The 126,277-nt window shown below is 46.8% G+C and overlaps 2 protein-coding genes across 5 annotated transcripts; both read left to right on the top strand.

Moving 5' to 3' along the window:
• Positions 1 to 41,538: 41,538 nt before the first annotated feature.
• On the top strand, positions 41,539 to 47,866 carry trappc5 (trafficking protein particle complex subunit 5). Of its 2 annotated transcripts, none has more exons than XM_078531165.1 (2): positions 41,539 to 41,777; positions 44,646 to 47,866. In XM_078531165.1, exon 2 carries the CDS (start codon positions 44,653 to 44,655, stop codon positions 45,217 to 45,219), a length of 567 nt encoding a protein of 188 aa, XP_078387291.1. In that variant the 5' UTR covers positions 41,539 to 41,777; positions 44,646 to 44,652; the 3' UTR covers positions 45,220 to 47,866. The 2 variants fall into 2 exon arrangements, with proteins under 2 accessions (XP_078387291.1, XP_078387290.1); XM_078531164.1 differs by lacking the exon at positions 41,539 to 41,777 and adding an exon at positions 43,442 to 43,465.
• Positions 47,867 to 58,981: 11,115 nt separating this feature from the next.
• mcoln1a (mucolipin TRP cation channel 1a) lies at positions 58,982 to 110,205 on the top strand. Of its 3 annotated transcripts, XM_078531146.1 has the most exons (14): positions 58,982 to 59,102; positions 68,697 to 68,917; positions 76,649 to 76,816; positions 81,471 to 81,627; positions 84,762 to 84,843; positions 88,496 to 88,592; positions 90,243 to 90,342; positions 92,943 to 93,052; positions 94,519 to 94,668; positions 97,502 to 97,603; positions 99,982 to 100,104; positions 101,093 to 101,299; positions 103,752 to 103,882; positions 107,300 to 110,205. In XM_078531146.1, the coding sequence occupies exons 1-14, from the start codon at positions 59,078 to 59,080 to the stop codon at positions 107,334 to 107,336; spliced, it is 1,710 nt and encodes a 569-aa protein (XP_078387272.1). In that variant the 5' UTR covers positions 58,982 to 59,077; the 3' UTR covers positions 107,337 to 110,205. The 3 variants fall into 3 exon arrangements, with proteins under 3 accessions (XP_078387272.1, XP_078387273.1, XP_078387274.1); XM_078531147.1 differs by lacking the exon at positions 68,697 to 68,917 and having other exon boundaries at positions 58,983 to 59,102; XM_078531148.1 differs by lacking the exons at positions 58,982 to 59,102; positions 68,697 to 68,917 and adding an exon at positions 76,399 to 76,530.
• The last annotated feature ends 16,072 nt before the right edge of the window (positions 110,206 to 126,277 follow it).

Here is a 126,277-nt window from a genome sequence, read left to right as displayed (position 1 = left end):
CTCAAGTTCTGTACTACGAAATGACTACTTCCCTCCTCCTTTAAGATGCTCCTTAAAATCTACCTCCATCTAAGCTAAGCTTTTGACCACCTGTCCCAATATAGGAACAGACAATACATAATATAAACATAATATCTCCCTATGTAGCTCAATGTCAATGTTTGTTTGATAATGCTGCAGTGAAGTTCCTTGGAACATTTTGCTACATTAAAAGGTGCTACATAAATGCAAGTTGTTGTTGTTGTGTGTGACTCCGTATCACGATGGGTATATGGTTGCCAACCCTCCAGGAATGCCCTGGAGTCTCTCGGAATTAAACGATTAATCTCCTGGACAACAGGGCAGAAAAATCGTAGGCGGGGCAGGGGGGGTTGGAAGTTTAAATTTTTTAAAAAGTGTTTATTATTGCTTTTTTGACCCCTCCCATTAATTTGTCACAAAATGTCGGAGGCGGAAAGGAAGGTTGTTGAAAGTGGGCAGTGACTGGAGGAGGGAGTTCGTGGGAGGGGAGCATTGAAGGGGAATTTAAGATTTCCTCCTCCCCCTTCACTTGTCCTTGGGTCTTTAAATCCGGTTTTCCCGCCTCTCCCGGGAGATTTTGTCCCCTCGTTATGGATGGAACGTCTTAATGGGGAGATGGCTGCGCTGTCGTATTGTTAGTAATCCCGACGCCCACCCTAATGATCTGGGAGTGAGGGTTCAAATCCCACCACAGCAGCAGTAGATCTTTTTAAAAATCTGGAATATAAAGCTAGTCTCAGTCACGGTGACCATGAAACTATCATCGATTGTCGTAAAAATACCATCTGGTTCGCTAATGTCCCTTAGGGAAGGAAATGTGCTGTGTTTCCTTGGTTCTGGTCATTATGTGACTCCAGTCACCACAGGCTGATTGGATTGCTCTACATAGAGCTGGCATGAACTTGATGGGCCAAATGGCCTCCTTCTGTGCTTTAATGACTCCGACATAACCCAATGTGGTTGACTCTTAGCTGCCTGCAGGAGTGCCCTAGCACCTTCTCAAAGATAGCTCAGAATGGACAATAAATCAGCAACACCCACATCCTGAAAAATGATCTGGGGGTTTTTTTTAAAAAACTGTATCCAGTCAGTGTGCGTTTCTTCAGAAATATTTTTGACAGGAAGAGAGAGAGAGAGAGAGAGAGAGGCGGGGGGGGGGGCGGGGGGGGGGGTGCGCGGAAGGCAGTGCTGAACAGACATAAGGTTTCCTGGCAATTTACTATTTACAGAAATGCTGCATGAAGCCACACTGAGCTGGCAGAGTCACAGGGCGTGAGCAACAAGGAAATGTCTATTAACCCATCACATGCACTCTGATATTTGCATATCTGGGGCCATGATCATCTCCACTGTCCCAAACTGGTATCCTTCTGTATCCTGTTAAGTCAGGAATTTGGCTGCCTTCTTTGCAATAGTGCACTCCGATACCAAATTCAGCTCGTCCGATATTGAAGCACCATATCAATGCAAGTCTTTCTTCCTCGATATTCCCTCACATGGTTTCTCCCCTTGTCAACAAGCAGCTGTTAGCTCTACTCTTGGAGTAAGGATTCACACACAGCTCGGCCCTGCCCCACTCCCCCTCCCCCTCCCCCTCCCCCCCCTCTCCCTGTCTACCACACACCCCTCCCCCACACCTCCCTAAGAGGTCCTCCAGCTCCTCACCCAGGTGCCCTCCCTTCATAGTTCAACAGTATGAGGTTACTCGGCAGGGGAGGCACCGCAGGCTGGACCATTCCTGCCTCCAGCCAAGGTCCCCACTTACATGGGGCAGCTCCAAAGAATCACAAACTCGGAGAGGTGGGGGCATCGGGAAGAAGAAATGTGGGGAGAGGCCAAGGGAAGGAGGAAAAGGGGGGGAGGGGAGGGGCAGGGAAGGAGAACTTAGGACCTTCTGACACAGAGGCGAGAGTAATGCCGACAGACCAAGACTGAGATATAACGGAGAGACGAGCTGCCCATGAACTGAATTCCGTTCTCCATTTCGCCAGCGGACGATCGTGGCAGGGCCCTGAGGTGTCAACGTTCAAGGGACGGTGATGGCGCCCCGGCAGCCCTCACGCTTTCAGCCTCACGTGTAAAGCTCACCGCCACCCAGGAAAGGAGATTTCTTACCGTTCACCATCCTCGCCACGGTGGCGGCCGTCTCCAGGATGGAGTTGTTGGGATTCAGCGAGGGGTAGCGGCCAATGATGAGTTGCAGAGCCATCAGCATGGTGGCCAGCCTCTCCTGTACCAGCTCCTGATCAGCAGGGACATCGGCTGAAAGAGAAAGTCATGCACCTTGATCACTGTGGGCAGGGGTCGGGGGGGGGAAATGGTGCAGCGGGAGGGGAGCGATGCAGTGGGAGAGGGGTAAAACAGTGCTGGGAGGGAAAATGGTGCAGTGGGAGGGAGGAAACAGTACAGTGGGGCGGGTGGGGGGGCACCTCAGCTGAGTGGGCACCACATACGCAGCGCAGTAAAACCAGATCCAATCCAATTCAACGGCACAGGCCGAGGTTCCTCCTGATGTGATTAGTCTGGGTTCCTGTTTTGAGGGTGGGAGTGGCTGGTTGGAGAAGGGCTATCTTCCCACTTGCTCACCCCCAAATCCCACCCCCTTTAAAAAAGGGGTTCAGTGGTCAAAATTCCCTACCCACTGTGGTAATGAGCCAGAGTAGGGGAACCTCGATTCCATTCCCCAATCAAAGCAGTTGGTCACAGCCCAGGCACCTCCCGGAGACCCGACCTCCCGGAGACCCGACCTCCCGGAGACCCGACCTCCCGGAGACCCGACCTCCCGGAGACCCGACCTCCCGGAGACCCGACCTCCCGGAGACCCGACCTCCCGGAGACCCGACCTCCCGGAGACCCGACCTCCCGGAGAGTAAGATGCCAGGACAGGCTGGTGCTCGGGTGTGAAGTGCCCCTGAGTCGAACAGACTCTCAGGTGGAGAATGAGCGCTTGGCTGAGGTAACAAAAGCGTGAGCTGGACCCGCGCTCCTGGAAGACTTTGGGAAGGCAGGAGAGGAAATCCAGCCAGAGATGATTCCAGGGGCCTGAGAACTTTGTTAAAAATTCTTTCATGGGATCAGTTCTTGACCACCCCAAATTTCCCTTGAACTGAGTGGCATTGCTGTGGGTCTGGAGTCACATGTAGGCCAGACCGGGTAAGGATGGCAGATTTCCTTTTAGTTTTACCACAAATCCATGATCGTTGTCATGGTCGCCATTACTGACAGTAACTTTATATTCCAGATTTATGAATTGAACTTAAACTCCGCCAGCTGCTATGGTGGGATTTGAACCCATGCCCCCAAAGCCTGTGGGTTACTAGTCCAGTGACATTACCACTACACCCGACGTGGCAATGTATTTATTCAGGGTAACAAGGAGAATGTAAACAATATGACAGCTGGAGATTTTCAGGCTCCCATTTCCTCCTCCAGTTCTCGACCCCACTGGGCGGTTCTGGGAACAGAGCAGTTCAGGCCTCAGCCAGGCCCCACACTGTCCTACTCTGGTACAGAGACTAAATATTACGAGGAGGCCCCAGAGCAGCTTCACTTTTCAATCACATCTCCCTGCAGTAACAGAGCAGTAAAGGGGCAGCACAACTGGAGCAGGGGGCAAAGTAGACCTGCTCAGCGTAGCGTCTCTTCAGTGCGGCTTCACTCAGATATCGCCCGTTTCCCAGCTGCTGCATGATGGCCACAGTGGGGCAATAAAACAATTTGCATTCATGTAGCGCCTTTAACACAGTATAACATCCCAAGGCACATCAAGAGCGTTCTCAGGTAACAAACCACATAAGCATGCCTTAGGACAGGTGACCAAAAGCTTGGTCCGAAAGGTAGGTTTTAAGAAGCGTCTTAAAGAAAGAGAGCGTGCGGAGAGGTCTAAGGAGCGTTTAGGGCCCTGGCAGCTCAAGGCAAGGCCGCCAACGGTACAGCGATAGTAGTTGGGGAATGCTAAAGGGGTCAGTGCTGGAGGAACACATAGATCTCAGAGGGCTGTGTGGCTCAAGGAGGTGACAGACATGGAGGGGGGGATAGGGCCTATGGAGGGATGTGAACACAAGGTAGAGAATTTTACAACCGAGGTGCTGCTTAAGCGAGTTCAGCAGGCACAGGGGGTGATCGGTGAATGGGACTTGGTGCGAGTTAGAATACCAGCAGCAATATTTTCGATGAGCTGAAGCTTGTGGAGTTTGGAATATGGAAAGTGGCCAGGAGAACACTGGAATAGTCGCGTCGGGGTGTAAAAAAAAAGGCGGAAAAATAAATAAGAGTCAATCCTGTCACTTGTCTGCATTCTGGCCTTAATCTGTGTTTATAGAACATTCACAGGTGTACAGTTAATGTGAAAGGCCATTGATATGTGAGACATGGTTGAGGGAGAGGCAGGATTGGCAGCTCAACATTCTGGGACATAGAATCTTCGGGCAAGACAGGGGATGGGGTAAAAGAGGAGGAGGCATTGCATTATTAGTTAAGGATTCAGTTACTGCAGTAAGGAGAGATGATATCTTAGAGGGGGTGTCAAATGAAGCTTTGTGGGTAGAGCTTAGGAATAAAAAAGGGGCAGCCACATTGTTAGGTGTTTATTATAGACCCCCAGATAGTCAGCGGGAAATTGAGGAGCAAATATGTGCAGAATTTGCGGAGGTGTGTAAAACAATAACAATAGGGTAATTATATTAGGTGATTTCAACTTTCCCAACATTAATTGAGATAGACATAGTGTTAAGGGCTTCGATGGAGTGGATTTCTTGAAATGTGTACAGGAGAACTTTTTAGGTCAATATGTAGAGGGTCCAACAAAGGACGGTGCATTGCTGGACCTAATTCTGGGGAATGAAGCTGGACAGGTGGCTGAGGTGGTGGTGGTGGGCGAGCATTTTAGTGATAGTGACCACAACATGGTACAGTTTAAGTTTGTTATGGACAAAGAAATCGACAAGTTGCAAAAAAATGTTTTGGGTTGGGGGAGAGTGGATTTTAGTAAAATAAGGCAGGATCTGGCCAAGGTAGACTGGAAACAGTTACTTGTGGGGAAATCTACAGAGGAACAGTGGGCGGTGTTCAAAAAGGAAATGGGGAGGGTACCAGCTCAACATGTTCCCTCTATGGTGATAGGAAGGAGTAACAAGCCCAGAGAACCATGGATGACCAGAGATATTCAGGATACGATGAGAAGGAAAAGAGAGGCTTTTAGCAGGTACAAGGGAAGCAAATCAGCGGAGGCATTAGTGGAGTACAGACAGTGCAGGGTGGAGCTTAAGAAAACAATTAGAAGAGCAAAGAGGGGAAATGAGAGGGCTCTGGCTGGTAAAATTACGGAAAATCCCAAGATATTCTATAAGTATATCAATGGGAAGAGGATAAGCAGGGAAAGAGTAGGGCCCATAATGGACCAGGGGGTGCAATCTATGGGTGGAGCCAGAGGACATTAGTAGAGTGTTGAACTTCACATCTGTCTTCATCCAAGAGAATGAGGATGAAGGTATGGAACTCGGGGAGAGAAACTGTGAGGTTCTTGAGCAAACTGATATAGGGAGTGACAAGGTATTGAGGGTGTTGGCAGGCTTAAAAGTAGACAAATCTCCAGGTCCGGATGATTTGTGTCCCAGACTGCTGAGGGAGGCAAGGGAGGAGATCACAGGAGCTCTGACCCAAATTTTTAATTCCTCTCTGGCCACGGGGGAGGTGCCAGAGGACTGGAGAACAGCTAATGTGGTTCCGCTATTTAAGAAGGGTTGTAGAGATAAGCCAGAGAACTACAGACCAGTGAGTCTCACGTCAGTGGTAGGGAAACTATTGGAGAAAATTCTGAAGGAGAGTATCTATCTCCACTTGGAGGGGCAAGGTTTGATCAGGGATAGTCAGCATGGCTTTGTCGAGGGAGGTCATGCCTAACAAATTTGATTGAATTTTTTGAGGAGGTGACCAGGTGTGTAGATGAGGGTAGTGCAGTTGATGTAGTTTATATGGATTTCAGCAAAGCCTTTGACAAGGTCCCAGATGGGAGACTTATAAAGCAGGCAAATGCACATGGGATACAGGGTAATTTGATAAGGGGGATTCAAAATAGGCTTAGTTGCAGGAGACAGAGGGTGATGACAGAAGGATGCTTTAGTGACTGGAAGCCAGTGTCCAGTGGCGTACCACAGGGATCTGTGCTGGGTCCTCTATTATTCGTCATTTATATAAACGACATAGATGACTATGTGGGGGGTAGGATTAGTAAGTTATAAAAACAAAAAACAAAAAAACTGCGGATGCTGGAAATCCAAAACAAAAACAGAAACAGAAATACCTGGAAAAACTCAGCAGGTCTGGCAGCATCAGCGGAGAAGAGTACAGTTGACGTTTCGAGTCCTCATGACCCTTCAACAGAACAGATTAGTAAGTTTGCGGAAGACACAAAGATTGGCCGGATGGTTAACAGTGAGGTTGAGTGTCTTGAACTACAGGAAGATATAGACGGGATGGTCAAATGGGCAGATAAGTGGTAGATGGAATTTAACCCTGAAAAGTGTGAGGTGATACACTTTGGAAGGAGTAATTTGACAAGGAAGTATTCAATGAACGGCATGGCACTAGGAAGTTCTGAGGAATAAAGGGACCTTGGTGTGTGTGTCCATAGATCTCTGAAGGCGGAGGGGCATGTTAGTGGGGTGGTGAAAAAGGCATATGGGACACTTGCCTTTATCAATCGAGGCATAGATTACAAAAGTAGGGAAGTCATGTTGGAGTTGTATAGAACCTTAGTGAGGCCACAGCTGGAGTACTGTGTGCAGTTCTGGTCACCACATTATAGGAAGGATGTGATTGCACTGGAGGGGTGCAGAGGAGATTCACCAGGATGTTGCCTGAGATCAAACATTTAAGTTATGAAGAGAGGTTGGGTAGACTTGGGTTGTTTTCGTTAGAGCAGAGAAGACCGAGGGGTGACCTGATCGAGGTGTACAAGATTATGAGGGGCATGGACAGGGTGGATAGGGAGCAGCTGTTCCCCTTAGTTGAAGGGTCAGTCACAAGGGGACATAAGCTCAAGATGAGGAGCAGGAGGTTTAGGGGGGATGTGAGGGAAAACTTTTTTACCCAGAGGGTGGTGACGGTCTGGAATGCACTGCCTGGGAGGGTGGTGGAGGCGGGTTGCCTCACATCCTTTAAAAAGTACCTGGATGAGCATTTGGCACATCATAACATTCAAGGCTATGGGCCAAGTGCTGGTAAATGGGATTAGGTAGGTAGGTCAGGTGTTTCTCACATGTCAGTGCAGACTCGATGAGCCGAAGGATCTCTTCTGCACTGTGAGATTCTGTGATATACCAATTTCTGGTTCATTTAAGTGAAAAGAAGCACTATTTGTGAGATCAACCGTTCAATGTTAATTTAGGCTGACTAAAGCCTATCAAAGAATTTCAAGACATTTGGTTGTGATATGATAGTTCAAAAATTATTCTAACCAGGAAATTTCAGTTCCATTTTACATTCCATGGCACAAAGAGTAGTGGTGGGATTGGGTCTGTCACTGTATAACACTGGGGTATGGCACTGGTGGGATTGGGTCTGTCACTGTATAACACTGGGGTATGGCACTGGTGGGATTGGGTCTGTCACTGTATAACACTGGGGTACGGCACTGGTGAGGTCAGGACTGTCAATGTATAACACCGGGGTACAGTACTGGTGATGTCAGGACTCTCACTGTATAACACTGGGAAACTGTACTGGTAGGTATAGGTCTGTCACTGTATAACACTGGGTACAGTACTGGTGGGTACAGGTCTTCCACTGTTTAACACTGGGGTACAGTACTGGTGGGTACAGGTCTTCCACTGTTTAACACTGGGGTACAGTGCTGGTGGGTATGGGTCAGTCATTGTGTAATGCTAGGATACAGTAATGGAGGATACAGGTCAGTCACTGTATAACACTGGGGTTCAGTACTGGTGGGGTCAGGTCTGTCACTGTATAACACTGGGGTACAGTACTGGTGGGGTCAGGTCTGTCAATGTATAACACTGGGGCACAGTACTGGTGGGGACAGGTCTGTCACTGTATAACACTGGGGTACAGTACTGGTGGGGATAGGTCTGTCACTGTATAACACTGGGGCACAGTACTGGTGGGGTCAGGTCTGTCAGTGTATAACACTGGGGTACAGTACTGGTGGGGATAGGTCTGTCACTGTATAACACTGGGGTACAGTACTGGTGGGGTCAGGTCTGTCAATGTATAACACTGGGGCACAGTACTGGTGGGGACTGGTCTGTCAGTGTATAACACTGGGGTACAGTACTGGTGGGGATAGGTCTGTCACTGTATAACACTGGGGTACAGTACTGGTGGGGTCAGGTCTGTCACTGTATAACACTGGGGTACAGTACTGGTGGGGACAGGTCTGTCACTGTATAACACTGGGGTACAGTACTGGTGGGGACAGGTCTGTCAGTGTATAACACTGGGGTACAGTACTGGTGGGGATAGGTCTGTCACTGTATAACACTGGGGTACAGTACTGGTGGGGACAGGTCTGTCACTGTATAACACTGGGGCACAGTACTGGAGGATACAGGTCTGTCACTGTATAACACTGGGGTACAGTACTGGTGGGGACAGGTCTGTCACTGTATAACACTGGGGTACAGTACTGGTGGGTACAAGTCTGCCACTGTATAACACTGGGGCACAGTACTGGTGGGGTCAGGTCTGTCAGTGTATAACACTGGGGCACAGTACTGGTGGGGACGGGTCTGTCACTGTATAACACTGGGGTACAGTACTGGTGGGGTCAGGTCTGTCACTGTATAACACTGGGGCACAGTACTGGTGGGGTCAGGTCTGTCACTGTATAACACTAGGTACAGTACTGGTGGGGTCAGGTCTGTCACTGTATAACACTGGGGTACAGTACTGGTGGGGTCAGGTCTGTCACTGTATAACACTAGGTACAGTACTGGTGGGGTCAGGTCTGTCACTGTATAACACTGGGATACAGTACTGGTGGGGTCAGGTCTGTCACTGTATAACACTGGGGTACAGTACTGGTGGGGTCAGGTCTGTCACTGTATAATACTAGGTACAGTACTGGTGGGGTCAGGTCTGTCACTGTATAACACTGGGTACAGTACTGGTGGGGTCAGGTCTGTCACTGTATAACACTAGGTACAGTACTGGTGGGGTCAGGTCTGTCACTGTATAACACTGGGGTACAGTACTGGTGGGGTCAGGTCTGTCACTGTATAACACTGGGGCACAGTACTGGTGGGGTCAGGTCTGTCACTGTATAACACTGGGGCACAGTACTGGTGGGGTCAGGTCTGTCACTGTATAACACTAGGTACAGTACTGGTGGGGTCAGGTCTGTCACTGTATAACACTGGGGCACAGTACTGGTGGGGACAGGTCTGTCACTGTATAACACTGGGTACAGTACTGGTGGGGTCAGGTCTGTCAATGTATAACACTGGGGTTCAGTGCTGCTGGAGTCAGGTCTGTCACTGTATAACACTGGGGTACAGTACTGGTGGGGACAGGTCTGTCAATGTATAACACTGGGGCACAGTACTGGTGGGGTCAGGTCTGTCACTGTATAACACTGGGGCACAGTACTGGTGGGGACAGGTCTGTCACTGTATAACACTGGGTACAGTACTGGTGGGGTCAGGTCTGTAAATGTATAACACTGGGGTTCAGTGCTGCTGGAGTCAGGTCTGTCACTGTATAACACTGGGGTACAGTACTGGTGGGGACAGGTCTGTCAATGTATAACACTGGGGTACAGTACTGGTGGGGACAGGTCTGTCACTGTATAACACTGGGGTACAGTACTGGAGGATACAGGTCAGTCACTGTATAACACTGGGGTTCAGTGCTGCTGGAGTCAGGTCTGTCACTGTATAACACTGGGGTACAGTACTGGTGGGGACAGGTCTGTCACTGTATAACACTGGGGTACAGTACTAGTGGGGACAGGTCTGTCACTGTATAAAACTGGGGTATTGGTGGGTACAAGTCCGCCACTGTATAACACTGGGTACAGTACTGGTGGGTACAGGTTTGTCAATACATAACACTGGGGTACAGTACTGGTGGGTAATGGTCTGTCACTGTATAACACAGGTGTTCAGTACTGATGGATATGGGTCAGTCACAGTGTAATGCTGGGGTACAGAACTGATGGATACAGGTCAGTCACTGTATAACACTGGGGCACAGTACTGGTAGGGACAGGTCTGTTACTGTATAACACTGGGGTACAGTACTGGTGGGGTCAGGTCTGTCACTGTATAACACTGGGGTACAGTACTGGTGGGGTCAGGTCTGTCACTGTATAACACTGGGGTACAGTACTGGTGAGGTCAGGTCTGTCAGTGTATAACACTGGGGCACAGTACTGGTGGGGTCAGGTCTGTCAGTGTATAACACTGGGGCACAGTACTGGTGGGGACGGGTCTGTCACTGTATAACACTGGGGTACAGTACTGGTGGGGTCAGGTCTGTCACTGTATAACACTGGGGTACAGTACTGGTGGGGTCAGGTCTGTCACTGTATAACACTAGGTACAGTACTGGTGGGGTCAGGTCTGTCACTGTATAACACTGGGGTACAGTACTGGTGGGGTCAGGTCTGTCACTGTATAACACTGGGGTACAGTACTGGTGGGGTCAGGTCTGTCACTGTATAACACTGGGGTACAGTACTGGTGGGGTCAGGTCTGTCACTGTATAACACTAGGTACAGTACTGGTGGGGTCAGGTCTGTCACTGTATAACACTGGGTACAGTACTGGTGGGGTCAGGTCTGTCACTGTATAACACTGGGTACAGTACTGGTGGGGTCAGGTCTGTCAGTGTATAACACTGGGGCACAGTACTGGTGGGGTCAGGTCTGTCAATGTATAACACTGGGGCACAGTACTGGTGGGGTCAGGTCTGTCACTGTATAACACTGGGGTACAGTACTGGTGGGGACAGGTCTGTCAGTGTATAACACTGGGGCACAGTACTGGTGGGGTCAGGTCTGTCACTGTATAACACTGGGGCACAGTACTGGTGGGGTCAGGTCTGTCACTGTATAACACTGGGGCACAGTACTGGTGGGGTCAGGTCTGTCACTGTATAACACTGGGGTACAGTACTGGTGGGGTCAGGTCTGTCAATGTATAACACTGGGGCACAGTACTGGTGGGGTCAGGTCTGTCAATGTATAACACTAGGTACAGTACTGGTGGGGTCAGGTCTGTCACTGTATAACACTGGGGCACAGTACTGCTGGAGTCAGGTCTGTCACTGTATAACACTGGGGTACAGTACTGGTGGGGACAGGTCTGTCACTGTATAACACTGGGGTACAGTACTGGAGGATACAGGTCAGTCACTGTATAACACTGGGGTTCAGTACTAGTGGGGACAGGTCTGTCACTGTATAAAACTGGGGTATTGGTGGGTACAAGTCTGCCACTGTATAACACTGGGTACAGTACTGGTGGGTACAGGTTTGTCAATACATAACACTGGGGTACAGTACTGGTGGGTAATGGTCTGTCACTGTATAACACAGGTGTTCAGTACTGATGGATATGGGTCAGTCACAGTGTAATGCTGGGGTACAGAACTGATGGATACAGGTCAGTCACTGTATAACACTGGGGCACAGTACTGGTAGGGACAGGTCTGTTACTGTATAACACTGGGGTACAGTACTGGTGAGGTCAGGTCTGTCAGTGTATAACACTGGGGCACAGTACTGGTGGGGTCAGGTCTGTCAGTGTATAACACTGGGGTACAGTACTGGTGGGGACGGGTCTGTCTCTGTATAACACTGGGGCACAGTACTGGTAGGGACAGGTCTGTTACTGTATAACACTGGGGTACAGTACTGGTGGGGTCAGGTCTGTCACTGTATAACACTGGGGTACAGTACTGGTAGGGACAGGTCTGTTACTGTATAACACTGGGGTACAGTACTGGTGGGGTCAGGTCTGTCAGTGTATAACACTGGGGCACAGTACTGGTGGGGTCAGGTCTGTCAGTGTATAACACTGGGGCACAGTACTGGTGGGGTCAGGTCTGTCACTGTATAACACTGGGGTACAGTACTGGTGGGGTCAGGTCTGTCACTGTATAACACTAGGTACAGTACTGGTGGGGTCAGGTCTGTCACTGTATAACACTGGGGTACAGTACTGGTGGGGTCAGGTCTGTCAATGTATAACACTGGGGCACAGTACTGGTGGGGACAGGTCTGTCACTGTATAACACTGGGGCACAGTACTGGTGGGGTCAGGTCTGTCACTGTATAACACTGGGGTACAGTACTGGTGGGGTCAGGTCTGTCAATGTATAACACTGGGTACAGTACTGGTGGGGTCAGGTCTGTCACTGTATAACACTGGGGTACAGTACTGGTGGGGTCAGGTCTGTCAATGTATAACACTGGGTACAGTACTGGTGGGGTCAGGTCTGTCAGTGTATAACACTGGGGCACAGTACTGGTGGGGTCAGGTCTGTCACTGTATAACACTGGGGCACAGTACTGGTGGGGTCAGGTCTGTCACTGTATAACACTGGGGCACAGTACTGGTGGGGTCAGGTCTGTCACTGTATAACACTAGGTACAGTACTGGTGGGGTCAGGTCTGTCAATGTATAACACTGGGGCACAGTACTGGTGGGGTCAGGTCTGTCAATGTATAACACTAGGTACAGTACTGGTGGGGTCAGGTCTGTCACTGTATAACACTGGGTACAGTACTGGTGGGGACAGGTCTGTCACTGTATAACACTGGGGTACAGTACTGGTGGGGTCAGGTCTGTCACTGTATAATACTAGGTACAGTACTGGTGGGGTCAGGTCTGTCACTGTAAAACACTGGGGCACAGTACTGGTGGGGTCAGGTCTGTCAATGTATAACACTGGGGAACAGTACTGGTGGGGTCAGGTCTGTCACTGTATAACACTGGGGTACAGTACTGGTGGGGTCAGGTCTGTCACTGTATAGCACTGGGGTACAGTGCTAGTGGGTACAAGTCTGTCAATATATAAGACTGGGGTACAGTACTGGTGGATACAGGTCTTCCACTGTATAACACTGGGGTATAGTACTGGTGGATATAGGTCAGTCACTGTATAACACTTGGGTTCATAACTGGTGGGGTCAGGTCTGTCACTGTATAAAGCTCGGGTACAGTACTGGTGGGTAATGGTCTGTCACTGTATAACACAGGTGTTCAGTACTGGTGGATATGGGTCAGTCACAGTGTAATGCTGGGGTACAGAACTGGTGGGTACAAGTCTATCACTGTATAACACTGGGGCACAGTGCAGGTGGATGCATGCCTGCTATTGTATGACACTGGGATACAGTACTGGTGGGTACAGGTCAGTTATTTTATAATGCTGGGGTACAGTACTAGTGGCTATAGTTCTGTTACTGTATAACACTGGGGTACAGTACTGGTGGGGTCAGGCCAGTCACTGTATAAAACTAGGGTACAGTACTGGTGGGTAGAGGTGTGTCACTGCATAACACTGGGGTACAGTACTGGTGGGGTCAGGCCAGTCACTGTATAAAACTAGGGTACAGTACTGGTGGGTAGAGGTGTGTCACTGCATAACACTGGGGTACAGTACTGGTGGGGACAGGTCTGTCAATATTTAAGACTGGTGTACAGTACTGTGGGTAAAGGTCTGTCACAGAATCACAGTGCAGAAGAGGCCCTTCAGCCCATTGAGTCTGCACTGACACGTGAGAAACATCTGACCTACCTACGTAATCCCATTTACCAGCACATGGCCCATAGCCTTGAATGTTATGACATGCCAAGTACTCATCCAGGCACTTTTTAAGAGGATGTGAGGCAACCCGCCTCCACCACTGTCAATGTATAACACTGGGGTACATTACTGGTGGACACTCCTCAGTCACTGTGTAACACTGAGGTACATTACTGGGGGATACAGGTCAGTTATTGTATAACACTGGCGTACTGGTGGGTACAAGTCTGTCACTGTATAACACTGGGGTATAGTACTGGTGGATATCGGTCAGTCACTGTGTGATGCTGGGGTGCAGTACTGGTGGGGTCAGGCCAGTCACTGTAATACACTGGGGCACAGTACTGGTAGGTCTACGTCCGTCAATGTATAACACTGGGGTACAGTGCTGGTGGGGTCAGGTCTGTCACTGTATAACACTGGGGTATAGGACTGGTGGATATAGATCTGTCAATGTATAACGCTGGGTACAGTGCTGGTGGGTCAAGGTCTGTCAGTGTATAACACTGGGGTACAGTACTGGTGAGTATAGGTCTGTCACTGTGTAATGCTAGGGTACAGTAATGGTGGGGACAGGTCTGTCACTGTATAACACAGGGGTACGGTACTGGTGGGGTCAGGTCTGTCACTATATAACACTGGGTACAGTACTGGGTCAAGGTCTATCAATGTATAACACTGGGTACAGTGCTGGTGGGTACAGGTCTGTCAATATTTAAGACTGGGGTACAGTACTGGTGGGTAAAGGTCTGTCACAGAATCACAGGAGCACAGAATCACACTGTGCAGAAGAGGCCCTTCGGCCCATTGAGTCTGCACTGACACGTGAGAAACACCTGACCTACCTACCTAATCCCATTTACCAGCACTTGGCCCATAGCCTTGAATGTTATGACGTGCCAAGTGCTCATCCAGGTACTTTTTAAGAGGATGTGAGGCAACCCGCCTCCACCACTGTCAATGTATAACACTGGGGCACAGTACTGGTAGGTATAGTTCTGTCAGAGTGTAACTGTGGGATACAAGTCAGTCACTGTATAAAACTTGTAAACAGTATTTGTAGGTACAGGTCTGTCACTGTATCACACTGGGGTACAGTTCTAGTGGGTATGGGTCAGTCACTGTATATGGCTGGGGTAAAATACTGCTGGGAATTGGTCAGTCACTGTATAACACTGGGGTACTGTACTGGTGTGTAAGGGTCCATCACTTTATAGCCGTGGGATAGAGTACTGATAGGTATAGTTCTGTTAGATCTTAATTGTGAGATGCAAGTCAGTCACTGTATAACTCCTGTAAACAGTACTTGTAGGTACAGGTCCATCACTGTACCACACTGGGGTACAATACTGGGGACACAGGTCTGTTACTGTATAACACTGGGGTACAGTACTGAGGAAACAGGTCTGTTACTGTATAACACTGGGGTACAGTACTGAGGAAACAGGTCTGTTACTGTATAACACTGTGGTACAGTACTGGTGGGGTCAGGTGTGTCAATGTATAACACTGGCGTACAGTACTGGTGGGTATGGGTCAGTCACTATATAACACTGGGGTATAGCACTGCCACTGTCAAACTCTGGGGTACAGTACTGGCAGGGACAGGTCTGTCACTGTATAACACTGGCATACAGTACTGGCAGGGACAGGTCTGTCACTGTATAACACTGGCGTACAGTACTGGCAGGGACAGGTCTGTCAATGTATAACACTGGCGTACAGTACTGGTGGGGTCAGGTCTGTCAATGTATAACACTGGGGTACAGTACTGGTGGGTACGGGTCAGTCACTGTATAACACTGGGGTACAGTACTGGTGGGGTCAGGTCTGTCAATGTATAACACTGGGGTACAGTACTGGTGGGGATAGGTCAGTCACTGTATAACACTGGGGTACAGTACTGGTGGGGTCAGGTCTGTCAATGTATAACACTGGGGTACAGTACTGGTGGGGTCAGGTCTGTCAATGTATAACACTGGGGTACAGTACTGGTGGGGACAGGTCAGTCACTGTATAACACTGGGGTACAGTACTGGTGGGGACAGGTCAGTCACTGTATAACACTGGGGTGCAGTACTGGTGGGGTCAGATCAGTCACTGTATAACACTGGGGTACAGTACTGCTGGGTACGGGTCAGTCACTGTATAACACTGGGGTACAGTACTGGTGGAGTCAGGTCTGTCAATGTATAACACTGGGGTACAGTACTGGTGGGGTCAGGTCTGTCAATGTATAACACTGGGGTACAGTACTGGTGGGGTCAGGTCAGTCACTGTATAACACTGGGGTACAGTACTGGTGGGTACGGGTCTGCCACTGTATAACACTGGGGTACAGTACTGGTGGGGTCAGGTCTGTCAATGTATAACACTGGGGTACAGTACTGGTGGGGTCAGGTCAGTCACTGAAAAAAACACTGGGGTACAGTACTGGTGGGGTCAGGTCAGTCACTGTATAACACTGGGGTACAGTAGTGGTGGGGTCAGGTCAGTCACTGTATAACACTGGGGTACAGTACTGGTGGGGTCAGGTCAGTCACTGTATAACACAGGGGTACAGTACTGGTGGGGTCAGGTCAGTCACTGTATAACACTGGGGTACAGTACTGGTGGGTACGGGTCAGTCACTGTATAACACTGGGGTACAGTACTGGTGGGGTCAGGTCTGTCAATGTATAACACTGGGGTACAGTACTGGTGGGGTCAGGTCAGTCACTGAAAAAAACACTGGGGTACAGTACTGGTGGGGTCAGGTCAGTCACTGTATAACACTGGGGTACAGTAGTGGTGGGGTCAGGTCAGTCACTGTATAACACTGGGGTACAGTACTGGTGGGGTCAGGTCAGTCACTGTATAACACAGGGGTACAGTACTGGTGGGGTCAGGTCAGTCACTGTATAACACTGGGGAACAGTACTGGTGGGGTCAGGTCAGTCACTGTATAACACTGGGTACAGTACTGGTGGGGTCAGGTCTGTCAATGTATAACACTGGGGTACAGTACTGGTGGGGACAGGTCAGTCACTGTATAACACTGGGTACAGTACTGGTGGGGTCAGGTCTGTCAATGTATAACACTGGGGTACAGTACTGGTGGGGTCAGGTCAGTCACTGTATAACACTGGGGTACAGTACTGGTGGGGTCAGGTCTGTCAATGTATAACACTGGGGTACAGTACTGGTGGGGTCAGGTCAGTCACTGTATAACACTGGGGTACAGTACTGGTGGGGTCAGGTCAGTCACTGTATAACACTGGGGTACAGTAGTGGTGGGGTCAGGTCAGTCACTGTATAACACTGGGGTACAGTACTGGTGGGGTCAGGTCTGTCAATGTATAACACTGGGGTACAGTACTGGTGGGGTCAGGTCAGTCACTGTATAACACTGGGGTACAGTATTGGTGGGGTCAGGTCAGTCACTGTATAACACTGGGGTACAGTACTGGTGGGGTCAGGTCTGTCACTGTATAACACTGGGGTACAGTACTGGTGGGTACGGGTCTGTCACTGTATAACACTGGGGTACAGTACTGGTGGGGATAGGTCAGTCACTGTATAACACTGGGGTACTGTACTGGTGGGGATAAGTCAGTCACTGTATAACACTGGGGTACAGTACTGGTGAGGTCAGGTCAGTCACTGTATAACACTGGGGCACAGTACTGGTGGGGTCAGGTCAGTCACTGTATAACACTGAGTACAGTACTGGTGGGGTCAGGTCTGTCAATGTATAACACTGGGGTACAGTACTGGTGGGGACAGGTCAGTCACTGTATAACACTGGGTACAGTACTGGTGGGGTCGGTCTGTCAATGTATAACACTGGGGTACAGTACTGGTGGGGACGGGTCTGTCTCTGTATAACACTGGGGCACAGTACTGGTAGGGACAGGTCTGTTACTGTATAACACTGGGGTACAGTACTGGTGGGGTCAGGTCTGTCACTGTATAACACTGGGGTACAGTACTGGTAGGGACAGGTCTGTTACTGTATAACACTGGGGTACAGTACTGGTGGGGTCAGGTCTGTCAGTGTATAACACTGGGGCACAGTACTGGTGGGGTCAGGTCTGTCAGTGTATAACACTGGGGCACAGTACTGGTGGGGTCAGGTCTGTCACTGTATAACACTGGGGTACAGTACTGGTGGGGTCAGGTCTGTCACTGTATAACACTAGGTACAGTACTGGTGGGGTCAGGTCTGTCACTGTATAACACTGGGGTACAGTACTGGTGGGGTCAGGTCTGTCAATGTATAACACTGGGGCACAGTACTGGTGGGGACAGGTCTGTCAGTGTATAACACTGGGGCACAGTACTGGTGGGGTCAGGTCTGTCACTGTATAACACTGGGGCACAGTACTGGTGGGGTCAGGTCTGTCACTGTATAACACTGGGGCACAGTACTGGTGGGGTCAGGTCTGTCACTGTATAACACTAGGTACAGTACTGGTGGGGTCAGGTCTGTCAATGTATAACACTGGGGCACAGTACTGGTGGGGTCAGGTCTGTCAATGTATAACACTAGGTACAGTACTGGTGGGGTCAGGTCTGTCACTGTATAACACTGGGTACAGTACTGGTGGGGACAGGTCTGTCACTGTATAACACTGGGGTACAGTACTGGTGGGGTCAGGTCTGTCACTGTATAATACTAGGTACAGTACTGGTGGGGTCAGGTCTGTCACTGTATAACACTGGGGCACAGTACTGGTGGGGTCAGGTCTGTCAATGTATAACACTGGGGAACAGTACTGGTGGGGTCAGGTCTGTCACTGTATAACACTGGGGTACAGTACTGGTGGGGTCAGGTCTGTCACTGTATAGCACTGGGGTACAGTGCTAGTGGGTACAAGTCTGTCAATATATAAGACTGGGGTACAGTACTGGTGGATACAGGTCTTCCACTGTATAACACTGGGGTATAGTACTGGTGGATATAGGTCAGTCACTGTATAACACTTGGGTTCATAACTGGTGGGGTCAGGTCTGTCACTGTATAAAGCTCGGGTACAGTACTGGTGGGTAATGGTCTGTCACTGTATAACACAGGTGTTCAGTACTGGTGGATATGGGTCAGTCACAGTGTAATGCTGGGGTACAGAACTGGTGGGTACAAGTCTATCACTGTATAACACTGGGGCACAGTGCAGGTGGATGCATGCCTGCTATTGTATGACACTGGGATACAGTACTGGTGGGTACAGGTCAGTTATTTTATAATGCTGGGGTACAGTACTAGTGGCTATAGTTCTGTTACTGTATAACACTGGGGTACAGTACTGGTGGGGTCAGGCCAGTCACTGTATAAAACTAGGGTACAGTACTGGTGGGTAGAGGTGTGTCACTGCATAACACTGGGGTACAGTACTGGTGGGGTCAGGCCAGTCACTGTATAAAACTAGGGTACAGTACTGGTGGGTAGAGGTGTGTCACTGCATAACACTGGGGTACAGTACTGGTGGGGACAGGTCTGTCAATATTTAAGACTGGTGTACAGTACTGTGGGTAAAGGTCTGTCACAGAATCACAGTGCAGAAGAGGCCCTTCAGCCCATTGAGTCTGCACTGACACGTGAGAAACATCTGACCTACCTACGTAATCCCATTTACCAGCACATGGCCCATAGCCTTGAATGTTATGACATGCCAAGTACTCATCCAGGCACTTTTTAAGAGGATGTGAGGCAACCCGCCTCCACCACTGTCAATGTATAACACTGGGGTACATTACTGGTGGACACTCCTCAGTCACTGTGTAACACTGAGGTACATTACTGGGGGATACAGGTCAGTTATTGTATAACACTGGCGTACTGGTGGGTACAAGTCTGTCACTGTATAACACTGGGGTATAGTACTGGTGGATATCGGTCAGTCACTGTGTGATGCTGGGGTGCAGTACTGGTGGGGTCAGGCCAGTCACTGTAATACACTGGGGCACAGTACTGGTAGGTCTACGTCCGTCAATGTATAACACTGGGGTACAGTGCTGGTGGGGTCAGGTCTGTCACTGTATAACACTGGGGTATAGGACTGGTGGATATAGATCTGTCAATGTATAACGCTGGGTACAGTGCTGGTGGGTCAAGGTCTGTCAGTGTATAACACTGGGGTACAGTACTGGTGAGTATAGGTCTGTCACTGTGTAATGCTAGGGTACAGTAATGGTGGGGACAGGTCTGTCACTGTATAACACAGGGGTACGGTACTGGTGGGGTCAGGTCTGTCACTATATAACACTGGGTACAGTACTGGGTCAAGGTCTATCAATGTATAACACTGGGTACAGTGCTGGTGGGTACAGGTCTGTCAATATTTAAGACTGGGGTACAGTACTGGTGGGTAAAGGTCTGTCACAGAATCACAGGAGCACAGAATCACACTGTGCAGAAGAGGCCCTTCGGCCCATTGAGTCTGCACTGACACGTGAGAAACACCTGACCTACCTACCTAATCCCATTTACCAGCACTTGGCCCATAGCCTTGAATGTTATGACGTGCCAAGTGCTCATCCAGGTACTTTTTAAGAGGATGTGAGGCAACCCGCCTCCACCACTGTCAATGTATAACACTGGGGCACAGTACTGGTAGGTATAGTTCTGTCAGAGTGTAACTGTGGGATACAAGTCAGTCACTGTATAAAACTTGTAAACAGTATTTGTAGGTACAGGTCTGTCACTGTATCACACTGGGGTACAGTTCTAGTGGGTATGGGTCAGTCACTGTATATGGCTGGGGTAAAATACTGCTGGGAATTGGTCAGTCACTGTATAACACTGGGGTACTGTACTGGTGTGTAAGGGTCCATCACTTTATAGCCGTGGGATAGAGTACTGATAGGTATAGTTCTGTTAGATCTTAATTGTGAGATGCAAGTCAGTCACTGTATAACTCCTGTAAACAGTACTTGTAGGTACAGGTCCATCACTGTACCACACTGGGGTACAATACTGGGGACACAGGTCTGTTACTGTATAACACTGGGGTACAGTACTGAGGAAACAGGTCTGTTACTGTATAACACTGGGGTACAGTACTGAGGAAACAGGTCTGTTACTGTATAACACTGTGGTACAGTACTGGTGGGGTCAGGTGTGTCAATGTATAACACTGGCGTACAGTACTGGTGGGTATGGGTCAGTCACTATATAACACTGGGGTATAGCACTGCCACTGTCAAACTCTGGGGTACAGTACTGGCAGGGACAGGTCTGTCACTGTATAACACTGGCATACAGTACTGGCAGGGACAGGTCTGTCACTGTATAACACTGGCGTACAGTACTGGCAGGGACAGGTCTGTCAATGTATAACACTGGCGTACAGTACTGGTGGGGTCAGGTCTGTCAATGTATAACACTGGGGTACAGTACTGGTGGGTACGGGTCAGTCACTGTATAACACTGGGGTACAGTACTGGTGGGGTCAGGTCTGTCAATGTATAACACTGGGGTACAGTACTGGTGGGGATAGGTCAGTCACTGTATAACACTGGGGTACAGTACTGGTGGGGTCAGGTCTGTCAATGTATAACACTGGGGTACAGTACTGGTGGGGTCAGGTCTGTCAATGTATAACACTGGGGTACAGTACTGGTGGGGACAGGTCAGTCACTGTATAACACTGGGGTACAGTACTGGTGGGGACAGGTCAGTCACTGTATAACACTGGGGTGCAGTACTGGTGGGGTCAGATCAGTCACTGTATAACACTGGGGTACAGTACTGCTGGGTACGGGTCAGTCACTGTATAACACTGGGGTACAGTACTGGTGGAGTCAGGTCTGTCAATGTATAACACTGGGGTACAGTACTGGTGGGGTCAGGTCTGTCAATGTATAACACTGGGGTACAGTACTGGTGGGGTCAGGTCAGTCACTGTATAACACTGGGGTACAGTACTGGTGGGTACGGGTCTGCCACTGTATAACACTGGGGTACAGTACTGGTGGGTACGGGTCAGTCACTGTATAACACTGGGGTACAGTACTGGTGGGGTCAGGTCTGTCAATGTATAACACTGGGGTACAGTACTGGTGGGGTCAGGTCAGTCACTGAAAAAAACACTGGGGTACAGTACTGGTGGGGTCAGGTCAGTCACTGTATAACACTGGGGTACAGTAGTGGTGGGGTCAGGTCAGTCACTGTATAACACTGGGGTACAGTACTGGTGGGGTCAGGTCAGTCACTGTATAACACAGGGGTACAGTACTGGTGGGGTCAGGTCAGTCACTGTATAACACTGGGGAACAGTACTGGTGGGGTCAGGTCAGTCACTGTATAACACTGGGTACAGTACTGGTGGGGTCAGGTCTGTCAATGTATAACACTGGGGTACAGTACTGGTGGGGACAGGTCAGTCACTGTATAACACTGGGTACAGTACTGGTGGGGTCAGGTCTGTCAATGTATAACACTGGGGTACAGTACTGGTGGGGTCAGGTCAGTCACTGTATAACACTGGGGTACAGTACTGGTGGGGTCAGGTCTGTCAATGTATAACACTGGGGTACAGTACTGGTGGGGTCAGGTCAGTCACTGTATAACACTGGGGTACAGTACTGGTGGGGTCAGGTCAGTCACTGTATAACACTGGGGTACAGTAGTGGTGGGGTCAGGTCAGTCACTGTATAACACTGGGGTACAGTACTGGTGGGGTCAGGTCTGTCAATGTATAACACTGGGGTACAGTACTGGTGGGGTCAGGTCAGTCACTGTATAACACTGGGGTACAGTATTGGTGGGGTCAGGTCAGTCACTGTATAACACTGGGGTACAGTACTGGTGGGGTCAGGTCTGTCACTGTATAACACTGGGGTACAGTACTGGTGGGTACGGGTCTGTCACTGTATAACACTGGGGTACAGTACTGGTGGGGATAGGTCAGTCACTGTATAACACTGGGGTACTGTACTGGTGGGGATAAGTCAGTCACTGTATAACACTGGGGTACAGTACTGGTGAGGTCAGGTCAGTCACTGTATAACACTGGGGCACAGTACTGGTGGGGTCAGGTCAGTCACTGTATAACACTGAGTACAGTACTGGTGGGGTCAGGTCTGTCAATGTATAACACTGGGGTACAGTACTGGTGGGGACAGGTCAGTCACTGTATAACACTGGGTACAGTACTGGTGGGGTCGGTCTGTCAATGTATAACACTGGGGTACAGTACTGGTGGGGTCAGGTCAGTCACTGTATAACACTGGGGTACAGTACTGGTGGGGACAGGTCAGTCACTGTATAACACTGGGGAACAGTACTGGTGGGGTCAGGTCTGTCACTGTATAACACTGGGGTACAGTACTGGTGGGGTCAGGTCTGTCACTGTATAACACTGGGGTACAGTACTGGTGGGTACGGGTCTGTCACTGTATAACACTGGGGTACAGTACTGGTGGGTACGGGTCTGTCACTGTATAACACTGGGGTACAGTACTGGTGGGTACGGGTCTGTCACTGTATAACACTGGGGTACAGTACTGGTGGGTACGGGTCTGTCACTGTATAACACTGGGGTACAGTACTGGTGGGGACAGGTCAGTCACTGTATAACACTGGGGTACAGTACTGGTGAGGTCAGGTCAGTCACTGTATAACACTGGGGAACAGTACTGGTGGGGTCAGGTCAGTCACTGTATAACACTGAGTACAGTACTGGTGGGGTCAGGTCTGTCAATGTATAACACTGGGGTACAGTACTGGTGGGGACAGGTCAGTCACTGTATAACACTGGGTACAGTACTGGTGGGGTCGGTCTGTCAATGTATAACACTGGGGTACAGTACTGGTGGGGTCAGGTCAGTCACTGTATAACACTGGGGTACAGTACTGGTGGGGTCAGGTCAGTCACTGTATAACACTGGGGTACAGTACTGGTGGGGACAGGTCAGTCACTGTATAACACTGGGGAACAGTACTGGTGGGGTCAGGTCTGTCACTGTATAACACTGGGGTACAGTACTGGTGGGGTCAGGTCTGTCACTGTATAACACTGGGGTACAGTACTGGTGGGTACGAGTCTGTCACTGTATAACACTGGGGTACAGTACTGGTGGGTACGGGTCTGTCACTGTATAACACTGGGGTACAGTACTGGTGGGTACGGGTCTGTCACTGTATAACACTGGGGTACAGTACTGCTGGGGACGGGTCTGTCACTGTATAACACTGGGGTACAGTACTGGTGGGGACGGGTCTGTCACTGTATAACACTGGGGTACAGTACTGGTGGGGTCAGGTCTGCTACTGTATAACACTGGGGTACAGTACTGGTGGGGACGGGTCTGTCACTGTATAACACTGGGGTACAGTACTGGTGGGGACGGGTCTGTCACTGTATAACACTGGGGTACAGTACTGGTGGGGTCAGGTCTGCCACTGTATAACACTGGGGTACAGTACTGGTGGGGACGGGTCTGTCACTGTATAACACTGGGGAACAGTACTGGTGGGGTCAGGTCTGCCACTGTATAACACTGGGGTACAGTACTGGTGGGGACGGGTCTGTCACTGTATAACACTGGGGTACAGTACTGGTGGTGACGGGTCTGTCACTGTATAACACTGGGGTACAGTACTGGTGGGGTCAGGTCTGCCACTGTATAACACTGGGGTACAGTACTGGTGGGGACGGGTCTGTCACTGTATAACACTGGGGTACAGTACTGGTGGGGTCAGGTCTGTCACTGTATAACACTGGGGTACAGTACTGGTGGGGTCAGGTCTGCCACTGTATAACACTGGGGTACAGTACTGGTGGGGACGGGTCTGTCACTGTATAACACTGGGGAACAGTACTGGTGGGGTCAGGTCTGCCACTGTATAACACTGGGGTACAGTACTGGTGGGGACGGGTCTGTCACTGTATAACACTGGGGTACAGTACTGGTGGTGACGGGTCTGTCACTGTATAACACTGGGGTACAGTACTGGTGGGGTCAGGTCTGCCACTGTATAACACTGGGGTACAGTACTGGTGGGGACGGGTCTGTCACTGTATAACACTGGGGTACAGTACTGGTGGGGTCAGGTCTGTCACTGTATAACACTGGGGTACAGTACTGGTGGGGATAGGTCTGTCTCTGTATAACACTGGGGTACAGTACTGGTAGGGACAGGTCTGTCTCTGTATAACACTGGGGTACAGTACTGGTGGGGACAGGTCTGTCACTGTATAACACTGGGGTACAGTACTGGTGGGGTCAGGCCTGCCACTGTATAACACTGGGATACAATTTGATCACAAATAATCATTAATACTCCATGTCACAACCTAGATTTGGAAGAATAGAATCAATCACTGATCTGCCGGATGTTCTTCACAGTTGTTGTGTACACGAGAGAAAAGTTAACCTTCAATGAAACCGGCTGCAGTAAAGCTGATTGCTAGCTCGCGTTTAAATCTCCAGCACCTACCCGCCATGTGCAGGGCATCCTTAAACTGGCCTAGAGTATCCGCAAAGTCTCTGACCAGCTCTGTCAGCTGCCAGGTGCCTGGCCCAGGGGACTGGCCGCAATGTCCCCAAGTCCCCGGGTTGCCCTGGTCCGTTTTCACCAAAAGCCCATCCATGGCTCTCCACCCCTGCAGTCCTGGAGAGGGAGAGAGCGAGGGTCACATCAGCAGTTGTTGGAGGTGTGGCAAATGCAGGATCCAGGAGAGGCCGGTAATTTTTTATTTTTATTTTCTGTTTTGGATTTCCAGCATCCGCAGTGGGGTTTTGTTTTTTTTGTTGCTTTTTATCCCAGGAGATCGAGTGCCTCAGTCCCGGGAGCCCTTGATCCACAACTCCCGACCCATTGAGAAGCCCCTCAGAACCAAAGTCATGAGCAAGTCCCACCGCTTTCACCTGCGAATCCTTCACCTGTTGCTCCTTCAAGTCGGGGACGAGGTGGGGGTGGGGTGGGGTAGGGTTGAAAAAAAATCAGCTTCAGACTCTCAACAAGAACTCACTTTAAAATAAAGCCTTGATTTCTATGTTCAAAATTCAGGGAGTGTTGAAGCCCCCAAGTCCATGCAAAACACCTCCCAAAACTTTTCTAGACGTTGTCACTCTTTGTTACCCCACCCCCCCCCCACCCCCAATCCTTTCTTCGACTGAAGAGCAGTCGCCAACTTGCGAGAGAAGTTTTTCTTTAAAAAAAAAGTTTTTCATTCACCTGGAACACTTTGCCAAAGTTTGGATTCTGCACCTTCTCAAGGCTCTGATTTTAATGCAGGGCTCTCTCTCTCTCTCTCTTTCTCTTTCTTTTTCCCTCTCTGCTGAATTCCTCTGGAGTCTGAATCACCGGGAACTACTCTGGGACCAGGTGAGCAGCAGCATTCCCCACACACCTGAGATTGCAGCAATCCCACACACTCTGCAGCAATCTCACGCCCCTCGCCTTTAAGGGAAGGTTTAAAGGGAAAAGCGCGCTCCCTCCTCTCTGGCACATTTGAGTCGACGCAAAAGTGCTTCTGGTGGCACGGCTGCCCTCTGCTGCCCGGCTGCAGCATCATCCGGCCGTATCCCTCATTAAAGGGCCACTCCTCAGCTTTTATTGGGCAAAGACCCCTGTACTTTCATGTTCCTGTATTAAAGGGGTCTTGCAATTCTGCAATTGGGGGGGAGGGGGGTTCAGCACCACTGGGCTCGTGAGAAAGAAAATTTTGCATTTATATAGCGCTTTTCACGGCCACTTGGACGCGTCCAAGCACTTTACAGCCAATGAAGTACTTTTTGGAAGTGTGGTCACTGTTGTAATGTGGGAAAGGTAGTAGCTAATTTGCACACAGCAAACTCCCACAAACAGCAATGTGATAATGAGCAGATAATCTTTTTGTGATGTTGATTAAGGGATAAATATTGGCCAGGGCACTTGGGGATAACCCCCCCCTGCTCCTCTCCGAAATAGTGCCATGGGATCTTTTACATTCATCCGAGCAGGTAGATGGGACCTCAACATCTCACCTGAAAGTCGGCACCACTGGCAGTGCAGCAGTCCCTCAGTACTGCGCTGGAGTGTCAGCCTTGATTATTGTGCTCAAACCCTGGAGTGGGGACTTGAACGCGGAATCTTGTGATTCACAATGCCTTTCGACTTGTGAGACGATGGTTTGCACCATGATGGTCATCTCTGTGTTGAGCATCACCTGGTGAGGCTCAGGAGCCCCCAGCCTGGTGTGGCTGTCTGTGCCGCGTGCGCGGCAGAGGAAGACAGCGGGGCCGTGAAGGTGCACGGTTCTCCGGCCTCCGTTTTCCCTGGGGCCCTCTTCTCGGCCAGCTGAGCTTTCCCTTTCTGCTCAGCTCTTCCAATGCCCCTCCAAACAGTCAGCCTCCAGAGGTCACGACCGTCAGCGACTGTCGCCCAGTTGTCAGTGTCAGCGTTCGCTATCTTCCTATCTCGCTTGCAAGTGTCCTTGTTGTGAAGGTATGGACCCCGAGGAGATCTTGACCCAGTGGCCAGTTCATCATACTGAAAGTCTTTGGGGGGTACAGCTGTCATCCAACCAATGAATGTGACCGAGCCAGCACAGACTTCGTTGGCTTTGCAATGAGCACACTCCAGGAGCTCTGAGTTGGTGACCTTGTCCCTGTCGAGAGATACGAGGGTATATCTGAGGCAGCAAAAGAGGACACTGTTTAGCTTTTTCTCCTGCTTAGCATATGTTGCCCAGGTCTCACTGAGGGGTCTTGACAGGCTGGATGTAGAAAGGATGTTTCCTCTTGTGGAAGAATCTAAAACTAGGGTCATTGTTTAAAAATAAGGTGTTGCCTATTTAAGACAGAGATGAGGAAAAAGGTTCCTCTCAGAGGGTTTTGAGTCTTTGAAATGCTCTTCCTGAAAAGGTAGTTGAGGCAGAGTCTTTGAATATCTTTAAGGCAGAGGTAGATAGATTCTTGATAATAAGGGGATGAAAGGTTATCAGGGTTAGGCGGGAATGTGTAGTTGAGATTAAAATCAGATCAGCCACGATCTTATTAAATGGTTCGAGGGGCTGAGAGGCCTACTCCTGCTCCTAATTCTTATGAATGTTCATATGTTGTAATACTCCTTTAAGGGATAGCAGCATGGCATCACTTTAAGGGAAGTGTGTCATGTGATGCAGCCCCAGATTAATTTTGGCCTGGAGCAGAACACAGCACACAGAGCCCTGATGTCCTCGAGCTTTCTATCCCTGTATATATATTCACGTGTGCCGAGCATCAAGAATGAGCCCAGAACATGTTTGCACAATCTCTTATGAGTGACTGGTGCCTTTATACCATTATAACACACACAACACTCACCATTGTAGAGGAGTGCATGAGAATGCAGGCTTGGTAGACGAGGAGTCAGGCATTCTCAGGTTGTTGTTCTTCCACACTTTCTTACTCTGGACATAACAGCTGCAGCTTTTTTTCAGAAAGTGATTCAATGAGGAAAAGCAGCAAAGATCCTCCACCTCCCAATCACTACAGAATGACCCTTTGCTGGAAAGCCCCATGTAAAAAAAATATCAATAGAAACCAACATTCCCAGGATTGTCCCAGAGTCTCCAGGAATTGAAGCATCATCACCAGGACATTGTGGCAAGTAACCCAGGATAAACAAAATCATAGGAAGGTTTTTTTTTTAATTGTGTTTTTTAGTCATTTTCTTAAAGCTTTCGAACATAGGAACTGGGTGCAGGAGTAGGCCACTCGGCCCCTCGAGCCTGCTCCACCATTCAATAAGATCACGGCTGATTTAATTGTAACCTCAACCTCGCATTCCTGCCTACCCCTGATAATGTTTCACCCCCTTTGTTAATCAAGAATCTATCTAGCTCTGCCTTAAAAAATACTCAATCTCTGCTTCCACCGCCTTTTGAGGAAGACAGTTCCAAAGACTCACAAATCCTCTGAGAGAAAAAATTTCTCCTCATCTCTGTCTTTAATGAGCAACCCCTTAATTTTAAACAGTGACCACCCCCCCCCCCCCCTCCCCCCCTAGTTTCTTTCATTAGTTAGAAGAATATCGACAATGGGGTAAAGGCTGTTTGACTGACAGTCAAGAATCATTCAATCGTGTAATTCTGTTTGCTTTCAGACTGGGGGTTGGTGAGGTGAGATGGCAGGACACCACAAGGATGGATGTGTCAGATGACCAATGGCAGGAGGCAGGGAGTGGAGCAGTTGGAGGCCAAGGTCATGTGATGAAACCTCCAGGAATACATTCAGCCAGGGTTGACAACCTTAAATAAGGGTTGTGAACAATTTAAATAGAGTACAGCGTCCAGGTATAAAGAGGCAATGGGAAACTTGTGCATGTCAGTGCTCATATCATGTGCAGATTTGGGCCTCTTTATAAAAAGGTTATTAAAGCCAATTAGGGTAGACCCAGTTTGTTTCTAGCGACTGCGCAGTTTAGAATGAGGGCACATTGACATAAGATTCTAGATGAGTTTCAGGACAGAGATCAGGAGATTTTCAGAGAGGGTTATAAGGCTGTCAAATCCCAAATTGGAGTTAACCACTGAAGCAGAGATTAATATCAATAACAAAAACATATTTATATAGCATGTAATAAATGTAATAAAACATCCCAAGGCTCTCCACAGGACCATACTAAAGCAAAATTTGATACTGAGCCACATAAGGAGATTTTAGATCAGATGACTAAAATTCTAGTCAAAGAGGTAGTCAAGAATGTCTTAAAGGAGGAATGTGATGTAGAGAGGTGGAGAGGTGGAGGGAGGGAATTCCAGAGCTTGAGGCCCAGGCAAAAGAGTGATTAAAATTTGGAATGCTCAAGAGATCAGAATTAGAGGAGTGCAAATGTCTTGGAGGGTTGTGAAGGGGGGAAGATTACATAGGGCAGGAGGAGGGAGGCCATGGAAGGACTTGAAAACAAGGATGACAAATTTAAACTTAACATGTTGCTTGACTGGGAGCCGTGAAGTTGAGAGTCAGAAAGCACAGGGGTGATAGGTGAATAGGACTTGAGGTGAGTAAAGACATGGGCAGCAGAATTTTGGATGACCCCAAGTTTAAAGAGAGTAGAATGTAGGAAGCCAGCCAGGAGATTTTTAAAAATTTATTCTTTCCAGCTTTTATTGTCCCTCCCTAATTGCCCTTGAGGTGGTGGTGGTGAGCTGTCTTCTTGAACCGCTGTAGCCCACGTAGTGTAGGTACACCCACACTGCTGTTAGGGAGGGAGTTCCAGGATTTTGACCCAGCAACAGTGAAGGAACGATGATATATTTCCAACTTAGGATGCCGTGTGGTTTAGAGGGGAACTGGCAGGTGGTGGTTTTCCCATGCATCTGCTGCCCTTGTACTTCTAGGTGGTAGTAGTCGTGGGTTTGGAAGGTGCTGTCAAAGAAGCCTTGGTGAGTTCCTGCAGTGCATCTTCTAGATGGTACACACTGCTGCCACTGTGCGTCAGTGGTGGAGGGAGTCGGTGTTTAAGGTGGTGGATGGGGTGCCAATCAAACACGTTGCTTTATCCTGGATGGTGTTGAGCTTCTTGAGTGTTGTTGGAGCTGCACTCATTCAGGCAAATGGAGAGTATTCTATCACACTCCTAATTTGTGCCTTGTAGATGGTGGACAGGCTTTGGGGATTCAGGAGGTGAGTTACTCATTGTCGAATTCCCAGCATCTAACCAGCTCTTGTAGTCACAATATTTATTTGATGGTCCAGTTCAGTTTCTGGTCAATGGTAACTGCCTGGGTGTTGATAATGGGGGATTCAGCAATGGTAATGATATTGAATGTCAAGGAGGAATGGTTAGAATCTCTTATGTTAAAAATGGTAATTGTTTGGCACTTGTGCGGCATGAATGTTACTTATCACTTGTCAGCCCAAGCCTGAATGCTGTTCAGGACTTGCTGCATTTGGACATGGACTGCTTCTGTCCCTGAGGAGTCGCGAATGGTGCTGAACATTGTGCAATCATCAGCGAACATCCTCACTTTTGACCTTATGATGGAAGGAAGGTCATTGATGAAGCAGCTGAAGATGGTTGGGCCTAGGGCACTACCCTGAGGAACTCCTGCAGTGATGTCCTGGGATGGAGATGATTGACCTCCAACAACCACAACCATCTTCCTTTGTGCCAGGAATGACTCCAACCAGTGGAGCACTTTCCCCCTGATTCCCATTGACTCTAGTTTTGCTAGGGCTCCTTGATGCCACACTTGGTCAAATGCTGCCTTGATGTCAAGGACACTCACTTTCACCAGACCTCTTGAAGTCAGCTCTTTTGACCATGTTTGCACAAAGGCTGTAATGAGGTCAAGAGCTGAGTGGCCCGGCACAACCCAAACCAAGCATCAGTGATTTTTAAAAATTCGTTCACGGGATTCGCTGGCTGGCCCAGCATTTATTGCCCATCCCTCGTTGCCCTTGAGAAGGTGGTGGTGAGCTGCCTTCTTGAACCTCTGCAGTCCATGTGGTGTAGGTACACCCACAGTGCTGTTAGGAAGGGAGTTCCAGGATTCTGACCCAGTGACAGTGAAGGAACGGCGATATATTTCCAAGTCAGGAGGGTGAGTGACTTGGAGGGGAACTTACAGGTGGCGGTGTTGCCTTGTGTCTGCTGCCCTTGTCCTTCTAGATGGTAGTGGTCGTGGATTTGGAAGGTGCTGTCTAAGGAGGCTTGGTGAATTGAGCAGGTTATTGCTGAGTAAGTGCCGCTTGATAGCACTGTCGATGACACCTTCCATCACTTTGCTGATGACCAAGAGTAGACTGATGGGGCAGTAATTGGTCAGGTTGGATTTGTTCTGCTTTTTGTGGACAGGACATACCTGGGCAATTTTCCACATTGCTGGGTAGATGTCAGTGTTGTAGCTGTACTGGAACAGCTTGATTAGGGGCACAACAAGTTCTGGAGAACACGTCTTCACTGCTAATGCCAGAATGTTGTCGGGGCCCATAGCCTGTGCAGTAACCAGTGCCTTCAGCCACTTCTTGATATCACATGGGGTGAATTGAATTGGCTGAAGTTTGGCATCTGAGATGCTAGGGACCCCAGGAGGAGGTCGAGATTGATCATCCACTCAGCACTTCTGTCTGAAGATTGTTGCGAATGCTTCAGTCATATCTTTTGCACTGATGTGCTGGGATCCCCATCATTGAGGATGGGGATATTTATGGAGCATCCTTCTCCAGAGAGTTGTTTAATTGTCCACCATCATTCACGACTGAATGTGGCAGGACTGCAGAGCTTAGACCTGATCTGTTGGTTGTGGAATTGCTTAGCTCTGTCCACCACTTGCTGCTTCTGCTGTTTGGCATGCAAGTAGTCCTGTGTTGTAGCTTCACCAGGTTGACACCTCAATTTTAGGTATGCCTGGTGCTGCTCCTGGCATGTCCTCCTGTGTTCCTCATTGAACCAGGTTTGATCACCTGGCTTGATGGTAATGATAGAGTGGGGGATATGCTGGGCCATGAGGTTACAGACTGTGGTTGAATACAATTCTGCTGCTGCTGATGGTCCACAGCGCCTCATGGATGCCCAGTTTTGAGTTGCTAGATCTGATCGAAACCTATCCCATTAAGCATGGTGGTAGTGCCACACAACACTATAGGGGTTTCCTCAGTGTGAAGATGGGACTTTGTCTCCAGAAGAACTGTGTGATGGTCACTCCTACCAATGCTATCATGGACAGATGCATTTGCAGCAGGTAGATTGGTGAGGACGAGGTCAAGTATGTTTTTCCCTCTTGTTGGTTCCCTCATCTCCTGCCACAAACCCAGTCTAGCAGCTATCTCCTTCAGAACTTGGCCAGCTTGGTCAGTAGTGGTGCTACTGAGCCACTCTTCATGATAGGCATTGAAGGGGGAGGCACTGGCTTAGTGGTATTGTCACTGGACTAGTAATCCAGAGACTCAGGATAATGCACTGGGGACCTGGGTTTAAATCCCACCATGGCAGATGGTGGAATTTTAATTTTGAGGGATTTAGCGTTCTTTTTTAATTCATTCATGGGGATGTGGATGCTGATGGCTAGGCCAACATTCATTGCCCATGCCTAATTTGAAAAACCTGGAATTAAACATCTGACGATGACCACCAAACCATTGCTGATTGTTGTAAAAACCTATCTGGTTCACTAATGGAAATCTGCCTTCCTTCCCTGGCCTGGCCTGCATGTGACTCCAGACCCACAGTAACGTTTGGTTGATGCCACGAGACTTCAAGAGGTCCAGAGTCAATATTGAGGACAAAAACAAAAAACTACTGCGGATGCTGGAAATCCAAAACAAAAACAGAATTACCTGGAAAAACTCAGCAGGTCTGGCAGCATCGGCGGAGAAGAAAAGAGTTGACGTTTCGAGTTCTGTTGAAGGGTCATAAGGACTCGAAACGTCAACTCTTTTCTTCTCCGCCGATGCTGCCAGACCTGCTGAGTTTTTCCAGGTAATTCTGTTTTTGTTTTCAATATTGAGGACTCCTGGGGAACTCCCTCCTGACTGTATACCACTGTGCCACCACCTCTGCTGGGTATGTAGATGGTGATGGTGGTGTCTGGGACATTTTCTGTAAGGTATGTTTCTTGACTAGCCTGTGGGAAACCATTCCCAACTTTGGCACAAGCCCCCAGATGTTAGTAAGGAGGACTTTGCAGGGTCAGCAGGGCTGGGTTTACTATTGTTGTTTCCAGTGCCTAGATTGATGCGTGCTCTGTCTATAAAACCATAAGACATAGGAGCAGAAATTAGGCCATTCGGCCCATCGAGTCTGCTCTGCCATTCAATTGTGGCTGATAAGTTTCTCAACCCCATTCTCCTGCCTTCTCCCCGTAATCTTTGATCCCCTTACCAATCAAGAACGTATCTATCTCGGTCTTAAATACACTCAATGACCTGGCCTCCACAGCCTTCTGTGGCAATGAATTCCATAGATTCACCGCTCTCTGGCTAAAGAAGTTTCTCCTCATCTCTGTTCTAAAAGGTCTTCCCTTTACTCTGAGGCTGTGCCCTTGGGTCCTAGTCTCTCCTGCTAATGGAAACATCTTCCCCAAGTCCACTCTATCCAGGCCTTTCAGTATAAAGTCTAGTTTCATTCCATTTAGGCTTTGTACCAGCTAAATACAACAGAGTGACTTGTTCAGCCACTTCAGAGAGAAGTTAAGAGTCTGTGCATTGCTGTGGGTCTGGGTTCACATGGTAGGCCAGACCAGGTAAGGATGGCAGATTTCCTTCCCTAAAGGGCATAGGTGAACCAGATTGGGTTTTTTAACAATCGATAATAGTTTCATGGTCACCATTACCATTATTCTAGATTTTAAAAATTGAATTGGATTACTAGTCCAGCGACATTACCACTACGCTACCACCTCCCCATGCATTAGAATAGAATCTAAAGGTAATGAAGGCATGAAATTGGGTTTCAGCAGCAATTGAGCTGAGACACGGCAGACTCAGGCCATGTTACAGAGGCGGAATTGGGTAGACTTAGTGATGCCGCAGATATCTGGTCAGAAGCTCATCTAAGGGTCAAATATAACAGCGAACAGCCTGGCTTAATTTCAGATTATTACCAGGGACGGACAGGTTAGATAGATGGGTGAAGGAAGGCAGGGATAGGGAGTGACAGGAACAGAGTGAATAGATAAGGTACTGCTCGTGTGAGGCATTAATGCCAACACAGGCTGATTAGGCTAAAGGATCTGCTTTTGTGTTGTAATTCTATATCATTTTGCATCGAGCATAGGTTGACCAGATGGAAACCAGCGGTGGGATAGGAACAAGGGGAGCCTTGAGATACTGGGACTAATTCTCATGGAGCAGCGAAGGCCAAGGGGAAATTTAAACTGAGGGTTTGAAACTTGTTAAAGATTTCGATAGAGTGGATAGAGAAAGACTAACCCTCCTCTGGTCAGGGAGTGAATGGCATCATTTTAAAATAATCATTGACATTGAGGAGAGTGATCAGGAGAAAATCTTTCACACACACTATTGTTGAAGTTGGTGTTTGAAGGATTTGGGGAGAGGTTGGGTACGTGGACTGAGGGATATAGTGATTGTGAGGGGTTGAGGGATTTAGTGTGTTTTTTTATTCATATATGGGATGTGGACATTGCTGTCTAGGCCAGAATTTAGTGCCCATCTCTAATTGCCCTTGAGAAGGTGGTGGTGAGCCACATTGTTGAACTGCTACAGTCCATGTGGTGTAGGTACACCCACAGTGCTGTTAGGAGTAGGTGGGGTTGAGGGATTTGGTGAGTAGGTGGGGCTGAGGGATAGAGTAAGTAGGTGAGGTTGAGAGATTTGGTGAGTAGATGGGGTTGAGGGATAGAGCGAGTAAGTGAGTTTGGGGAACATAGTGAGTAGGTGGGGTTGAGAGATTTAGTAAGTGGGGTTGACGGATAGAGTGAGTAGGTGGGGCTGAGGGATAGAGTGAGGAGGCGGGGCTGGGGATAGAGTGAGTATGTGTGGTTGAGGGATTTAGTGAGTAGATGGGGTTGGGGGACACGGTGAGTAGGTGGCATTGAGGGATTTAGTCAGTAGGCGGGGTTGAGGGATAGAGTGAGTAGGTGGGACTGAGGGATGGTGTGAGTAGGTGGGGTTGAGGGATTGAGGGAATAGGTAGGATTGAGGGATAGAGTGAGTAGGTGGGACTGAGGGATAGTGTGAGTAGGTGGGGTTGAGGGATAGAGTGAGTAGGTGGGACTGAGGGATAGTGTGAGTAGGTGGGGTGGAGGGATCGAGTGAATGAGTAAGTGAGGTTGAGAGATAGCGTGAGTAGGTAGGGCTGAGGGATAGAGTGAGATGGTGGGGCTGAGGGATTGAGGGAATAGGTAGGATTGAGGGATAGAGTGAGTAGGTGGGGCTGAGGGATAGAGTGAGATGGTGGGGCTGAGGGATTGAGGGAATAGGTAGGATTGAGGGATAGAGTGAGTAGGTGGAGCTGAGGGATAGAGTGAGATGGTGGGGCTGAGGGATTGAGGGAATAGGTAGGATTGAGGGATAGAGTGAGTAGGTGGGGCTGAGGGATAGAGTGAGATGGTGGGGCTGAGGGATTGAGGGAATAGGTAGGATTGAGGGATAGAGTGAGTAGGTGGAGCTGAGGGATAGAGTGAGATGGTGGGGCTGAGGGATTGAGGGAATAGGTAGGATTGAGGGATAGAGTGAGCAGGTAGGATGATCTGCCAAATATTGAAAAGCTTATTGAGCCAAGTTGATCTTCCTGTTCCTGTAACCTGTTCCGATCCACGTTGGCTCAGGATTGTTAGGAGTTGCTGCAATATTCCATTTCAGCCAGACTGACTGGGTGGCACCAGACATTCCACTTGTTACTTAGAGAGGAGGGGCAGCGGCCTGTCTGCTACTGGAGGCTATTCACAGGTTTGCTTTTCGGCACAGTAACAGTGAGGCACTGAGCTAAAGGTGGCACCTTCAGCAGCCTTGAAGGAAGACTGCACAGAAATTAGGTATGCACTGATATACGTAGCCAATATTGATTACACTACTAACTGTAGACAAAGGAGCTCATTCCTGCACCACCCCCGCATATTCAATTAGTAATGAATATAATTTCAGTAATGTAGGAACAGGAAGCCATTCAGCCCCTCGAGTCATCAATTAGGTCATGGCTGATCCATCTTAACTCCATTTGCCCACCTTGGCTCCATACCCCTGATACCCTTAACCAACAAAAATCTACCGATCTTAATACAATTGGTCCCCAGCATCCATATCCTTTTGGGACAGAGCGTTCCAAATTTGCACGATCCTTTCTGTGGAAAAGTTCTTCCTGATTTCACTCCTGAATGGCCTAGTTCTAACTTTAAGGTTATATTCTCCTGCTAAAGAGTCAGACAGTGGTTGCGCACAGAAGGAGGCCATTCAGCCCATCAAGCCTATGTTAGCTCTCTGCAAGAGCAACCCAGCTAGTCACAGACCCAGCCCTTTCCATGTACCCCTGGGGTTTCTTTCCCTTCAAGCACTTCCCAGATTCCCTTTTGAAAGCCATGACTGAATCTGCCTTTACCACCATTTCAGGCAGATTGCAACTGCCCCCTGGATAAAAGGAATATTTATTTATTCTTTCATGGAACGTGGCCATCACTGGCTAGACCAGCATTTATTGCCCATCCCTAATTGCCCTTGAGAAGGTGGTGGTGAGCTGCCTCCTTGAACCGCTGCAGTCCTTGTGGTGTAGGTACACCCACAGTGCTGTTAGGAAGGGAGTTCCAGGATTTTGACCCAGCGACAGTGAAGGAAGGGTGATATATTTCCAAGTCAGGATGGTGAGTGACTTGGAGGGGAACTTACAAGTGATGGTGCTCCCATGCGTCTGCTGCCCTCATCAATGTCTTTATTCAGTATCTACGGAGTCGCGAATGGTGCTGAACATTGTGCAATCATCACCGTACATCCCCACTTCTGACCTTATGATGGAAGGAAGGCCATTGATGAAGCAGTTGGAGGTGGTTGTGTCTAGGACATGACGCTGAGGAACTCCTGAAATGATATCCTGGTGCTGAGACAACTGGCCTCCAATAGCCACAACATCTTCCTTTGTGCTAGACATGACTCCAACCAGTGGAGACGTTTCTCCTAATTCCTAATGACTTCAGTTTTGCTAGGGCTCTTTTATGCTACACTCGGTCAAATGCTGCCTTGATGTCAAGGGCAGTTACTCCACCTCATCTCTGGAGTTCAGCTCTTAAGCCAATGTTTGAACCAAGCCTGTAATGAAGTCTGGAATTGAGTGGTCCTGATAGGACCCAAACTGAGTGCCAGTGAGCAGATTATTGGTGAGAAAGTCAGCACTGTCAATGATACCATCCATCACTTACTGAGTAGACTGATGGGATGGTAAATGACCAGATTGCATTTGTCCTGCTTCTTGTGGACAAGACATACCTGGGCAATTTTTCACATTGTTGGGTAGATGCCAGTGTTGTAGTCGTAGTGGAACAGCTTGGCTAGGGGCACAGCTAGATCTGGAGTGCAAGCTTTCGGTACTATAGCCAGAGTGTTATCAGAGCCCATACCCTTTGCTGTTTCCAGTCCCTTTAGGAGTCTCTAGATATCACATGGAGGGAATGAACTGGCTGAAGACTGGCATCTGTGATGATGGGGACCTCAGGAGGAGGCCGAGATGGATCATCCATTCAGCACTTCTGGCTGAAAGTGATCACAAATGCTTTAGCCTTGTCTTTTTGCACTGATGTGCTGGGCTCCCCCATCATTGAGGATGGGGATACTTGTGGAGCCTCCTCCTCCAGTTAGTTGTTTCTTTGTCCGCTACTATTCACGACTGGATGTGGCAGGGTGCAGAGCCTTGATCTGATCTGTTGGTCGTGGGATTGCTTAGCTCTGTCTATCGCACGCTGCTTCCACTATTTAGCAAACATTTAGTCCTGTGTTGTAGTTGCACCAAGTTGACACCTCATTTTTAGGTATGCCTCGTATTGCTCCTGCCATGCTCTCTTGCACTCTTCTTTGAGCCAGTGTTGATCCATTGGTAATGGTGGAGAGAGATATAGCGGGCCATGAGGTTACAGATTGTGGTTGTATACAGTCCTGATGGCCCACAGAGCTAGTTGGATGCCCATATTGAGTTTTTATATTGGTTCTGAACCTATCCCATTTAACACAAACGTAATGTCACACCAAACGATGGAGAATACACTCAGTGTGAAAATGGGACTGCATCTCCACAAAGGCTGTGCAATGGTATTTATTTATTTTGTTTAGCATGTGCATAGTCCTGTGGGCATCAGGGTCCATAGTTAGATGGTGAGACTAAAATATATTGTGGGAAGGTGGGATTGAGGGTTAGGGGAGAAGGTGGGTAGGTGGGATTGATGGATCCAAGGAGAAGGTGGGTAGGTGGGATTGAGGGATGTGGGTGGTTGTTGGGATTGAAGAGTATGAGGAGAAGGTGGGTGGGTGGGATTGAGGGATATGGGGAGAAGGTGGGTAGGCGGGGTTGAGGGATATGGATGTTTGTTGGGATTGAGGGATCTTGAAGGTGGGTGGGTGAGTGGAATTGAGGTATATGAGGAGAAGGAGGGGAGGTGAGGTTGAGGGATATGGGAGAAGGAGGGTAAATGGGATTGAGGGATATGGGGCAAGGTGGCTGGGTGGGTTTAAAGGGTATGGTGAGAAGGTGGTTGTTGGGATTGAGGGATATGGGGAGTAGGAGGGTAAATGGGAATGAGGGATATTGGGGAAAGGAGGTTAGATGGGATTGGGGGATATGGGGAGTAGGAGGGTAAGTGGGATTGCGGAATATTGGGAAAAGGAGGGTAGGTGGGGTTGAGGGATATATGGTGAGAACAGGACGTGACCTGTGAAAGAAGGTAGTCTATTGGGCTTGCTGATTCTTGTTCCTTTAACCTGTTCTGATCCATGTTTACTTTGGAGAGCAAGGAGTTTCAGTGAGGCCCCATTATTACACAGGTTGTTGAGGTGACACCAAATATTGTGGGAGGCAGAATTTTGTCTCATTAGGGAGCTAGTATAGGATGAAGCCCAAGGTAGCATTGAGCCTTAAGGTAGTAGTTTGAGCAGCAGCAGGGATGGGATAGGGACAGACAGGAATTGATTTGAGGGTGCAGTGTTCAGTGATGGACAATAAGGAGGAGTTTGAAACTCAATCCAGAGGGTAATAAGGACACTGAGGTTTGGCATCACCAGGTTCAGCCGAATGAAACAGCTGAAGAGGAGAATGGAGGCAGACTCAAGGGTGCATACTTATAATTCAATCCAAATAAGATACCTTTGAATATTTTCAATGCTCAACTGAAGACTTTTTTTGATTATTCATTCTTTGGATGTGAACATTGCATGCAAGGCTGATTATTGCTCATTCTGAGGTCTTCTTTGTAGTTTTATATAGCTGGGCTGGTGTGGTCTGGAGCCACAGACCATGTAAAGACAGCAGGTTCCCTTACCTAAAGTACATTAGCAAATCAGTCCGGTTTTTAATGATAATCTATCAGCTGCAGGATCACATTTACTGAGACCTGTTCAGAGTTCAGAGTTTTTTAAAATAAAACTGAATTCATGATGGGATTTGAATTTAGATTCTCTGGATTATTCATTATGGGCTCGATGACTGGCCCAACTAAGAGGACCACTGTACGAGACCGTAACTACCTATCCAGGGATTGACAGAGAGGCTGTTTGACAACACGGTGGTGATGGTGGATTTGAGGAAGTTGGAAGAGAGGGAAAGCTAGGTACTTATGAAACCTGTTCCTGTTTTATAACTTAATGTGTCTGAAGGACATTGTATAAATTGGAGAAGGGAAGGGAGGGAAAGGTCAGATGTTGGGGCACTCGAGACAACAATGTTGGGAGAAATGGTGGCGTGGTGGTAATGTCACTGGACTAGTCACCCAAAGGCCTAGGCTAATGCTCTGGGGACACGAGTTCAGATCCCACCACACAGCTTTTGGAATTTAAATTCAATTAATAAATCTGCAATTATAAAGCTAATCTCAGTAATGGTGACCATGAAACCATTGTCGATTGTTGTAAAACAAAGTCCCACCTGGTTAACTAATGTCCTTTAGGGAAGGAAATCGGCCATCCTTACCTGGTCTGGCCTACATGTGACTCTAGACCCACAGCAATGTAGTTGACTCTTAACTGCCCTCTGAAATGGCCTAGCAAGTCACTCAGTTCAAGGGCAATTAGGGATGGGCATCAAATGCTGGCCTTGCCACTGACACCCACATCCCATAAAAGACATAAAAAGAAGCAACATATTGGGGTCTGTTGGAAGAGAGGAACCAGGTGCAGCTGGATCATGGAGGAGTTTTGATGGAGTATAGATTCTCTCTATCTACTCTGTCCATACCCCTTATGATTTTGAACATCTCCATCAGCCTTCTTAATCTGAAACAAAAACAGAACATGCTGGAAAAACACAGCAGGTCTAACAACATCTGTGGAGTGAAAGACAGAGTTAACATTTTGAGTCCATATGACTCTTCTTTAGAGCTAAAGAGAAGTAAAAATGTGATGAAATTTATACTGTTTAAGGGGGTAGAGCAGGTGAAGCTGGATAGAAGGCCAGTGATAGGTGGAGGCAAAGGAGAGATTGACAAAGATGTCACGAACAAAAGGACAAAGAGATGTTAATGATAGTGATACTGGCTAAAGGAGGTGCTGATGGTGGCATTGAGGTAAGAAAGCAGGATGTGATAATAGCAGGACAAGGGTAAGCACTCTGGAAAGAGCAACATGAACAAGTGGTAGGGAAAAAGACCGAAATTAGGATAAAAGGTGGGGATAAAACAATGAATAAAAAAATTAAAACAAATAAAAATAAGTGGATAAGTCCTTCCTAGTCTATCTAGTCACCGATCCAAATGTCTCCCTGTCCAGTTTGGAGTAAATAGTGTTTGGAAGGCTTGACCAGATTAAATAAATGGTTATGTAGATGGAAAACCAAAGTTTTGTTGCGTGTTGGAAATCCATAGAATTGTTGGAAATCTGAAATCCATAGAATTGTTGGAAATCTGAAATCCATAGAATTGTTGGAAATCTGAAATCTTAAATTGTTGGAAATCTGAAATCTATAGAATTGGGAATTTTCACAAAACCAACACAAATCTGGAGGGAAATTGAGACTCCTCCCATTGGCTGGCCTATTGGGCCCATGTGATCCGGGACATCCAATCAGGTGAGACCTCCAGGCCAGTGGGCGCGGCCAGGGTGACCCGGACGTGAACGTTTATCAAAATATAATTCTTTTAAAAATAAAGTGTTGGAAAGGGGCGGAGGGAGATTGTGAGCGAGAGGCGGAGGGAGACTGTGAGCGAGAGGCGGAGGGAGATTGTGAGCGAGGGGCGGAGGGAGACTGTGAGCGAGAGGCGGAGGGAGACTGTGAGCGAGAGGCGGAGGGAGAATGTGAGCGAGGGGCGGAGGGATTCCGGAGAGGAGGCGGCGGCGGTGGTAATTCCGAAAGGAGTGCGGGAGGATCAGGGACATGTCGGTGTGAACCGGAAAGAGTCGGTGCAGCAGGAGGAAGAGGAGAGAGAGAGAAGAGGCAAATAGAGGTAAATAAATAGAGATAAAGGGAGAGCGGGAGAGGAAGAGAGAAGGGGTAAATAGAGAGAGAGAGGGAAGAGATAAATAGGGAGAGAGAGGGATGAAGGAAGAAGTAAATAGAGGGGAGGGAGGGATGAGGGAAGAGGTAAATAGAAAGAGGAGAGAGGGATGAGGGAAGAGGTAAATAGAAAGAGGAGAGAGGGATGAGGGAAGAGGTAAATAGAAAGAGGAGAGAGGGATGAGGGAAGAGGTAAATAGAGAGAGGGATGAGGGAAGAGGTAAATAGAAAGAGGAGAGAGGGATGAGGGAAGAGGTAAATAGAAAGAGGAGAGAGGGATGAGGGAAGAGGTAAATAGAAAGAGGAGAGAGGGATGAGGGAAGAGGTAAATAGAAAGAGGAGAGAGGGATGAGGGAAGAGGTAAATAGAGGGGGAGAGGGATGAGGGAAGAAGTAAATAGAAAGAGGAGAGAGGGATGAGGGAAGAGGTAAATAGAGGGGGAGAGGGATGAGGGAAGAAGTAAATAGAGGGGGAGAGAGAGAGGGGGATGAGGGAAGAAGTAAATAGCGGGGGATGAGGGAAGAAGTAAATAGAGGGGGAGAGAGGGAAGAGGTAAATAGGGGGATGAGGGAAGAAGTAAATAGGGAGAGAGAAAGGGATGAGGGAAGAAGTAAATAGAGAGGGGGAAGAGGTAAATAGCAGGAGCAAGGAAGAGTAAATAGGGAGGGGGAGGTGGTAAATAGGGAGGGAGAAAGAGGTAAATAGAGGGAGTGATAGAGAGAAGAGGTAAATAGGGAGAGGGGGAAGAGAGAAGAGGTCAATTGAGAGAGATAAGTAGAGAGATAAAGGGAGAGCAGGAGAGAGAGAAAAGGGAACTAAAGGGATAAATAGAACAAGAAAAAAAAAGGGATAATCTGGATTGGGGGGAAGGCAGGAGAGTGAGGGAGATATTGGATAATCCAGGGTCTGGGGTGGGGGAGGGAGATGGATAAATAAATAGGTTGAGTGAGTTATATTCCCGGGGAGGGAGCGGAGGGAGTAAGAGAGAGAGAACTAAGACAGCCTTTCATTTGTTTAGCACCTTTCACAACCTTGGGATGACCCTAAGTACTTTACAGCCACTTTGGAAGTGTTGTATTCGAGGAAGCAAGCAGCCAATTTGCGCGTAGCAAGCTCCCACAGACAGCAATGTGATAATGACCAGATAATCTGGTTTTCCAGTGTAGGTTGAAGGAAAGTATTTGCCCAGGACAAGGGGAGAGCTCCCCTGCTCTTCTTCAAGTGGTGACAGTTGAATCTTCTCCACCCAAGAGGGCTGACAGGGCCACGTTTTAAATTCTCATCCAAAGATGGCACCTCTGACAATGCAGCAGTCCCTTAGTACGGCACTGGAGTGTCAGCCTTGATTTTGGTGCTCGGTTATTGGAGTGGGACTTGAACCTAGAAACTTCTGACTTGGATAAAGAGAGTGTGACTGACCGAGCCACAGCTGATTAAAATGGGCTATTCAACCTTGAAAAGAGAGAACCTGAGAGGCCAGCTTAATTGAGGTGTATAAGAATGGATAGAAAAGGTCGATCTTGAACTTCAAATTAAACAGAGTAGAACATTCGGCAGTTTCAAACTAGCACAGGACCAATGTAGGGCCTGATAATCAAGAAATCCTTCTTCATATGAAGAGTGGTTGATGCATGGCAGGTATTTTCCAGTAGAATAGTGGAGGCAAAAACAACTTGCATTTATTAGCACCTTTAAAGTAGTTTCACAATGCAATGTACTTCATTGAAGCATTATCGAACAAAATCTGAGCTACACAAAGCTGTTTGGACTAATGACCGAAAGCTTGGCCAAAGGGATGGGTTTGTAGGAGAATCTTGCAGGAGGAGAGGTTTAGGGAGGCAATTCCGGAGTTCAGGGGCTAAAGTCACTGTTGCCGTTGGTGGAATGAATACAGTTGGATTGGGCAAGATGCCAGAATTGAGAGTGCAGAGTTTTCAGAGGGTTGTTGGATTGGAGGAGGAGTTATAGAGATAGAGAGGGTGAGGGATTTGAACACTAGGATGAGAATTTCGAAACCCCGGAATCACTTTACCAGGGCTATTCCGGGTTCAGGGATTTTAGTTACAAGGTTTAGTTGGAGAGGCTGGGGTTCTTCTCCTTGGATAAGAGGAGATAGAGCGGAGGCTTGATAGAGGTGTACAAGATTGTGAGCGATTCAGATAAGGTAGACGAGGAGGTCTTGTGGGGCAGTGGGTACTGCCCCTATCTCTGAGCCAGAAGTACCGGGTTCCAGTCCCACCCCAGGATTTGGTGTCCGCAGAAGTGTGTTTGTGGAGTGGCCAAGCAGTCATCCTGTGAATCCTTCTGATAGGCTTATGGCATACGGTAAGAGTGGGAGAGTTTCCTGGTCAGCCGGAACAGTGTGGTACCTGCAGCGCAACAGCTTCACTGTGTTAAAAAACTTCACGTGCAAGCTCTTGCTATGGGCTCTGTGGCAAGCATCCTCACTTTGAGGGACTGCTAGAGAGAGAGAGAGATACGGGATACAAGGAAAAGCTGTTCCCATTGGCTTAGGTGCAAAGACATGTAGGAGGGATGTGAGGGAGAACTTTTACGCAGTGAGTGGTAATGACTTGGAACTCACTACCTCGGAGCGTGTTGGACACAATGAATGATTTCAAAAGGAAATTGTATAGGCACGAGAGGGAAAGAAACTTGCAGGGGAATGGAACTGACTGGCTTACTGAACAGAGAGCTGGCATGGACTTGATGGGCTGAATGGCCTCCTGCACCATAATGATTCTCTGCCTGTGACTCTCTGATAGTCAAGAAACGCTTGAATGCAGTGACTGAGATTATATTTTTTGTGTTTCCAAAGGTTCGCCATGGACACACGCTTCACCAGGGGCAAGTCTCCCATCCTGGAGCGCTCGATAACTCGCCCAAAGACCGAGGTCAGCCTGAGCGCCTTTGCCCTGCTCTTCTCGGAGATTGTGCAGTACTGCCAGAACCGGGTGTACTCCGTGTCCGAGCTCCAGAACAAGCTGTCGGAGCTGGGCCAGCAGGTGGGTGTGCGCATCCTGGACGTGCTGGTGATGCGGGAGAAGAATGGCAAGCGTGAGACCAAGGTCATCAACGTGCTGCTCTTCATCAAGGTCAACGTGTGGAAGGCTCTGTTCGGCAAGGAGGCAGATAAACTGGAGCAAGCCAACGATGATGACAAAACCTACTACATCATTGAGAAGGAGCCACTCATCAACGCCTACATCTCGGTGCCCAAGGAGAACAGCACACTGAACTGTGCCTCATTCACTGCAGGCATTGTAGAGGCCATTCTCTCTTACAGCGGCTTCCCTGCCAAAGTCACTGCTCACTGGCACAAGGGCACCACCCTGATGATCAAGTTTGACGAGTCAGTCATTGCCCGCGATAAAGCTTTGGATGGACGCTAAGATATTCCACCGCTGCCTGCGTCACTTTGGCATGTGTAACTGCACCCTCCTCCCTTATCCTTTTCTCAATAATTCCATCTCTCCCCACCACCAGTCCCCAAAAGACCTCAAAGCAGTGACTGTGCAGTGTTGAACTGACCTTGTCTCCACCCTGCTGCCCCCGTCTGACCATTAACCATTCCAACTGTGCAAAATTCACTTTGGATTCATGTTGCCTCTCTTCCTGACTCTGTCCTGCAGCAGCGACTGTGACTTCTGGGACTTGCTGCAGGCTGTGCCCCAAATAACCACAGATCCCCCACCCCCCTGCCCCATGTCTGCTATCTGAAGTTATGTGGGGAAAGTTACCATAACATTCTAAAAGATTTATGAAATCCAGCAGTAGTGATGTTGGCGACAGTCGCTCCTATCCGAGAGGCTGAAGGATTTAGGAACCATTTCACCCAGTATTAGTTGGCAGGGCCAACAGGACAGAATTTTCCAGAGTTCTGTGTTAACTCACCGAGAGGCACCACCATACTAGGGGAGGGGGTGTGGGGGAGAATGGGAAAATGTTCTCTCTCCACAAAAGGCAGCTCTTCTCTCATTGGGATAGTGTAGAGGGAGCTTTACTCTGTATCTAACCCCGTGCTGTAACTGTCCTGGGAGTGTTTGATGGGGACAGTGCAGAGGGAGCTTTACTCTGTATCTAACCCCGTGCTGTACCTGTCCTGGGAGTGTTTGATGGGGATAGTGTAGAGGGAGCTTTATCTGTATCTAACCCCGTGCTGTACCTGTCCTGGGAGTGTTTGATGGGGACAGTGTAGAGGTAGCTTTACTCTGTATCTAACCCCGTGCTGTACCTGTCCTGGGAGTGTTTGATGGGGACAGTGTAGAGGGAGCTTTACTCTGTATCTAACCCCGTGCTGTACCTGTCCTGGGGAGTGTTTAATGGGGACAGTGTAGAGGGAGCTTTACTCTGTATCTAACCCCGTGCTGTACCTGTCCTGGGAGTGTTTGATGGGGACAGTGTAGAGGGAGCTTTACTCTGTATCTAACCCCGTGCTGTACCTGTCCTGGGAGTGTTTAATGGGGACACTGTAGAGGGAGCTTTACTCTGTATCTAACCCCGTGCTGTATGTGTCCTGGGAGTGTTTGATGGTGACAGTGTAGAGGGAGCTTTACTCTGTATCTAACCCCGTGCTGTACCTGCCCTGGGAGTGTTTGATGGGGACAGTGTAGAGGGAGCTTTACTCTGTATCTAACCCCGTGCTGTACCTGTCCTGGGAGTGTTTGATGGCATCGGGTGATTGAAATTATTCACATTTGACCACAAAATTCTTTTTAAGAAAATGTAAATTATTAGATGTGTGCCCATGTTGGGGGTTTGTTATTTTTGCAGGTGTCTGTTGGGATGGTCCAGTTGTTCAGCATCCATGTGAAGTTACATCCGTTTACTTGAACCCAGCTTGAGCAAAAAATGGGACTAGGAGTAATTGTGTATAATATTCCAATAAAATTGTTAAAGTTAATTTATGAAGCATTTCATTCTCTTCACATTATGTGAGGTAAAATGGGTGTAGCGAGTCTGTAACTCCCTGGTTGTTTCTGTTCCAGCTGTGTGCGTGCATGTGTGTGCTGATCATCAATCACCAAGGAAGCTAGTTTTTTTTTTGATTCAAGCTTCTAATTCTTTGCCTGTGTGTGTCTTTCTCTCTAGTTCTGCGCGTGCCCGCCTCTAGCTCTGCATGTGCCCACCCTGCCTCCCCCCCCCTTCTGCTAGCTCTGTGTGAGTTTGTTTCCTTCTGGAAGTCCTTTAATGGTTTAGTCACAGGGATGTTGATCGTCTCTGGTCCTTTCCCTAGTGTTTTGTGTGGATGCAGAAGGGTGATACACTGTTCAGTTCTGGAGGTATTATGACAGCTCACCTCTCTCTGCACAGTAATATACTTTCCAGTAGGATTCCATAAGGCCATAAGACATAGGAGCAGAAGTAGGCCATTCGGCCCATCGAGTCTGCTCTGCCATTCAATGAGACTATGCTGATCTGATAATCCTCAACTCCCCATGCTTTTTCCCCATAACTCTTGATTCCCTTACTGATTGAAAATCTGTCTAACTCAGCCTTGAATATACTTAACAACCCAGCCTCTACAGCCCTGTGCAGTAAAAAATTCACAGATTCACTACCCTCTGAGAGAAGAAATTCCTCTTCGTCTCTGCCTTAAGTGGGCGACCCCTTACTCTGAGATTATGCCCTCTGGCCCTAGACTCTCCCACAAGGGGAAACAACCTCGCAGCATCTACCCTGTCAAGCCCCTTAAGAATCTTACATGTTTCAATAAGGTCGCCTCTCATCCTTCTAAACTCCAATGAGTACAGGCACAACTTATTCAACCTCTCCTCATAAGAAAATCCCTCCATAATCGGGATTAACCTAGTGAACCTTCTCTGGACTGCCTCCAATTATTTTTCTTTCTTTTATAGCCTGGGAGTACAGTCACTCCCTGTGCTGCCCTGACTAAGATCAGTACAGACTGGATGCTCCTGTTGGCCATGGCCAGTTTCAACCTGTAAAATTTTCAGTCACCATAGCCAGCATGTAACTGTCTAATCTCTCTCTGAATGTAAGTATCTGATTCCAGAAAAAAGTACTGATCAAGCAAAACCTTGTTACTGCACAATACAGCGTTCCCTGGATTTGCTCATTGTTTCATTCAAATAAGTTCACGGTTAGGATCACTGGTACTGTGGTGCCAGGTTCCAGCTGGGTGCTAGCAAAGAGAGGCAGTCCTTCCTATGCATAAACACTGTCCTAAGTACTGAACATGAGGAAAACTGCAACAAAAGCAAAAATTGCTGGAAAAACTTAGCAGATCTGACAGCATTTGTGGAGAGAAAGACAGAGTTAACGTTTTGACTCCATATGACTCTCCTTCAGAACTAAAGAGAAGTAACAATGTGGTGAAATATATATTGTTTAAGGAGGGTAGGACAGGTGAACCTGGATAGAAGGCCAGTGATAGGTGGAGGCAAAGGAGAGGTTGCAAAAGATGTCATAAACAAAAGGTCGAAGGGGTGTTGATGGTGGTGATATTGGCTAAAGGTGGTGCTGGGACATTAAGAGTAGAAAGCAGAATGACCAAGTGACAGATGGCCCTAGTAGGGGAGGGGTGGGGTGAGCGGATGGTGTGGGGGGAAAAAGATCAAAATAGGCTAAAAGGTGGGAATAAAACAATGGGTGGAAATACATTTTTTTTAAAAATAGGTGGGGAAAAAATATATAAAAATTAAAAAATAAATATTTGATAAAAAGGGATCAAAAAGGGGCGAGGATGGAGGAGAGATTTCATGATCTAGAGTTGTTGAACTCAGTGTTAAGTCCGGAAGGCTGTAAAGTGCCTAGTCGGAAGATGAGGTGCTATTCCTTCAGTTTGCGTTGAGCTTCACTGGAACATTGCAGCAGGCCAAGGACGGACATGTGGGCATGAGAGCAGGGTGGAGTGTTGAAATGGCAAGCGACAGGGAGGTCTGGGTCATGCTTGCGGACAGACCAAAGGTGTTCCAAAAAGCGGTCACCCAGTCTGCGTTTGGTCTCTCCAATGTAGAGGAGACCGCATTGGGAGCAGCGAATGCAGTAGACTAAATTGAGGGAAGTGCAAGTGAAGCACTGCTTCACTTGAAAGGAGTGTTTGAGTCCTTTGGACGGTGAGGAGAGGGGGGAGTAAAGGGGCAGGTGTTGCACCTTCTGCGATTGCATGAGAAGGTGCCGTGGGAGGGGGTTGAGGTTTTGGGGGTGATGGAGGAGTGGACCAGGGTGTCCCAGAGGGAATGGTCCCTATGGAATGCCGAGGGGGCGGGGTGAAGGGAAGATGTGTTTGAGGTTGGCATCATGCTGGAGTTGGCGGAAATGGCGGAGGATGATCCTTTCAATGTGGAGGCTGGTGGGGTGATAAGTGAGGACAAGGGGGACCCTATCATGGTTCTGGGAGGGAGAGGAAGGTGTGAGGGCAAGGCACGGGAGATGGATCAGTCACGGTTGAGGGCCATGTCAACCACTGTGGGTGGGAAACCTCAGTTAAGGAAGAAGGAAGACATGTTGGAAGCACTGTTTTGGAAAATGGCATCATTGGAACAGATGCAGGGAAACTATCCCTTGCTTGCTCAAGCTGAACCCACCTTTGAATTAACCTCAATAACCTACCCGATCCTGAGCTGAACATCAAAGAAAGATTTATATACATAGCATTTATATAGCACTTTTCAGTACCTTTTATGACATAGCATCATTATGGCACAGATGATGGCCATTTGGCCCATGGAGTCAATGCAGAGCAATCCCAGGAATTTATGGAATCTTTTCAAGACTATTGGGAAATTCTGAGAACTTTGTATACTAATCGCTTTGAACATAATTTTTATTAGATCACTCATCGACAAAGACGCTTTGTATGGAGGTATTTTTTACAACAACTTGCAGTGGAAAAACTACAAGATGCATCGGGTGCGCCAAATCTCGTGCCAACAGAAGTTAGTTGGACCGTGATTTTGTGTGCCTCATAATTGTAATGCTCCAAGTTTGCACGTGGAAGCCAAGGCAGCCCCAGTATACTTCCCAAATATCATCAGTGTAGACACAATTGCAGAATTGGTCTTCGGTTTCTGACCTTGCTGTCCGAATGCGTGAACAGCTGGCATGAGTTCCTGGGGATTTTCTCTCATCTGTCTAAAAAGACAAGTATCACTTCCAGCACATTTGATTCTATGTCATCGAAGTTCCACTCTGTCCCAGAATGTCCACAGTTGTCATTCATGTCACTTTCTGCTTTCTGTGTTTTCCTCCAAATGTTCTCCTTGTTGCACAAAGAATATGAAACAAGGAGGAGAGTATTAAGTATCTTTCTTCAGTTGATCGCAATAGGCAGAGTACAGACCATGATCAAGCAACCCCTGCCTGCAAAACCCAAAACAAATGTCTACTGTCAGATGTAACTCTGGGATTGGGCAGCACTTGCTGAACAATCCTGAGTGTGCTAATAGCTACATTAACAACCAATTTAAGATAATCAGTCGAGCTCATGTGGCTCACTCCCGTTTGCTAGAAGTGACATACATTCTTACGCAGGGACGCATTCTCTGCAAACAAAAGGAGTACGTTCAAGCCTTGTGCCATTTTTGAATTACCAGGGAGCTTAGGGAGCCGATGTTTCCATGTTGCTTTCTCCATGGAAGTGCATCTGCCAACCAGTCAACTTGCCAATCAAGCAGCACCCTTTCCTCCTGTGGTATAAAGTGTTGTGATTGTCATAACTATGGTATTCTTGCATTTGTCCTGATGGGTGCAAGGTGAAAAGCTCCAGCACCATGTCTCTCTTATCAGTAATATTCAAGTTCTGTACTACTGACTGTTTATAAAATGTTTCAAAGTTAAATGGAAAGATAATATTTTAGCAACTTATCTGTTCCTTTATGGCCTTTATGTAGCACTGACTTGGAGAAGCTGCTTAGCCTTCCAGTGCAAGGGAATTGAAATAACACATAATTATTGAAACCAGTTGATGTTTTTTAAAATTCGTTCGCAGGGCAATGCTGGCTAGGCCAGCATTTATTGCCCATCCCTAATTGCCTTTGAGAAGGTGGTGGTCAGTTGCTTTCTTGAAACCCTGCAGTCCATGTGGTGTAGGTACACCTACAGTGCTGTTAGGGAGGGAGTTCCAGGATTTTGACCCAGTGACAGTGAAGGAACGGTGATATATTCCAAGTCAGATTGGTGAGTGGCTTGGAGGGGAACCTCCAGGTGGTGTCTGCTACCCTTGTCCTTCTAGATGGTAGCGGTCGTGGGTTTGGAAGGTGCTGCCTAAGGTGCCCTGGTGAGTTTCTGCAATGCATCTTGTAGATGGTACACACTGCTGCTACTGTGCGTCAGTGGTGGAGGGATTGAATGTTTGTGGATGGGATGCCAGTCAAGCGGGCTGCATTGTTCTGGATGATGTTGAGCTTCTTGAGTGTTCTGGGAGCTGCACTCATCCAGACAAGTGGAGAGTATTCAATCACATTCCTGACTTATCTTCTTGATGGTGGAGAGGCTTTGGGGAGTCAGGAGGTGAGTTACTCACCGTAGGATTCCTAGCCTCTGACCTGTTCTTGTAGCCACAGTATTTATATGGTGGTCATTGGTGGAGATGGTCATTGCTTGGCACTTGTGTGGCATGAATGTTATTTGCCACTTGTCAGCCCAAGCCTGGATATTTTCCAGATCTTGCTGCATTTGGACATGGACTGCTTAAGATTACTGGCGATGTTGGAGCTGCACTCATGCAGGCAAGTGGGGACTATTCCATCACACTCCTGACTTGTGCCTTGTAGATGGTGGACAGACTTTGGGGAGTCAGGAGGTGAGTTACTCGCTGTAGAATACCTAGCCTCTGACCTGCTCTTGTAGCCAAAGTATTTATATGGCAATAAATACTGGATAATGGTAACAAAATGAGAAAGTGCTGAGGGTACACAGAAGGTCTGTCAGCATCTGAAAGGGCTGGGACAGATTGAATTTTAGGGGTACGTCCTTGTACCGGGCTGGTCAGACAAAGGGCCTTGGCTGAAACCTTCATCTGTCTTTTTTCAGAAGCTGACACCTAATTTGATTCAAAAACAGAATTACCTGGAAAAACTCAGCAGGTCTGGCAGCATCGGTGGAGAAGAAATCAGTTAACGTTTCGAGCCTCCTAACTATGCTTCAGTTCTGCCGAAGGGCCGTGAAGGCTCGAAACGTTAACTGATTTCTTCTCCACCGATGCTGCCAGACCTGCTGAGTTTTTCCAGGTAATTCTGTTTTTGTTTTGGATTTCCAGCATCCGCAGTAGCTTTTAGCTTTTTGTTTTTACCTAATTTGATTATCCCCTTAAACTTTGGGTAAATCTCCCTTTGTGGGTTTGGAATAGCAATTTGTATCAATTTCTTTTATCAATTCCAACTTCAGAAACAATTGTGCCCAGGCTTGGTGATTTTAAATAGTGCTTTTACACCAGAGACAGAAATGCTCGTAATCAGTTTAGATTAACTCCTGTGCCTCCCATTCACAAGAACTTTGTCTCGGAAGATAACAAATAGCCTGAATGGGTTAAGGCCAAGACTCTAAAAGACAAAGCCTTTAGTCCAAATTGTCACCATGCTGTGCTTTAATTCTCAAAACTGCTGGATTCCTTGTTGCACTATCAGTATTTACACAAAACTGAACACCATCACCACCATAAAAAAAATTATTTTGCTTCGTCCAATGAGCTAATCTGTTCACAATATCTGTTCATCTAAAAACTTATATATTGGGCATTATAAAATTCTAAGTTTACATTCAGCAATACAAAAGTGGTGCAGTGAATCATAGAATGGTTTCAGCACAGAAGGAGGCCATTTGGCCCATCGTGTCCATGCTGCCTGTCTGCAAGAGCAACTCATTTGGTCCCAAGCCCCTCCACCTTTTCCCTGTAGCCCTGCAAATGGTTTAGCTTCGGATAATTATCCAATACTTCCTACAGGATCTGCTTCTGTGTTCTCAGGACAACGCATTCCAGATCCTAACCACTCACCGCATAAAAATATTTTTCCCCCATGTCTCCATTGCTTCTTTTGCCGATTATCTTAAATCTGTGCCCCCGGTTCTCAATCCTTCCACCAATGGGAATAATTTCCCCCTATCTTACTCTATCCAAACCCCTCATGATTTTGAACACTTCTATCAGATCCCCTCTCAATCTTCTTTCTTCCAAGGAGAACAGCCCCAGCTTCTACAGTATATCCACATAACTCTGAAGATCCTCATCCCTGGAACCATTCATATGAATCTTCTCTGCACCCTCACTAATGACTTCTCATCCTTCATAAATTGTGGGGCCCAGAACTGGACACAATACTCCAGTTGAGGCCGAACGAGTGTTTAATGCACTTTCATACACAGTCAGTGCTTTTGCACTCTGTGCCAGGATTCCCTACGCTTTATCAACCACTCTCTCAACCTGCCCTGAATGAAAGAAAAAGCAGTTAGCAGAAAGGGTTAACTTTGCTGCTTGTTTGCAAGGGGATGGAGTAATCATCTCACCTGCATGCAACTGCGTCGTTTATTTTTAAAAACGTCTTTTTTCTACGAAAACTTTTTTGATCGAAATAGAAACAAACGCGATTTCAAACTTTTTTCCTGAATTCTTTTGGTGTCTGTTCTTCAGCATTTCCCAAATTCTGTCCTTGGGGATTGAAAAGAACAGAAATCATTTGTAATATTATAATTTCAAAGGAAATATCTTCCCATCAGAGAAGACAGCATTTTAATTGAAACTCTTAACTGTTCCCAAGTTTTTTAGCATTTTTTTTTCAAAATGATGTTTTCAATCTCTGATATATGCTACTTAACCTCATTTGGAAAAAACCTGTCAAAACTGGTCCACACCAAGATTTTTAACTTAAAAAGTGATTCAGCTTTTTTGTCATATTTCTCCAATTCTGGGTGAGCAATCTTAAATGGGAATAGACAGACTCAGATTCACACTGTCATACTCTTAGGAAATCTTTTAAACGCAGTTAAGTAATTCCTGGTGACTCAAGCTTGAGTCTGTTGTCCATATGCAAGTTTATTTCCTGTATGAACATACGAATTAGGAGGAGGAGTCAGCCACTCGGCCCCTCAAGCCTGCTCCACCATTCAATGAGATCATGGCTGATCTGATTTTTAACCTCCGCCGCCTATTCCTGCATATCCCTGATAACCTTTCGGCCCCATGCTTATCAAGAATCTATCTACCTCTGCCTTAAAGATATTCAAGACTCTGCTTCCACAGCCTTTTGAGGAAGAGAGTTCCAAAGACTCATGACCCTCTGAGAGAAAAAGAATTCTCCTCAGTCCTGTCTTAAATGGGCAACCCCTTATTTTTAAACAGTGACCCCTAGTTCTAGATTCTCCCACAAGAGGAAACATGCTCTCCAAATTCACTCTATCAAGACTCCTCAGGATTTTATATGCTTCAATCAAGTTGCTTCTCATTCCTCTAAACTCCAGCGGATACAAGCCTCAGGCACCATTAGCCTAATAGCCATGACAGGATCATACATGGTAAAAGCAAAATACTGCGGATGCTGGAAATCTGAAACAAAAACAAAAATACCTGGAAAAACTCAGCAGGTCTGACAGCATCTGCGGAGAGGAACACAGTTAATGTTTCGAGTCCGAATGACTCTTGACATGACTTTGTCAAGAGTCATTTGGACTCGAAACATCAACTGTATTCCTCTCCGCAGATGCTGTCAGACCTGCTGAGTTTTTCCAGGTATTTTTGTTTTTGTTACAGGATCATACAACCTGGTTTCTTGCATACCCAAGGTGATCAAACTTGGCCTCGGTAGGTATTCCCCCTCCGGCTGTCTCATGAGTTTTGCCCTGAGAGGGCTACTCCCTGATAACTTATCTTTTCTTTGTTAGTTATATCAAATGATACCCAGAATTATACTGGAGTGAATTCCTTCCTACCCAACCTCCAGACTTGACATAATGGCTGTCTTGATGGTTTGACTGTTAAGCAGTTAATTGGGAACAGGACGACCTTGACAATTTCAAATAGTTGTCAGGGCTTCCCAGACTGTGGGTCGTGACTGCCAGTGGATTCATGAGACGAGATACTGGGGATGAGAGCTCTGAGGCATCAATGGCTTCCATGGAGTTCCAGCTGAAAGTTAACAGCTGCGAGGCCCCTTTAAATCCTCATTTATATAACTGACCGACCTTGGAGGCTTGATTCCTGCTCCAAAAAAAAAGCACTGAGGGGTCATGGCAATTTTCAAGTCTTCAAATGAGGTCACAATGGGCAAATGTTTGGGAAGTACTGAGTTAAGTGATACTGCCTGAGGGCTTCCATTATTCTGGTGGATACCTGATACTCTCACCTGACCAGGGGATGTAGCCATCAAGTCTGCCGCTTGCTTTTTCTATTGTTCTGACTAATCTCCGCCCTTAACACAAATTCAAATCCTGCTAATCACATGGAAACGCGATTAACTTTAGGATTCAGGCAAATTCTAACACACCCTTTCATGCCAGAGTTGCCACCAGCCCTCCAACATGGGCCTGGATCCAGTCTCCAGGAATTGGAGATCAATCTCCAGGATAAAAGCAAAGTGCTGCGGATGCTGGAAATCCCAAATAAAAACGGAAAATGCAGGAAAAACTCAGCAGGTCTGGGCAGCATCTGTGAAGAGAGAAACGGAGTTAATGTTTGGAGTCTGTATGACTTCTTCAGAGCACAGACACTGTTGTGTACAATCCTGGAGAAAAATCACGGGGACATTAAAAAAGATTTTTTAAAAAAATTTTCTTTGAACATCTCTCTTTACCAGATTTTAAAATATTGAAAACGGGGAAAAAAGGCTGTTTGGCAGACAGTCAAGGGTCATCCAATTGGTTAATGAGTCCTCTTGCTTTCCATTTGGCAGTGCATCACAAGGATGAATGTGTTGGCCAACTAATGCCGCAGCATAGGGATAAGTTATGTGATGAAACTTCTAGGAATACATTTAATCATGCTGAGTTTTTCCAGGTATTTTTATTTTTGTTTTGGATTTCCAGCATCCGCAGTTTTTTGCTTTTATCTTGGTGTTTAATTGACTGCCACTTCTCTTCAAGGAATGCCTACCTTGAAGAGAAGTATTGCTCTTCTCTCCGACAGGATTTCTGTATATATTTCGCCCCTCTTCTGTTTTTACTTAGTTCTGTTGAAGGGTCATACGGACTCGAAACGTTAACTGTGTTCCTCTCTGCAGATGCTGCCAGACCTGCTGAGTTTTTCCAGGTATTTTTATTTTTGTTTTGGATTTCCAGCATCCGCAGTGCTTTTTTGCTTTTATGTACATTTAATCGCAATTGGCAGCCCTACTTCAAGTGACTTACAAATGTTGGCGGAATACGGATGTTAGTCTGTGCTGCCAACACAACCTAACAGAAGCAGAAATACTGGTTCAAAACCAAAACATGATTCGGGTTTCTCACACAAACAAACTTGTTTTTACGCACATAGATAGAGAGACAAGTAACCTACTTAAAACAGAACACATCTGCATACTACTAACAGCAAAGGCGAGACTACGTTTAGGTGCTACAATCAAAGCAATTGATCTCACGTACTTTTCAAAAACAGACTTCAGACAAAAGGAACAGAGTAGCGAATTATTTCCTACCCCTAGGAGCTGCGGGGACAAGGACCTCAAGCACGTGAATTCCCCCACCCCCCACAGTGAAGCTCCATAATATTAACAGCATACATGATTCCAGCCCCACCCCCGCCACCTCAGGGGCTTTGTATCTAAAGTACCTCCTTAATGATGCTGTTCAGAACCCCTGCACAAAGGCTGGTCCGACCCACAGTGCCACCGCAGGTAGGACAAGGAGGCAAATCCCAAATCCACCCCAGTTGGGATGGGGATCCAACCCCGTGCTGTTGCCATCAACCTGACCCACACACTGGCCGCCCGGCCAACTGGAATCCAGTGTTTTTTTTTATTCTTTCATGGGACGTGGGTGTCGCCGACTAGGTCAGCATTTTTATTGCCGACCCCTGTATTAGTGCATCGGAGGAAGGATCACTCGAGGCACTTAAGAGGGAATTAGACTGTTGCCTGAAAGCGAAGAATGTACAGGGTTATGGGGAGAAAGCGCCGGACTGGCACAAGGTGAATTGCTCATTTGCAGAGCCGGTGCAGACATGATGGGCCGAATGGCCTCCTTCTGCTCTGTAAAAATTCTGTGAACTTAATTCATTGAGTAGTTGATTACCAAGGCACAACCGCCACCCCCCATCACCAGTCTTGCCAGCAGCATCCCTGCCCCCTCGGTCCCGACAGCATAGCCCCCCCCCCCAAGCCTGGTCTCCCCACCCCACCTCCCTGAAATGTCCTTTATTTTATTTCCTCAGAACCGGTCACACTGCCTAAGAAAGACATTGCCAATTTTATCATAGTAACATTAAAGGGAGACGAGTCCGTCTAGAACGTGGAATTCGAATGATTGCTGTCTCAATAGATGAGGCTCCAAAAATTTACAGTTGGAAAGAAGCAATGTCCATTGTGGGTAAGAACCTGGTCATCAGGTGTGAGGCACTCTCGCTGTTGCTGTACGTGGCGCAGGTCTGGCCCATTCCTCACTCCTGTGCGATGAAGATCACCCGAGCCATCTTTCACTTTATCTGGAGGTCCAAAGTGGATCGTGTCCGCAGGGATGCGATGTAAAAGCCTCTAGATAAAGGGGGAAAAAACCTGCCCAACATCGCCCTCATCCTGATGGCCACCTTTGTGTGTGGCTGCATCAAGCTGTGCGTAGACTCTCTCTACGCAAACACCAAGTGTCACTACGTGCTGAGGTTCTACCTGTCCCCGGTGTTGTGAAGGATGGGTCTGGCCACGCTGCCGCGGAACGCTCCAAGTAGTTGGACCGATCTGTACCACCTGTCCCTCGTGGAAACATTTGTGCAGAGAAACACCTTTGACCACAAAGTCCATCAGGCAGTGGTCGGCATGTAACGTCCTAGAGACCCTGAGGGAAAAGGAGATGGTGGATCCTGTCAGATGGTTCCCCGAGCAGACTGTCAAAGTCATTTGGCAGAATGCCTCATCGCCAGAACTTTCCAACAAGCACCAAGACGTAGCTTGGCTGGTGGTGAGAAAGGCCCTCCCCGTCAGATCCTTCCAACACGCCAGGAGTCTCACCCCCTCGGCACGTTGCCCTCGAGGTGGCTGTGGTGGGGACGAGACCGTTGTTCACCTCCTTGTGGACTGTGCCTTTGCAAAGAAGGTCTGGAGAGAGATGCAGTGGTTTCTGTCGAGGTTTGTCCCGAGCAGTTCTGTGACACAGGACTCTGTGCACTACGGGCTGTTCCCAGGGACACACACCGAGACAAACATCAACTGCAGCTGGTGGATCATCAACTCGGTGAAAGACGCTCTTTGGTCTGCCCGAAACTTGTTGGTCTTCCAGCGCAAAGAGTTGTCCCTGACCGAGTGTTGCGGACTGGCACGTTCCAAGGTCCAGGACTACGTGCTGAGGGACGCACTAAAGCTTGGGGCAGCCGCCGCAAAGGCGCAATGGGGAAAGGTCGCTGTCTAAGACCTTTCAGCCATAGTGCACCGAGGGGCTGGGAATTGTATAGACCCCTCGGGCTGTATGACTCACGATGAATGTATATAGTAAATACTAAATGTATTATAATTGTATTGTCAGTAACGACCATATTGAAGTGACTGTAATATTCATTGATTGTATTGAAGCACTTCCTGATCCATGTGTAAATGTTGAATATGATTGCACATTTTATGATGGCTATTTAGAAATGTTTTGTAATGTTCTTTCAGATATTTTATGAATAAAGCATATTTTTCCAAAAAAAAGCAATGTCCAGGGGCAAGAGTTGAGAAGCAGCCAAGTATTTCCTATAAACTGACCCCAGTTCCTCCTATAAATTAGCTCCAGTTCAAAGCCGCTGGGCGGGGCCGGGGTGATTGGCAGCTGGGTGGGCGGGGCAAGGATGGTTGGCAGTTGAGTGGGCGTGGCCAGGGTGATAGGCAGTTGGGTGGGCGGGGCAGGGATGGATGGCAGTTGGGTGGGCGGGCGGGTGATTGACAGTCTGGTGAGTGGGGCCTGAGTAGTTGACAGAGGGATGGGCGGGGCCCTGGCTGATTGACAGGCCGCCCCTGGCTGATTGACAGGCCGCCCCTGTCACGGGATGATGGCGATGCTGGGCCCGCCCTCAGGGCCTCCCGGGTCAGGTGGAGCGGGGCACAACAAGCGGCTGCGGAGCTGGTGGGCAGAGTGAAGTGGAGCCAGGGGCTAATCTCCCAGCCAGCTGGCATCATGGCTACCAACTGCCGGCTGTCAGGTAGGAGCCGCGCCGGTGAATGGACTTTCTCGGGGCAAACCCTCTGCCCCAGAGTCCGGCTGTCAGGGGAAATACCACTTTCTCCTCAGCCCTCCCTCCCCCGGTACCTCAACCCTCCCTCCCTCCCTCCCCCGGTCCCTCAACCCTCCCTCCCTCCCTCCCCCGGTCCCTCAACCCTCCCTCCCCCGGTCCCTCAACCCTCCCTCCCTCCCCCGGTCCCTCAACCCTCCCTCCCTCCCCCGGTCCCTCAACCCTCCCTCCCTCCCTCCCCCGGTCCCTCAACCCTCCCTCCCTCCCCCGGTACCTCAACCCTCCCTCCCTCCCTCCCCCGGTACCTCAACCCTCCCCCGGTACCTCGACCCTCCCTCCCCCGGTACCTCGACCCTCCCTCCCCCGGTACCTCGACCCTCCCTCCCCCGGTACCTCGACCCTCCCTCCCCCCGACTCCTCGATCCTCCCTCCCCCCGACACCTGCCACCCCCTTCCAAACCCCCCCCACACACCCCTCACCGCAAGCCCTACTGCCCCCCGCGTGCCCCTCGCCGCAAACCCTACTGCCCCCCGCGTGCCCCTCGCCGCAAACCCTACTGCCCCCTGCGTGCCCCTCGCCGCAAACCCTACTGCCCCCTGCGTGCCCCTCGCCGCAAACCCTACTGCCCCCCACGTGCCCCTCACCGCAAGGCCCTACTGCCCCCCCCGCGTACCCCTCGCCTCAAGCCCTACTGCCCCCCGCGTACCCCTCGCCGCAAGGCCCTACTGCCCCCCCCGCGTACCCCTCACCGCAAGCCCCACTGCCCCCGCGTGCCCCTCACCGCAAGCCCTACTGCCCCCCGCGTACCCCTCACCGCAAGCCCCACTGCCCCCCGCGTACCCCTCACCGCAAGCCCCACTGCCCCCCGCGTACCCCTCGCCGCAAGCCCTACTGCCCCCCACACCCCCTACTACCCCCACATACCCCTCACCACACCTCCCAACCCTGGTCGATGTGTTGTGTGAAGTGATGACTATTCTAGAATGCTTGTCACAGGGTACATTGTAAACCCTGTGTGACCTGTCAGTCTGTGTTGGTTTGATTGGCATTTTTTATTCATCAGTGTGATGTGCTTTTTTTCCCCCCTGCATTCTCAGTGTGTGGAGTTCCAGATCTGATGTGCTCTGTTTTAGGTATTTCCTGAGGATCAGGGTCACCTCCTTGCCTCTACTCCCCACATCAGAGCTTCATTGGAAGCAGCTCAGCTCAATGGCCTGAACTAAAAGTTGGGAGTTTGTTTTGACTAGGGGATTGGGCAGTCCTTCTCAGAGTTGTCTCCTCCCCATCTGCGTGCATTGTGGGAGGTTTTGTATAGCTGGAGTCTCTGGAAGGATATTTGGAGGTTTTATCTATCTGCTTTGGAGGGATGTGTGAGGTACAAAGCCTGTGTTCCCAAAGAGGCCAGTGACTTTGCGTGTGATGGTTTCCCATGGGAACAGGAGGAGGGCATTTAAAACCCTTGGGTATTTTCTGCCATTGTATTAGATTGTGGCTCATCTGTACCTCCACTCCATTTTCCTGCCATATCCTGATATACCTTTGCCCAACAACAGTCTATCATAAAAGCAAAATACTGCGGATGCTGGAAATCTGAAATAAAAACAGAAAATGCTAGAAAAACTCAGCGGGTCTGACAGCACCTGTGGAGAGAGAAGCAGAGTTAACGCTTTGAGTCAGTATGACAGCCTATCATAACTTGGAGGACAATTGTAATGGTGATAAAAGCAAAAAAACCGCGGATGCTGGAAATCCAAAACAAAAACAAAAATACCTGGAAAAACTCAGCAGGTCTGGCAGCATCGGTGGAGAGGGACACAGTTAACGTTTCGAGTCCGAATGACCCTTCAACAGAACTAAGCAAAAATAGAAGAGGGGTGAAATATAAGCTGGTTTAACGGGCTGGGGTGGTATCCTTCCAGAGACTTCCGCTATACAAAACCTCCCACAACGCACGCAGATGGGGAGGAGACAACTCTGAGAAGGACTGCCCAATCCCTTAGTCAAAACAAAATCCCAACTTTTAGTTCAGGCCATTGTAATGGTGAGCTGTTACAACAACAACTTGAATTTATAAAGCACCTTTTAAAATGTGGTCGAAAGTCTCAAAGCATCGAATCAAAAATTTTACGCTTAGACGCGTAAGATAAGGAGAAACCAGGACAGGTGACAAAAAAAAAGGAGAGGTTTCAAGGAGCACAATGAGAGGTGGAGAGGTTTAGGGAAGGAATTCCAGAGTTTGGGGCCTGCGTGGCGGAAGGCACAATTACTAATGGTGGGCTGGAGGAAGTGCTGACAAAGCAGATCAGAATCGGAAGCTTTTCTTGTTGAGTCCCTAGTCGGTGCGGAGTGAGCTCAGTTCGGGCTGGAGTGGGGAAATGGGGATCCCTGAGCAGGGCAGTGTGTTGGATGCAGGAGGAAGTCATTGTAATTGAATATGAGCATTCTAGAAGGCGGGAAGGGAGTGTCCGGGGTTCTGGCTTGTTTTGTGTACGAATACTATGTGAGGAAGCTGCTACTGTTTGTAGAATTCCACCCCAGCATTTTTTTTTAAGACAGAGAGGAACCGGAAAAAAACCAGAGCAGCTTTGGACGTGGCCTGGAGCGTGCGTTTGATGTGTAAGAAGGTTTGCAGCTGACCGTTAGATTTCTGCATTCAATTCCTGTTGCGAAATCAATGTTGCAGTCTGATTTCTTAGCTTTTCTCACATACCAACAAGAGCCTCTGGTGCATTCAGCCTGTCCAAATCCAAAACCAGGTGATCTAGGAGAGGTGACAAGTAAATTTAAAAATCCTGACTAATTTGAGGAGGGCGGGAATCTTATCTCCAAACCCCTTAAGCAATTGAAACTTGCCCAAATACTGCACGCTGTTGACTGACCGTTGATGGCATGAATGCTTTCTTCATTTCTTGGTTCCTGGTTTCATGGTACGTGCAGCAGCCGCCGAGTATTAAACTGGTCGAATGCTCCAGTATTTCCTTCTCTTCTGCTGGATGCCATATGAGGCAGCCCCTGGTGTGCACATCCAGCAGCCCAAGCTCTGGTTCTCCCCGTAACAGAGACCACTACTTCCATTCCAGAGACTTCACGTAATTTAGGGTTGAGTGCAGTACCGAGGGAGTGCTGCACTGTCAGAGGTGCCATCTTTCGGATTAGGCATTAAACTGAGGCCCTGTCTGCCCCCTTGGGTGAGCGTAACAGATTCTGAAGCACTATTTTGAAGAAGCACAGGGCAGTTCTTCCTGTTGTCCTGGCCAACATTTAGCCCTCGGTCAACATCACAAAAAAATTATGATCTGATCCTTACTGTACTGATGTCTGGGGGATCTTGCTATACGCAAATTGGCTGCAAAGTGCTTTGGGATGTCCTGATACCATAAAAAGCTCTGTATAGTTGCAAGTCTTTAATTTTACATGGATGGCTTGTTAGCCTGACTGTGAACTGCCTGTCAGTAGATATGGTGGGTGAGAGGGGAGGGAAGTTTCCAATCCATTCCCAATGGAAATGAAAGGAAAATTTACATGACCACCGATGTGGCTGTCAAACTTTTTGACAATGTAATGAGTATCCCGATGGATGTCAACCCGGTATTCTGAGGCCTGAGCTCTGATCTCCTGCTTGTAGAGAACTTATTTTCTAATTAATCTCTGTTCCAATGTCCGTTTCTTAATGGTTACTTATTAAACTTTGCTGCTTCTCCTGCTGTCCTCTGCCCAGCTTATCACTCAACCCACTTCAACACTAAGCTCACCAGCTACTTACTCATTGAAACAAAAACAAAAATACCTGGAAAAACTCAGCAGGTCTGACAGCATCTGCGGAGAGGAACACAGTTAACGTTTCGAGTCCGTATGACTCTTCACCAGAACTAAGGAAAAATAGAAAAGAGGTGAAATATAAGCTGGTTTAAGGGGGCGGGGTGGTGGGACAGGTAGAACATCTTTTGGCAATCTCCACCTATTACTGGCCCTCTATCCAGCTCTACCTGTCCCACCCCCCACTTAAACCAGCTTATATTTCACCTCATTTCTATTTTTCCTTAGTTCTGGTGAAGAGTCATACAGACTCGAAACATTAACTGTGTTCCTCTTTGCAGATGCTGTCAGACCTGCTGAGTTTTTCCAGGTATTTTTGTTTTTGTTTTGGATTTCCAGCATCTGCAGTTTTTTGCTTTTTACTCATTGAGCCTGGTATGGGCACGAAGGCCTCAGCTGCAATGTTGCTTTCCAAAATTTAACTTGCACTCTCTCTCTTTTTCTTCCCTTCTCCAAGGTTCCACCACTGGTCTGTGCTCAAGCCAGTGACTCTCGGCTGGATGCTGTACTTGACCTCAGTACCTCTTGCCTTGGGCATGTGGTGAGGTGGGGGGGTGTAGGCAGTTGGTGTGTGTGGCAGGGAAAGGTTGGGGAATTCAGCCAGGAACCCTGCTCCTGCACCACACTCCGCAGGGCTGTAGAATGGAACTGCTGCTTGTGAGAGGAAAAAGAATTGAAAAAGAAATTTCTGTGAAATAACCAAGCAATTTGAATTCAATTTATATTAAAGTCAGTATAAAGATGTCACTAATTAATTCCCCAGGAAATTTAGGCGAAACCTCTTTACTCAGTGCTTTAGAATATGGAACTCACTGCTGCAGGGAGAGAAAAACGTGCACCTTTAAGGTGAAGCTTGATGACACCAGGGAGACAGGATTAGAAAGATATGATGGGGATTAGAAGGATATGCTGGGAAGAGGTTGTCGTGGAACATAAATGCCAGCGCAGATTAGATGGGCCGAATAACTTATTTCTGTGCTGTAGACCGTATAAACTACGGAGCTGTATAAAATAAACCAGCAGTACTAAGTCTACTTGTACCTATTGTCCCATGCACAGATCAGCCCTGCAAACAAGAAGCTTCTTGACCTGTTTGACTCTGTGCCACACCAGATAGTTAAATTCTAACTGGATCTGTCTATTCTACTACCTGGTGCCTGAATTTAAGTGAATATAATCCCAGGATAGGATTGACCAAGAGGCCAGAACAGGCATTCCAAGGTCAGCTGATTTGGCACATTCCACCAGCATCTGGACAGATTAAGCTTATTGGGTGGCGTGACTGAGCTGGCACAAGGCTCTCTTAATCCTCAGAGATTGCTTTTGATGTTTTTTTTTTCTCCCTCATTTGTCTAACTCCTGCCCCCCTCCTTGCTTGTAACGTTGTGCAAGTAGCCTGTGCAAGCTGCCATCTTCAAAGAAAAAGTATTGCAGGCAGTGTCAAGGGGAAAGTTAGGAAAATTAAACCCAGAGCGCCCTGGATGACGCGAGAGATAGAGTTGAAGATGAAAAGGAAGAAGTGCGTGTACGACAGATGTCAGGTAGAAAATACAATCAGGCTGAATATAGAAGGACCAGAGGGGAAGTGAAAAAACTAAAAAAAGCAAGGCCAGTGCATGAAAAGAGACTGGCACCTAACATAAAAAGGAACCCCAAGGTCTTCCATAAGGATATAGATAATAAAAGGGTGGTAAAAGAAAGATTAGGGCTGATTAGGGATAAGAAAGGATACTGGCAGATGGAGGCAGGAGAAATAGCTGAGGTATTAAACGAGTAGTTTGCCTCTGTCTTTGCAAAGGAAGAAGATGCTACCCAGGCTGATGAGAGAGGAGGTAACTAGTACATTCGAAGAATTTACGATTGAGAAGGAGGATCTGTTAGGCTATCTTTACTTAAAATAGATAAGGTACCAGGACTGGATGAGATGCATCCAATGGTACTGAGGAAAGTGAGAGTAGAAATTACAGAGGCACTAGTGATAATCTTCCAGCCTTCCTTAGATACAGGGGTGGTGCCAGAGGACTGGGAGAATTGCGAATTGCAAACCCTTGCTCTTCCTGATATATATTAATGACCTAGACTGTGGTGTTCAGGTCATGATTTCAAAATTTGCAGATGAAACGAAGATTGGAAACATTGTCAAGTGTGATGAGGATAGTCATGAACTTCAAAAGGGCATCGACATGTTGGTGGATTGGGCAGATAAGTGGCAGATGAGGTTCATAGCAGTGTGAGGTGATTCATTTTGGTAGGAAGAATATGGAGAGACAGTATAAAGTAAAGGGTGAAATCCTAAAGGAGGTGCAGGAACAGAGGGACCTTGGTATATACGTACATAGGTCATTGAAGATGGCAGGGCATGTTGAAAGAGCAGTTAGTAAAGTATATAGCATCTTAGGCTTTATTAATAGGGGCATTGAGTACAAGATTAAGGAAATCATGTTGAACTTGTATAAGACACTAGTTAAACCTCATCTGAAGTACTGCGTCCAGCTCTGGGCACCAAAGTTGAGTGAAGGCATTGGAGAGAGTATAGAGGAGATTCACAAGAATGATTCCTGGGTTACAGAACTGTAGCTTTGAGGATAGATTGGAGATGTTGGGACTGTTTTCTTTGTAGAAAAGAAGGCTGAGAGGAGACTTGAAAGAGATATTCAAGATCCTGAGGGGTATGGACAGGGTGGATAGTGAGAAACTGTTCCCACTCAGGAGGGCGTCAAGAACTAGAGGGCACAGATTCAAAATAATTGGCAAAGGAGTAAATGTGACGTGAGGAAAATTTTTTTCACCCAGAGGGTGGCTGGAGTTTGGAATAAACTTCCTGAGAGGATGGCGGAGGCAGGTTCAATTGAGGTATTGAGAAGGGAAATTGGATTTCTATCTGAAAAGAATGTGCAGGGTTATGGGGATAAGGCAGTGGGGTGAGACTAGGTAGAATGCTCTTTTAGAGAGTCAGTGCACACTCAATGGGCCGAATGGCCGCCTCCCGCACTGTAATGATTCTGTGAAATATGTGCTGGGAATACCTTGCTGAGTCGCACAGAATCTTGCAGCTTTGAGAAGGCCATTCGGTCCATCGTGCCCCTACCAGCTCCATAAGTGACCCATTCCCTACACCATTTTCCCTTGTTCCTTTGGTGATAAACTTACACCCGTTACTGACTCATTGACTGGTGGAAGTGCTTCTCTCCGCCACCTGCACCCCCAACCCCCGATTTTGCTCTATTGAAACTTCTCACACTTATTCCCATTTATACAGTACCTTTCATTATCCCAAAAGGTCCCCCAGGTGCTTCAAAGATTGCAATAGGAGTGGAATTGGAGGGAAATTCGGAGGAGTAGGTCAAAGGCGTAGTTAGCACGATGACAATTTGTGTTTATATGGTGCCTTCTATACCCTCGGGACACCCCAAAGCAATTTACAGCCATTACATTTTGAGTGCAGTCATTCTCACACAGGTAAGTATAATAGCCAATTTACCCACAGCACTAAGACAACTGACCAGATAATCAGCTTTGCTGAGGATGGCTCAGAGCAAAATATTGGTCAGAAGGAACTCGCTGCTCATCTTCGCCTAGCATCTGGGAACCTTGTGTCCACCTGAGCAGGTGTTTGACCAATGGCAGTCTGACAGCGTGCATCTCCCTTGGTGCTATCTCTCTCATGTCACTTAGACTGTGTGCTCGAGCCTCTGGTGTGGGGCTTGAACCCACAAACTTCTGACTGAGGCAAGAGTGCTGACTGGTTATTGCTCACTGTTCTTGTTGGGTGTAATGGATAGAACTGCTTTAATATGCTCCTAAGTCACCAGCTGGCAGAAATTCTGAATGTTATTCAGGTTTTATGGCCCTGGCCCCTGTCCTTGCCAGCTGCCTCTCGAGGCTCTGGGTACAGTTCTGTGGGTTCGAAAATGCCTGTTCTTTGTGAGCCAGTCCAGATCGTGCCGACAGCATATTGAACCCATGGGTGAGCTTCATAGCTGAGCTCCGATTCTGGCCTCGCTTATTGTCCACACCTCGTACTTGGTGCAGTTCATAGGCAGGTGACCTTGACATCCTGCTCTGCACAAAATATCTGCTACGTTTGCCTCGGGAATTGACTGCATGTGATATGTGTATGAATGTAAGTTCTTCAATCTGTGCTCAAGGATGGGAAGTAGTTTAAAGTGCCTGCAAATCTGCAGTGAATCTAATTACGGTGATTGTTATTCTTGTGACCTAGAATTGGCTCACACAGGTTCCTTATTGGTAGCTGTATAATAAATTTCACACACCCATAATATCTGATCAAATGTTAGCTTCAGGTACGCAGTTTTGTATTTTAACCCTGTGCTCACACAGTGCCCAGGTGTGAGTTGGACTTTTCAGTGTACTATCCTGATAATACAGTGCCCAATTTTTGGTTTGTGTGGGTTTGATCCTGAATTGCGTAGAGGCCTCTAAACATGCTGGTAGCACAATGTTGAGATTGGAGAGGTGGTGGTGTATTGGCATTGTCACTGGACTAGTATTCCAGAGTAATAGTCTGGGGACCCAGGTTTGAATCCCACCACGGCAGATGGTGAAATTTGAATTCAACAAAAATGTGGAATTAAAAGTCTAATGATGACACAAAACCATTGCCGATTGTCGTAAAGACCCACCTGGCTCACTAGTGCCTTTTAGGGAAGGAAATCTGCCATCCTGATCTGATCTGGCCTACGTGTTACTCCAAACCCACAACAATATGGTTGACTTTTAAATGCCCTTTGAACAAGGACAGTTAGGGATAGGCAATAAATGCTGGCCTAGCCAGTGATGCCCACATCCCATGAATTAATTTTTAAAAATGTTTGTTTGTGATGTGTTGTTTTGGGGGGTCACAGACTCTAAAGAAGGACCAGTCATTTACGACTGAGATGAGGAGAAATATCTTCACTTTAAGCATTATGAATCTGGAAATTTTCTACTCCAGAGAGCTGTGGCTGCTCAATCAATAAGCATATTCAAAACTGAGATCGACAGATATTTGGCTTTAAAGGAATCAAGGAATATGGGGATAGTGAGTAAGGAATTGAGGGATATGAGGATAGTGGGGGAAGGTGAGGGAGATAGAAGGCTATCCATGATCTTATTGAATAGTGGGGCAGGCTTGAAGGGCTCAATGATCCACTCCTATTTTTTGTACAAAAGAGATTTTTTGTTAAAATGGGATATCTGGGTGAGACAATGAGCATATATCTGTGTGCATTGCACAGAGTCAGCTCCACAATCTTTTATAGTTCCTTATCCTGAAGTGGATCGGTTGAAAGTGCTGTGTCTGTGTCTGTTTATGGTTTAATCATTTTGTGCCAGTAATGGTTCTCAAACAGCAGTGGGTTGAATAACCAGTTAATCGGCATTACTGTTGGTAGCTGTTGAGGAAGGAGTGTTGACTGAGGAACCAGGAAAAGCCCCTGTTGAGTGGAAGCACTCGAATTTTACCTCCTTCATGTGAAGAAGGTGCTTTGGTTTCACATGCCATGCAAGGTGCAGTTAGTGACTTCGAAAGCCATTCAGTTTGACTGGTGTGAGATGGCTCTCACGGTACATGGAGGTTGGAGGTGTCTGGCAACGGTTTGCTCAGCGCTTGAGGGAGAGTCAAAGGTGTCATTGTCTGGAACTGTGGGCTAGGAGTTGGACTGAGCTCAGAACCCTGACGTTTGCCTCTTTACTGAAAGTGTAACTCCACGTGCTGATTGCTGGGTTTTACTTCCCTGTCCATTCAGAAAGAGAGAAGCTGCTGACTTCAGTGAACAGTTATGGCTCCCAGGATGGTGTCCATGAGATGCCTCCTCGGCCCAGCCTCCCGTCTCAGGAGCAGGAGGAGGAACTGAGAAGGAAACTGAAGTATTTCTTCATGAGCCCCTGTGATAAATTCCGAGCGAAAGGCCGGAAACCCTACAAACTGTTGGTGCAAATAGTCAAGCTCGTCGCAGTCACGGCACAGGTAAGGCATAACATCTGGAGCAGCTTGCTGCATAAGATTGGCACAGGTTGGAACCTAAGCTGAACGGACTCTCAAGGAATCCCGTCCTCGGAAAGTGACGATAAAGGGGAGATGGTGGTGTAGTGGTAGTGTCACTGCACTAGTAACCCAGAGGCCCAGGCTAATGCTCTGGGGACATGGGTTCAAATCCCACCACAAGCAGCTGGTGGAATTTAAACTCAATTAATTGAGAAAAAAAAATCTGAAATTGAAAGCTAGTCATCTAATGACCATGAAACTATAATCAATTGTTGCAAAACCCGCCTGGTTCACTAATGTCCTTTAGGGAAGGAAATCTGCCACCCTTAATCGGCCTGACCTACATGTGACTCCTGACCCACAGCAACGTGGCTGAGTCTTAACTGCTCTCAAGGGCATTTGGGGATGGGCATTAAATGCTGGCCTCGCCAGTGATGCCCACACCCCCTGAAAGAACAGAAAAAAACAAGAGCATCTTCCGGGGGATTTGGGATACTCGTTATTGTGCCAGCTGAGATCATTATTCATTTGTGCTTTGACATGAGCAGCTTTGTAAATTTTAATTTACCCAGTGCTTAGGAGAGCACCAAGTTCTCCTGGAAGTCATATCTGTCCTGACTTCGACAGGCGTTCGCTGTTTCTTTGTCATCGCTGGGTCTAAACCCTGGAACACTCTGTCTAACAACAATGGGAGCTGTGTCACCACACGGGCTGCAGACATCCCTGAACAAGGCGCCACCACCTTCTCAAGGGTAACTCGGGGTGGGCAAAAAAATTTCTGCCTTGCCAGTGATGCCCACAACGAGATTTTAAAGTGTTTGATTCTAGGGGTCATGGAAATGAGTTTAGTATGTGAACTTACAGACTCTGGTTCACTGAATCTATTCTTATTAAATACTAGTAGTATATTGCTAAATTGGGGCAAAAAGGAGTTTGAAGGAAGGCATTGGATTTCTGTGGTGCTTCTCACAACCTCAGGGTTGCAATATTGTCTCTTTGTAACCCTGGGAGCAGAAGATAAGAAACTGGATAAAATGTTTGTTTTCTCTCGGGAAAACTCTTCTCCCGACGCGTGCATCTGTTTTCAGATGAAATAGTGCCCCTTGCGTGAGACTGAATGCTTTTTTAAAATTTGGTCCTGGGATGTGTGTCTCGCCAGCAAGACTGGCACTTAGTGCCCATCCCTAATTGCTCTTGAGCAGGTGATGGTGAACTGCAAGAAGAATCAAAAAAGCAGAGTATTACTTAAATGGAGAACAACTGCAGAATTTGGAGGTGCAGAGAGATCTAGGTGTTCTCGTGCATGAGTCGCAAAAAGTTAATATGCAGGTACAGCAAATAATTAAGAAGGCTGATGGAATGCTCATCCATGGGATATGGGCGACGCTGGCAAGGCCAGCATTCTTTGCCCATCCCTAGTTAACCTTGAGCACATTTAATAGTCAACCACATGGCTATGGGTCTGGAGCCATGTGTAAGCCAGACCAGGTAAGGATGGCTGATTTCCTTCCCTAAAGGACGATAGGGAATCAGGTAGGGTTTTCTGTTAGTTTCGTGATCACCATTCAATCCAGATTTTTTAATTAATTGAATTTAAATTCTACCTGCTGCCACCGTGGGATTTGAACCCATGGCCCCAGAGCATTAGCCTGAGCCTCTGGATTACTAGCCCAGTGACACTGTCACTAGGGCACTGTTTCCCCTGGGCTGCGGACACTGGTATGGTTAATACTGATTCAGGGCTGCCCAGCAGGGTGGGATGAGCCGACTAGCTAGCAGATACCATGGTAATCTTAAACAAAATACCATGTTGGAGCTCCTTTTGTAGGCAGAAAGGAGCAGAAATGTAGACCCCGTCTCCTTCCCATGAGGTTCCCATGAGTCAAGATTCCCATGAGTTTCCAGCTGTCGTTACCTCCTGCCAAATTCCTGCTCCTGCCAGCCAGGTAGCACATAGCCAGGTGTCTGGCAAAACCCGAGGAGCTTTTACTTAAATAAACCCATTAAGATTGGCAGGGTTGCCATGTTACTGAACTCTCCAGTTACACCACCTATTACCGGACTCCCCTCCCCATAATCTTTCCATACCACCCCCACACCACCCCCAACCCAATTCTCCTGTAAAAATGGAGGCCTCTGTCAGTGACCATATGGTAATTTACTGACATCGCAGACCACACTGAAAAAGTAGTTAATTGCCAAGCCACCTCAAAGGACTTTGGACAATGTGTCAAAGTGACATAAAACAGTGCTTTATAACAATGGGTTGTAAAAATAAATTACTCCCAGTTCTGGCAATGTCTGAAAATGTTTCGACTATAAGTAGAAAATCTATTGCTTGTGGCTAATTTGTGTTGGTTAACCGAGATTCTCCTTTGAGGTGTAAAGTGAAAGTTGTCACAGTCCCAGAGGACCATAGGCTGCTCTCTCATTAGAGAAAGATGACTGGTGGTGAGTTTAAGCTGAGGGTCACCACACCTCAGGTGAGGGGCGAGGTTGAGAAGGCGGGGCCTTCATGGATGACCTCAGCCAGTGTGGGGATTGAACCTGCGCCGTTGGTGTCACACTGCATCACAAACCAACCGTCCAGCCAACCGAGCTAACCGATCCCCGTTTGAGATGTAAACTGAGGCTCTATCTGCCCCGTCAGGTGGACATAAAAGATTCCAAGGCCCCTTTGAAGACGAGCAGATGAATTCTCTCCAGCGTCCTGGCTGATATTTATCCTTTAACCAATAACTTAAACAGGTTATCTGGTCATTCACCTCATTGCTGTTTGTGGGACCTTGCTGTGTGCAAATTACACATTGTGTGCTGCATTTTCTACATTACAATGTATTTCATTACAGCATGACTATATTTCAAAAGCACTACATTAACTGTAAAATGTTTTAGGATGCCCAAAGTTCATGAATGCATCATAGAAAGGCAAGTCTATTTTTAGTTTGCTTCACACTGTGGAAGTAAAATGAGGGGCCAAAGGATCTAAGTATTAAAAGTGAATTTAGGACTGATATCGGGCACTGCTTTACACAGAGTGATCTATGTGTGACCCTGGGATAATGGAGGCAAAGTCCCTGGAATGATTTAGTTATTGTATTCACCCCATTGCAATGTCTTTCTTAATGGGATAAATGGCTTTCTGTCTCTATAATTACAGGTAACTTGCAAATGAAGGTCCAAATAATCAGAGTTTCTTTTGGTGCAGTGAATGGTTGCTGTGAGCCTTGGCAGGGGGGGCCTTGTACTGCAAGGATGTTGAGTGTTCTCCTGCACTGATCGTATATTTCCAAAGTTTTGTAGGCCACAGAGTCAGTATGGCGCAGGAGGAGACCACTGGGACTTGTCGAGTCCATGCCAGCCCTCTGTAAAACAATCCATTCAACCCCATTCCCCTGCTCTAAGCCCATAGCAAGTTTATTTCCCTTGAGCCCATCCAACTTCCTTCTGAAATCATTGTTCGTCTATGCTTCCACCATCCTCGTAGGCAGCAAATTTCAGGTCATTACCATTCGCTGAGTTTTTAAAAAAAAAAGTTCCTCCTCATGTCCCTCCCTACATCTCGTGCCCAAAACCTTAAATCTATGTTCCCTGGTCCTTCTACCATCAGCTGATGGGAACATATTTTCTCTGTCTAATTTATCAAGAGCGATCAAATCTCCCCTCAGTCTCCCTTTTCTCCAAGAAGAACAACCCCAGTTTCTCCAACTGAACTTGTAACTAAATTCCCTCATTCATGGAACCATTTTGGTAAAGCTACTTCACACGCTCTCAATCATCCTCACACCCTTCCAAAAGCGTGACCCAAACTGGATGCAGCACTCCAGTTGTGGTCTAACCAAAGCTTTATAATACTCAGCATAACTTCCCTGCTTTTGTACTCCATATCCCTATTTATCAGTCGAAGGTCGATGAAAATCCCTGTGAAAGTGGAAGCTGCAGTGGTTCTGGGATAGGTGGGTCTTGTTTTAACTTTTTTAAACCAAGATTTAAAACTTTAATAACCTATTGGTTTTATGAACAATAAATTCAACAGGTTTCACCAATGGGGGTTCACACAAACTTTAAACCAGCAGTACAACCAACCCAAAGCCAAAGAGACTAATGTTAATAATCCATCACCATCCTGTGTGATCTTCTGGTCTGGCTGATGGGCCTTTGGGTGCTGTTTGTGGGATATATTAATGATTTGGACTTAAAGGTGGGAGGCATGATTGGGAAATTTGCAGATGACACAAAATCGGCCATGTGGTTGATAGTGAAGAGTATAGCTGTGGAGTCCAGAATGATATCAATGGTTTGGTTGAGTGGACGGAAAAGTGGCAAATGCAATGCAATCCGGAGAAGTGAGGTCATGCTTTTTGAGAGGGCAAACAAAGCAAGGGAATACACAATAAACGAGAGGATATTGAGAGGGGTGGAGGAAGTGAGACACCTCAGAGTGCATGTCCATAGCCCCTGAAGCTGGCAGGGCAAGTAGATAAAGTGGTAAAGACAACCCATGGAATACTTTCTTTTATTGGACGAGTATAGAATACAAAAGCAGGGATGTAATGCTGGAACTGTACAAAATGCTGGTTAGGCCGCAGCTGGAATTTTGCATACAATTCTGGTCACACATTACTGGAAGGACATAAATTGCTCTGGAGAGAGCACAGAGGAGATTTACAAGAATGTTGCCAGGGCTTGAAAATTGCAGCTATGATTGGATAGGCTGGGGTTGTTTTCCTTAGAACAGAAGAGGCTCAGGGTAATTTGATTGAGGTGTCCAAAGTTATGAAAGCCTAGATAGACAGGAAAACTTGTTTCCCCTAGTGGAGAGGCCAATTACCAGGGGACACAGGTTTAAGGTAATTGGTATGAGGATTAGAGGGGATGTTAGGAAAAACTTTTTCACCTAGAGGGGAGTGGGTGTCTGGAATTCGCTGCCTGGTGTGTGGTGGAGGCAGGAACTCTCAAATCATTTGATCTGCACTTGAAGTGCTGTAACCTGCAAGGCTACGGACCAGGGGCTGAAAGGTGGCATTAGAATGGGCGGCTAGTTTTTTTTTTCAGCTGGTTCAGACACGATGGGCTGAATGGCTTCTTTCTGTGCCTTAACTTTCCAAGGTTCTATGGGTAGTTGATTGCTGGGTTCGATGAGTTTTTTAGAGGGTTGCTGGGTGAGGGTGAGAAGAGTCGGCAGGCAAATAGCTTTTTCCTACCCTTATACAGGGATTGGAATACAAGAATAAAGAAGTCTTGCTACAGTTGCACAGGGTTTTGGTGAGATCGCATCTGGAGTATTGTGTGAAGTTTTGGTCTCCACATTTAAGAAAGGATATACTTGCACTGGAGACAGTACAGCAAAGATTCACTAGATTGGTCCTTGGGATGAGGGAGTTGTCCTATGATGAGATGCTGAGTAAATTAGGCCTGTATTCTCTGAAGTTTAGAAGAATGAGAGGCGATCTCATTGAAATGTGTAAAATTCTGAAGGTGCTTGATAGGGTGGACGCTGAGAAATTGTTTCCGCTGGTCGGGGAGTCTAAAACACGGGGGCACAGACTCTTTTAGGACTGAGCTGAGGAGACATTACTTCACTCAAAGGGTTGTGAAATTTTGGAATTCTCCATCCCATCGTTAATTAAATGCTCCGTCACTGAATGCATTTAAGGCTGGCATAAACGGATTTTTGGGGTCTCGGAATTAAGGGATATGGGGAGTGGGCAGGAAAATGGAGTTGAGCCCAAGATCATCCATGATCGTATTGAATGGCAGAGCAGGCTCAATGGGCCATGTGGTCTACTCCTCCTATTTCTTGTGTACACACAGTGGGATTGGGGAGGTCATGCTATGTTGAGAGGTGATGGACTGGGAATGCCAAGAAAACTGAGGGAGATTTATCAACATCAGACATGACATAGTGACCAACTGGAGCGGAACAACAATAGCACTGTTTGCATATACCTGAGAAATAAAGAAAGAAAGGACTTGCTTTCCATAGTGTTATGACACGGCAGTTGGTAAAGGCTGAGTTGTTTAAATCCTAGAGGGAAACTTGAAACAACTGTCAAAGTCTATATTTTCAATTGGTAGGAGATGCAGTTCTGAATTCAGGAATAAGACCACCAAGCCTCGAGGTTTTTAACATAAAACTAAATTAAGCATTTATTAATTTAACAACAAATTAAACATACACATGTCTACAAATGACTACCATAATAACTTTTAAACAAATCCCTCAGGTAAATCTCCACCAAGGCAACAGTAACCCATAGACTTTAAACAGACACCAGGCAAAGCACATTTGACTGTACAAATTCAAAATGAGGTTCCTTGCAATTTGGTTCCTTTTCAGACACAGTTGGAGGCTTAAAGGCTGGTTAGATCTTAAATGCCTCTGACTTACACACACACACACACACACCTTTCTGTTTATACCTAGCTTTTCCTTTGAATATAAATTCTCCATTGTATCACTAGGCTTTTAACATCACATCTTCTAACAAAAACATTTTCATCCCACTAATTTTATTAGTATTATAAACACATTGCTTGCCGTCTCCCAGCTAGATGCAAGATTTTACTCCCACTCTTGAATGCTTTATTCAACAAATGCAAATTTGCACTTTACCTTCCATCCTCCTTATGTTTGTCTAATTAACATCTCAAAACTACTATACATCAAAGCACCCAGACTAGCTGGCCTTAATCCAATAAAGACACACACAGACAGACACACAGACACAGACCCCACTACAATTCCATTTTAAAAATTATTTCCAGTAACATTATGGAAATTAATATCTTCATGACAATTGCACCTTTCATCCCAAAGTACTTTACAACCAATTACATATTTTTGAAGAATATTCGTTGTTGCATTGTAAGAAATGCAGCAGCTTATTTGCGCATAGCAAGCTCTCACAAACAATGAGGTAAAACAATCAGATTTATTTTTAAACCACTGGTTGTGATAAATATTAGCTGCAGGACCAAACAGGCTGAATGCCCCTCTCTGGTTTTGCATTCAGGCTGGTGGAATAAGTTCTGTCTTAATATTTATTTCGTACGCTGTTCTATTAGATTGGTGGATTGTAGGGGCGTTGCCTGACAGCCTGTCCTTCCTGCTCTGCAGTGCTCCCTGCCATGGCTGAGCATCACAGAGCAAAGCATTCCAAACATCTGCAAGTTCTGTCCCTACAAAGAAAAAAAACCCAGAAACCTGGCATTTATATAAGACTACAGGATGTTCCAAAGCGCTACACAGCCAGTGAAATAATTTTGAAGAGTAGTCTCTGTTGTAATGTATGTAACATAGCAGCCAATTTGTGCACAGCAAGCTCCCTCAAGTAGCTACATGGTAATAGGCCAGATAATCTGTTTTTGTGCTGTTGGGTTGAGGGATAAAAATTGGCCAGAAAACTGGGGAGAACTCCCTGCTCTTCAAAACGGTTTCTTTTTACAGGGGTTGGAGCATCAGTTTAATGCCACATCTGAAAGACAGCACTTCTGACAGTGCAGCACTCTCTCAGTACTGCACTGGAATGTCGGCCTATATTTTTGTGCTCCAGTCCTGGAGTGGGACTTGAATCCGCAACTTCTGACTCGAGGTGAGCGTGCTACCAACTGAGACACAAAGTTAGCATGCTCAAATGACAGAAGTAGCCCTGTTATCAGGGGAGTAAATTCATGTTTAGAAACTGAAGACTTTTAATATTTTTTCTACAGCTGGTCCTGTTTGGGCTGAGTAACCAGATGGTGGTGGATTTTACAGAGGAAAACACACTGACCTTTAAGCACCTCTTCCTGAAGGATTATGTGGATGGGGTGGATGATTCCTATGCTGTGTACACACAAAGGGATGTCTATGATTCTATTTTCTACACAGTTGAACAGGTTGGTGGCTTTTATTAGAACCGGCTTTCTTTCTCTTGTTACCATTTGGACGCTTTCCCAGTTTCTCTCTCTCTTAACATGCTAAATTACACTTTCTGGTGGCAACCGGTGCTCATTGAGGCAACTTGCTATTTTAGCATGTAGTGGATAAGTGTATTTTATTGTAAAGTAGGAAGTATATAGGATCCATCATGTTGAAAGAAAGAACTTGCTTTTATAGAGCTTCTCATGGAACATCCTTAAACACGTTACACGCAATTAAGTACTTTTTAAAGTGCAGTCACTGTTGTAGTGTGGGGAACAGTGCAGACAATTTGCACACAGCAAGCTCCCGCAAATAGCAATGACCAGATAATTTGTTTTTAGTGATTATTTCCAACATTTTGTGTTTTTAATCAACATGTCTGACAGCAGCTGTGGAGAGAGAAACAAGAGTTAATGTTTCTGGTCAATGACCTTTCATCAGAACTGGGGAAAAGTCAAAAACATAGTAGCTTTGGAGCAAGGGATGGCTGGGAAAAGGGACAAAAGGAAGGTGTGTGATAGGGTGAAAGGCAGGACAGATCAAATGACAAGAGTTAGCTTTACAGGGCTAAAGGGGGTAATTATGGTGAACAGAGAGAGCAGAACTTCAAGGTGGGCATTCCTAGAAGAGAAGTGGCAATGCAATAAACACGAATTGAATCGAAAAGCAGAATACTGCCGATGCTGGAAATCTTGAATAAAAACAGAAGTTTTGCCCCTATCCTCACTCCCACCCTCATTTGCTTGTTATGCCAATTGCTCTCACCTATCCTGAGGGCACTGATATCTTGCTGCAGTACAGTTCCACTGGAACTCTTCAGTACCTCCCCCAACTGGCTGTTGTAGATATTTGGGGGTTGGTGGGTTACATGGAATTTACAAGCCATTTGACCCAACAAGTATATGCTAATATTTATTCTTCATATAAGGCTCCTCTCACTCTACCAACATTTTTTTTTTTTGCAAAAATATACTTTATTCATAAAATATCTTCAACCACATTCCAAACCATTTCAAAAACACCATTACAAGGTTACAATCCGGTTTAACTTTTACAAAATGTATCACCAGGTGCATCAGTACAAACAATATTACAATCATTACAGCCTTTCATTTTGAGCTGTACAGCCTGAGGGGGTTTAAACAGTTCCCAGCCCCTCGGTGCGCTGTGGCAGAAAGGTCTTAGACAGCGACCTTTCCCCATTGCGCCTTTGCGGCAGCTGCCCCAAGCTTTAGTGCGTCCCTCAGCACGTAGTCCTGGACTTTGGATTGTGCCAGTCCGCAACACTCAGTCGGGGACAACTCTTTGTGCTGGAAGACCAACAAGTTTCGGGCAGACCAAAGCGCGTCTTTCACCGAGTTGATGATCCTCCAGCTGCAGTGGATGTTTGTCTCGGTGTGTGTCCCTGGGAACAGCCCGTAGAGCACAGAGTCCTGTGTCACAGAACTGCTCGGGATGAACCTCGACAGCAACCACTGCATCTCTCTCCAGACCTTCTTTGCAAAGGCACAATCCACAAGGAGGTGAACAACGGCCTCTCTATCAACATTTCCATCTATTCCTTTCTCCCTCTTGTATTGATCTAACTTTCCCTTAAATTTATCTGTGCTATTTGCTTTAGCCACTCCACTTGAACATCATGCTTACTCTCCTCAATCTTTGCGCTGTATTCATAAGCAATCAACCCAGTCTTATCCCACTCTACTCTTTGCTACCTATCCCCTTTAACATTCATTCACAGTGGGAATCCTGTCTGTACCTGATCTAGCCCTTCCCCCATATTCATAAATGCCTGTTTGCCAGGAGAGGTGGTTGGATAATGAATCAGAGCTAGAATCCTGGATGTCTTTCCCCTCCCCATCTTGACTATTGAGTCGATAGGAGGAGACTGCATGAGATTAACTAACTGGACACAGACCAGGGAATGAATTTGGCCAAAATCACAGAGTCCCTTTAAACAAGATTGCTGGCTTCCTTCTAGAGCATTATACTGTTCCAAAAAGTTTCAACTTGTCGCATTTGGAGCTGCAAGGTTGAGGGTTCAAATCCGACTCCAGGACTGAAGTGTCAGCCTACAAAATGTCCTTGAGTGTAGTATGGAAGAAGTCTGCATTGTTGGAAGTGCCATCAATTTGTCTGTTCAAGTAGATATTTTAAAAAACAAAGTCTCTTGTCAGAATTCAGAGAAGTGGCAGATGATGTGTGCCAGGTGGACCAAATCCATGAGGGAAACTTGGTCACGCTATCACAATGGTTTTGCAATTTGTATTTGAGATGGGTGCACTGAATTCAGAAGCAATAAGTCCACCAAGATCTTTAGAGATTTTAAAAATTAAATTAAAGCATTTGTTAACAAAATAAAAGATGTCAAGCACATACATAAGACTACAATTACTTACCACTATAACAACTCCTAAAATTCCTAATTAACCTGACCCCCAGTTACACCCACTTTAAGGCAACGGTTGAAAATAGATTTTAGATTTAAAATAAACTCAGCAAGTTAACACTACCCTAGACAGTGGAATTCCAAATGTCCTTTCCCCAACTTCAGTTTTGTTATATGGCAGACTTATGCAGAAATGCTGGAGGCTTCATTAAGGCTATTTCACACACTCCTGTTAGATCTTACATAGCCTTCTGACACAGCCTTTCATTCTCCTTTATATATGTTTCTCTCATTTTAATATGTAAATTCTATTGTTCCATATGCCTTTGGAACTGTATCTTCTTCATAACAGAAAAACTTTCATATTACCAATATCGCCAGTAACCTTTGGGAAAAACAAACACATTCCTTAGTCTTGCTTATCTGGCTAGTTGTAAACAGACTAAAATCCCTTTGAAATCCAAATCTCTTCACTTATCTGAAAATGCAAATTTCCTTCACACCTTACATGCTAAGCCAGCATCCATGTTTACTCATCAGCATGTCAAGCACTGAGCTATTTTTGGTCATTTCAAACTTGCAGTCTACTTGACTTCAAATGTAATTAAATCTCTCACAGGCCCAACTATACTTACCTCCATAAACCTACTTCACAATGAACCAGAAAATCATTATGAAAATTATTATACTTTCATCACAGGAATGTTTCCAGTGTCCTGGCCAACGTTCCTCCCTCAGCCAGCATCACTAAAACATGTTATTTAATCATTCATCTCATTTGTCATTTCTGGGTCCTTGCTGTGCACTAACTGGCTGTCATGTTTGTCCTCATAACAGCGATTACACATTCAAAGCAACTCACTGGCTCAGAAGTCTGACTTTTGTTATGTTGTTATTGAATTTCCTTCCTGTGTCTCCTGAAGGCACTAAATTTTAAGAATGTGCAAACCCCACTTTGAGCCCCATTCTTTTGCATTGTCCAGCCAATGAGTGTCTGTAGCACCTTGCTTTTAGCATAGGGAAAACAAGGCTTCAGACCAGAAAGGATAAAAGTGGGCAATGAACGAAAGACAGATATTGGAAGGGAGAGTCAAAAGCTTTGTCAAAGAAGTGGTCTTGGGATGAAGACAGAGAGAGAATCCCAGAGCTTGAGGTATTGTCAGCTGCAAGCGCTGCCATTGATGGCGAGTTGAAGGAATTGGGGTAGTGCTTTAGAGGGCTGGAGTCAGATATCGAGCTTTGGTTTTGATGCGGAAGAGGTTGTGCATTGCAACTGAACCCGATCCAGGAAGAATTGGCCCGCATTCCTATCTCTGACCATCGTCCTGCAGGTAGATGTAACGTGCAGACATAGGGTGTGGAGTGGTGCTGCTCAAACAATGAGGGGAGAGCCAGCACCATCAGGAGACTGTGGGAGAAAGAGGCAAAACCTAAACATTCCAATATTCTCCTCCCTAAAGTTTCACTGGGTTCTTATCCCCTATACATTCTGCTCCCATTCATGCCCTGCTGTTGCCCTGAACAATGCAGGAGCAATATAGTATCACCCTCACTCTGCCTTCCCTCCCGTGCCTTCCTTCTGCTCAGCCAGCTCTTAACCAAGTAGCTTAGATCGTAAATTCTACCTCAAGAGCAGTGGGATCTTTAGAACCTATTTAAGACTGCAGTCCTAATCCAGAGACTTGGGTAAGTAATACAGGCCAACATTCCCAGCCTTAAGAGATGGCGTTAAACCGAGGACCTGTCTGCCCTCTCAGGTGAACGCAAAAGATGCCCTGGCACTATTTCGAAGGAGAGCAGGCAAGTGCCAACTGGTGTCCAACCAGCATCTTAGACCACATCATTAAAACAGGTTATTCCAGTCAATGCCATTTGTGGGTGCCTGCTGCACACATTGGCGCTGCTGCATTTCCGACATTACAACCCTGACAACACTTCAAAAATTCTTCATTGGCTGTAAAGTGCTTAGGAAAGTCTTGGGATTGTGCAAATTGCTGTGGAAATGCAAGTTTCTTCTTTATTTATGGTGCTCCTGGTAACATTCTGCAACTCTTACCCCTGAGTGTTTTCCTCCTTACTGGTGATTTAATTTGTAATTGTGTGCCCCTGTTATTTAACTGTATTTGCTGCATTGCTTGATGGCTCTGAAAGCACAGTAGCTTGATCCTGCATTTGACTAGGTGGATATTGAGTAACTACAGTCAGTGCAGCTCACACGAGATGCTTTATTTTCCTTGTAGTATCTCGCTCTGCAAAATATGACTCTGGGACGGTACGCCTATGTGTTTGACGGTGATGAGAATCGCACTGCTCTGCAGCTCTGCCAGCGCTTTTATAAGAAGGGCAACATCAATCCTGCAAATGACACCTTCAACATCAACCCACAGGTGGTAACAGGTGAGAGATTCCAGGGCTGTGGCACATGAAACCCGCTCATGAAGTTTTCTGGTTGCAAGCATATTGTAATTATGCCGAGTGCTTTTGATCGCCCAAGTGCTTCTTCCCCACCTTGCACACTTTTTAAAATTTGGGATGTGGATGATTCTAACAAGGACAGTAATTGTTGTCTGCCCCCATCCACCTATGTGGCTGCGAGCAAGTGATGTCTCGCCTCCGCTTCTGGTGAAGGTACTTCCACCTGCTGTTAGGCAGTTCCAGGATTTAACCCAACAGTGATGAAGGAACGGCGATTATATGACCAAGTTGGGATGGTGTGTGACTTGGGGAACTTGGAGCTGATGGTGACCCCATGACATTGCTGTTCTTGTCCTCCTTAATGGCGGAGGTCGCAGGTTTGGACACTGCTGTGGGAGCACCTTGGGCGAGTTGTTGCGCTGCATTTTGTAGACAGTATACACTGCTGCTGCAGTGGGGGAAGGGGAGGATATGAGTTCAGGGGCAGGGGCATTGAACAAACTGAGATGTCTTGGATGTTTTCGAGCTTCTTTGAGCTGTAGCAGTTTACCCATCAAGATGAGCGGTGGGTTTTCCATCACACTCCAGACTTGAGCCCAGTAGATAATAGAGAGGCTTTGAAAGGTGAGAAGGTGAGTCACTCTCCTCGGGCCCACTCTTGTAGTTAATGTTGATATAGCTGGTCCAGTTTTGACTTTCCACCCTTCCCCACAAGGTGCTGGCTTTGTTCATGGTCCTGGCTACCTTTTACCAAGTGACCTGTCCCTTCAGATGTGACATTAACAGATTTGACTATTGGAATTTGTGGGCCGATGGTTGAGTTGCCATAGTAGAAAGCAACATGCCTGAATTTTGACTGTGGGTGGGTGGGTAGAAAGCTGGGTAGCTACTGGTGGGTTACTCTCACTCCTGCAATCCTGTCTTCCCCCAGTGGAACAGAGTAGATGGCACAAGGGAAAGGGCTCTCGCTCTCCCTCCTGGACAGGATAATTTTACACTGTAATTTATACTAACCTATCTCCAACTAAGAATTTATTTCTCTGTCAGTGGAGTTGCAAAGAGAGTCCTTGCACTGAGCTGCAAACTACCTGTGCACTGAGGCACCATATCCCAGTGGGAGAGGCACTAACCATATAAAAGTCTGGCTTTAAAAAACTGCGGAAATCCATTTTACATAATTACAATAAACCAGTTAAAAGCATTTACATCAAGCTTTTGGTAACAAGTTCCAACGTGTATAGCAGGAGCATTATCAAATAAAAATTTGACACGGAACCACATAAAGTCGTAGAGGTGACCAAAAGCTTGGTCAAAGACAGTAGGTTCTAAGGAGCATCTTAGTGGGGGAGAGTGGTAGTGAAGTTTGGGGAGGGAATTCCAGAGTTTAGGGCCTAGGCAGCTGAAGGCACTCCTTCCAATGGTGGGGCGATGAACAGTGGGGTGTGTGAGAGGCCAGAATTGGAGGAACGCAGGAGGGTTATAGCGTGGGAAGAGGGTATGGAGAAGCGGAGGGTCGAGGCCATGAAGAGAGTTAAGATCGAGCGGTTACCAATATAGGAACACGGGTGATTGACGAGCAGAACTCAGTGCAAGTCAAGATACGGGCAGCAGAATTTGGGATGAGTATCATGGCGTGGCATTTCCTTCAAAAAGGCTGTGGGTGCAAGCTGCACCCAGCCCATAATGTGTCAGTATTTGAGGAGATGGTGGGGTCAGGTATTGGGGAAGAAGTGGATTTGGGATGGGTACTTAACATTGAGTGGTTGAATGGAGGTGGGTTGTAGGGGGGGGCAATATGTCACAAGCTGATTCTCGGTAATAAAATGCAGTGATATGAGAAAACACAGGTACTGGACATCTAAAATCGTGCTGGAAACACACTGTGGATCCGCTGGCAGGGGGAAGGTAAGTTCATTTTTTGGCTGGAGCCCTTCATCGGAATCTGAAGAGTACAACCACAACATCCCACTCTGAGCTGGAGGGATGGATTCACGTTTTAGGGTGGGTCCCTTCCAATTCAGATTGAGGGTCGTACCTGAGACATCAGCTGCTTGTTTTGCACACCCAGCATTTTCTGCTCCAATCAATGTGACCTACGACATTGTGGTGTGATGGGAGCTGTCCGTTTTATTGCTGATTACCTGGGGCGATTGCTAATTCATTCTGAAACCAGATGGTAAAGTAGAAACTAGACAGCAATCTTTTTACTTAATACTAGATTTATTTACAGAATGCAACATGCATTCTACCTCTTCCTGAGTCACCCCCCCCAGTATCCCACAAGTCTCTCTTTATACTCTGAAAAACCAAATAAACAAGTAAATAAGTTAACCAACGAACCACCTTGGAAGGCTGAAATCTCTGTTTCTATTTTTGAAATATTTATTTAACGTTTCTCCAGTTTTCTCCTGCTTTCCTGAAAGAGTTGGCTCAGACTGGACTACAGGTCACTGAACAACCTCTGACAATTGTGTAAGTGGCCATCGTTCAAGACAAGACAAGACATGGGGGTCACTTTTGTTAGGTAGGTAGTTAGCCATAGTCCATGAGGGATCGTAAGCATCTCTTGATTAGAGAGAGAGTATTGGTTATATAGCTCAAGGGGCATCACTCTGCATCAAGGAGGCAAGTCCCAAGTGTGCTTCAGCCGGAACAGGAATTGAACCCGCATTGTTGGCATTACTCTGAACTACCCACAGGCCATCTAGTTAACTGACCTCAAAGCCTACTGCACGTGGTATTCCCAGATGGTTTCCCATCCAAGTACTAATCAGGCCTGAATCTGCTTAGCTTCTGAGACAGATAAGATTGGGCATTTTCAGACTAATATTTCGGGAGGCAAGTCTCTCTCTATACTCATTAAAGTAAACAAGAAACAAAAGAACAACTTAACTAACTGCTGCTTAAAGGGGCACTGCAACTAAAAATAAAAACTGCAAAGAAAACTTATGATTAAAATGTGCTCAAAGTACTTGATCAGTCAATGCCCTTCATCTGGACATCCTTACCCTTAATAATACAATTAAGATATCATTAACAGTGATGGATGGGGCTAGTGGTTTTACTGCAATGGATTTTGAACATTCTTGTAGGTAATTCTACTCCTTTTCTTCCAGAGTGTGAGAATGTGAGTCCCACCTCACACATCAACCCCAGAGAGACACTGAACTACAGGAACATCACGCTGAAATTCTACAAGTAAAGTCATCCCATTTTAAAATGACATTTGTGATTATTTTGTTGAGCCCAGCTTTGACTGGTTATGAAACACCATTGTTCAGACCCAAGATGATAAGCCTGCATAAAAGTGAGTTAGAGTGCTCTGCAACACTCAGCTCTGCACTGGAGGAAGGATATTGAGGTTTTAGAAGGTGCAATGTAGATTTGAAGCTTTGCTGCCTGGTTTGAGGAAATAAATTCCAACATCTCAGATTACTGTGTGATAGAATAGAGTTTTGAACCAGGAAAGGATGGGTCAGCATAGGTGTAAGCAGGCTGCCTAGAACAAGGAGCCGTATATACCAGATTAAACTCACTCCCAGGGCAGGAGAAGTTTCTTCAGAGTTTTACAGCTGAGGATTCACTTCTGAGGTTAGTTGTTGAGGCAGAAGTTGTGTAAAAATTCAAGATAAGATTGGATAAGGGGGCAGAGGGAATAAGTGGGGTTAATTATGATTAGGATTATTTGCTCACTTGGAGGGTAAACGCTGATACGGCTGGTTGGGCAGAATAGCCTGTTTTAACTTGTGTATTTCTTTGTGCAGTAGGTGTTGGTGTTTGCCCCGCCTCTTTGTGTAGTACATGGCACAGTGATCGCCACTGTCTCGTCTCCAGTCACTTCATAACATTACATTGAATTTACCGCACAGAAATAGACCGTTCAGCCCACCTGGTCTATATCAATGTTTATGCTCAACACGAGCCTCCTCCTGATCTACTCCATCTCACCCTATCTGCATAACCTCCTAACCCTTTCTCCCTTTAATTGTTTAGCTTCCCCTTCAACTACTCGGTGTGGTAGTGACTTCCACATTCTAACTACTGAGTAAAGATGATTCTTCTGAGTTATTTTATCAGTGACTATCTGCTGTGGTCTTGGAGGTATAGCTGGGAGGTATTGCAGAAGCTGCCCCTCCCTATTGATTTCTATCACTTTCTATCTTTCTGGCCTCCACATGCCTACTGCCTCAGGATGGCACATTTATAATTTGTGTCCATTGTTAGGAACCAGCATGATGTATTCCGGAGGGGGAGCTATAGAAGGTTGCAGTCTTAACCAAGCCTGACTTACCCTGGACTTCCCTGTTGTCCCTTTCAACACTGGGAATTCAGAAACCAGGCGGGCTCAATGCTGAGATGTGAATAGAGCATTGCTCTTGGTTTAACCTGTACAGTGTTCCTATGATGTGATTTTACTGGCAATGCTGCTGAAGTAGCTGGTACATCTCAATGACGCCTGGTAAGAACTGGTCTGTGTGAAGTAAACCAGAGTGACGCCAGCTTCAGTCCCTGGTTTCTGCTGCGTTAACTGGGACAACTGATGCTGAATGAGGACAGGGTGTGGTACATCCACAGTTGGAAAATCTCCCAATATGTTTTGCCTTGGACTGTCTTGAAGAATGGCGCTAATGTGAACTACAGTTTGTGGCCCTACCGCATGTGAGTCAGCACCGGCAGGAGAAGGGAGACCTGAATCCAGTAAGCCAGTGTCCTCAGGAGAGGAGGGACCTGTATCCCAGTGAGAGTCAGGAGAGATGGGAAAAGTAACTGTTAATAAAAATTTTTTAAAAAATATTTAAGTTGACCAGAGTTAATTCATTTCATTTAAGTGAAATTTGAACTGGAAAGATGAAGGTCCTGTCCTGATCAAATAGTTTTAGATGAGTGATGAAGTTTAAATCTCTTTCCGATGTTTCACAAAGCAACATGATAGGTTTGGTGACACACTGCGGGGTGCGTGAAACAGTACCACCGCCTGCCCCTACCCGGCAATGCTAAACTGAAACTGAATTCCCGGGGAACCTGGAAATAAACCCAATGTGGCAGATTACTTCAGTCCTGTAGAGGTCTGCAGGTTCCTGAAAAGTCTTTGCAGGCCAGACTCATGACTGGCCATGCGAACATTGCATGGAAAAATGGAAAATGTGAAACTTTCTGATGTGACACTCCAGATGTCGCAACTCTCCTAGTCACCTGACTTCAACTCTCTCCCTTCAGTTGCTCCCGGTCCTGAGTTTCATTTTTCAACAAAGGGACGCAGCTCCTTTTGACTTTTAGTGAAAAATTTAACATGGAATAAAATAGCTAATCCATGTTGTGCTAGTCCCAGTTTCTCAGTGAGGTTAATCTGAGGGGTTTCCATATGTATACTGAGCCACTTGTGATACGTTGGAACAATTGAAGTTGGCTGCTTCTTATCGTGTTCACGGACAGTCTATACATGGCCCAGCCAGAACTGGGCACGTTTTTGCGCCTTGTGGTTGAATTCGGCAAGATCTGCAACAGTGCAGGGTTCCTCCAGCGATAGGCATTGCAGGAGATGTTGCATAGTCTGGCTCAGTTCCACATTCACAAGTTGTCAGGCAGGTTGTATATCCCCATTTGCTTAGTGACACCTTTGAACGACCTACACCAGTCCTAAGTCTGTTAAGGCACTTCCAGGTTGCCCAGTTGCAATTAGCTCCTGGGGGAAGGCTTTCATCCGGTAGAATTTCCATCACTGGGGGTTGTTCGGGACTGGCGAGCCGGTCTTTCCACAAGGCGATGCGGGCTTCAGATGAGGTTGATTGTAATGGAACAACACTGTTCATGAAGCTCTTCCTTGACTTTAGGCGGCTGGGTGGGAGTTGGCTGATAATTATACTTTACTGAGAAACCTAAGATTTGTGCGCTATATAAAATAACTGCATGGAGTGTTTGGTGATGCTTTGTGTGTTTTGTGTCTGAGGATTATAGTGTATCTGAACTTGGGGGCCCCTGTTTCTGATTGAATAAGTAACACTGCCGATTGTGGGTACTCTACTGGAGCACAAGCTCCAGATTCAACCCCTGGTCTGTACTGAGCTAGCTAATTGGAGTCCGCACTCACACTGGTGCTAAAATTAAACCGGAACTCCTGGTTAAAGAAGGGGTAAATTGGCCATGATTTCTGCTCCTTACATCTGCCTGTCATATGGGAAACTGATTTCCCCCTTGCAATTGAATGGCTTGCCTGGACTCACTTGTGAAGGATATGAGCCACCGAACTGAGTGTAGCCAGCATACACCAAACCATAACCCAGTGTGAAGGAATGCCTGTGAGGAGGGAAAGTATTAGTGATGTGGGGGAGGAGTTAATGGTTACATTGTATTTTGCTGCAAGTTGTTTCACTGTCCCTTAATGTCACTTTGAAATGCACAGTGCAGAAGGGGGTCATTTGGCCCATCATGCCTTTGCTCTTTGGGAGAAATTGGATTGTCCTTTCACTCGCCTGCTCTTTCCCCATAGCCCTGCAAATATTTGTTTCCAATTCTTTTCCGAAAGTTACTGTTGAATCTGTTTCCACTGGCCTTTCAGGTGCGATCATAAGTGTTATCAGAACTGTTCGACTGTGTGGGGCATCACCACTAAGTCCAATTCTGACCCTCCTTGACAGCTCTGCACTCTAACCTGCTGATGACAAATCCAGTTTTGGAGTCTGTGCTCCTGCATTATTGGAGATGAGCTACAAACACCGACCATGGATTGAACTTGGGCGTTTCTCTGCTAGTCACTGCGAAAACCCACTGGGCTACACAAGATGGGGAAGGATTAAAAAAAAAGGCATTCACAGCCAGCCTGTTATAACCTATTCTGATTTTGTGTTCTCAGGCTTATAAATGTCTCCATACGGTTTAAACTGAAGGCCATAAACATTCAGACAATTATCAACCATGAAATCCCAGACTGTTACACATTTCAGATTCTAGTAAGTGCAACCCTCATTCTTGTTTTGTGAATGACCTGTTCCTTTCTCTTCAAATGGATAGCCTAATGTTAAGCTGTTTTGTGTGTCAACTCATGTAAGAGCTAGTTCAGCTGGTCACATGACAGGGCAACGATGAAAGAATTAATCTTGAACTGGTAATGCAGCAACTAGCTCAACTTACACAAAGCCTAAGTATCCCCCTCTTCCATTGGTATGCTATAATTACACTGTGGCAACTCATCAAGCCTCCTTCGACAGCACCTCCCCAACCCCCAACCTCTACCACCTAGATTGACAAGGGCAGCAGATGCATGGGAACACCACCACCTGCAAGCTTCCCTCCGAGAGACACACAACATCCTGACGAGGAACTATATTACCGTTCCTTCACTGTCACTGGGTCAAAATTCTAGGACTTGCTCTCTAACTGCACATAGACTGCAGCAGTTCAAGAAGGCGGCCCACCACCACTCTTTCGGACAATTAGCAATGGGCAACAAATGCTGGCCTTTCCAGTGCTGTCCACATCCCTAAATTAATTTTAAGAAGTGACCTTTTGAACTTTTGAATAATTTTTAAGGATGTTTGGGACTGCCTGTGCCCAGGAGTGAGGAGTTTCTCCCCCCCCACCCCTTGCAATTGAGGGAGTTTGTCAGGCTGCATTATTTCTGCTTCTAGGTTAGAGTGTAATTGTGAACTCATTAGTTAATATCAGAAGTGCAGTGTTATAACTATCAGGAAAGGATGAACCAGCTTAGGTCTCTCTCCTCTTGAAACAAGAAGGCTGAGGGATGACCTAATTGGTCATAACCTAATAATTTAAAATTATGAAAGATTCTGATCGAGTGGATGCAGAGAGAATGTTTTCATTTGTGGAGACAGCAACACTAGAGGCCATCAATGTAAGATAATTACCAAGAAATCCAATCAGGAATTTGGAAGAAACTTCTTTGCTCAGGGAGCGGTGAGAATGTGGAGCCTGCTACCATAGAGAGTGGTTGAGGTGAATAGTATAGATGCATTTAAGGGGAAGCTAGATAAGTACATGAGGGTGAAGGGAATAGATGGTAATACTGAGAGTTATATGAAGAAAAATAGGAGGCGGCTTGAGTGGAGCATAAACGTTGACATGGCCTAGTTGTGCCGAACGGCCTGTTTCTGTGCTCTGCCCATGTCATTCCCTTTAAACAGCAGATGGTCATTTGTAGCCCTTCCATTCAGTGGGTAACTGTGCTGCCCAGCATGGAACTGACCCACCCAGACTGAAGGCTGCAGGCTTGTTCCCTGCTCTGTGTGGAGCTTGCTCATCTCAACTGGGGAGAGCTGTCCACGCCTGAACTCCCTGGAGTCTGGAGGAGAAAAACATTGGCCAACTTCTGCTGATCCCTACCCAGTGATGCCCTATTGTATTCCTGGGCTATTAGAAAGTGTGAAAGGACAGGCTTAGTTGCGATGCCCTCTCAGTTGAACAGCGCACTGTTTGGATTCTTGGATAATGAAGAACAGCAGCTTGGGGCAGACAGAGTCCGTGAGCCCACTAGCTAGATGGCACATTCAGATGATTGCATGGGTGGGGTGGGGAGCTAGGGGTGGTTGTTTTGAGAGCATGAAATGAGGAAGTTGTGACTAATGATTTCTATTTAATTTCAGATCCTGTTTGATAATAAAGCACACAGTGGCCGGATAAAGATCACCCTGGATAATGATGTGGTTATTAATGAGTGTTCTGATCCCAGTGTTTTTGGATATGGTGAGGATATCTAATAAGCAACCTTGTAAACAAAATTCTGCTAACTTGAAATAGGCAGCTTGTCTGATGCAGTCTATTGTGAGAGCATGAGGACAGTGGGATTAGTTTGGGATTGATGGAAAAAGTGGGGCAGTGGAATTAGTTTGGGATTGATACAGGGCAGTGGGTTGAGAGTGGGGCAGTGAGATTAGTTTGGGATTGAAACAGGGCGATGGGAAGAGTGGGGCAGTGGGATTAGTTTGGGGTTGAAACAGGGCGATGGGAAGAGTGGGGCAGTGAGATTAGTTTGGGATTGATGCAGGGCAAAGGGTTGAGAGTGGGGTAGTGGGATTAGTTTGGGATTGATCCAGGGCAGTGGGTTGAGAGTGGGGCAGTGGGATTAGTTTGGGATTGAAACAGGGTGATGGGAAGAGTGGGGTAGTGGGATTAGTTTGGGGTTGAGAGTGGGGCAGTGGGATTAGTTTGGGATTGATCTGGTACACTTCTCTGCCTCTCCACCTCGCTTCTTCCTTTAAGATGCTTTGTTTAACCTGCCTTTGACCAAGTTTTTGGTCATCTGACGTAATATCTCCTTATGTGTCTTGGTGTCATATATTGTTTTGTATTGCAGCTGTGAAACGTCTTGGGATGTTTCATCAAGTTAAAGACGCTAACTAAGTATAAATTAGTTGTTGTAGCACACAGTGGGCCAAAAGGCTACCTCCTAGGCTGTAAATCTCTGGCTGTCTGGCCTCGGGGTTTATGCCGCTGATCGTTCAGTTACTCTGACGCTGCGATGATGTCAGTTGAAGACGTCTAGAGTTGGATTGTGCCTACCCTGCCGGAACTCCCCGTCATGGCTCCCAGCTGAGGAATGGTCACTCTGACATGCCGCAGGAGAGCAATTGGCAACCATAGGATGGGGAATGTAAGCCCCACAGAGATGACGCATTACCTCTGCTGTCGTTGTGTGATCCTGTTGCCTGGCATATGCAAAGGCTGTTGTTCTTCCCCTAGCACACTGAGCTGCAGAACCCTGCTGGGAGACAGTTCCAATGGTACAGACAGCTTATCGCCAGCTTGTCCAAATCGCCGTTTATAATATAGGGACCCTGGGGAATATCGCCCCCCCCAACTGTAGACAAGGGTCCTGAGGCCGGCAAGTTGTATGTTGCCCTACTCCTGTCTCCCATCGGAAATCGGGCAGGAGAAAAAGACACACTTGCGTTTATATGATGCCTTTCATTCCAACATTCCAAAGCACTTTGCAGGCAGCAACAACACTTTTGAAGTGTTGTCACTGTATGACGTAGAAAATAGTTGCACATAATCTGCCTCATCCACCTGAGGGGGCAGACTTGGCCTCTGTTTTAATCAGGGCTTACCAACTGGGGGTTGCGAGACGAAATCCTGGGTTGTGAGCTCCGAGGCAGCAGTGGCTGCCGTGGAGCTCCGACTGCGAGGCCCCTTTAATGGTGGATGTGGCCTAAATGTCTGATGATTGACGCTTGTTTCCTGCTTCAGAAAAGCCAGTGAGAAGTTAGGTTGCTAAAAGCCCCTGAAGGTTAAACATTTTGTTCTACGCCCCACCCCACGCACCCCACTGCTTTCTCAGCTCCCACTGAGCAGTCTCCGCAATTTCCAAGCATCAAAATGGGGTCAACAATGGGAAGAAGTTTGAGAAGCACTGCCTTAACTAAAAAAATAGGACCTCTGAAAGTGCAGCACTGCAATAGCGTCAGTATCATTTTGACCGTTACTCCGAGTACGTTAAACATCTATTATATATTAAGCAGTTATTCCCAGAAACTGGGACTGTTATTGGGGTTCCCTTTCTGTGTAGCTTCCATTACACAAAAGGAACTGTTTAACCCAACACCGTTTGTTGTGCCTTCTTATTTGAAGCTCAATTCATTCCTCACTAGCACCCAGCTCCTCCAGGGGCCAGCCTAGACCCAGCTGCACTGTACCCCAAGATAAAAGCAAAATACTGCGGATGCTGGAAATCTAGAACAAAAACAAAAATACCTGGAGAAACTCAGCAGGTCTGACAGCATCTGCGGAGAGGGACACAGTTGACGTTTCGAGTCCGTTTCGGATTGCACTGTACCCCAGTCTGGTTTCAAATGGCCTCCAGATATGTGCCAGGTTTTGTGCCACCTGTCTTGATGATGGAAGCGGAGTCAATAGTAACTTTCACAAGAGAACTGGAGCAATACTTGAAAAGGAAAAGTTTGCAGGGCTCTGGGTGAGGAGACGGTTGAATGGAAATAACTGAATAACACGAACAAAGAGCCAGCACAAGGTTCAATGGGCCAAATGGTGGCCTCCTGTACTGTATGACTTTATGATAAGTTTGTGTAGGTAATTGTATTGGGTGCTTTATTTGTGTTTAAACAATTCTAAGTGGGTGTGAATAATTCATTCGCTTATTCAAGTCCTGGTGGCAACTCTGAATAATGCACACGTGAGCCATAATAGCCTCTGAAACTTGGAATTGTAGGAACGCTGAAAGGCTGCACAATCTCCTGTTTGTCAAGATCCCACAATGATTTAAAAGCTTCTTTCTTTTCTCTCTCTTTCTCCCCCCCGCCCCCCAATAACCACACCTCCCAACACAGCTAATAGTGATGCTGCACGACTGACCTTTGACATATTTGTCATTTTACTATGTGTGCTGTCTTTTGCCTTGTGCATTAGATCGATCATCCGAGGAGTCAAGCTGCAATGCGTGAGTACATTTATGCTTCTGTTACTCAGTGGTGTAGGGTAATGACTGTGGGAACAGTCCTCATCAGCTTCTGGCCCAATATTGAACTTGTGGACTACCAGTTTGTGCGTACTGGATTTGTCCCATTCATGACGTTTGCGCCACGTGTGGGCTGTTTGCTTTGCCCATGAAATATCGTTGTCTCTTTCTCTCCTGATCTCTCTCGCACTGTCTCCCTCGCACCTGGCCCCTCCGCTACCCCTCACGCCCACAGCTTCAGATAGGACATTTATCAGCCTCAGTGTAGACCCAGATTCGGAACGCCAGAAATCTGTTAGCAAATTAATGGAAGCTGCCACATGCTGGGAATTTTGTTGAACATTTTTCCACAGGCGAATTTGGAAAATGGTTGCACTTGAAATAGTGGATTTTAAAACAAAGTCTATACTGACAAGAGGCACAAGGTGGCTAAAAGGTTTGAATTAAGCTACATAGAAGGAGACTGTGCTGTACATTCTAAGGTAGTTCCTTGGGCATGAGGATGGCTTGCTTTCACTGCGATTCAATGGTTCTGAGATGGACAGCACCGTATCAGACTATTTGACCCAGCTTGTCTAAGCTGATGTCTGTGCTCCACACAAGCCTCCTCCCTTCCTGCTTCATCCAACCATCCAATGAACTAGACTTTGAAGTTATTTTCAGTCTGAAGTCTTCCCCTTATGTTTTTGAACAGAGGGAGAGAGAAGCTGTCACTGGTCAGAGTTTAAACAGAATATGCGAGGGCAAGTTTTCATCCAGCTAAGATGATCAGATGCAGGAGAATAGCTGGAAGTTATTTTGTTTCATGCTGTGCAAGATGACCCTCTGATGCGGTGAATTGTGATGTGTTTATTATTTTATATTAGACTGAAGTAGGTTGAATTGATTTTTCTAAATGTGCAGTCTCAATCTCCATATTGCAGGAAGAGTACAAAGCAATTGGAGAAGGTACAAAAAAGATTTTCAAGGATACCACTAGAACTGAGATAGTCATCAGAAAAGATTGAACAGGCTGGGTTTTATTTTTCTCGAGAAAGAAGGTTTTGAGGGCTGATCTAATAGAGGCTCGCTGGGGTAAATGTAGAGAAGATATTTCCATCTGAGGAAATATGCAGCACCTCTGTGTTGCCCACCCTTCTCTGGCAGACTTTCGGCATTCTTTCCTACCCCCAGCAGTGCACAAGTGTCATTCGTGTAGGAACATAGGAGCGGGAGTAGGCCATTCAGCCCATCGAGCCTGCTCCGCCATTTAAGGCAATCCTTGGCTGATCGTCCACTTCAATGCCTCCTTCCCACACTATTCCCATATCCCATTAGGTCATTGATGTTTAGAAATCTGTCAACTTCTACTTTAAATGTACTCAGTGATGCTGGAGGCTGGTGTGCCAAGAGTTTTGAAACCACAGATCCAAGAATATACAGCTCTCTCTCTCTCTCTCCCTCCCCAGGAATTTGGGAAATTCTTCTGGCTGAAGCATGGGAAGAAGGTGTCATGCACCACTCGCATGGAGTTTCTCAACGGCTGGTACACCCTGCTCATAGTTAGTGACATGTTTACCTTCATGGGAACAATCATGAAGATAGGAATTGAGTCCAAGGTAATTTGTGCCATTTCATATTGTACACTCTCTGGGCCCTAACCTTACCCAGTGCTGGCATGGTTAGAATGGGAAAGGGTAGCGCTCTCACAATCGCTTGACAGAACTAATGCCTTCAACACTTCAAACACTGGAATAAATCATTTTTGTGTTTTATGTCAAAATGCTGTGTGTCAATTTAGCATGATGAGTGAGTGTGATAATGAGGTGTGTGCGTTGCACGTACAATTGCTGTATGGCTACTGGGGTGGGTGTGGTGGAGTGGGGCTGGGCGTGAGGTATGCGAGTGAGTTGTGAATGGTGTATTAGGGCAGGGGAGAGATGACCAAGGTGCTGGGAGTGCTAGACTTTTTGTTTTCAAATTTTTTTCCAAATTTGGTTGGAAATGAGAGAATTTATTTTAATCTATCGTGTACAGTGACTTCAAGTGTTGGAAGCTGGCTGGAGAGAGTCTTTTGCTGTCCTATAAACGCCAGAGGTTTTCTATTGTCTTTTCCCCATAGTGTGCCAGTTTATACCCAGAGCACTCAAAGTTCCTAGTCTCTGTCGGACTCTGAAATGTGTCCCCATAGATCTGAATGTGTGGTGTTGTGATCCACAGTGCCGCCTGGTGGAGCCTAGTAGTACTGTAGTACCATTGCAAAATTCAGTGCAGCAAAGATTTACAGAGCACCTCGATCATACTGAAACACCTTAGTATGATGTGCTCTCGCAGTTAGTTCTGAAGTGAAGTGATTGGTTTGGAAAGAAGTGTAACAGACACCCTCAAACAGCAACTGAGGTGAATAACTACTTAAACTGTCCTTTTAGTGCTAGCTGAGGGAAACATGCTGACCAAGGCACATTTGATAGTGAAATGAGATCATTTTTGGAGAGTTTTGCATTAGCAACTTCAATGATGACTGGTACCTCTTCAATGGAGCATGCCTTCACTACTGCACTAGAGCGTAAGATCAGATCATGTACAATTTTTGCCAGCTTGGTTCAGTTGGTAGCATTCTGGCCTGGTTTGGAAGACTGTGGGTAGGAGCCCAACTGCAGACTTAGAACGGCAAGGAACGAGAGGCCATTTGGCCCATCTAGCCGTGTCAGCTCTCCGTAGAGCAGTACATTCAGCCTGTTATGGCACAGCCGATGGTAAATGCTGAGTTCAAATCCTAGAGACAAACTTGAAACAACTGCCTCAACTTATTTTGTAATTTGTATAAGTTTCGAGATGCATGCCTTGAATTCCGTAGTAATAAGACCACCAAGTCTTACAGATTTTGACAAAACTAGATTAAACATTTATTAATAAAATAAATGATTTTAAGCACATACATATGCCTACAAATTACTACTATAACTTCTAACTCCCCTAATTAATTTAATTTAGCTCCCCCAGTTACACTTTCGTTAAGACAACAGTAAGACGCACAAATTTTAAAAGAGCCAGGCAAGGTGACACACACGACGCTGAACCAGTCGAATTCAAAGTGAGTTTTCTTAACTTCAGTTCTTTGAAAACAGCAGCTTGAGGCACAGATGCTGAAGGCTTTTCACGCTTGTTAGATCTTAAAAATGCTTATCCTTACACACAGCTTTCGCTCCTTTATACATATTTTCCCCTTTGAATGCAAATTCCCATGTTTCACGAAGTCTTTGGACTTTACCTTTTCTGACAATCTCTCATAGTACTAAGGTTTTACCAGTAATCTTTGGGTAAAGTAAACACACAGTTTCTGAACTTCACCTGGCTAGGTGACACATTTCACCCCCTCCTTTGAAAACAACATAGTCTGGTTTATTTAAAAATGCAAATGTTCCCTTGACACCTATGTTTATCTACTTAACATCTCAAACCTAGCTTATCTTTTACCACATAAATGCCTTCAGACCAGCTGCCTTTAATCCAATTACGTCTCTCACACACAGACACAGCACTATTTTACAATAAATTCTAATAACCTTATTATATCTTCCTGACAAGCCCCATTCCCTTGCTCTAACCCTGTAATTTTATTTCCCTCAAGGGAGCACCTAATATACCTCAGCACTTTAGTGGCATCTTAAATGATCAAAAGTGTTGCCCTGGCGATGGGAGTTTAAACCAAAGGCTCCTTTGATGGTTCAGATTTCCGTTAAGGATCCCACAACACTGTTCAGATCAGAGCAGGGAGTCTGGCCAGCGTTCACTCCTCTCAAAAGCTAGTCACTCTTCTCTGCACTACTGTTGCAGAAGGGCTGCTGTGTAAAGAGTCGGCAACAATAACAGTTCAACAGGTGATCCATTGTCAGTGCCTTTTGCACCAGCCCAGGAGATGTGATAAATACAAGTTTATTAATTCAAGTCCTAAGGAAGGGGCCTGGAAATGCTCGGACCCTGAAGGGAAAGCACTGACTTGCTGAGCCCACACACGGGTGAAACTGTATGAATTTACATTGTCTATTAAAATTACCTTTCACAACCTCTGGATGATCCAAAGTGTTTTACAGCAATGAAGCACTTTTGAAGGATAGTCACTGTTGTGATGAAGGAAATGCAGTAGTTAATTTGTACACAGCAAGATCCCACAAACAGCAATGTGATAAATGACCAGATAATTTGTTTTATTGTTGATGGTCGAGGGATAAACATTGACCAGGGCACAGGGAAAACACCCCTACTTTGAAATGGTGTCATGAGATCTATTACACCCACCTGAGACGCACACAGGGCCTTGGTTTAATATCAGTAAAACTTAATAAAAGTTGATGATAATTTAAGCCTTTGAAATGTTCAAAAAAAAAATCAGCCGCTATTCCATTACTTAACCATCCTCATCCATTACAAATCCCTGTGTTTATTTTTCAGAATTTTGCATCCTACGATGTGTGTAGTATTCTACTAGGAACCTCGACCCTGTTGGTTTGGGTTGGAGTTATCCGCTATCTGAGTTTCTTTCAGAAGTATAATGTAAGTATGGGCATTGTGCATCACCGCAAGAGTGTGGCAAGATTGGAACTGCCATCAAACCGAAATTAAACTGTGCCCTTGAAGAAAGTGGTTTCATTTACAGTGCTTTTTCCACCGTTCATTTAGACCATGGCTGATCTGTATCTTAACTTCATCTATCTGCTTGGTTTCATATCTCCAACGAAAATCTATCAATCTCAATTTTGATATTTTCAGTTGGTGGCCAGCTTCAGCAGCTTTTCTTGGGGTCAGGAATTCCAGATTTGCACTACGCTTGGCGTGAAGAAGTGCTTCCTGACCTCAGCCCTGAACAGTCTATAAGAACATAAGATCGAGAGTAGACCATTTTGGCCCATCGAGCCTGCTCCGCCATTTAATAAGATCATGGCTGTTTCATCATCTTGTGTTTCAATTTTCACATTCCCATCTACCCCCCCCCGATAACCTTTGATTCCCTTGCCTAACAAGAATCTATCTACCTCTGCCTTAAAAGTATTCACCTCCTGAGGCAGTGTGTTCCAAAGTTGCACAACCCTTTGAGAGAAAAGATTTCACCTCACCTCTGCCCTAAAAGGGCGACTTCTCGCTTTAAAACAGTGCCCCCCATTTCTGGACTCGCCCATAAGAGGAAACACCCTTTCGACATCCACCTTGCCAAGGCCATCCAGGATCTTATATACTTCAATCAAATCGCCCCTCACTCTTCTAAACTCCAGTGGAAACGGGCCCAGCCTGTCCAACCCATCCTCATAAGACAGCCCACTCATTCCAGGTATCAAACTAGTAAACCTCCTCTGAACTGCCTCCAATGCATTTACATCCTTCCTTAAATAAAGAGACCAAAACTGCACACAGTATTCAAGGTGCAGTCTCACCAAAGCCCTGTATAAACTGAAGCATAACATCCTTACTTTTATGTTCAATCCTCCTCGTAATAAAGGATAGCATTCCATTAGCCGCCTTAATTAGTTGCTGTACCTGCACACTAACTTTTTGTAACTCATGTACTAGAACACCTAGATCCCTCTGCATCTCCGAATTATGCAGCCATCCTCCATTTAAGTAATACTTTGCTTTTTTGTTCTTCCTACCAAAGTGAACAGCTTCACATTTTCCCACATTAAACTCCATTTTACCAGATCACTAAACCTATCTATATCCATCTGCAACCTCCTCATGTCCTCTTCATGACATACTTTCCTACCTATCTTTGTGTCGTCTGCAAATTTAGCTACAATGTCTTCACTCCGCTCATCTAAGTCATTCATGTAAATTGTAAAAAGTTGAGGCCCCAGTACAGACCCCTGTGGAACTCCACTCATCACATCCTGCCAACCTGAAAAAGACCCATTTATGCCTACTCTCTGCTTTCTGTCAGCCAGTCAATCTTCTATCCATGATAATATGTTACCCTCTACAACATGCGCTTTTATTTTCCGTAATAACCTTTGATGTGGCACCTTGTCAAATGCCTTCTGGAAATCCAACTGCAGCACGTCTACAGGCTCCCCTTTATCCACAACGCATGTTACTCTTTCAAAAAAACTCCAATAAATTGGCTAAACATGATTTTCCTTTCACAAAAGCATGCTGACTCTTCCCGATTGCCTTGAGCTCTTCTAAGTGCCCAGCTATAACCTGCTTAATGATCGATTCTAACAACTTCCCCACGACAGACATCAAGCTAACTGGCCTATACTTTCCTGGTTTCTCCCCCACTTCTTGAATAGAGGGGTTACTTTCCATCCTCATGGAACCTTTCCAGAATCTAGAGAATTTTGGAAAATTAATGCTTGTTCGTTGACTACCTCAGTAGCCACCTCTTCTTAGACCCTAGGATGTAGTCCATCAGGACCCGGAGACTCTAATTTTATGGTTACACCCGCCCCCCCCCCCCCCCCTCCGCCTTTTTTCTGGACCCTTCCCACCAGAGGAAAATGTTTCTTGCTCTCTGCCCTATCAAACTCTTCAATCATTTTCAATGCCTCAATTGGATCACCTCCTAATCTTCTGCCCTCGACAGTACATACCAATGCAATCTGTCTTTATAATTTAACCCTTTTAGCACCAATGCCCTTCTGGTGAATCTGCACTCACTCCGAGGCCAGTCAAACATTCCCGATGTCTGGTGCCCAGAGGTTAAACATCTCATCTTCATCCCTATCTTCCTTCCTCCTGTAAAACCTCAGACTTCTTTCAGTCTTTAAACTCCACCCTGACTTTCTCTGTATTGAAACACTGCCCCGCCCTCCGTAAGATATTTGCCCTGTGAAAGGGTGCTGTCTGAGTGCATGTGTATGGTCACAGCCTGTGCAACTGTATGAAGTACTCGATACCCTTGTAGCTGGCTTACTAAAATGATGCTGCTTTCTCCGCAGATCCTCATTGTGACTCTTCGGGCTGCTTTCCCCAACGTGATCCGGTTCTGCTGCTGTGTGGCTGTCATTTACATGGGTTACTGCTTCTGTGGATGGATAGTCCTGGGGCCTTATCATGACAAGGTAGGCGGGGGAAACGCTGGCCTGGGCGAGACCCAGTCATAGATGATGCATTTCTAAAGAAGTTTCACAACTTCAGAATGTCTCAACTCGCTTTGCAGCAATGCAGTACTTTTTGAGCGTTCTTAGAGAATGCAGCAGCCAATTTATGTACAGCAAGCTCCCACAAGCAGCAATGTGATAAATGATTGGCTCATCTGTTTTAGTGATGTTAGTTGAAGAATGAGCATTAACCCAGGATACTGGGAGAACTCTGCTGCTACTCTTCGAATAGAGACCTTAGAATCTTTTACAAGCACCTGAGAGGACAGACAGGCCTCAATTTGATATCTGAGTGACACACTCCCTTGCTACTGCACGTGGAGTGTCGGCCGAGATTTCTGTGCTCAAATATCCGGAGCGAGTCTTGAACCTAGAACCTTCTGACTCGGGCGAGAGTGTTGCCCATTGAGCTAGTAGCAGCTTCACTGCTATGGATGTGCATCAGCTCTGCTAGCTCCAGGTAAGGTTGGATGGGTAATGAATTCTCATCCCTCGCGGTGGAACAGACCTCGGGTATGAGGATCTGATATCTGGTGGTTTCTACAAATGAGAAACTAGCCCTGTTCAGGTGCCCAGCTTACACTGTCTTAGTGCAAGTACCATGCAGAATATTTCTCATTCCCAATAATCCGTCAGTCCAGCTCTCAATGATTCCAGCCTCATTTTTAAAATATTTGTCCTTGTGTTTCAATCTTTCCGTGGCCTCAGCTTTCGAATTTACAGGTGCTCTGACACCAGACCTTTCCTCTCCAAACCCTTGTTCCTTCTCTTCACCCCATCCACCCCCACCCACCACCACCACTCCCACTCCCACCACAGCCCCCACACAACTGACCTTCTGTGGTCAATGTTTGAACCGCCTAGCAATGGGAGGGTTTCTACCTGAGCCGCAATGGAGCAGCAGAGTCTTGTTGAATTTGTTCTAATGTTTCTCCTCGTTATATTGCAGTTTCGGACGCTCTCCATGGTCTCCGAGTGCTTGTTCTCGCTCATCAATGGGGATGACATGTTTGTGACGTTCTCTCACATGCGGCAGAAGAGTACGCTGGTGTGGCTATTCAGTCAGCTCTACCTGTACACCTTCATCAGCCTCTTCATCTACATGGTCCTCAGTCTCTTCATCGCCCTCATCACTGGCTCCTATGAAGCCATAAAGGTTTGAGTGAACAGAGTTGCAAAGACAGGCAAATGTAGCTTTTTACATTTGGGTTGAATGGCCTAGATGCCCCAGAGGGGAAGCTGGTTAAGTACATGGGAGAAAGGAATGGGGTGAGATGAAGTAAGGAGGAGTAGGAATAAAGCAGTTAGGTTGAATCACCTGTTTCTGTGCTGTGAAAAAAACCGACAAACTCCTGAGGAACTTCAATCTGCTGTGGCTCAGGCTAACGAAAGCAGCAAAAGCAAATGGGCTCCTGACGAAAAGATATTTTACAATGATTTATAATGTGACATCCCTGTCTGCGCGCTTGGGTACGGGAAAGATCCTATAGCACTATTTGAAAGCAGAGCAGGGGACTCCTGGTGCCCTGGCCAATATTCATCCCTCATCTGCCAAAAACCGATGAGCTGATCACCTATCTCTATGGTGGATCATTGTGGGATCTTGCTGTGTGCATTTGATTACCCCAGAATAATTCTCGGAATTTCAAGTGTTTTGCGACAGACCTGAGAGATGTGATGACGCACAAGCCTTTCTGTCACCCCTGTTTTGCACAACTTGTGAGCAGTCATTGCCTCTGGGATGGGACTTGTTTCAACACATCCTATTGGCTGGTCTGACATCCAGGCCTGGGGGGCAAGGTGGGTCTGCAGTGTGTGTCACTGTTTGATTGCTGAATGGAGGGATGTTGGTTGGGCGGGGGGGGGGGAGGAGGGGTGTTGGCTTTTTTAATTAATTCATGGGACGTGGGCGTCATTGTCCAGGCCAGCGCTTATTGCCCATCCCTATTGCCCTTGAGAGCAGTTCAGAGTCAACCACATTGCTGTGGGTCTGGAGTCACGTGTAGGCCAGACCAGGTAAGGACGGCAGATTTCCTTCCCTAGAGGACATTAGTGAACTGGTTTTTACAACAATTGACAAAGGGTTCACACTAATCCGTCAATCCAGCCTCAACGATTCCAGCCTCGTATTTAAAATTTTCGTCCTTGTGTTTCAATCCATCAGTGGCCTCAGCTTTTGAATTTGCGGGTGCCCTGACACCAGCACCTCCCTCTCCGAACCCTTGTTCCCTCTCTTCACCCCATCTCCGTCCCCCTCCTCCATGGTCCCCGGTCGGGGGAGAAGGGGTGAGGCAATACAGAACAGAAAGGGGCAATAACTAATCTCAAACTGGTTGATTGCATTTGTGTCAATAGCACACATGCATCCCTCTCACGCACAGACATGACTGGCCCACGCTCACCATTAGACTTTTAATTCCAGAATTTTATTGAATTTAAATTCCACCATCTGCCCTGGTGGGATTCGAACCCCGGTCCCCAGAGCATTACCCTGGGTCTCTGGATTACTAGTCCAGCGACAATACCACTACACCACCACCTCCCCCTGCGCCGTTATGGCCCAACCATGTGAGAAAACAGGAAAGCTAAAATGGTACTTTTTTTTTAAAGACTTATTTTTTGTGTACAGATTACACGTAACTGTGGCAGCTTCGGTCCTTGAGGTTTTAGTACGTTTCCACCAGCAATAAGCGTAATGCTTGGGGAATTTGTTCGTCTACTAATATTAGCCAATCCTTTAAGTTTGGCTACACAAACATGTGGGAGATAAAAACGGAAAAGTCTGTATTCTTCCGTTTAGAGTAGGGGGCTCCCTCAAGCATGAATGATTGGCGAATGGGAGGGACTCCTTGATGTGACGGGACCAGAGGCTCTGAACTAGAGTCAGCCTTTGCTGAGTCCGCACAGCTCTGGGCAGCACTTGCAGCATCTGCAATGGGCGACGTATACGGGCCAAACACAGGCACTAAATCAGCAGCAGACAGTCGATGGCACTGCCCAACCTCACCACCCAACACTATTACAGGCTAGTCCAGCTATAGATCTGATGGCCCTGGAGCTACTCCCTGCACCACACTGGCAGTCAATAAGGTAATCGTATTGCTGCACAGAGTGGACTGTCTCATTAAAGATTCACAGCGAGGCTGTAGTGCCAGTCCTGCTCTGTATCTGCTCTGTATCAGCTCTGCCACCAAAGAACCAAGTACTTGAGCAACCTCAGGACTTCCCAAAGCTCTAGCTCTACAACCCGTTAGTTTCTTTGCTAATATAGCAAACTGGCAGTCAATTTGTGCACAGAAAGATCCCACAAAGAGCAATCTGATAATGACCAGATAATCTGTTTTAACGCTGGTTGAAGGATAAATATTGACAAGGACACTGGGGAGCATTCCTGCTGTTTGTCAGAATTGTGTCATGGGATCTTTTACACGAGAGATCAGATGGGACCTCGGTTTAACACGTGAAAGACTGCAGCTCCTATATCATGTATTCAGTGTATCTAGTTCTCCGTGCCCCCCTCCCCGGCGCCCTTCACGTTGGCTGTGCCCCCTCCCCGGCGCCCCTTGCGTTGGCTGTGCCCTCTCTCCAATGTGTTGTTTCTATTCCAGCATCATGGGATCAGTGGGGTACACCCCATCGAGCTACGCGAGTTCATCGCTGAGTGCACGGATGCTCCAAGCTCGGGCAAATTCCGCGAAGTGGAGAGTTCTGTCTGCTCGTTTTTCTGCTGTTGTGACAGGTAAAGTAGGAGTTGGTGAGACTGTTGTTTCTGTACCCCTGCTAAGGTGGTCCTTTAAATAGTAGGAAGTTAGCATCCCGGCCTCCCCACACATCCCTCCCCAAACCCTTACCGCCTCCGGTTTAAGGGGAGCTGGCGACCCACCTGCTGAGGGCTCAAACACATGCTTAAGCAGTCCCCTATTGTTTAATTCACAACATCCCCTGGCAAAGTAGCCAGTTGTACAGGGCATTGTTGAGACCACGTCTGGAATACTGTGTACAGCTTTGGTCTCCTTACTTAAGAAAGGATATAATTGCGTTAGAAGCTGTCCAGAGAAGGTTCACTCGACTGTTCCCCGGGGTGAGGGGGTTAGAACATAAAATATGAAATAGGAACAGGAGTAAACCATTCGGCCCCTCGAGCCTGCTCCGCCATTCAATAAGATCATGACTGATCATCTTGTGTTTCGAGTTCCATATTCCCATCTAACCCTGATAACCTTTGATTCCCTTGCCTAACAAGAATCTATCCACCTCTGCCTTAAAAATATTCAATGATCCCACCTCCACCACCTTCTGAGGCAGAGAGTTCCCAAGTTGCACAACCCTCTGGAGAGAAAAAATTTCTCCTCCTCTCTGTCCTAAAAGGGTGGCCCCTAATTTTAAAACAGTGCCCCCTAGTTCTGGACTCACCCACAAGAGGAAACATCCTTTCCACGTCCACCTTGTCAAGGCCATTTCGGATCTTGTATACTTCAATCAAATCACCCCTCACTCCAGACTCCAGTCTGTCCAACTGGGTTATCTTATGAAGAAAGGTTGGGTCTGTATCCCTTGGAGTTTAGAAGAGTGAGAGGTGATCTTATTGAAACATAAGATCCTGAGGGGACTTGACAGGGTGGATGCTGAAAGAATGTTTGGCTACATTCTTGCCAATTCTATGGATAGGATTTTTCGAATGGTGAGGTTTCCTGCCCCGTCACCTGAAGAGCTGGCATGAAACATATCACCACCTATCACAGTGGCCCCACAGCCATATATTCGAGGGGGAATCTAGAACTCGGAGAGACAGTTTTAAAAAAAACTGAGGGGTCTCCCATTTAAGACGGAGACAAGGAGGAATTTCTTCTGAGTGTCATTAGCCTGTGGAATTCTCTTCCCCAGAAAGCAGTGGAGGCAGGGTCGTTGAATATTTTTAAGGCTGAGTTGATTAACAAGGGAGTCAAAGGGTCTAGGGAGTAAACAGGAAAGTACAGTTGAGGCCACAATCAGATCAGCCATGATCTTATCAAATGGCGGAGCAGGCTTGAGGGGCTGAATGACCTACTGCTGCACATATGTTCATCTGTAAAGGCACTGGATCCAAGATAGTAACAGGAGGAGCCCATTCAGCCCTGTGAACCTGTTCCGTCATTCAGTTGGTTCATGGCTGATTTTTGTCAGTACTCCTTCTACCGCCTCTACACGCGCCCCCCCCCCCCCCCCCCCCCCCAAAAAATTCCTCCCACTCCCCTTGGTTTCACATCCCCCTATAGCCATGCCCATCTATCGATCTCACTTTTGGCATTTTTAACTGACCCCCGGCCTCCACGGTACTGCCTGCCATCACATCCCTGCATGGTTTGGCACTAATTTTAAGGCTGCGCTCCTTTGTCCTAGACTCCTTCCACCAGAAGGAATAGTTTCTCTTTATCTACCCTTTCAAATTCTTTAATCAGCTTAAACACCTCAATTACATGACCCGTTATCTTTCTGTACTTAAGGGGATATAAGTCTGTTTATGCAGCTTGCCCTCATAATTTAACCCTTTGAGCCTCATAACATTTTTAGTGATTTCTGTACCTGGACCTTTAAATCTCTCCCTCTGCTCGGCACCAATTTCTCGTTTCTCACTGTTCACAAAGAACTCTGATCTGTGTCTCCTGGATGATTTCACATTTCCTCACATTGAACTCTCAACTGCTACAGTTTTGCACACTCACTCAACCTGTCAATGTCCCTTTGTAACTCACTGCTGCCATCTAAACTGTTTCCCTAACTTGCTGTCTCCAGATCACTGGAGAGATCAATTGGCCAAGCTCCTTAATAGAGTTGGAGGTGTGCCAGTGAGGGCCTGCTGTAACTTTGCAGGCCAGTTCCCAAACTGGCTGGTTGGTGCTGACCGGGTAAGCAGTGAGGAGCTCAGTGTATTGCCCCGGCCTCGATTCTCGCTGACTTTGCCTTGGTCCCATCATCCCTGTCCTTTGCAAACTGCACCTGTTTTCCCTTGTTCCCAGTTTGTCAATTTTAATATTCTTCTTATTATGGGCTCTCTACGAAAGCCCCACTATTTCCTCAGGCCTTGCAGCCCCATCTTCTGCTCATTTGCTTCGCCTCACCATTGATGGGCTACTCATTCAGCCGCCACCCTCTGAAATTCTGCCCTCCACTCTTACCAACTTGTGACCCCCTTCTGGGTTTCCAAAAACCTCAAATCCTCCACCTTGAGGATGTCTTTGGTTACCTGGTCTCGTGTCTCCATTCCCCTCACCCTATTGGTGCTCATTCTTCTCCTTATGGTAAAGTGCTTGAGAATACCTTCCTGAGTACTGGAGAAATGCACGCTGTTCCTGGTCTCTCTCCAACAGGTACACCCCAGACTCCCTAAACTGTTGTTTCTGGTTATTCTTCAAGCAGACCCCAGACTTCCTACATCATTGTTTCTGATTACACTTCAGAGAGTATGCCCTGGGCACCCTACAGCACTGGGTTTTGGGAACCTGCACTTGAACTCTCTGGGTGTGTGTCGCTGCAGGAAGAGAACGTGCTCTCCACATCGAGCAAACAGTCCTTGTGGCACCCCCAGCTTGGATTGGAGAGTCTTCAGGATGGTGTTAAACACCTCTGCCCACCCTGCCATACCCTTCCCCAAAACGCAGCTAATGCTCGATTCAGACCCAGAATAGGAGCACCTGCCCCTCTCAAGTGGCATTAGTCCAAGAATCAGAGATGGTATCAGGCCTATTTTGATGGAGCAGTTAGGCTGGTTGTTCCAGCGTCTCCTAACACAAGTAGCACAAGTGCCCATGTAGGGGGGCCAATAATGATAAACAACCAGATGGACCAATTAAACTAAGACTGCTTCTTAAAATACTTAAAGCAACTAAATCCCTGTATATAAGACTATCTATACCCTGCGGTGCTCACATTGATCACTGACCGTCTCTAACGCTTACTAAATTTGGCATTCCCAAGCAGCCTCCCATCCAAGTACAAACTAAGTCTTGTTAAAATCAATCCCCAGATCGAACGGGAGTGAGAACTTCACAGAGCAGAATTTGGACCATTGTTGCTCCCAGAATAATTGGGAATCATAATGAATTGTTCTGTGGCTTTTGGAGCCATGTTTGTGCAGCAGAATCTTGATTTAAACCCATCTATCTCCTCCCTCCCACAGGATGACCACTTATGAGGACACCCTCTTGGTAAACTGAAGGTGGTGTATGCTCAAAGCACTGCCCGGACCTTGCACAGTGATTCCAGCTGTCTGCGCACTGTACAGTAACTCGATCTTCCAATCAAATACAGAATGTTGGGTGGACCCACAAAGGCTTTGTCCTCTGTACTTCAACTGTCACGGGGGAATGTGCAGCAGAGTGGCTTGAGGGAGTGAGTAATGGACATCCTTCCTCCAAGTAACTGATCAAAGTGGCTGACACATAAGGAAGAATATTTTTGAACAGAGATATTTTAAATTTTACGTATTAACGTAAAGGAAACATTACTGAGAGACTATAATGTTATTTAATGATTTTAATGCAATGAACTGTAGGTACTGATGTTTCCCTGCCTTCCCCGTGTTCCACTGATGGCAATTGCAACAGTAACTGGCCCTCTCACCTGATGGTGGAATAGACTCGACCAGACAACTTTTGCCAGAGACGTCAATAATTTCCGTGCGTGGTGGGGGAGGGGTCAGTCTACATTGGTAAACTGGATCAATATGTTGGCAAATGGAACAGAATTAAACATTGGGGACTGCTACCCTCATAGAGGTCAGTGATTTTGTTATAATCCCCACAGTGATAACCCCAGAGGCTATTCAGTCCCTTAAGCCTACTCAACGGTTGAGTTAGATCCTGGCTGACCTGTATTTTAACTCCATTTTAACTGGTTTTATAATCATCTTAAACACCTCAATTAGATCACCTCTTCATATTCTGTCCTCCAGACCTTGAATATTCAACTTAATCCTTTTAGCCCTGGTATCATACTGGTGAAACTGCACAGTGCTGCCCTCCCAAGGCCAGTATATTCTTCCTGTGATGTCTGGAACTGAATGTAATATTACCAGCTTTCTTTTTGTTGGCTATTGATTTTCCCACTAGTCAGTAATCACCTGGATAGGCTAGCTGTTGAGTGGACTATCCAGCAGTGTTTTGCCCTGTGAACTGGGCATGAGAAGCCTCTCTTTCAAAGTGCTTTTACCGCCCTCAGGGTACCTGTTGGCCAATAAGTTGAAAGCAGTGAAAGAGTTGTGGCAGGACCCCTAGCAAGGAGTGTGTTTTAGAACAAACAAAGTCACCAGATGCTGTATAATCTGTGCGTTGCAGTAAACCGTCTACAGAGTCTATTTAAAAAGTCTCTCTCGATTTCTCCAATGCAGAAAGTGGAGGATGATTGCATAATACAAATGATGTGCATAAAACCAACCATTATTTAAAGCAGTGCAGTGTCCAGGTGGGATTGAAGGGGGAATTGCCTCATTCTGACAGGGACTTGTCACTATATGCAGTAGGGGCTTGTGTTGTCACTATATGCAGCCCTTTTGCATTTTGCATTCCTCTTATTTGCTGCTTGGGCGGAGATGAGATAGAAATTGAGTATTGAGGTGGTACAGGTTTTCGGTGACAGTTCACACGGCTGCCCCAGGACTCTGGCCCTTTGTGTAACTTCAGGTTTGGGTTGAAGGCCATCTATCTCACGGTACTGGTGATATGAATCTCTTATCGGGAACAGGAGTCCCCTTCTGCACTTTTCGAATCATGCCTTAACTTAAGAATAGATTTTGGTACAAGAAAGGTCCCTACCTATTTGGTGACCTGGGCTTAAGCTGCCAAAGCAGTGATAGCAAAGGGGCTGAAGATTTAAAGAAGCAAAGCTCTTTTATTTTGAAATACTTTTAAAAACATTTTAAAACTCAAATCATGATTTTGGTTCCCAATTAAGGCTAGACTGTGTAAAATAGAAGTAATTGACAAACTGAGCTGCTATTAGTCACCAGCTGTGGTGTAACAGCTGTATTTGCATCAACTCCAGTTGCTAGTTGGCTGGGATTGTAGGGGAGTGGGCTGATGGGCAAGACTTTTGGGGAGCGGCACGGTGGGGGCTGGAGTTTGTGGCGGGGCATCACAAGAGCAGCACCAGCAGGGCACTGGGACAGTGTGGTGGGATTCTGGTGATGTCTGGCCAGCGTTCAAACTATGCCCTGTGACTTCCCCAGCCTACCACCTCCCCGAGATACCGCTCCAGGGCTGCTGTCTGAAACGCTTCCTGCAGATAGGTGCCTTCAGACAAAAAAAAAAGAAAATGGCAAATTCTAGGAATCCGGATTAAAAGTGGCAGTGCCCAGCAGGCAACGCAGCAGCTGAGAGGGAGAGAGGACATGCTGACATCAGGCTTGCCCTCCTTGTCTCATCCAATGCCATAAACAAGGGTCTGTACCCAATGCTCTCTGGAGTTTGGTTCTGATAAAGGACCTGCACCCGACCTCCTTGGGAGTTCGGTTATGGTGAAGGATCTGCAACCAACCCCCTCGAGTGCTTGGTTTCAATGAAGTGTCTGTACTCGACTTTCCCGTATACTGATGGGCCTGTGTGTATTTATCATGTGCTGGATGAGCCTTTGCGTTTATCCTGTGCTGAGAGTATGTCTGTGTCTGTGCTTCAGATGGCTGGTGCCCATTGATGTGCAAATTGTGCAGGAGCGATTAATCTCGCCCCACGTCTATGTCTCAATGTGGGGATACACAGATAATTCTGGAAACTTGGGATCCATGTGTTGAGGGTTTATGTTCCATTAAAGCAGGGTTCTTTTCACTCCCCTTCATGGGATCATTTATACATGTAAGCAAGGCACTTTAGAGGATGAGAATACTCACAGCTCATATTAGGTTTGTTTTGGATGTGACAACCTGGGTCATTTTTTCGGCCATACATTCCCTGTGTATGTGTGTTCTGCCTCCACTATGCTGCTCGGAATCCAGAAACACTCTTTTCTTAGATAATATAACAGCCTGTGTACAATTTCCTATATTATGCTTCTGTTTCCTAGATGCACAACTAATAAATTCAGTTTAATGTCTTTATCTCGTTTGGGGTTTCATTCTAGATTTTGTCGCTGGTTCGTTGTTGCCAGTAACTCCTGTAAGTGACCTCGTGTCTCCTATGATCTAGAGTGCGTTTTTTAACAGCCCAGTATCTAGTTAAATACTGTAATCTCGGATGCTGTCATGTGCTTTTTCCAGACTGCACAGGCAGTGGACTGAAAAGCATTCTTGTGCAATTAGGCATGATGGTAAACCACCAAACTAGTTGATCTTACCTAACATATACAAACGAGTAGCAAACAGTGTTTGTGAAGAGCTCTGTTCATTTACAACTGCTCTTCATTCCCTGAAAATAACAAAAAACGTAAACTCGTAACACTGCAGGTGAAAACCCACTTGCAAGCCCTAATTTCTGTTTGTGACAATATGCACGTGTTTCATCCCCTGATTGTGGTATCTCTGTGAAAGAGAGAGAGGAAAAGTTTGGGAGCCCTTTGCCCTCCTCCCTTAACTCTTGGTGAACTGCCCTTTGAGCTGCCCATCAGAAGTTAGCGCTCTGATATTTTCTGCCCTTTGATGTAGGAGCCACAGGCACCTGAATGTTCATTCAGCAAATCCTGCTGGGCACCTTGAATGAAAGCTATTCTTGGCAATTTAGATGTGTGGGGGGAAAAGATACTCTTTCATCATAAAAGAATGAAATGATTCTCACTGTTTATTAAATTAGAATGACAAAAGCCTGGAGTCCATGCCTGCTGGTTTAGGAGTTTTATATAAAAGTTAAAACCTCTTATCAAATGGCAGAGCAGCCAAGAGGTGCTGCATGGCTTGTGCCTGCTTTTAATTCGTATGGCCCAGCCAATCCATGGTGACCCAATTATCCAGGGTCCCTGCTGATACTACCAGCTCTCCCACCTGTATCCTCATGATACCCTGAGATAGAGAAGAGTTTGCTGGAATTTGACACCTGTTGCCCAACATATCATCCAAACTGCAATGTGAAAAGAGGGGTCAGCACCCCTCAAATGACAGGGGCAAAGACATCCTCTCCACCTCAGCCCCTTGTCCAAACAGTGCTGAGATCAATTACAGAGCCTCGGGGCTCTTGCCTGGATTGAGATTGGCTGACTCGCCGTAGATTAGCAATTGAACTTGGACTCCTGATCTGTATGGAGTACGACCAAGGACAGAACATACATCACTTGATGGTGATAGCTGAACGGGTGTCTGCTGGCTGTCTACTGGCGTGAAGCATACAGTGATCAAGCCTCCTGTGTACTACAGTCTGGGCTTTAATACTTGACAAGTGGCTGACTTGTTGAAGTATTGTGAACTGTGAGGAGGATTGTGATAAGCTTCAGTAGGGTATATAGGCTGGTGGAGTGGGGTGGCAGATGGAATTTAATGCAGAGAAGAGTGAAGTGATTCATTTGGTCGGAAGAATGAGGCGAGGCAATATAACATTCTAAAGTTGATGCAGGGGCAGTGGGAGCTGGGGGCCTATGTGCACAAATCATTGCAGGTGGTAGGGTGGGTTGACAAAATGGTTAATGAAATGTGCAAGACCCTGGGCTTGGTAAATAGGGGAAAAGAGTACAAAAGCAAGAAAATCATGATAAATCTGTACAAAACCCTGGTTTGCCTTAACTGGAGTATTGTGTCCAATTCTGGGCACCACACTTTAGGAAGGATGTGGTGGCTTTAGAGAGGGTGGAGAAAAGATTCACGAGGATAGTTCCAGGGTTAAGGAACTTCAGTCAAGTGGATAGTTTGGAGAAGCTGGGGCTGTTGTCTTTAGAGAAGAGAAGAATAAGAAGAAATCGGACAGAGGTGATAGAGTGATAGGAGATAGAAAGGAAGTTTCGGTGGAAGGGTCGTGAACCAGAGGACAGAGGCTCACCATCACCTCAAGGTCAATTAGGTGTGAACAATAAATGCTGGCCTTGCCAACGACACCCACATCCTAAGAATTAATATGAAAAATGTGATTGGCAAATGAAACGGCAGCGAGCGCCATGAGGAAAATCATTTTTACTCAGTGAGTGGTTAGGATCTGGAATGCATTGCCTGAGTGTGTGTGGTGGAGGCAGATTCAACCGTGGCTTTCAAAAGGGAATTGGATAAGCATCTGAAGACACAATGTGCAGTGCTGTGAGGAAAAGTTGAGGGTTGCTTTTACCTAGAACTGGCCCGGATTTTTGTGGGGCGATTGGCATTCTTTTGTGCTGTAACCATTCTAAGGCTATCCACACAGCTGCTGAGGATCATGTTATTCTACATGGCTCTTGGCCTGGCAACCCCTCAATTTTAAAATTCTCATCATCTCCTTTTAAGATGTGCCTTGTAACCTACCTCTTTGACCAAGCTTTTGATCATCTCTTTATCTCCTCCTTTGGTTTGGTGTGAAGTACCTTGGAATGCTTTACTATGCTAAAGGAGTAATATTAATGCACGTCGGTGAGATATTTGATGGCAGAAGGCATCACAGCTGGGCCAGAACAATCAATGTGTTCCGGAGGAGTTCAAGATTTCATTTGGTGAAATGTGGAAACCCGAGCAGTTTGATTCTCCACCATCCAACCCTCTCCTCCGTTTCCCCTCTCACCCTTTCCCCCCTCTACCTCCTGCTCCGGAACTGTAAAGGATGAGACCAACAACGAGACATTTACCCCAGCTGAGATTGACCCCCGCACAGGCTGGGAACCAAACCTCCAGTCCCCTTGTCCACTAGGCTCTGGTAGGCGCTGCCTTTACTGACTGCCCTTGGGGAGCTGAGTGGGTTTTTTACAGGAATTTTATGCCATTGATGATTCCCGTAAAACTTTGCCTCAAGCTTTCGGAAGTTACTTTAAACGTCCCTGCCTTTTTTTTTAAATCCGGTTATAAAGGTCTGAGGAAGTTGTAAAACACCAGGCTGCACTTTGATTTGAGTGTCAGCAAACTGTCGTTGCACTTTGATGTGGTGAAGTGATTCTTTTTTTCTCTTTCTTGACTGCCTGGGCCTTGAAGGCGGCAGCAGCTGGAAGTCATTACTCTGTGATGTGATTTTCCGGTAATGTTGCTTCCCTTCAGCGTCTATGGGTTCTGGAATGACTGAGCCCGAGGGAATCACGTTGATGATGACTGACTGGGCTGGAAAGTACCTTGCGAACTTCACCAGAGGACTCAACTCAGCTGTGATGCCCTTCACAGTTGACTCTCAGTGCTCTTCGCACGCACGCACACACGCACACACACACACACACACACACACGCGTGCGACATAAAGTGGCGCTTGAGCAAGATAATAGGGACTTGCCAGCGACTATATCCTGCCAGGAGTGGGCACCGGTAAAAGGAAATGGACCGGAAGTGACAAATGTTTTAAAAAGAAGATTCAACACGGAGTGTGAAGGATGACCGACCAATATCCCACTGGGCTCAGAGATCCAGTGTCCCGATTGGAAAGTTGCTTCCATCTCCCTGCTACCCTCTCAGATAGCGCTGACCCTTAATTGGAGTGTGGCTCCCTCCGAACCGGCACGGGTTGAGGGGTTAGAGATGGGGTGAGGTGTTGGAGTGGGGCCGAGGGGCTGGGAAGGTGGGGGCCGGGGAAGGGACGATGGACTGGGGACAGGGAGTTGGTGGAGAAGAGGTGAGATACTTTGGGGGTGGGGTGGGGGGGGGTGGGGGGGAGGTGAGGAGAGGGGGCCAAGGAGACGATGCTGAGGAACTGTCTCTTCTGCAACTGTGCAGCTTTTTTAAAAGAACTGCAAAGAAGATATGGCAGTCAAGGCACTTGGTGTCCCCTTAATACTCGGTCATTGGATTACATGCCAGTAATATTGCTGGGCTGTTGGGTTATGAGCAAATAATAACACTGTCCTTGTTTTAAAAAAAAAGCAGAAATAATATTGGGTCATTGTGATAGAAACCAGGAACGGAGAGGCTGTCAAGAGATGAAACCTTGATCTTGTGGTTTTTCAAATCTGTAAGTCCTGGCAGCAGTTTCTGGCAAACAGTACTGCAGGAATTAGCTTTTGTTTAATTCTGTCACGATGACAAATCCCTGAACGCATTGGAACATTATTTGGAAAAGCTTTACCCTCTCAGTAAGGGAGCAGTATCTGTCAAGGAGCCAGAGCGAAGCAGCGGGAACCCGAGACAGAATTTAAAAAAAGGGGGAGGTCAGGAAACATCCCTTCACACAGAGGCAACAGCTACTTTTAAGTGGGAACTGGTTGTTTGCGGAGGAGGAAGACGAAAGGGCTTGCGGAATGGGAAAGAGAGAAAGAGATGAGGCCAAGTAACTCATGGGGGTGCAAATGTGGGCGATTGGCCTCATGCCACATCATTCTATGACCTGGTGCCAGCTGGGGAGCTCTTGCAGATTTTTAAAAATTCTTTTCATGGGGTAGACGCTGGTAATTGCCCTTGAGAGCAATTAAGAGTCAACCACATTGCTATGGTCGGTGTGTGGAGTGACAATAGAGCAAAGTTCAGAACAGCTCCTACCGTAGTCGTATCGCAAGAATTGAGAGTGCTATTTGATTTCGGGAATCTAATCTAATTGAGGAGAGATGGTGGCACAGTGGTAATGTCACTGGACTAGTAACCCAGAGGCTCAGGCTAAAGCTCTGGGGACATGGGTTCAAATCCCACCATGGCAGCTGGTGGAATTTAAATTCAGTTAATAAATCTGGAATTGATAGCTAATCTTCGTGATGGTGACCATGGTGATCATCCATTGTTGTAAGACCCATCTGGTTCACTAATGCCCCTTTAGGGAAAAAAATCTGCCGTCCTCACTCGGTCTGGCTTACGTGTGACTCCAGACCCAAAGCAATGTGGTTGACTGCCCTCTGAAGTGACCATGAGCAATTAGGGATAAGCAACAAATTGCAGCGCCTTGGCAGCAATGCCCACATCCCCGCAACCACACTTCAGATCCCCCAATGTCCCTTCCCCCTCCTCCTATTCCTTCTCTCTTTCTCTCCCACTCTTCTTCCTATTCCCCTCCCTGCCCTCCTGTTGCCCACCCTCCCCTTCCTGTTTGCCCTGCCACTAGCTGCCAAAGCACTGGTCGTGGGAGAGCTGTTTGACTACAGGGGGCATCGTTGCTGTTCTGTCAGTGGTCATGGTGAGCTGACTGGAGTCTCTGCAGCAGGATTCAGTGATGGCTCTCAGGACTGGGAAACTCTGCCATACGCCCTCTCGCCAAACCCAGGATTGGTGGTGCAGAGAACAAATTCCATCTGTTGGCCAGTCTCCGATGAACAGACTCCATAGCTGAGGTACAATACAGCTATTCCCATGTTGATGCTGTGACTGTACCTGACTAAAATACATCACTGCACATCCCGAGAGTTTATTCCTAATTGGCCAAATTCACCTTGTGCTGCCCAAGTGTTGTGCCTTGTACCAATCTCTCCTGTCCTACACTCTATCACAGACCTTTCCTTTTGTGTTTTTCCTTAACTCCATTTCCCCTGGCCTCTGTCTTTGTCTAAAAATCATTAATCTCTTGACATTTGGAAGTTCTGATAAAAGATCACTGATTTGAAATGTTTACTCTGTTTCTCTCTCCACAGAAGCTGCCTGACTGGCTGAGCATTTCCCAAGTTTTCTGTTTCATTTCAGATATCCATCACCCATCCCCTGTTACTGTTCCCCGTTTGGTTTCCCTTGATCCCAGTAACAAGTGACAATTGGATGGTGTTGCACTGTTGGGGAGTGAGCTAAGGGAGGAGTGATGGGAACCGTGTTAAACTATGCTCCCTTCCCAATCTGACTCCATGTCTTTTCTCTGACATTGGGTTGGGCTTGTTGAGAGAACTCACTAACTGGTTGCGTTTTTAAATGGGTGAATTTAAATGGCATGGGCTTCCAGGAGGCCCTGGTCAGCCCCCTTGACCATCCCTGGGCCACGTGAGATTCAACTCTGGCACTTTCAAATGTACGGGCCATGCCAGCAACACCTGCTGGGGTCACTCAAACTTCTTTAGCTTTTTTATATTCATTTACGGGGATGTGGGTGTCGCTGGCTAGGCCAGCATTTATTGCCCATCCCTAATTGCCCTTGAGAAGGTGGTGGTGAGCTGTTGCCTTGAACCTGCAGTCCCTGTGGTGTAGGGACACTCACAGTGCTGTTAGGGAGGGAGTTCCAGGATTTTGACCTGGCGACAGTGATGGAACAACTTGGGTGACCTTCCCATGCATCTGCTGCCCTTCTTCTAGATGGTAGAGATCATGTGTTTGTAAGGTGCTGTCTAAGGAGCCTTGGTGAGTTGCTGTGGTGCATCTTGTAGATGGTAGACACTGCTGCCACTGTGCGTCTGTGGTGGAGGGAGTGAATGTTTAAGGTGGTAGATGGGGTGCTGATCTAACAGACTGCTTTGTCCTGGATATTGTCGAGATTCTTGAGTTTTGTTGGAGCTGCGCTCATTAAGGCAAGTGGACAGTATCCCATCTCAATCTTGACTCGTGACTTGTAGATGGTGGACAGGCTTTTGGGGAGTCAGGAGGTGAGTTAGTTGCCACAGAATTCCCAGCTCCGACCTGCTTTTGTAGCCACATTATTTTCCAGTTAAGTTTCAGGTCATTGGTAACCACCCCCAGGATGTTTTATATAGTGCCTTTCACAATTTTACAATGTCCCAAAACTCTTTACAGCCTTAGTGTTGTTTGAAGTGTAGCCACTGTTGCAATGTAGGTAACATGGCAACCAATTACAAACCAGGAAACTCGCACAAACAACAAATCGGTGTTGATTGAGGGATAAATATTGTCCAGGATCTTGGGGAGAACTCCCGTGCTCTTTGAAATAGCCTTTTTACATTCACCTGAAAGGGCAGACAAGACCTAAGCTTAACATTTCATCTGAAAGGTAGTACCTCTGGCAGCGCAGCACTCCCTCGGTGTTACACTGGGAGTGTCAGCCTGGACTAGGTGCTCACATCCTGCTTGCCTGATTTGGTGCCTGTGCTCCCAGTTTGTAGAGGAGATTATTCTTCTGCCTGGAGTGAATTGCCTGGGTTATAGCTCATGTAAATTAGACAGTGATCTGGGAATTCACAGCTCACGAACAGAGGTGCTCTCTCTTCACCACCCCCACCCCCCCTCACCCCTCCCCCCGCCTCCGCCTCCTGCCATCAGTCAAGCCCCACATGACGTAGGCTGGGTTACTGAACTCATAGTGACTCGGACTGCCCTTATTGCATTGCATGGCCTGCTGAGTAAAACTGCAATAACACACAACACGTCCAAAATCCTCTCCCAGCCAATCAGAGCCCTCGACGGCAGGCTTATCGCCAGCCGTTTCCTAGGCCTTGGATTCAGTCTGTTAGAAATACTGTTAGCTGCGGGAGGGGGCGGGGCTCGGGTCGGCTGCGGGAGGGGGCGGGGCTCGGGTCGGCTGCGGGAGGGGGCGGGGCTCGGGTCGGCTGCGGGAGGGGGCGGGGCCATGGTCGGCTGCAGGGAGGGGGCGGGGCCATGGTCGGCTGCAGGGAGGGGGCGGGGCCATGGTCGGCTGCAGGGAGGGGGCGGGGCTCGGGTCGGCTGCGGGAGGGGGCGGGGCTCGGGTCGGCTGCGGGAGGGGGCGGGTCTCGGGTCGGCTGCGAGAGGGGGCGGGTCTCGGGTCGGCTGCGGGAGGGGGCGGGTCTCGGGTCGGCTGCGGGAGGGGGCGGGTCTCGGGTCGGCTGCGGGAGGGGGCGGGGCTCGGGTCGGCTGCGGGAGGGGGCGGGGCTCGGGTCGGCTGCGAGAGGGGGCGGGGCTCGGGTCGGCTGCGGGAGGGGGCGGGGCTCGGGTCAGCTGCGGGGTTAAGAAGGCAAATGGTGTGTGGGCCTTCATAGTAAGAGGACTTTGAGTACAGGAACAAGGATGTCTTACTGCAGCTGTGCAGGACCTTGGTGAGACCACACCCAGAGTATTGTGTGCAGGTTTCGTCTCCTGACCTAAGAAAGGATATAATTACCATAGAGGGAATGCAGCAAAGGTTCAGCAGGCTGATTCCTGGAATGGCAGGAATGTCGTATGAGGAGAGATTGGGCTGACTGGGGGATCTCATTGATACGTATAAAATTCTGATAGGGCTGGACAGACTGGATGCAGGGATGATGTCTCCTCTGGCTGGGGGAGGGGGTGGATCTAGAACAAGGGGTCACAGTCTCAGGATACAGGGTAGGCCATTTAGGACTGAGATGTGGAAAAACTTCTTCACTCAGAGGGTGTTGAACGTGTGGAATTCTCTACCACAGAGGCTGTGGAGGCCAAGTCACTGAATATATTTAAGGAAATAAATTTGTAGACACTAAAGGAGTCGGGTATGGGGAGAGAGCGGGAGTACAGCGTTGAGATAGAGAATCACCCATGATCATACTGAATGGTGGAGCAGGCTCGAAGGGCTGAATGACTTACTCCTGCCCCTATTTTCTATGTTTAACTGTGTGGTTAGTTTATCAATATGGCATTAATGGTTGACAGTTGTTAAACACCTGTGTGTGCACTCGGCCACGGACAGAGTGATCAGGAGCTGGAATCCCAGCTGCTCCTTATTCCCTGCATAGACTCAGAGACGTCAAAGATTACAACTGCATCAAGGTCACGAACTCCAAACGGCCTGAGGAGTGAATCTGGAACCAGGCTTACAATGACTCAGATACCCATTACCAACGGACAGACTGTTCTTGGAGGCAGTGACACATCATTTTTACATGAGGATAGGCTGCCAGCAGACCGTGATCCTGCCACAGGCAGCTGGTCTCCAGCTTTCTGTGATTGCTTCCATTCTTTGTGCTGAGCATGCAATGGAACGCCGGCTGGTACCACAGGGTGACCATAATATCAGTGATTGAGCTACGTTCTGTACAGACGTGATGCAGGTTTTGTGTTGACAAGGAGTCAGGCCCAGGAGACGGAGCAAACCATGACAACGGCCGTTTTCATTTACATAGCGTCTTTAATCTCGTAAAACATCTCAAGGGTTGACAGGAGCATAATTGGATAGAGCAAGTTGCCAAAAGCTTACTTAGATTTCAGGGAGAGTCTTCATGGAGGAGAGACACAGAGAGATAGTATGTCGGAGAAGTTTAGGGAGGGAATTTCAGAGATTCAGGCCTTGGGAGGTGAAGGCACGACTGCCAGTGGTTCTGTGTGGAGTGCTGGTGTTTTGGGGATATGGTTGCAGGGAGGGTGGGGCCACTCCTCCTCTGTTGGGACACTGTGCTGGAGAGCTGGTCTCCACTCATGGTATCCCACCTACTTCCCCCACCTACTTTCCCACCCCCCCCCCCCTCCCCCACCACCCCACCAGACTCCTGAGCTGTTGGAATGCAAACACAAAGTGCCGGAAAAACTCAGCTGGTCTGGCAGCATATGTGGAGAGAGAAACAGTTGACCAGCTTGAACCAACAGGAGTCCACTTCTCAGGTTATCAAATCCATTGAGAGAAACCTATCACATCTGTCAAAAGCCCAGAATGCCCCACAGTGCTTTACAGCCAAATAGGCACTTCTAAAGTGTAGTCAGTGTTGTAATGTAGGAATAGTGGAAGCCAATTTACGCACAGCAAAGCATGAGATAACGACCAGTAAATATGATATAAAGATATCAGGAGTGTTCGGAAGATGGGGAGTAACTATATTTTGTTTCATAATAGCTTTCCTGCACCCCAACCACACCACTTTCCCCCCCCCGCCCCCCCCAAGCCTTAATGAGCAGATGTAGCCTCAGTTCAGTGTCTCAACCAAAAGATGGCACCTCCAACAGTGCAGCACTACCTCAGTACTGCACTGGACTGTCAGCCTAGATTATGTGATGGAGTCTATGTGGTCAGGGACTTGAAACCACAACCTGCTGAGTTTGAGGCGAGAGGGTTAACCCTATCAATCTGAACCACTAGATGGAAGCACTTAAGTTATAAAAGCCGTGGATTTTCTCTGCAGCCTGTGACTCTCTGGTCTCTGCTGAGCTGGTGGATCTCACCAAGAGCTGGCACTTGCCAACTAGCCTCCGGACCAACGCCTCCCGCACCCCGCTCTTTCCTGGCCTGAAGAGGAGAGGAAAGAAAAACCAGCCAGAGTTCCCACACCCTGATCCTTAAACCCAGATCTGCTTCTGGGTGGCTCTGGACATAAGATGCGAGAGGAAGGATCAGGAGTGGGCACGATGGTCAACATAGTTAGAACCATAGAAAAGTTACAGCACAGAAGGAGGCCACTTGGCCCATCTTGTCCATGCCAGCCCGAGGGGACACAGGTGCCCGTTCTAATCCCACCTTCCTGCACCCGGCCCATAGCCCTGCAGCTTACAGCACTTAAGGTGCAGATCCAGGTACTTTTTAAAAGAGTTTAGAGTTTCTGCCTCTACCACCAACTTGGGCAGCGAATTCCAGACACCCACTACCCTCTGTGTAAAAAAGTTCTTCCTCATGTCCCCCTACACCTTCTGCCACTTATCTTGAATCTATGTCCCTTGGTTCTAGAATTCTCCACCAAGGGAAATAATTTTATCCTGTCCACTCTATCTATTCCCCTCATAATTTTGTACACTCAATCAAGTCACCTCTCAGCTTTCTTTGTTCTAAGGAAAACAACCCCAACCTATCCAATCTCTCCTCGAAGCTACACTTTTCTAACCCTGACAACATTCTTGTAAGCCTCTGCACTCTCTCCAGAGCTATTATGTCCTTCCTGTAATGTGGTGATCAGAACTGCACACAATACTCCAGTTGTGGCCTCACCAGTGTTTTATACAATTCCAACATTATATCCTTACTTTTATATTCTATACCTCTGCCAATGAAGGAGAGCGTTCCATATGCCTTCTTTACAACCTTGTCTACTTGAACTGCTGCCTTCAGGGACCTGTGTACTTGTACGCCAAAATCTCTCACTTCATCTACCCCTCTTAGCATATTCCCATTTATTGTGTAATCCCTGTAACTGTTTGACCTCCCTAAATATATGACCTCACACTTCTCTATGTTAAAATCCATCTGCCACTTTACTGCCCACTCCACCAACCCATCTATATCGTTTTGGAGATTATGGCTATCCTCTACACTATCCACTACTCAGCCAATTTTTGTGTCATCTGCAAATTTCCCAAATTGTGCCCCCCACGTTCACATCCAAATCGTTAATATATAACACAAACAGCAAGTGTCCCAACACTGAGCCCTGTGGAACACCACTTGAGACAACTTTCCGTTCACAAGGGCATCCATCGACCACTACCCTTTGTTTCCTGTGACAAAGCCAACCTTTTGTCCAGTTTGCCACATTACCCTGAATCCCATGGGCTTTTATTTTCCTGACCAATCTGCCATGTGGGACCTTGTCAAATGCCTTGCTAAAATCCATGTACACAACGTCCACTGCACTACCTTCATCAGCCCTTCTTGTCACTTCCTCAAAGAATTCAATCAAATTTGTGAGGCAAGATCTTCCTTTAACAAATCCATGCTGACTGTCCCTGACTAGTCCATGTCTTTCCACATGACAGTTAATCCTATCTCTCAGGATTGATTCTACTAATTTGCTCACCACTGATGTAAGACTAACTGGCCTATAATTGTTTGGCATTTCCTTTGATCCCTTTTTAAACAATGGAACTACATTTGCATTTCTCCAGTCCTCCAGTACCTCCCCTGTTTCTAGTGAAGGTTGGAAAATCATCCTCAGAGCATCTGCTATCTCCTCCCTGACTTCCTTCAGCAGCCTCGGAAACAATCCATCTGGCCCTGGTGACTTATCGACTTTCAAGGATTTCAACCCTTTGAGTACTTCCTCTCTCTTTATGACTATCCTGTCCAATATATCGCAGTGTTCCTCCTGGACTACTATATCTACATCCTCCCTTTCCTTTGTAAACACGGAGACAAAATATTCGTTCAAAATCCTTCTCACGGCCCCTGCATCTACACACAAGTTTCCATCTTCATCTCTGATAGGTCCCACTTTTTCCTTAACTAACCTTTTAGCATTAATGTATTGGTAAACCATCTTTGGGTTATCTTTAACTTTACTTGTTAATCTTTTTTCATGCCCGCTCTTTGATTTCCTTATTTCCTTTTTTACTTCTACCTGCACTCCCTATATTCGTCTAGGCTATCTGCAGTGCTTAGTTCTTTGTGCCTATCGTACGCTTTCTTTTTCTGTTTGATCTCCCCCTATATTACTCTAGATAACCGGGGGGGGGGGGGTCTAGATTTGGCCACTCTTATTTTTGGAGGGTACATGTCTACTTTGTACAATTTGGATCTCGCTTTTTAGTGCTTCCCACTGGTTTTCCACTGTTTTATCTGTTGAATAACTTACTGACATTCTGTGTGCAGTCTCTCACGTATAAACTGCCAGGCCCTGCAGAGAGATGGAGAGGAGGTGTCTGAACAAGAGCCAGGAAGGAACTCTGTCTCTCTCTCACACTATTACGGTGTTGTGACACCCTCTTTAAATGAGCACAGACCTGTGTGGCTGGGTGACATCGTTAGAGAGCTGACCTTTCACCTACTGCCCACGGGCAGCTTCTTTCTGCGGCTTCAGACCTCTGGAAACTCCTCGGCCCGGTGGTCTGGCGGGGAGGGTGGTGCTGGGGCGGGAGTCGAACAACCAGTGAGAAACTTTTTTTTTTATTACTAAGTCAATCCTCCTCCTCTTGAAGACATCTCCATCTCATCTGGTTCTATGAGTGGTCACCCTTTACCTGTGTGAGTGTGGGAGGAGTTTGCGTGTTGAGCGTGTATGGGTGTGGGGTGGGGTGTGTTAGAACTATAGAAAAGTTACGTTGCAGAAAGAGGCCATTCAGCCCATGTCTGTGCCAGCCAGAAAAAGATGAGAAAGAACCTAGCCGCTCATTTTAAATTCCACTTTCCAGCACCTGGTCTGTAGCCTTGCAGGTTACAGCACTTCAGGTGCAGATCCAAATACCCTTTTAAATTCTTCTTTTCCCACCTATTTCCATTATTTTTAAATCTAAAACTAAAACTTTGTTAGTCTTTCCACCCCACCCCCACTAGAGCTGTACCTTGAGTGTCCTGCCATCCATTCTTAATTAGCACTTTTCTTAGATAATATCACCACCTTCAACACCTCTTTGATCCTTTTGTCTGTGACATCTTTTGATTATCTGCTCCTATCACTGCTTGCTTATCTCCACAATCATCCCACCCTCAACTTCTCTCTCCCCCCGCCCCCCCACCTTAGACCAGCTTATATTTCACCTTTCTCCTAACTATACTCAGTTCTGCCAAAGGGTCATGAAGACTCGAAACGTTAACTGATTTCTTCTCCACCGATGCTGCCAGACCTGCTGAGCTTTTCCAGGTAATTCTGTTTTTGTTTTGGATTTCCAGCATCTGCAGTAGCTTTTAGCTTTTTGTTTTTAACCCTTTTAAATGAGTTGAGCATTTCAGCCTCAACCATCAATTTAGGCAGGGAATTCCAGACATCCACCACCCTCTGAGTGAAAAAGTTTTTCCTCATGTCCCCTCTAATCCTTCTACCAATCACCTTAAATCTGTGCCCCCTGATAATTGACCCCTCAGCTAGGAGAAACAAGTCTTTACTGTCCGCTATCTAAGCCCCTCATAATTTTGACACTTAGGTCACCCCTCAGCCTCCTCTGTTCTAGGGAAAACAACTTTAGCCTACCAATCTGTTCTCATAGCTGCAATTTTCAAACCCTAGCAGCATTCTTGTAAATCTCCTCTGTACTCTATCCAGAGCAATTATGTCCTTCCTGTAATGTGACCAGAACTGTACTCAAAGTTCCAGCTGTGGCCTAACAAGCATTTTATGCAGTTCCATCATTACATCCCTGCTTTTGTATTCAATACCCCTCCCAATAAAGGAAAGCATTTCATATGTTTTCTTTACCACCTTATCCACCTGTCCTGCCACCTTCAGGGACCTGTGGACATGCACTCCAAGGTCACTCACTTCCTCAACCCTTCTCAATATCCTCCCGCTTATTGAGTATTCCCTTGCTTTGATGGCACTCCCCAAATGCATTACCTCACACTTCTCTGGATTGAATTCCATTTGCTACTTTTCTGCCCACTCAACCAAACTATTGATATCATTCCGGAGATAACAGCTATCCTCTTCAGTTATCAACTACGCAACCAATTTTTGTGTCATCTGCAAATTTCCCAACCATCCCTCCCACATTTATGTCCAAATCATTCATATATACAACAAACAGCAAGGGCCCCAACACTGAGCCCTGTGGAACACCAGTGGAAACTGTTTTCCATTTGCAAAAACATCCATCGACCATTACCTTTGTTTCCTGTCACTGAGGTAATTTTGGATCCAACCTGCCACCCTCCCCTGTATCCCATGAGATCTCACTTTTCTGATCAGTCTGCCATGTGGGACCTTGTCAAATGCCTTACTAAAATCCATGTAGACAACATCCACTACACTACTCTCATCAATCCTCCTTGTTACTTCCTCAAAAAATTCTGTTAAGACACGATCGTCCCCTAACAAAACTATGCTGACTATCCCTGATCAACCCCTGCCTTTCTAAGTAACAGTTTATCCTGTCTCTCAGAATTGAGTCCAATAATTTGCCCACCACCAAGGTCAGACTGACTGGCCTGTAATTTTCTGGCCTATCCCTTGCATCCTTTTTAAATAATGGTACAACATTTGCAGACCTCCAGTCCTCTGGTACCTCGCCTGTACCTAGTAAGGATTGGAAAGTGATCCTCAGAGCATCTGCTATTTCCTCCCGGGCTTCCTTCAACAGCTTGGGATACAATCCAGCCGGCCATGGTGACTTATCCACCTTCAAGATCAGTCGCTCCAGTGCTTCCCCTCTCACTAGGCTTATTGTATCTAATGTTTCACACTCCTCCTCATTAACTAGAATGTCTGCATCATCCATCTCCTTAGTGAAGACAGAGACACAGTGCTCATTGAGAATCTTTACCACACCTGCGTCAACCTACAAGTTACCATGTACATCTCTGATGGGCCCTACCTTTTCCTTAGTTCTTTTGCTCTTAATGTACAGCTAAAACATCTTTGGGTTTTCTTTGATTTTACCTGCCAATATTTTTTTGTATCCTCCCTTTGCTTTCCTAATTTCCATTTTTACCAGACCCCTGTACTCTGTACTCCTCTAGGCTTTCCACAGTATTAAGTTTTTTGTGACTGTCATGAGCTTTCTTTTTCTGCTTTATCTTGGCCTGAATGCGTCTGGCTGACCAGGGTTATCTAGATTTAGCAGTACCACCATTTTTTTGTGGGGACATGTCTGCACTGTGCCCGTAGAATCTCGCTTTTGAATTCCTCCCCTGATTTGACACTTTTTTCCCTTCTAACAGCTGTATCCAGTCTACTCTCACCAGCTCACCTCTCAGCTTTGTAAAATTTGTCTTCCCCCTGTTTAGAGCTTTCACTCCTGTTCTATCTTTGTCCTTTCCCGTTTTGATGCTAAATCTAACTGTACTATAGTCATTATCTCCAAAATGGTCCCCCCACTGCTACTTCACCCACTTGCCCAGCTTCATTTCCTAAGACTAAATCTAGAATTGCACCACCTCTCATTGGGCTTGTTATGGGCTGGATAAAAAAGTTCTCTTGAATGCAGTTCAAGAATTTTGCGTCCTCTGTGCTCTTCACACTGTTCGTACCCCATGAGGTGACAACAGTAAATATTCAACCATGGCCATGGATTTCATTGCAGAAATTAATCAGGCCTGACAGATTTTATCATCTCATTTTCTCACCCACTCACCACCACACTGTGCAGCAAACACACGGATTGCAGCATCCTCGCTGTCTCGCCCCGCCCTGCCCCAAACACATCCGACACCCAACACGCTGCTGTATCTTCTATCTGGCTGTGAAAGTGGTGTGCAGTTTACTATTGTTGTCACAGCAGATTAAGAAAGAGAGCTTTTCACAACCCCAGGATGCCCCTTAAAATGCTTTACAGCTAATTAAATGCTTTTGAAGTGTAGTCACTGTTGTGATGTTGGAAATGTGGCAGCCAACCTGTTTACAGCAAGATCCTACAAACAGCAATGTGATACTGAGCCGATAGTATCTTCTTAGTGATGTTGGTTGACAGATAAATATTGGCCAGGGCACTGATGAAAACTGACGAGTTCCTCTT

The sequence above is a fragment of the Cetorhinus maximus genome, chromosome 28 (assembly GCF_964194155.1).
Source record: "Cetorhinus maximus chromosome 28, sCetMax3.hap1.1, whole genome shotgun sequence".
Classification (NCBI taxonomy): Eukaryota; Metazoa; Chordata; class Chondrichthyes; order Lamniformes; family Cetorhinidae; genus Cetorhinus; species Cetorhinus maximus.
This window is presented reverse-complemented; position numbering and strand designations above follow the sequence as displayed.

What these genes read in the sequence shown, in the direction of transcription:
- mcoln1a (XM_078531146.1), top strand. Translation starts at nt 59,078, where the DNA reads ATGGCTACCAACTGCCGGCTGTCAG. An exon ending in GTTACACATTTCAGATTCTA is followed by an intron (nt 88,593 to 90,242) that starts GTAAGTGCAACC and finishes ATTTAATTTCAG; the next exon opens with ATCCTGTTTGATAATAAAGC. An exon ending in TTTTTCTGCTGTTGTGACAG is followed by an intron (nt 103,883 to 107,299) that starts GTAAAGTAGGAG and finishes TCCCTCCCACAG; the next exon opens with GATGACCACTTATGAGGACA.